The sequence below is a fragment of the Dipodomys spectabilis genome, unplaced genomic scaffold (genome assembly GCF_019054845.1).
Source record: "Dipodomys spectabilis isolate Male_0828 unplaced genomic scaffold, ASM1905484v1 ptg000095l, whole genome shotgun sequence".
Classification (NCBI taxonomy): Eukaryota; Metazoa; Chordata; class Mammalia; order Rodentia; family Heteromyidae; genus Dipodomys; species Dipodomys spectabilis.
This window is the reverse complement of record NW_024870772.1, coordinates 5,365,124-5,509,302: the sequence shown is the minus strand read 5'-3', so window position 1 is coordinate 5,509,302 and position 144,179 is coordinate 5,365,124. Positions and strand designations below refer to the sequence as shown.

The 144,179-nt window shown below is 33.3% G+C and overlaps 1 non-coding gene across 1 annotated transcript; it reads left to right on the top strand.

Moving 5' to 3' along the window:
• The first annotated feature begins 94,665 nt into the window (after nt 1-94,665).
• Nucleotides 94,666-94,772, top strand: LOC122112926. The gene has a single exon (XR_006148304.1). It is a non-coding gene; the product is annotated as a U6 spliceosomal RNA (small nuclear RNA).
• The last annotated feature ends 49,407 nt before the right edge of the window (nt 94,773-144,179 follow it).

Below are 144,179 nucleotides of genomic sequence, written 5' to 3'. Positions count from 1 at the left end.
ATTTTACTTCATATGAAAGCTAACTATGCAAAAATAAAATTTACAGGAAAGAGAAGAAAAAGTAATTTAAAAATGAAAGCAAAATTTGGTTGTGACCTACATAAAAGTAATAGCCTTAAGAGAATGACATAGATTATGAGTAGGAAAGAGTTGAATGACTACAATTCTGAGTAAAACTATGATTGTTAAAAAAAACAGTATACATATAAATGTCTTCAAATATCTGTGTTTGTAGGGGAAAGTGACTTCTTTATGAGTTAGATCATTTTAACTACCGTTCCTTGTAAGTCTCTAGCCAGAGTCTTATTCACATACAGCTGTTTCAAATGTCCATGCTAGCCTCCTCTCCAGCAATGCCAGTGTGGCTCCTCCCTTATCCTCCATGCTATTTTGTCCTCGCCCACTCTGCAATTTCTCCACTCAGATAAAAAGTAAACAATTTCATTCTAAAGGGAAGAAGTGGCAGCATCTTCCATTCTAACTTTCTTTACAACCTCGATAATTTGGTCTTTTATAGGTACAAAGACTGAGAACAGCAATTAGATACTGTTTTTTAAATGAAAATAAATATGCAGGGACTTACTGAAACAGGAGAAATAAGTGTATAGCAACACCAAAAAGGAAAAGAAAAATTGAATCTGTGTAGAATAACCATTTGTATGGCGATGCTGAAAGATAATTTAGATGGCTGAAGTGAATGATAACCATTTGACAAATATTTATTAAGGGACCATTGTGCATATATTGTTTGGGGCTTTCAAATGTGAAACAAATTAGATCTGATCTCTTCTCCCTCCATTGGAACAATCTTTCCCCATAATTGATAAATTTTGCCCTTGTGTCAAGTATTCTGGAAATCAGAATGAAATGAGATGGTATAAAAGAGAAAAGTGGTCTACATTTGGGAAGTCAGAGCCAGTATGTGAATGTGGTCTGTGTCTGTAAATGAGAAGAGGAATTCAAAATGAGGGATTAAAAAGGAAATATGAGGAAGAAAAGAGATTATTGTCAGAAAATTATGAAAAAATTCTGTTGTTCCTCTAGAGCATCTATTATATATCATTGAGTATTATTTAGACAAATGATTGATTACATAATACTAGTTACCATGTGAAAACACAGATTTTAGGTCCTGTCTCATGTCTTAGTCTACTGGCATTTGAAGTCAATAACAGATTGCTTTTAAGTTAGTGTCCTTGGTGATGCCTGAGCTACTACAATAATGAATCCCATTTTTAAAGTACATTTTAAGCGCTCAAAAGAAATCAACATTACTAGCCTTCAAGAAAGAATAACTTATGGTTCTTTTAGAAAGTAATGCTTTATGTTGAATATGTCCATTATTGACAGGTCAAAAGAAAGCTAATCAATTTAAGGGAGAAAGAACTTAGTCGGCCCCATTCAACAGTTTTTCCTTTTCTACATTGTAAAGGATTTAGGTAACAATTCACTAGCTTGAAGTCTGTGCTTGCCTGTGGTATGTTCTCTTGCTTCTCTGAAGGCATTGATCTATAAAGTTTGATGATGATGCAATCTTTTGATTTTGTACAGAAAGACCACTATAAGCCAAAAAAGACAAAAAAAAAAATGCCCAGAAATGAGGTCTGATCATTCCCTCTCCAAAAAAGACTTGCCTTTAAATCTCTTCATAAAATATAAGGTGTACAATCTGAATATATTAGGGATTTATCAATTGTATTAATCTGCAGGGGTGGAATGCAAATATTTGTGTTTTTCTTAATGGACCCTATAGGATATAAAATAAACATAGTCCTTTCATATGCTTTCTAGTATGATGTTTTTCAAAAGGATGCATGAGGCAAACAAGTACTGGATCCAAGCCTTGAACATCTATGATTTTTGGATGATGATCATGTACTTACCTTGGCTCTTACTTTTTTTACTGTTCTCTCTATATTTATTGACATAAAAAGTTGGCTAAGTTTAAATCAAGTCTAGACCTTATTGATTGCAACTACCATTTAATTGTATATTCTATTATATAGTAATAACAGGAAAGCATTCTGAGATGTTTGCATGAAGGGTGTCATGCATAGCAAATATAAGTGATGGATGAATTATATACAAGGTTCTTAAAAGTATTAGCTAACCTACTTACTATACCACTTAAAAATATTTTTGAAAATCCTTGGGATCTCTGAAGACAAAGAAGAGTGGAGGGGAAACAAGTGCTCTATTGATTATTTCTAAACGTTAAAAAGAGTGATCTGAAACAACTTGAAAGAATGACATCAATACTTAATAAAATAATGGAATAGATATTCAGAGAGGAAATGTTAAGTCCAGAGGCAATAAAATCAAGAACAATATGAAAGATGATTTTTTTCAGGAAGAAATTATGACAGGTTATCAATAATCATTCCCAACAGAATTTAAAAATAAAACTAGCAAGTAGAAGAAAGAAAATTCCGTGTGTAGGTATATACATTTCTCAGTTAATAAATGAGGTCTAAAAAGACCTATGACTTTATTAAATATTCTCAAAGTCATCTTCAAGTACATTTACTACTCATAAAATCCAAGACTTTTGTTTGTTTTTTCAGCTCTAATTCTTATATAATCTTGGGTATATAAAATATTCTGAACAGGATAGACTTTGAGAGAAAATACTCAAAATGGCATGTGCAATACTGCAGTATTAAACTTCAGAGTGTTTTTACAAAAAATCTCTTACCTTTGCTATATAGGATATAATGGTTAGTATAAATTTTGAAGGTAGAGATATAAGCTAAGATTTAACCCTCTAATATCATATATATATATGTATATATATATATATATATACATATCCACACTCCAGTTTATATCTCATAACTTCAGTAATCTTGTGCACATGAGAAGATGATGAGACATTTTCTCAACCATATTGTATGAAAAATAGGCAAATCATAGTAACTATTGTCATTTTAAAACTTAAGAAATTTAGATTATTGTGACTATTCCCATCACCTTAAATGAAATTACATTAACAAATGTTAGTAAAGAACTCAGTTAAGAGATTGTTCCAAATACTGGGAATGCAATGGCTATGTAAAGAAATAGAATTCTGTTATAAGCTAATTATCATTTAGTTAGAGACTCAGACATCATATTGGCAAAAAAAAACTTAAAATAGAGAAAGTATATTCTCACTCTAACAAAGAGACTTAAATCAGGGCCTCTGTTCACTTGGTTTCATAACCTCATGCTGCTCATCCTATCTTATCACTTATCAAAACACTTTCCTACAAGTATTATTTGTCTTTTTACTGGGTGATCACTTTTGCACAATCCTTATCATAAACAATTTCTTTTCAACTAGCTTTGGAATAGCATGTCTTCAGGGATGAGATGAACACAATACTGCTTTCGAGTACCACTTGAAAAATGTCTTACTTAGTTATTTGTTCAATTAAACTGGAAAACCATTCTCCTTTTTTTTTTACTCTCATTGTCTAATGCCATTTAGACTTTAGTTGGATATGCTACATCTACTGAAATGTAATTTCTTTTGGGTCCGGTCGTGGGGCCTCAACTCTGGGCCTGGGCACTGTCCCTCAGCTCTTCAGCTTAAGGCTAATGCTCTACCACAGTGCCACTTCCGGCTTTTTTTTTTTCTTTTTTTGTTTACGTGGTGCTGAGGAATCGAACCCAGGGTCTCATGCATGCAAGGCAAGCGCTCTACCACTGAGCCACCTTCCCAGCCCCTGAAATGTAATTTCTAAGATCAATTTTGGTCCGTATCTCGGTCTCTCTCAAGTATTTTTTGTTGCTCTGTCCTCAGAACTAAAGACATTCAAGGTGTATCATATATAAAATGTTGACTGAATATGTCTTAAGGAAATAATGAAAACTAAAGATATGGTTGTAAACCAAACATGGGAACAGGTCCAAAAAATTTTAAAAATGTAATTATGCAAATGTCTTTCTTCTTCATATCAATTTTCTTCCCTCTTAATTTCATGGCTGACTTTTTGTTTATTTTTAATAATATTATACCTTCTCTCTGCTTAATATTCAGGAGGAATTAACCATTAATGATAAAAAGGAATTTAAAATGGGATGAATTCCAAGACATTTTAAGAAACTTCAATGACACTGGATTCCAATAGAATGGTAAATATGTTCCCTGAGTACTTAAGTCCACATAATATACATGAGAGAACCCAAATGTTAACTCTGAATTTTAAGTGATAATGCCTCTTTCTTTTCCTTCCTTCCTTCCTTCCTTCCTTCCTTGCTTCCTTCCTTCCTTCCTTCCTTCCTTCCTTTCTTTTTCTTTCTTTTCTGATCACAGAGCTTGAACTTAGGGCCTGAGCACTGTTCCTGAGTTATTTTTCTCAAGGACTAATGTTTTACCACTTGAGCCTGAGCTCCTCTTCTAGCCTTTTACTAGTCAATAGGAGATAAGTGTCTCATGGACTTTCTGCCTGGGCTGCCTTTGAACCATGATCCTCAGATCTCAGTCTCCTTAAAAACTAAGATTATAGATGTGAGCCGCCAGAGTCAGCTAATGAATTTTTACTAATTGTAACAAATATACAATTCTGGTAGACGTTGAGTTTTTAACTGCTTATTAGAATTCTTAAACCTAGTTGCTAATCTTAGAAATTCTAATGATCATGTATATTTGTATTAGAAGCCTAACAATTCAGTATCTTAAGAGCCTATCAAGAAATCTTATTTTTACTATGATGGAAAAACTCATTTAGTCTCTACTTTTTTATCTGTATATCACAAGCATTTACTATATTCATGTTGAAACAAATACTTATTAAACAGAATCCATGATAAAAAACTCAATGTTCCTAAACAGAAAAGATGTTATATATTAAGCCTTCATTATCACCAATTAATATTTACTGCAGGTAAAAATAAATCAAACAGAGATAAAGTGATCTTTAATAAATAGATGAATACAAAGAGATTTGAAAATCAATGAGGTAAAATTGCCTTACTCTTAAAATGAATTAAATTAAAATCAATTTATTGCCAAACCATGAGCTATAATTTATTTAAGTACTACTTCCAGGATACAATGAACTTGTCCATTAGCGCTAACAGAATACAAAGACTTGGCAGATGTCACAGAGGAATGTGAAGTACTTACGGATGGAGAAGAAATAAAATCCAGATCATCTGGGCATCCTCGTTGTGCAAAAGTACTTTACAATTATATCAGGAAGGGTTTTCAAGTCTAAGATAGCTTCTATTTTTTGCTTTTTTTAACCAGTATTACCGAGGGATAATTGTGTATAACAAACTGTATATAAAGGGTAAAATTTGTTGAGCACATACTCCTGGAAAAGCATTACAACAATGAAAATGATGAACATATTCTTTTTTTTGGGGGGTCCAGATGTGGGGCCTGAACTCTGGGCCTGGGCGCTGTCCCTCAGCTCTTCAGCTCAAGGCTAGCACTATACCACTTGAGCCACAGTACCACTCCGGCTTTTTTCTTTTTGCTTATGTGTTGCTAAGGAATCAAACCCAGGGCCTCAGGTATGCAAAGCAAGCGCTCTACCACTGAGTCACTTCCCAGCCCAGAACATATTCTTTATTGACAAAAGTTTCCTTGCTCCTTTGCAATTCTTCATTATTCCTCTTCCTAAGCCTCCCCCACATTCCCTCACACACCACTAATCTCATGGTGTCAAAAATGTGTTGATTTTCTTTTAGAATTTCATTTAAAATGGAGTTAGGTCATGTGTACTTGCTTCATTTTTATTTATATAATCAGAATAAAAATCTATCCATTGTAACATGTATATTTCTCACACCACTGCATAAATGACATATATGAGGATTCTGAAAATAGCCATATTTTAAAAAGGGGCTAAATGTTAGTATACTGTCATTTTTAACATTCTGAAGTATTTCTAAATTATGTACTTGATGAAGATCTACTTACCATCCAAAATACATAGTTCTTGTTTTCCCCCCATGTTTTCTGTTTGTTTATTTGTTTTTGCATTGTGTTTCAGTGCCTTCACTGTGGCTTGAACTTAGGGTCTAGGTTTTCCTGTCTGTTTTGCTTGAGGCTGACACTCTATCACTTCAGCCACACGTCCACTTCCAGTTTTTCATGATTAATTGTGAACAAGAGTCTCACAAACTTTCCTGCTCAGGTTGGCTTCCAACCTTGTTCCTTAAATATTAGCCTCTGAGTTGAAATATCTAAAAGTTTCTAACATTTTTTAAAGGCTCTGAATAACTCTATCTTAAAATGTAGGCAGCCAAACTAGGGTCTCTCTGAAATGCTTTATGTGAATAAGAAATTTGGAATCATTAGAAGTAAATCTCAGTTTGGACACTGAAATATAGCTTAATTCCTTTATTATTAAATTTAATAAAATTATAAGAAAAGGAATATTTGTGAGAAACATTTATGTCCATACAGTTATCAGATAGATTTTTCTTCATTTTCTGTGGAATTAAAATCACATATTCAAAGACACAAACCATTCCTTTTTTTTTTTTTTTTCCGTCGGCCATGGGGCTTGAACTCTGGGCCTGGGCGCTGTCCCTCAGCTCTTCAGCTCAAGGCGAGCGCTCTACCACTTGAGCTACAGCACCACTTGCGGTTTTCTGGTGGTTTATTGGAGATAGGAGTCTCATGGTCTCTCCTGCCCCGGCTGGCTTTGAACCGCGATCCTCAGATCTCAGCCTCCTGAGTAGCTAGGATTACAGGCGTGAGCCACCAGCGCCCGGCGACACCAACCATTTCAATACATTTTTATTTTACTAGTTCATTTTGGTTTTACCTGACTTTATTATCCTTGACTTTACTACACTATAGAGTTGAATATATGCTGTATTTAGTCATTTGCATAAATTTCAAATAACACTGCTATCCTTTTGACCAAACAAAATGTATATTCAACACAAAACTAACCATAATTGTTGAATTGTTTTAATAGAAAATATTTAGATAATATAGGAAACATGAAACATATTTATTGCTTTCAATCGCGTGAAATTTCAATCTCATTATTTCAAGAAATAATGATAAATTGCTTAAATATTGGATAGTAGTTTATAAAATAAAACTGAGTGGAAAATTAATCAAAGATTCTGGGAAGAATGTTTAATATTTGTATTGTTTCCCTTATAAATTTTTGATAGATTTGTATCATATATGTAGTTATATCTATATAAAAATAATAGTATAGCAATTTAAGTGGTTACAATTTAGACTTCAGAGAATCTGTGAACTCTTTAAAAGTGCAAGGAAATCATATGATAGTGTAGATAACATCTTTAAATTGAGTTAATTGTCTTCCAAGAAAATACATAGATTATTCCTAATGAGTACTACACTTAATCTGAAAAATATGGTTAAAAAAGCTGTTTCTTTTTAATTCTAAGAATTAATTATGCATTTTATTTTGACCTATAAATCTTGTTTGGATATCTTGTGGAAAAAATTCTGTGCAAGCAATTATGTAACATTTGGTAATGCAAGAAAAAAAAGGAGCCCTGAAAAATAGGAAGCTCTACAAGTGAAATACTGAGGAGATTCCACTGCATTGTCTTCCTTCTTGACGTTACTCTAGTAATTTTGTCCTTGTGTTTAAGATGGTTAACCTGGCACTTATTATGATAACAGCACAGTGAATAAAATAATAAATTACAAAGTGCATAATTCCTATTGATGTAAGCATTTGTTCTCTATCAGGATGGGCCTGGTAACAACAGTCAAACAATGCTCTTTACCTTCCAAATGGAACGCTGCACACTGCTTGGCTTTAGATATAATTACTTCACATAATTGTTTCTGTCAAGAATAAATGAAGCCTTAAAAGAACAATGCAATCATTGCAAGTGGAGCATCTTAAGATATATAGTATATTAGGTCTTTCTGTTATAGATAGAGTTTTCTAAACTGATATTAATAACTGCAAATCATTAGTCTGCAGCTTCAGGCACCAAAAAATAAAAAAGATATCTAAGCCCTCATAATATTCATAAAGGGTTAGAAATATACAGTAGTTGTACAGTGAAAACTAGTTAAAGTCATATTGGTGGGTAGTTAATTGGTTCTGTCCCGGAGAAATCATCCGGAAGATAAAGCAATACACAGTCAACCTCTTTGTATTTATTTGTTTGTTTTTGGCAATCTAACTCAGGGCCTGCTAACTATCCTTGAGCTCTTTTACTCAAGGCTAGCATTCTACAACATTGAGCCACAGTGCCACTTCCAGTTTTCTGGAGGTTGATGGAAGATAAGAGTCTCTGTACAGAATTTTGAAATTAAAAAACATACAAAAATAAAAGAGTTTCATGAATTTTCCTGCCCAAACTGGCTTTGAACCCTGAGCCTCAGTTCCCAGCCTCCATAGTAGCTAGGATTACAGGAATGAACCATGAGTGCCCTGCTTGAGCCTCCATATTTTTAACATTAAATTATGAATAAGAAATCAACTTCTTTATATCATTAAGATTTATTCTACTGCAGAGACATGTCCCTAGCCTGTACTCTCCATATGATGGAAAAATCATAAGATAACATGTAGCACTTATAACAGACAAAATTATTAACTTTTAATGATAAAGAGATCATCAAATTCCTTGTGCTTGGTACAATTTAACAAATTTTCTAAGCTACAACAGGACAGAGACCAGTGAAAAACTGATTTTTCCAAGGCATATATTTATTATGTAATGAATATATCATATAATATAATCTATGTATGTATTTATGTGCATGTATGGGGGGGGGGATATCCTTTTATATTTTTGAGATCAGTTCAGTACCAAAAATACAAATGCTCAATTTACTTATGTAAGGTGACAAAGTGTTTGTCACATAACCTATACACATCCCCTCATGTGCACTAATTTATCTCCTGATTAGTTATAATACCTGATAATATGTAAATAATATGAAATTGTTACATTGAATTATGTAGGGTATAATAACATGAGAACAGCCAGGACATGTTGGATATATAGACACAGTATTTTCTGGGGAGAATGTAGTACACGTTTTTCTGCATTTGTTCAAATGCAAGAAAGCAGAAACTGATTTTGAAGGCCAATTTTGTATATGTGTGTTTACATAGCTAATGTAAAATTAAATTATATATAATTATATTTTTCAGAAGAATCTGAATTATATGCTGTTCATTCATTAACCTATTACTGGCAATTTTGATATCATGATGTTTCCAATATGATATTGAATGTTTCCAATAGATATTGAAAAAATATTTAGGTGAAATTCCATGTAAATTGAATAAATGCCACATAAGAAAATGTAGGGACAATGCCATTCTTTACTTGGAAAAAATTATATTAAGTGAAGTAAGCCAGGCCCAAAGAAACATAGGTCCCGGGGTTTGCAATATACTAGTTATAACTAGTATATGTCTGAGACAATCAGAAACGGTCAGATAAGTTGATGTTAGGCCAAATGAACCCTAACTTAAGGACTCAAATTTTTTTTCTTTCTTGCTATTGTTTCTAACATATTTATAAGATGATTTCTTTGTTGCTTTGTATGTCCCTCCCCTACGGTATAACCCCTGTTTCACTGTATTTGATGTAGGTATAATTTGTGGAGGGGAAGGTGGACCCATTGCTACAGTGAGGTGTACTTTGGCGTGGAGGTGGTGGAGAGATGGCAAAGGATGGGAAGGGGAAACAAAGGAGGAGGCAACAGTGCTTGATAAGCAATGTACTCATTACCATGCCCATGTAATTGTAAACCCTCTATACAGTATTTTCACAATAAAAAACTTACTTAAAAAATTTTTAAAAAGTGGCTGGGAAGGTGGGTCAGTGGTAGAGTGCTTGCCTTGCAAGCATGAGGCCCTAGGTTCGATTCTTCAGCACCACATAAGCAGAAAAAGCTGGAAGTGGGGCTAAGGCACAAGTGGTAGAGTGCTAGTCTACAGCTGAAGAGCTGAAGGACAGCGCCCAGGCCCAGAGTTCAGGCCCCACGACTGACAAAAAAATAAAATAAAATACATAAATAAATAAATACTAAAATTACATAAAACACACACACACACGCACAGCACACACACACACACACACGAAGATGTAGTGAGCTCTGAGTTAAATAGTGGAGAAGAATTATTTTAGAGAATCAATTGCAAGAGTCTCACATATTTATTCCAGCTCTAAACATAAACTAAAAAAATGATCAAGAGTTGCCTAGGCTGAGTGGTGGATGGATTTTAGAAAAAAGGGAAATGAATATCTTGATCAGGCATCAAGAAAAATCAGGAGGATAGAGAAATGGCAGACAGAACTGGAATCCTTGTTCCACATAAATATACCCTACTTCCCAATTTTCTCCATTGTCCCCCAACATACAAACTGAGATACATTTAAAGTATTTTAATTGATCATTACCAAATATAATCTATCATCTGGTATTGGGGATACAATACCCATGTGTTTTTCAAACCAGTTTCATTCTTATCCTGCTTATTTTCCCTTCAAGATCCTCATCATCTAAGCTATTCTGACATCAGTCTCACATCCAGTTTGTTTCTTCCAGAGTCAAAGTACTATAATCTACCCAATCTATGCTGCCAATATCTTGTTTGTGAAGCACTGTATCTTTTATGCATCATCTTATAGAAAAACGATGCGCCTTTGTTCTTGTTTAATTTTGCATCTAAATTTAAACCTCAGCATTATCTCTATTCATCATGAATGTAGATGCAGGTTTCAAATTATATAATAGACTTTCGAACACTATTTGTTTTCTTGCTCAATGTTTTCATCTTTTACCTTCACCTAATGAAACCCTTTTGTGACTCAAGTTAAATGTCATCTGTTATGTCTCAGCTGCCTATATTTTATATCACTCTTCACTGTAAGTTTTTGGTTATGTTTCCCTACTTCCTATACTGCCTTTAATACTTTGATCTTCAGTTACTCTTACTTTCCTAGAAATATACTCAATGTCATACTTGCAATGAATTGTAAAACAATGCACCCGAGGGTTTTTAATTATTGATAAAATTTGGCCAATGAAACACTTGAACTTTTTGATAGACATATGGAACCAAAGGAGCCCATGTTTCAATCCTTAGGCAAGATCAAATTTCCAAAAGTGTTGAAAATGTAATTGACATATGACTTATCACAAATAGATTCTACTTAGAAATAAATTATTTTTGAATCCAACATTTGATAGTGAAACATTATATTTTGTTTCACCCTTGAAAGAAATCCACATGATTATGGTATGAATGGAAACTCATTGCCCTACTGAAGCCAATCTGATGACTTCTGTATATGATTTGTTTAAAAACCATTAACTATTTAGAAACGTCTATTTCCAAATTTGATTATAATTACTGAAATATATTTTAAGATTAGCAATCTCTCAATATTGTTTCATTCTTATCTCCTAGATAGTGTCTTTCATCAGGTTTGGAGTTGTCACTGCATAAACATAGTGAAGACATAATTTTATCTAAACATAAAATATAAATTACCCTCATTCAACAAATGACATTTTGTTATGAATGTTTGCAGGATTAACAAAACTACCTATTAGATAAAAAAATGATGTGGTCTTTTAATTGAATAAGCTGTTAAATGTGTGTTAATAAGATAATTCTAATGCTGATTTTAAAGTACTTCAAGATGATAGAGCTAGCCCTTTTCATTTTAAAAACAACACTAGTGTCACCTGGTCTTAATCATTTCAAGGTGATTTGCTTTTACTAAGAAAATCCTGTGCTGGCACTTTCCCCATGTTTCTTAAGCATAATCACATATTAGTTGCAATTTTCTCTACAGCATAAGACTTAATTATGTCTAAAGGGGAAAAAGCTTCTTTTTTAGATAAAAGGTATAGAATACCAAAGATATACAGTTTGAACTAATACTGAGATTGGAAAGTCATTACCACTAAAAATGTCACTTCTGATGAAGCATTAAAAAAAATCTCAAGAATCAAATTCTAAATGTCTTTACTAAGCTGTTTTATGGTAGCATGTACCATTGGAAATGTGATGAGTCTTCATGTAAAAATGCTGATTTGAATTAGATTTAGAATGTGTGTCATCCTCAATTAGCTTTTCCTTCATCAAAATGATCTCACAAACACAGAGAATGAATCTTTATTTCCTCCTTTGCACATGGGAGGTCATTTGTCAGATTTAATATACTTCTACCTACGTCTTCCTACATGCTTGGAGTTCAAGATGGATGACCAGGGACTTCCAGAAAAACTTTTTTAGCTTAAAACTTGATTTTATTATAATACTATACCAAACCATTTATACTGAAGCTAACAATTAAAGTAGTAAGACTAAAATCGCCATTTATTTCAATTTGAGGGGGAAAAATTACTGAAAAAGGTCTTGTTTGTTATTTCTCCATGCTCTAAGGACAAGTTTATATACTAGTAAGTACCTGAATAATTCCAATTGCAAAGAATTATGTAATCAAACTTCCTTTCTCTTGAATCATTCAGGTACTTTTATGAGTCAGACGAGTTAATGAAAGTGGATGTGGTATCATATGAATGCAATGACTTATTTTATGATTTTCATTTAAATGCAATTATCCTAGAAATTGTACGAATACATACCCAGTTAGACAATTACGTTGACCCTAAAATATACATATTCCTTTAGAGAATAAGAAGCTCATTAAAATAATGATCCGGTTAGACTGGTAATGCCAAATAGGGATAGAGTTTCCAAGTACACCACAATAAATAGTTATGACTACCTTCTAAACAACATTATATCCATATGCAAAGGAATTTATCTGTTCAGCCTAGAGTTCACAAATCTAATCTTAGGGTAGTTTGCTTTTTTTATAAGAACACTTATGTCCTTAAACTATGAAAAATTTGACTTTTGCTGTGGGCCACCTATGGCATCCCAGTTATTAAAAATGGAAGGGAAGATAAGTTGATATTAGGGAAATGAACCCTAAGATATGTATTCAAATGTTTTTTTCTTTCATGCGATTGTTTCTAACACATTTATAAGATTATTTTTGTCACTTTTTATGTCCCTCCCCCATGGTATAACCCCTGCTTTCACTGTATTTGATGTCGGTATAATTTGTGGAGGGGAAGGGAAAAAACAAATCGTTTAAATAAGGATACAGGGGGACCCATTGCAACAATGAGATGTACAAGCCGTTATGTTGAAAACGAACTTTACAACTTTGGGGTGGGGGGAAAAGGATTGGGAGGAGGATGGGAAGGGATGGGAAGGGGAAACATAGGAGGAGGCTACAATGCTTGATAAGAAAAGTACTCATTATCTTTCCCATGTAATTGTAACCCCTCTGTACAGTATTTTCACAATAAAAAAAATGGAAGAGAAAAATGCTTCCTTTTGGAAGATTCTGTCAAAGGCTCAAGATGTTCAGCGTAATACAAACTTCAAAGTGAGATAAATGAATTAAGACATAGGAAAAATTTATGTTTGGTTTTGGCAATAGAAATCATGGCTGTAAACTTTGGTTTGATATACAAGCTATCATTCACCATTTCTGTAGGTAGTAAGAAAACACTTCAAGTCTATGAAACATTCAATTCTATAACACTAATAAATATTTCCAACAAAATTTAGCAAGCAACCTCACAATTCAGTCTTTTGAGTATTTGTGGGGAAAAATGATGCATCACTATGGAGACAAGAATGGACAAAGAATAGTATATATTTTATGGTTCTTTTAAGGAAAAATCTTTATTACCATAACCATACGAATAATTGTTAATCCATAGGCATTTTGGTATGGATTAGGATTGTAGCATTCATAGTCATTGATTTTTCAAATTCCAAAAAATATAGAAACAATCCATTTAAAACACCTACTATTACAAAGAAAAAATACCATTAAAATAATTGCAAAATCTAACTGCATTTTATGTTCCTATTTCAAGTTAATGGAAATATGAATACTCTGACTAAGTTAATATATCAAGAAATAATGTTTAACTTTTAATTTACGTAGAGTCCATTATTTTAATTCTGTGATTTAAGTATTGAAGTAGTTTAATGCTCCTCAGTTTATCATTCATTCACTTAATAATGTTATTAACTTGGCCACAAACATTAATTTTATAGAAAAATGTGCTTTCAGGAGAAATTATTGTTATAAAAAGTCATGTCATATTTTGGAAATCTAAGGACATAAAGCCCTATGGAAAGATATTGTCAAAGACTCAAAAGTCAACTATGAATATAAAGGTTATTGTTTTTCATTTTTCCTTCTATTTGAAGAATAAGTATGTAACATATAATTTTAAAAATCAAGATTTTTACATTGGTATTTCTCTAATGGAACAATTTCTTCTAAATCAGATCATAAAAAATGAAAAGGAAGACTTCCATAATGATGCAAGAATAAAACAATATCCAATAGAGTTTTAATAAAAACTTCCAAGTTCTACATTTTAAATACATCTGAATACTTTCCTTTAGCTATAAATAGAAGATAATGTCATCAGATATCTTATATTACCAACTTTAACATCAGGGGAGTTTAATATGACCTCTGAATTTGGGGAATAGTTCTTATACACATTTAGAGATTCCAAAAAGCTACTTGGCAGAACTTTTTTTTCAAATAAAGAAATGAGACAAAACAACAAATCCAACTTGAAAAAATGACTTTTCGTTTGCTATACTCATTACGAAATCAAGATTATCTTACTAGATACTCTACCCATTTTGTAGTTTTTGCTTCTATCAGCTCTGTCATCAGACAGCAGTGACACTTTCAATAACAACAACAAAAAACAAGAATAGTATGAGTTAAAAAATCCAAAAATTTTAAACATAGGCCATAACCCAAAAACATAAGACAGTTAGAAAAAAATGTATAAATTTTCAATCTAAAATCTTATAATCCTCAATTTGTTTTGCTTTATGTTGATATTTCATCTTACTTGCTTAAAATGTGTTTGTAGCATCAATACAATATCTATTTTGTCTTAATAAAGTGAAAATATACACACAACAAAAACATATCTATTACTGTTATATCTTGGGTCCTAAGTGTCTAAACCTAGACAGAAATTTGTTACTGTTTCAATACCATAAAAATGGAAGGAAAAAGAAGAGGAATAATCAAGCATTACCCTGTGATGATATAGTTGTTAGCAAACTAAGCAGCAAATGAAACGTGTCTGGTGTGACTGATAAAGACTTTTTGAGCTTCTTATAAGTTTTCTTAAATTTGACTTGTGGTTTACTTGTAAACAACATGTAGAGGATCTACCATTGAAGATCTTGCTTTCAATGATTATTATTTAAAAATATGAATGTATACATTCATCAAATAACATTGAATGTTTTCTCTGTGGTCAATGCATAATCAGACTACATCAATCATTTGGAAATTGTAATTTCCTCCTGTTCACATTTCATGTTCTCATTGTTTCCATTTTATTACTGTCCTCTTTTCTTTCAATGCTTATGTTTATTTGTGTATAAATTAGGTAAATAAAACAATTGTAACCACCAAGTTTTAAATACCAATGACACTTAATAGCATTAATATAATTATATTAACATTAGTATCTATTTAAATAGCTGAGGGAAAATTGAATCTAATCATTGCTTCCAAATGAACTATTTGGAAAGTACATTGTAAAATTAAAACATATGTTGCTGACTTACGAGTTAATAAAGAAGTAGGATGTGTAGGAAAATTAATATTCATATGACTACATTGTTTCCAAGACACTTGAATATCATGAAGGAAGAGATTGTATTGATCTGGGAAATGGCAGCAGGTTATGCTTATCGTATATAATAAAGACTATTGATTTTGTGGAGAAGAAAAATGGCACACTTTAAAAAAGCCCATTGAAGATCAACTGCAACTGAATAGTACCTTCTACCACTCTAGAAGTTTTCAAAATCATTTTTAATGGGGGAAAATTCAGTATCATTGCTAAGGAACATTCTCTTTTATCAGCAGACAGGACTTCATTGACAATAAATTCAGGTTATCTTCTAATTTTTAAGCTGAAATTGCAGTGTAATCAACCAAGTTATAATTGTAGGCAAACTTGTTTCTGCTATGAAAAAGAAAATACCTAAAATAATTTCTTCAATTTACTCTTTATTATTTTTTTATATGTGTGCCAGTCCTGAAGATTGAACTCAGGGCCTGAGCACTGTCCCTGAACATCTTTGCTCAAGGCTAGTGTTCTACTACTGAGCCACAGCTCCACTTTTAGTTTTGGCTATTTTGGGGGGTAGGGGAGTAGTTAATTGGAGATAAGAAAGAGTCTCATAGACTTTCCTGTATGGGGCTTGCTTCAAACTTTGATCTTCATATCTCAGCCTCTTGAGTAGCTAAAACTACAAATGTAATTGGTAGTTTTGAGCTGGTGACAGCTCAATTTACTCTTAAGGAATTTGAAGTTGGAAGGTATTTCTACCTACAAAGCTATGTGTATGCTCAAAAATTGAAGATACTTGAACTTAAAGCCCTCATGCTGTTTAAGTAACTTGAAACTAGTTCCTTGAGTAACATATCTAAAGTCCCATAAACATAGAAGAAGCTGGTATTGCCTGTTCACTGGTGATTTACAGAATGCTGTTGGATATAATGGAACTTGCTATGATCCTTATACAATAACATAACTAAGATTACTGATTTTACACAATTACAATCTGTTAAATGGAAAAGTGCTTCATCTGAGCTGTTAGAAGCCAATTTTTTTCTTAGATTTACCAAGAATCATTATGAAATCAGTTTTGAGTAGACAGACTAAAATCCTCATTCTACTTGAATCGACCAGGTGGGCCCAAGGGAATCACAGAAAATGATCTCAAGTTCAGTCAGGATATAAAACATATTACATGCTTCCAGGCTTATTTCTGGTTAAACATGGCTGTAGACATGGAATTTGAGAAGTGAAATGGGTCTATTCTAGGATGCACTCACCACTAACATCATGTGTAATATTTTTTATTCTCTGGTAACACCATAGCTGGCTGCAGTGGAGATGACCAAGGTAGAAATGAAAACCAAATGCAGAAGATAGCAGAAAAATTGCCTTCCTGGAAAGGTGTTGCTATTCTATTACCATTGTTTATTCACTGGGAACTGAAACACATAATAAAAATTGGTCCTTGTGGTTGGCTTATCATTTATATTTTGCAAATTATTTGTTAACCCAGCTAGCAATATTTTAATCCCTAGAAAATTTCATGCTTCATGTTATTTGTTATTGTAAAAAAAAGTCCTTAATAATGATGTGTGAACATGTGTCTTGAAAGTCCAGTAGCAGAAAATAAAACAATGCTATTCTCTTTCATAACATTTGATACAAAATAACTGCTGCTAACAAGAATTGGAAAGGAAGACAATTATTCACTAGACTTGTGGTTTGTGACTGAAAGAAGCAGTTTTAAATGGCCCTGATGATAGAATTATATATTATTTTTAATCCTTGCATAGTAAAAGACAGAATAACTCAAAATGGCCTGCTTTTTAAACTTGAAAGAAAATCAACAACTTCCCCACAATAAAAACTCCCAGGATTAGAAGATAAAGCAGCTTTTGTATCTGAAATATTATGAAATAAACCTAAAAAATTATCAGAACAAAAAACCCTATTGATGAACAGTACATAATAAATATGTAGCCTTATACTTAGCAAATAATAAATCTAGCAAAATCTGGTACATAGAAGAAAGACATTACCTTCTCATTGACATTTGCTGCTACTTACTGTTCAATGGAATGCAATAAGATTAAAGAAGGAAAGATAATGAGTTTAATACTAGATCTAGTTAAAAAAAAAAAAAGCTAGGAGTGTAATTACTGGTCCTTGAACTGCCTAGAAGAAAATAGATCAGATGAAATAAAATCACTAGAGGGAATTTGGTTGTACTGACTCTGTCCTGAGAAAATTGTAAAAATAAAACATTCCAAAGTATCTTCAGAACAAAACAAAATAATCCAGGAATAAAGTAAATTGTGGGGAGAACATGACATCAGAGGCGTAGTAGTGAGCTCATCAAAGGCAGGAAATGAAACAAAGAAATAAAACTGGAACAAGCACCAACATATCTGGTTTATTGGTTGGCAGTGAGGGTTGGTCTTGAAAATATTTTGCTCAGGCATGTCTTAAAAGGGATCCATTTCTTGCCTCCTGAATACTCTGAGTGCTGCTTAATCAACAAACCCAGACTTCAAGATGAACAGTCTTAAGCATGAGACTTTTAAAAAGTGATTAGGGGAGCTCTATGTGGAGTCTTTTGAGGAATCTCCATGCTGCTTTCCAAAGTGGTTGAACAAGCAATCCCACTTTTGAGCATTTACCCAAACAATCACAAACAAAGCCATACTAAGGCTACCAGCACAACTATAGTCATCGCAGCAGTATTTACCATAACTAAGATATGGAGCCAACTCAGATGCCCCTTGGATCAAGAAAATGTATATATATATATATGTGTGTGTGTGTGTGTGTGTGTGTGTGTGTGTGTGTATGTATGTATCACACACACACACACACACACAAACACACAATGGGATTCTATGCCTCCATCAGAAAGAATGATATTGCCCCATTTGTTAGGAAAATGGAAAAGCTTGGAAAAAATTATATTAAGTGAAGTAAGCCAGGCTCAAAGAAACATAGGTCCCATGGTTTCCCTATTTGCAATAACTAGTACAAGTGTAGGACAAGCAGAAAAGGCCAAAGTCTATGTACATATGACCATTTAAGGAGATACTAAGTGAAATGAATCCCAAGGTGGGGACACAAATATCTTTTTTTTTTCTTGCTTGCTATTGTTTCTAACATAATTATAATGTATTATGTGATTTTTTTGTTTCTTAGTATGTTCCTCCCTCACAATATAACCCCTGTTTTCACTGTATTTGATTCTGGTGTCCTGAATCTTGTATATACAATTTTCTAATTTGGGGAGGGGAAGAGAAAAAACAAAATGCTTAAATAAGGATACAGGTTGACCCATTGTAACAATGAAATGTACAAAACACTATGTTAAGAACGAACTTTACAACTTTGGCGCCGAGGAGGGGGTGGGAGTGGGGGAAGGGCGGGGAAGGGTTGTGAAGGTGGGAGGGAAGGGATGGTGGGGGGGAATACAAAGGAGGAGGCAACAATGCTTGATAGGAAACGTACTCATTACCTTGCTCATGTAACTGTAACCCCTCTGTGCATCATTTTTACAATGAAAAACGTACAAAAATTGAAATTAAAAAGTGATTAGGTAAGGGGGACTCTGCCTTCAAGAATGGCATATCAGATCCTTATCACAGGATTAGTTACATTTTGGGAGGGGGCTGAGACAGCCAATAAAATGTTATCACGTATCAGGTCTTTGATGTGAACTTTCCAGCTATCATAAACTTTGGAAAAAATGCTACATTTTATATTTATGTATTATTTGCAAATATATGTTCATGAATATATAAATAAGCAACATAAAACAGACTAAGGTTGTGAACAACCTTGAATTTCAACTTCAATTCCTAAGAGAACAGGTAAATGCCCCCCTTTGTTTGTGGAATGGGGCGTGAATGGTCAATAGGGAACCATATGAATGGACTCTGGCAGAGAATATCTATTATCACCAAACTCTATTCTCTGTTCCAGCTGAGTAATATCTACACAATGCTATTCAAGCACACTTGTAGTCAGTTGTAGTTAGCTGAATGAATAACTTCTAGGGAGGAAGGGGATAGAATTTCTATTCACCCTCAAAACCAGACACTCAAATAAATTCTTTTCATAGACACTTCTATAGTCTATTTGGCCTGTAGCTTAGTATTTGATGGGTACTGTAAACGAAGTCATAATTAGAAGAAAGAAGAATTAGAAAGAATTAGAGAAAAGAAACATTTCCCATCACATGATTCTGCATAATGTCAAGGATGCGGACTCTTTCATCTAACTCCTACATCTACCTACTATGTCACATACAGGAAAGCATATTTAATATTTAATATTATGGACCAAAACTTGAAATTATTTTATATCAATCTACTACTCTTTTGCTTTAAGATTTTCCCCTTATTAAAGAGAATACAATTTAAGGAAAAAGAAAAGCAAATGAGTATTAACATACAGAGATAATCCTTTATTTTATTATTAACTTCTGTTTTAATTGAGAAAGAAATTATAGTTAAACATGGACAAATATACTAATATACCCTAGTAAGAGCAAAACATGCTTACAATTAGATGGTCTAGTGATTCAGAATTCATGTGATATATTGAACTACAAAGGCAACAGAACTCATGGAAAGATTTACATCCTGACTTCCTTTAGATTTGAATCTATAAAAACACATAGATTATAAATTCAGTGATTTCCTTTTTAAATTAAAAAAATTCCAGTTTGTTTATTATTCTTAATTTAGGTAATACTATATTTAGAACATCACATAAAAATCAATTTTATTACTCTCATACAAAGTTATATAACTTGTTTAAATGCATTTTTCCCTCTCTGCCTGGTTCAAGTAAGTGAGATACATAATCATGCCAACTAAGTGATTTATGTTCTTCTGAACTTCCATAACAATTTTAAATGTTTGATGTATATTACAGTTACTTCCAATACCTGTTTAGTAATATGATAGAAAGCTCTTGGAAGATTTTCATTCTCTGATAATCTCTTTCTCCTATATCATCTTCATCACAAATTTAGATTTGATTTTTTTGCATAATATATATAGAATTATCATGGGAACAAAATCTTCAGATATACTTTGGTACAAATCAGAATGCCTTCAATAGTTCTGATTTATTTAATAAAAGTTTCCGTTTCTGTGTGTTTATACTTCATGTCACTCAGTTTCATATTTCTTAGGTTTGTGGTATGTTCTCCCTGTGGAACTGTCTAGTCTGCAGTCCCACTTGGCCAAATGTAATATGCAAAATGAAAGTGCAGTTTAATTTACTAATGGTCATGACCATTTATAATTAACATAAAACTGCTTATGATAATAGTTTCTTGTGTTAATTATGAACATAATAATTTAGTACATTTACTGAACAGATTTGATACTAGTTTGATTTTAGACTAAATAAGCATATTTCTCAAGGAATTTCATTGCTTTTAAAAAATAACAAAATAAACAAACAAATAAATGAACCCAGAAAACAAGCTAAGCAAAAGGAGTTCCTGTAGTTTGTCTTCCTAGAGGATGCTCTTACATTCAGGCAAGAGGGAAAGTTATAAAGGAAATTAGCTTCCAAGGGAAAATGAATGCTAGCTATAGAGCATGACAAAAACAAATTATGCTTATAATGTTAATATATACATGTATGTACTTATATAAGTACATACTTATATAATTTATATTGTGCTTTATAGATATAATTTGAGTGAGTTGTTTTTTATTTATATTGACATGTCCATAGAAATTAGATTTCTATATTCATTACAATAATCTGAGAAAAAAATCATATTTCATATCTATATAATATTTGAATATCCTAATATTAGTTGTCATTTTTAAAAAGCAACCTAAAATAGGATGGAACTATTAAAGGGTCTTTTCAAAAACAAACTGTTGTGGGAATAAGATAAAAGAAGGGAGTCAGAGAAGAAACCGGGGGTTTTAAAAGGACATTTATCACTTTGGCATCACTATTAGTAGATGAAAGCAGTTGATCCCTTTCTAGGTTTCAAGAGAAAGAACATATTGTGCAATTATGTCCTGTGCTGAATATATCGTTGGCACTCAACCAATTAATAATAACAAGAATGAAAACAATTCTGTCTGCGATAAGAATAAGGCTTCCAATATTAGCCACAGTCTGCTTAGCTTTAGGTTGGCTTAGATAAATGTAGTAAAGACAAGGAAAACATCCCACTCCACACTTTTTGGCTAATTTAATATCTTTGCTAAGTGCTTAGGTAGTATGGTGACAGACACAAAGAAAAATGCATGGATTGATTGCACTGATAGATAAATAGAGTCCATTTGAGCACAAAGAAAATCCCTTATAATTAGATGTGAATACCTGGTTTCTTGCCATCCATCACATATGCAAGTTCAGGAAAGTATTTTTGTAATGAATTAGAAATGAGTAATATTTCATAATACGATGTATCATACGCATCCTGCTGTAAATGGCTCAGTCTGTATTGACAATCATGGGGTCTATAAATGCTTCAGTTCTTTACAGAGTTCTTCCCACATACTTCTGCGCCAAAACATTTTAGACAACATAGCATTTTTCTTCAACATAGCAATTTTAAAACATTAGAGTCATCCAAATTTCATAAATGTGTTGTAAACGTTTTCCTGGGCAACTATGGAAGTTCTATAAAAAGTACTCTGAAAATTGCAATTCAATAATTATTTAGTCTATAAACTGAGGAGAAAGGTACTGCATGCAAATATTTTATGACTGTTTAAATGAATAATACCATTTAAATGATCAAATAGGACGGCATATATAAATATACATATAACTAAAGAGTCTATTTCATCCCTAAAAATATTTTCTAACCACTCAATGAATCACAAACAGCCTAAAATAGTTATATCATATAAACTGTAATTTTAAAAGAAAGACAAAAAAGAGAAAGATAAGAAAGGTAGAGCCCACAAAAATGGTCTAAGAAGTTTGATCAATTCTACTCAGATACGATTAGCATGCAGCGGAAGTGACCAGTTTACCTCAGATCACAGCGGTAACTGGAATACATAGAGAAAATAACAATAAATTGCATGCAAGGTTCTGGAGTAGGGAAAACTGTGAAATTAAAACAATTTTCTCTGTGCTTATAAATAACTGAGAAAAGACTAGTTTGTTTTCTCTAAATAAGTCTAGAGATTCTCAACTTTTCCTTAAGATATAAACAAAGCAAACAATAAAATTACCCCAAAATTGTATTTATTTCTTAAGTGAATAATCCAGAGTTACCAAATAAATGAAGCTGAGTGCCAAAAGCCATGAGGTTGATGTCTAAGAAACAAATATTTTAAATTATTTCTAAGCAAATTTATGTGAAGAAAACAATTTGATTTCTACCTACTCTCCTAAGCTACTAGTAATTATCAAGTATGGGGAAGAATTTTTGAGTCCTTATTGCATTTTTTTCTTTATTTTTAAATTTAATGACAAATCAAACAGTATGCATTCATCATTGCACACATGAAATTGGGAAATGCATATACATTGTGAAACATGTATGTGCCCTCACCAAAATTTTGTGATGAGAAGAAAAAATATTCATTCTTTTTGAAAGCTTCAAAAATACCATATATGGTCATGGGCTATAATTACTATATTATATAACAGACCTTGGAATTCATTCATTTTCATGCTAATTGTATTTCATAGTCTATGGCAAACCATTTTCCTAACCTAAGAGTCCAGGTTTTCTAATGTAGATGTTTTATTTAGGGAAAAATATTGTTGTTTTCAAAAGTATTGTTATTTTCATTCCATTTCCAAAGATTTAGAGAAATGATCAAAATGATTTTTTTTAGATTTTATTAGTGGTCATTTTAACTTTAGATATTAAACCCACCCAGATATCTTTTAGAGTATTAAACTATGTTTTCTGTAAGAATCTTTTCCCTATCATTTCACTTAAAAAAATAGTATTGTTAGAACTGGCCATGTAGCTAGTAGTTCAGTAGTTGAGTACTTAAATTTCAAATATGAGGCCCAGAGTTATTTCTCAAGATCAAAAAAGCCAATAAAATTTTTATATATAAATTTCTATCTACATTTATACAATAATAACAGAAATGACAAGAATAATTAACTGTTTGCATATAATTATTATGAATCTTCATTACATCATGTCTTTAACTCCTTCCCTCAGGAAAAGCTGTCTTTAACAATAAAAATGAGTAAAATACATTTGGACAATTAGAAAAATAATTAAAAGCATTCAAGAATGACAAAGGAATTTAAGAGAATGTTGCATGAAAAAAATGAGCATTTATAGATCAGCTGCCCACTTGTTATATATCATAGATTATTAAGAAAATTGTTCAGTGTATTGCATCACTAGCAATTAGTTTGGGGGCAAAAGGAAAAGGGATCATTCTTAATTGATGATGACAATGAAAGATGTTAACTCAGTGGAAAAAGTTTTTAAATTATAAATGAGGAAAAACAAAAAAGATTAAAAAATCATTCTACATATATGATGTGTATATAAATGTAGCAGAAAAAGGAAATACAGAAAGACAACTCTTAAAAAACACCCATGATAATTGAACACAAAGAAAAAAAAGAATATATAAATATATATATATTTATATGAAACTGAGTTTTGGGGAAGTGGCGCTGTAACTCAAGTGGTAGAGCTCAAGTGGCCTTGAGCTGAGGAGCTGAGGAACAGTGCTCAGGCCCAGAGTTCAAGCCCCATGACCGACAAAAAAGAAAAAAAAAGGAATGAGAAACTGAGTCTTTGAAAGCAACATTTCATACTATACTCAGGTAGAGCGGATGTTAGATTCTCAAACTTAGCAGTTACTACCTACAGGACATTGAACAACTTCTTATAAATTTTTATTTTCAGTTGTTGAGAAGAACTACATAATTTATACTAAGGGTTGGTATTATAAATTGTTAAAAAAGACTACCTCAATAATGAGAACATTAAATCTCTGGATATCAAGCAAACACCTATGCAAAAATATCATTTTAAGCTAGATATCCACACAATGAGTCTTAAGCATGATAGTATTAGAAGAGAATCACAAAGTCATAGCTATGTGCATATGATCATATACAATTATATTTGCCAAAATAAATTCCAAGAAATGGAAAAAAGAGGTTTTTATGTTATTTTGCTTTTGTATTTCCTTTGTCACTATTGTTTATTCCTGGACCTTTTGTTCAGTATGTAAGTTTATAAAGGGTAAAGAAATGAAGTAATGACACTCACTAGATACTGTGTTGAAAATGAACTATACAACTTGTGGAAGATGGGAAGAAAACTGTGAGACAATACGAGACAAGGTGAAACTGTTGAAAAAGAAATGTATTCATTACCTGCCTTATGAAACGGTAACCCCTCTATCCGTCACTTTTACAATAGTAATATAAATTATGAAATAAAACCATTTATACAAATTCCTCATTTAGTCATATATTCTTGGAAAACAGTCCTTTCGGTATAATTTCTTTCTCTTAGCCCTCAAAATCACTATCAAGGAAACAGAAGTCAATATTCCATGTTAATTATTTCATTTTATTAAATGAAATTATGAATTTAAGTCTTGTAAAATTATAAAGATTAAATGAGAAAATAATAGAAAAGAAGCTGAATGTGAAGTGGAAAATATAAGATTTGTAAAGGGTATTTTTATTTATTTTTGTTAATTCCATAGCTTTTTTGGGGGGGAGATGGGAAGGATGGGAAGGGGAAACAAAGGAAGAGGCAACAATGCTTGGAAGAAATGTACTCATTATCTTGCCAATGTATTTGTAACCCCTCTGTAAGGTATTTTCACAATAAAAAAATTATATATCAAAAAAAAGATTACAAACCAGCATACAGTAAATATACCCCCACCCTACTCACCACAGCTAAGGTATGGAATCAGCCCAATTGCCCCTCAATGGATAAGGAAAGTTAGTACACACACACACACACACACACAATGAAATTTTACTCATGCAATATCTGATAAATATGTTAGACACAATAGCAAGAAAGAAAAAAAAAATTTGTTGCTTTGTATGTCCCTCACCCATGGTATAACCCCTGGTTTCACTGTATTTGATGTTGGTATAATTTGTGGAGGGGAAGGGAAAAAACAAATTGTTTAAATAGGGATACAGGTGGACCCATTGCAACAATGATCTAGATGTACAAGATGTTATACCGAAAATGAACTTTACAACTTTGGCGCGGGGCGGGGTGGGAGGGTGCCGGAGGGGGGGTGGGGGGGCGGAGATGGGAAGGGATGGGAAGGGGAAACAAAGGAGGAGGCAACAATGCTTGATAAGAAATGCACTCATTACTTTGCCCATGTAATTTTAACTCCTCTGTGCGGTATTATCACAATAAATTAAAAAAAAAAAGAAATTCTACTCATGCATTTGAACAAATGATATTGTACCATTGTAAAGCAATGAAAAGACCTGGAAAAAAAAAGGATGTGAAATGAAGTAAGTCAGGTTCAGAGACATCCTTATATTTGGAAACTAGATTTAGCTTATAAATTTGTAAGTAAATATATTGGGAGGTATGCAAGTTTGTGCAAGCATATTAGCCAAAGTATGGTAGATTCAAGGGATAACCCAAATAATGTAATTTCTTATAAATGCAAATTTCAATAAAATAAACACTAGGAAAAAAGGTATTTAGAAGGGGTGGGGTGGAGTTAAAGGGAAAGGGTAGATGAAAGAAGAGGAGAAAAGGGGAAGAATGCAGTCAAGACTGTAATGTATATCCTACAAAATTAAGGAGAGTGAGGAGGGGGTGGGAACAAAGGAATGAATGCGAATGAAGAAAGGAATGACATTGATTGACCAGGATGCACTGTTTTGTTACATGCCAAGTCCTTTATACAACTACCTAAAGATAATGAAAAGTAACATGAAAGATCATTTTTACAATAAAGTTAGATTTCATTTTAATTAAAAATAAGTAACCATTAAACAAAAGACTCTTCCAGTCCCATGGATATAGTGGCTAGTTTTCCCATGGTTACTGTGAATTCAGATTGACCTTCACCAAATGACTGCTTTGCATTCACTGAAATATATATCTTCTGATTTAAAAAAGAAATAAAACACAAACTTTGTGGCTTCAAGTTCTAAACCTGAGGAATAATATTGTTAAATGTCTGCTTTTCAGAAAATGTGTAGAGTGATGAGGAAATGCATGGAAACATCTATTTTGTTATGTTTATAATAACATGTTACATTAATCAAAGCTTCATTCAGATAAATTGACACTGGTTCAATTTCCACTTGTCAAGCAGAAGAATACAAATGTTGTGTAATTGTATAATTGATTTTGTGATGCAAACAAAGGGTTCTTTGGTACAGATAATGTATTATGGTTGATGAAAGTAGTAAATGAATATTTCCTTGAGATATTTTCATCAAATGTTGAATTTTAATGCTCACTATTACAGTGATCAAAGATTTTTCATGAAAAATGTTTCATGAATCCTTTTTTCATATTTATAGTGCTTAACTTATTTCTTCTATTTTAATAATTAATGGGCAGTTATTTCCAGTTTTTTTTAAAGTAAACCATAAATATGTAAGTCAATATTAAAACCGGGAGAATCTTTTTACAAAAATTGGCAACATTGCCTCCAATCTCCCCAAAGGGTTTCCCATATTGTCCACTTCCATTGAGATTGACACCTTCTACTATTTATAAAAAACTATTTGATGTAAAGATACTAAATGAACATTGTTGAATTTTACTTTCCAGTAGCACTTTGTTTCACTAATATACAGCATAAAACAAGAGCTTTCTTAACTGATGGATAAAATTTACTCTGGTTAATCATGCTCATTTTATTTATGGCTCCATATAGGCCATTGTGTCTATCTAACAATATTGGGAAATAATAACCTTCAAGGCATCAAATGAAGTCTCTGGTGATGTCACTTTCACTCTGACATTCATCCTGACTTCATTTATGACAGACGGAAGGTGATGAACAGGTCTAAGCAAGAGGGCACCTTGTGTCAAGACCTGTATACAATCTGTCAAATGCAGGTACTGTAAGGCTGCTAATGAGGAATTAACTAGACAGAATGCTGCTATTTGAATGTTTCCATGCTCCCAAACCTGTTAAACAATGCTAATCAGGTGTTTATTAAGTGAAACCATTATGCCAAACTTCCTGCATACCTCACCATATGTCAGAGAGGTTGTAACATATTATTCATCCATTTTAAAGCTAGATTAATAAGAGTCATTCACTGAGCTTTCCTTTTCTTAGCCTTCAGCTATGCTATAGAATCAAGGTTACAACTCCTTAAATTTGCTTCTATTTTTCTTTACACAGACTCAAAGACTGTCAAAAATCTTCTTATATTAGGGCTCCTTGGTGAATAACTTATTTTCATTTATTTTATAGTAAAAGACAATGTTTGAAAAAGAAAAGGATATGAATGTCAGTTTAAGCAAAACAGATCATAGTATGTATATCGTCATAACAAAATGAAAAACAGCATGAGTTATACATGCTAGGCCAAAGGTATATATATTATTTTAGATATACAAATGAAGGAAAAACAAGTTAGTATAAATAATCTGAATTTGAAGTTACCTAAAGACATTTTACAATAGGCTATGGTGTAAGGTGTTTTTCTTCAAAATAGAAACAAATTACACCCAAACATTTTTCACACAATTCTGCTATGTAAACATCCTTTTTCTAACTCAGTGACACTACTTCCAGACTAAGTGTAAATCTTTCTAGAGCTCAGTTGAATCTAGAAAGACATGTCTGGGCACTCCAAGACTTACTCCTGTATTGATAATACTACATTTTCCTTTTATAACAAAATAGTCTTTATATCAAAAGAATGAGTTTGAATGTAGAAATGTAAACTTATCAGGCAAATTAATTCATGAAAATTTATATAAATTAATGGTAAATTATAGAATGGAAAGAAGAAGTAATTTAGCTCTATGATTTTTTGATAGACCAAAATGAAATCACTAAACTATAAATTTCAATATAAGTGGCTTTAAATCAAAACCACAATCAAAGTGTCTATCAGTATTTAATATCAACATCTCAAATACATTAAGGCAATTCATAATGTCTTATGTGTCCACAGCATCATTTTATTACTGAAAACATTGTCCATCACACTCCTTGCTTTGTCACCTTCCTTGTCATCTTAAGGCATTTTACATGACTAGATATTTATAACCAAGTAGATCTAGGCAACTGAAAGCAGAAATACATTTTTACTAACATGTCTTTCATCCCCCCTCCCCGAAAAAAAAAGAAAGAAAATACCTTGATATAAAAATGCACTGTATTGCCCATGTAATTGTAACCCCTCTGTACAGTATTTTCACAATAAAAAATTTTTTTAAATGCACTGTATATAGGTGGTCTACATACTTAGAAGGATAAAGGAAATCTGGTCCAGTTTAGTAGGGTCAGCTTTACTTTTATTAAGTTGCTGACTTATCTGAGAAAATGCCTGTAATTTCTTAGAAACTTGAAAACTCTAAACAGACAATATGTGTTTCTTTCTGTACATCTCCAAACCACTACTTCTTCTCTACCCCAAAGATTACTTATTTTCTCAGAGCACCTTGAATATATGGCTAAACACATGAAAATTTTATGAGAGCAGGGAATATAATTATTGGTATATGATCCTCAAACTTCAGTTGGTATACATTATGTGAATATTTCTGTCTTTTATTTGCAGTCTTAAACAATAAATAAATGTCCCATTATGTAACTTCTGCAAAAAACATTAATCATTAGACTAAATAAGGCAAAACAAGATCATGGACTATTTCCTTTGTTTTAGCTATTATATATTAAACTGTAATCTAAATTAGAAATAACAAACTAATTGAAATTTTATAGAAACTTCACCTAAGAATCAATTTTATTGCTTTCATGGAAAGTTGCAAATACTATTACTTACTAAAAAGCATTTATTTCTTCCTGTCGGCCCAGTTCAAATAGATTAGTTTCATGATTATAGGAGTAGTGATTTATGTCCTCCTTAACTTCTATGACAATTCATAATTCTTATTGCAAGTATAATTCTACCACATATTATAGTTTCTTTATGGATCTCTCTATTAATTAAAATTATGTGTGGTGTCTCTTTGAACATCTTTGCTGTTTGTTTATCCTTTTCTCTTGTATCTTCATATCTTTATGATATACTAAAATGAGAAAGTTTTGTTCAATAAGATAATATTAAAAAACACATTTAATCTTTTGCCAGAGCAGTAACTTAAGCTTTTATGATAGCTGGATGCAGTCTTCCAAGATTTCTCTTATTTTCTTTCTCTTTAATAATTTAAACAGTTGAACAATTCATAGCCTATACATATAATTATACATAAAAGAACAATTAAAACATGTTTATATCTCAAAATAACTTTTTGGACAGACATGAAGTCTTAAAGGCAAATGAGATAATAAAATTCATCTAATCTAGTCTCCAAATTGTATTAGTTATTGGTTACATAAAAATCTTATAAGAGCCTGCTTTCTTTCAAATTTTTCTTGTACTCTTTCCCCCTTTTGATATCTTTTTAATTTTTCTAATATCTAAGGAAGTGCCTTTGTTTGAAAATCTGTGTAGTAATGTTTTTTTTAATTCACAAGCACATATTCTTTCATCTCAACAATTAAAATTACAACTTGTACAAAACTGATCCAACCACCCCATGAAGGATTTTCTCAAACCCTTTCAATCTAAACCCTTGCAAGATTAGACCTATTCACCGTCACTACATCACAATTGCTTTTTTTTTTTTTTTGCATTTCCCTTAGAATGAATTTACCCTGAACCTTAAAAACATACTATTTCCACTACTAGCCTGAGATTGTTTCTTTTTATTCTGTGGGATTCTTAGAAATTCTATTCTCCTCTTTCTCTTTGATAATCTAGATCTATTAAGTAGAAGAACATTCTAATATTTACTAAAGCTCTTTTTCTATCATTTCCTCTGCATTAAAAAATCTCATTGTGTCTTAGAATGGACCTTGTACTTACAATCACAAACTTGTGCATTATATGAAGTAATTGGTTAGTAGCCATGTTATACCCAAACAAATAAGTTAAGAAACAAAATTATCAAGAAAAGAAACAACTAATAATTTAATCCCAATAATACTAGCCCTCTATATGATTTCCTTCAGTAAAAAAGTCATACACAATATGAGGCTTCACAAGATTGAAAAAAAACACCACTTCCTTCATTTCCTTTGTTATTAACATTTTTCTTCAGGACAATTGCTTTGCTAGGGTGTTTCATTTTGATTTGAGCCTCTAATAGAGCAGATTTAGTGAATTACATGTGATAAATAGACCTAAAAAAGAATATACAGCCAGCCGGGTGCCAGTGACTCACACCTGTAATCCTAGCTACTTAGGAAGCTGAGATCTAAGGATATGGTTTAAAATCAGCCCAGGCAGGAAAGTCCAATAGACTCCTATCTCCAATAAACCACTAGAAAACCAGAAGTGGTGCTGTGGCTCAAGCAGTAGAGCACTCACCTTCAGCTGAAGAGCAAAAAGCCCAAGCCCAGAGTTCAAGCCCCACATCCGAATATATATATATATATATATATATATATATATTCTTTATATACATATATATATATTCTTTCTTATATATCACCATTTCCATTTTATTCATGTGTTGAAATGCAGAAAAGAAAATCCCTAAGTCACATGGCTAGATTTGCGTTAACTATTAACTAAAATAAACTGTATGGGTTTATTGGGTTTATTGACTATCAGGATTGTGTCTGACTCACATTTGTAAATGAATGATCAGGAACTTAGAAGAAAATGCATTGAATGAAGAAATAAATGAATCTGAAAAACAATATAAATTTTTGAAGTGAGAGCTTTAAAAATTAAGGGAACATCAGAGTTACATGAAAGATTGCATGTTGAATGGCCTTCAAATGGCCTTGCATGTTGAGTGTTTTCCTTTGCCCACTGTAAGTCACTAAGAAAATAAAACTAATCAAACTAAGAAAATAAAACTAATCAAGCTATATATCAATATCTTCTATCTAAAGGTACCTTCAACCTACTCTTCTAAAGGTAAACTTGGCTCTTTAATTTTACAAAGTCAAAAAATAGTTAATCTCAATTAATAACACTTTTCTCTGATTCAAAAAATCTAGCCATTTTTCTATCTTCCAATATATTTATTCTACTAAAATTAAGAGTGAACTTCACAATCTGCAATGCAAATTAAATGTTCTACAAGAAACTAACTAGAAATGTTACAGATTTTACAAATTGTATGATTTTAATACAAATTAATAACAATATGGATATTGTATATGACCTTGGTAATAGCAGTTACAGGATCCTTACAAACGTTTCTTATGAATTCGAATTCATGAGTATCTTCAAATCACATACGATGCTCTACATACCTAATAAATATTAATTATTTCTTGAACAAAATATTCTTCTAAGAGTATATTTCAGTGTTCCACATTATCCTATTTCCACCAATATTCATAAACTCATAGAAATAAAGTAATGAATTAAAGCATTGAATTCACTTTATGTAATATGTTATATTAGATTCTGTTAATGAGAATTCTGAGCAATTTCACACAGCTCCTTTTTATATCTTTTTGTAATAGTAATAATAATAATAATAATAATAGCTATTGCCTTTCGTATCTGGCTTCTTTTAACTAGACATTGTTTAATCTAACTTTTTAAATATTTTTATGTTCTTTATGTAATTGCACGAAGTACCATTCAACAGAGCAATTTAGAATACAGTGTCTCTTGATCAACATTCTCACGCACCCTTTCCACCCTATTCCTTCTCTCATTTTTTTTAAATTTTTAAGTTACATATCGAATTTTAACCATGCAACTTATATATACAATGCACCTTGATCTGTGTCATCCCTTCCACATCTTAATCCCCTTTCAGCATAACCCTTCACATATTTTTTCTCCTTTTCTACCATTAATTCTACCTGACTCAACCCTGTCCCCCTACAAATGCCCATTTCCTGATACTTATTTTGTTGGATTTGACTTACTCTTCCTAAAGAATTACACTTTTTTGTTCTCCATAGACACCATTATATTTCAATTATTTCATTTGTAACTGCTTGGGTACCACTCAGTGTGTTTATTTCAAGATTTATAGGTACATTCTACCTCCCACAAATGAGGGAAACCATGTAACCCATGTTTATTTGGGTCTGGCTTTATTTCACCTAATATCATTTTTCCCAAGTATTTCCATTTCCTTACAAATGTTAGAGTATCATTCCTTTTTGATGGATGAAGAGAATTCCATTGTGTATCTATACCACATTTTCTTCATCCATTTGTCCATTGAGTGTCACCTGGCTGATTTCATATCTTGACTATGGTAAATTATGCTGCAATAAATATGGTTGTGGTGGTAGCTTTAGTGTATCCTTGTTTGTGCTCTATTGGATAACTGCCCAGGAGTGGCATTGCTGAGTCATAGGAAGTTCTAAGTTTAGTTTTTTGAGAAGCCTCTATATTGCTTTCTAGAGGAGTTGAACGAGTTTATATTCCTACCAACAATGTAATTGAATTCCCTCTTGACCATATCATGCCAGAATTTGTTATTGTTAATTTTCTTGATAATTACCATTCTAACTGGGATGAGGTGAAATCTCAGTGTTTATGGATTTGTGTTTCTTCTGTGGCAAGAGATGTTGAGCATTGCTTCATGTGTCTCTTAGCCATATTTACTTCTTCTGTGAAGTCTCCCTTTGAGTCGTCAGCCCATTTATTAACTGGATTGTTGTTTCTTTGAGGATTTTTGGTTGCTTCTTTTGTTTTTTTTTGTCCTGTTTTGTTTTCATTTTTGTTTTGTTTTATTTTGGCCAGTCCTGGGGCCTGAACTGAGGCTGTTGCTGAGCCTCAGTGCTCAAGGCTAGCTACCGCTTGAACCACAGCACCTTTCCTACCTTTTTCTGAGTAATTTATTGAAGATACAAGTCTCACAGAATTTGCTGCCAGAGCTAGCTTCAAACAGTGATCCTCAGATCCCAGTCTCTTGAGTAGTTACTATTATAGGCATGAGCCACTGGCGTCCAGCTTGAGAGTTTATCTTTAAAGGTTCATTTTTTTCTCTGTAAGTATATTTTGTATACTAGAAAATAGACACTGAAATTAGAAAAGCAACCCCATTTTCAATTGACTCAAAAAATAAAATATCTAGGAATTAACCACTAAAAACATAAAGGAATTCTATAGTGAAAATGTTAAAAATTTGAAAAAGGGCATCAAAGAAGACTTCAGGAAATGCAAACATCTTGAATGGTGCTGAATTGGAAGGATTAACATCATGAAGGTGCAATACTTCCCACAGTAATTTACAAATTCAATGTAATATGCATCAAACTCCCAACACCATTTTGTAATGAGATAGAGAAAGCAACACAGACATTTGTATGGGATAACAAAAGAACCCGAATAGGGGGTACAACAATGTTGTAGGACTAATACCTCCCTTCAAACTCTTACAGAACCATAGTAATGAAAACAGCTTGGCACCACAAAAATAAGCCTGAAGATCAATGCAACAGAATAGAAGACTCAGAAATGAACCCACAGACCTATAGCCATCTAATATTTGATGAGGAAGCCAAAAATATAGGCTGGAAGAAAAACACCTTCTTCAACAAATGGTGCTGGCAAAACTGGATATCCATGTGCAGAGAATGGAAACTAGATCCCCATATATCAAATTGCACCAGCATCAATTCAAAGTGGATCAAAGACCTCAATTTAAGGCTGGAAACCATGACACTTTTACAAGAAAGGGTAGGGGAAACACTGGAACTCCTAGGCACAGGTCAAAACCTTCTAAATAAAAATCCCCAGGCATAACAAATCAAAGAAATAATTGAGAAATGAGATTACATCAAATTTAGAATGTTCTGCATTGCAAAGGACATAGCTAACAAGGGAAATACAAAGCCCACAGTACCATCTATCAGTCAGACAAAGACCTAATATCCAAAATATACTTGAATCTAATTTTATAACAACTCTCTCATGACCTTGTCAGTGAGCCTTAGGTAATCTTTCTTCTCTCCTGCTAATATGTGCATCTTCCCATGCTCACATATATATGTGTCTATGCACATTTACACATGTATACATCTATGGAGAATTATATCACAAAGTCAATTCTTCAATACTTCTTAGGCTGTTTTCTGGTATAGCATTTTCTTGAGAGTCAATATCTTTAATATTTTAGGGCAGTAAAATATAATATGTAATTTGCAAGTTTTCAATTACTACTAAGAATTTCTATTACTGGTGATATAAATCTGAAGTTACTTATTGATAAATTTTAAAAAACCAATAAAGATACTTTAAAATGATCCATTCACATTTTATAGAACTATTGTACATTATTGCCCTCAAAGTATACTGGTTAGAAGGCACTGCGTTTGAGGTGATCCATACAAAAATCATTGAAATGTCCACTGATTATATAAAACATTTTTCCCAATTTTCACAGTATAGTCTATGTGAACATAGAACCCGCAGCCTATTTGAGGCAACTGAAAGATACTGTTAATTAAATGTCATTAACTATATAACAAATATGGCATAAAATGTGATAAAATATATTTTATGAAGGAAGTAGAAAATATTATAAGATAGTGGAAAATATGTGGTGTCAGATCTACTTGAGAAAACATACTAAAATCAAATCATAGCTTTAAGTTGTGTGAACTCATAAATTCCTAATTCTGTGGACTTCTGCTGTAGAATGGGGACAACAATTCCTGTCTAGAAGGATATTTGAAAGTTAGTGATGAAAAAACTAAGCTGGGCGCTGGTAGCTAGAGTCCTAGCTACTCAGGAGGCTGAGATCTGAGAATAGCGGTCCAAAGCCATCCCAAGCAGGAAAGTCCATGAGATTCTTATCTCCAATAAACCATTCAAAAACCAGAAGTGGTGCTGTGGCTCAAGTGGTAGAGCACTCACCTTGAGTTGAAGAACTGAGGGACAGCACCCAAGCCCAGAATTCAAACCCTGTGACCAATCAAAAAAAAAAAAAGAAAGAAGGAAAGAAAAAGAAAAAGAAAAACCTAGTAATTCATAGTACCTGGCAAAGGTGTATTGTGTTCTTTCATCTTACAATTGCCTTTTATTCCAAATCCAAAAATTTATAATAAAATAAAAATATTTTACTTATAAGTAAAATAATTAAGAAAACTCACCTGTAGGTAAACTTACCTATAGATAAACTTTTCTATTTTTTTTTTAAATCTAAGATAGATTTCATTTTGTTTTGTGCCTAAGAAGCAGATTTAGTTGTGATATAGGAGTATTTTTCACAAGTAGTAGGAAAATCATCATAGATAAGTTGTATTAATAGATAAAACTTTTATTTGCAAGCTGGGCGCTGGTGGCTCACGCCTGTAATCCTAGCTACTCAGGAGGCTGAGATCTGAGGATCACGATTCAAAGCCAGCCCGGGCAAGAAAGACCCTGAGACTCCTATCTCCAATAAACCACTAGAAAACCGGAAGTGGCGCTGTAGCTCAAGTGGTAGAGCGCTCGCCTTGAGCTGAAGAACTGAGGGACAGCGCCCAGGCCCAGAGTTCAAGCCCCATGACCGACAAAAAAAAAAAAAAAAAAAAACTTTTATTTGCAATTTTTGATATGGATAAACAATGCTACCTATCAGACTTTTTATCTATAGATAACTCTGAAGCTTCTCTATAGTTTCCATATTATATAGAACTGTAAGTCAGTGCTGGAGTCACTTTAATATATCCTGTCCCACTCTGTTCCTAATCCATGTGAAGTTAAGTTCCTCATCACTAAAAGTCATATATATTTTTTTTTTTTTTTGTCGGTCGTGGGGCTTGAACTCTGGGCCTGGGCGCTGTCCCTCAGCTCTTCAGCTCAAGGCGAGCGCTCTACCACTTGAGCTACAGCGCCACTTCCAGTTTTCTGGTGGTTTATTGGATATAGGAGTCTCACGGTCTCTCCTGCCCCGGCTGGCTTTGAACCGCGATCCTCAGATCTCAGCCTCCTGAGTAGCTAGAATTACAGGCGTGAGCCACCAGCGCCCTGCAAAAGTCATATTCTTTTATGCTTTGGGACTCCTTCCTTTCCAGCTTACATTCGATGCTTACATGATAAGCCTGTTTGTAACTTACTTTTCTTCTATTTCAAGGTGCATATAAACAAGGCACTTCCTTTGAAGCTGGTAGAAACTATAGTTGCACAGGTCCTTGAGTGTAGAATCAGGAGAGAAAGGAGTTTTTCATTGTTGATAGAATTTTAAACAACCAAAACTGAGTGGATGAGCTTTATCATTCAAATCTCAAGAAAGGAAAAGCATTTCACTTTAAGCATATTACATATTCCAGAGATAAGACAAGAGAGATAAAGTACCAATATATAAGCTCAATCTAATTTGCAGCTTTTATTTTATTATTTAATTGCTATTTAAGTCAGAAATTAGATTTGCCATTTGTTTTCAAATATATAAACACTATATGAAGTTTTTGTGTAAATTAAATAAAAGTTTAACTACTTGTTTCTTATTCACTTACAACTTTTTAGAAGGATTAAAATTGATATTAATACATTATGATCATAATGTTTATAAAATAAAGTTTTTTAACATACTAGGAAATAAAATGTTGTTTAACTTTTCACATAAGAGAAACAGATTTCACATTTAGTATCACTTTCTGAACCTACATCTGAAAATTTAACCGTGTTATTTAGCACCTATCTTAACTTTTCAATAAACTAGGAAATAAATAGAAATTTAGTTAGCTATCAGCATCAACAATTTTTATTGAAATTATCTGTAATCATCATGTATAATACTGATCTAGACACAAAGAATGAAGGAAAATTGGGTATAAAATAAACTATACAATCAATAATAAATTTACAGCCTTTTACTGAAGATTCACGCTTGTATCAATACAATTAGGGCATTGGTAAAGTATATAATATTGAACTAAAAAGAACTTGTACTTAAAGTATTGTATTTTTAAGCACATATTTGAGTAGTTTTCATACACAATTTTCTGAAAAAGCTTCTTGTATTGCAGTTATCAATGCAAATAATAAATGTTAAAAAAATTGGATGAAAGCCAAGTCCATCAAATCCTCCCTCCAAAAGATAACTTCCCATAGTCCACCCCAGATGACAGTGCCTCAAACATCCTTAACTTTTCCATCAGAACCATTTAGCATTACTATGCTTCTGCACCGCTTGAACATCACTACCATTGTCAGAACCAGGCAAACAAATTTATGATGATGTTCCTGGGAATATGGAACTAATGCAAAAGGGATTTCTCTGTAGTTCTTCATTAACATTTTATTCATTACAACAAGGGAGTTTTAAGAGTTTCCTTTTAAGCAAATTAGGTCACTGGATAAAACACACACACACACACACAGCATAGAAACACAGTGTATTACTACATAGAACAAAAGATCTGATTAATAAATTATGATAATGGGATTACTCATTTGTTAATGTTTTAAGGCATATTTAAATCTTTTGGAATTTATCTATAGAGACTATTTTTCATGCATTTATATGTCCTTCTAGATTTTTTTTGGCGATTTTTCTTTAGCTAGCTCTCCTCTGAGTGCATGCAGAGCTCTTTAGATGTTCTGAATCATTTAAGATGAGAAAAAAATCATTTAAGAGGGAGAAGTCACCAGCTAAATCCTTAATTACGAATAATGAAAGGTTGAAAGAAACAATAAAAACAGAGAAACTGAATCTGGAATTCTCCTTCATGAGATTGTTTTCCCATAGTAATATTTTTTTAAATCCATTAAAGATGATTTTCCCTCCAAGCCAAATGTGCCAGGTCGATGTATATCTCCCTCAATCAAGATATAACTTTACTTCTTAATCAGTTTTGAAATTCCTCTGAATTTTTGACAATCCTAGATGATGGTATTGTCATTTCCTCCCCCAAATAGCCTCTTATGTTTTCCAAAATGGTCTGCTCTGCCTAAAGTTGTTTCAACACTTATTTAACAAGTAGGTTAAGAGGCTTAGGGAAAAAGAAAAAAAAATACAGGAGATGTCCTGTCTAAAGGCTGAGCTCCTAGAATAGACCCTAATCACTAGACTCTGGAGAATGTGATTTATTTCGAGTCGACTCAGGAGAAGGGAGGTAGAGAGGTTGAGGAAGCAGGAGCCTCCATCTTGATCACTAAGAACGCTGGAACCTGAGCCAGATTGCATAGTCAGCCTCCCCTTGCAGCAAGCAGACCCTGAATCTTCATCCCTTACCCATTATTTATTGCACATAAGCTTCAAGGAGAGAGGACAGTGGTGCCAGGGTCCCATGTTCGGCTCAAAGTAAAACTTGCAATAACAAGTCCATATGAAGACTGTCACTAATAGCTGAGAGAGGAACTGTACAAAATGGATATGTCCACTTGTATGCAGGGCATCTGGACAGGAAATCAGCAGGACCAATATCTACTAAAATATTAGCCCAGATCACCTGTTAACATTTTTCTGTAATACCATATGATTTATATAACTAATAATTTCCATTGTTTCATTATCTATTGGTAAGAATACTAATATCCAGCACATATCACTATAATTCCATTGAAATGTTCTGACAGATGAAACCACTTGCCCCAGTTTATATGAGATCCAATCAGAGATCAGACTTACTCATAAGTCAGCATTATTAATATCTACTGAGTTTTGTCCAGTGATAGCTTCCGTTGATCTTAGTGATAGACAAATTGAAAAACTGAATTCAAGGAAGGCGTGCAATGTTGCAGAGCTAGTAAATAAAGTGAGGGTTTATATCCAATTCTTACTGAAATAATTTGCTGTACAATAATATGTATAACGTGTATGTCATCATACACTTTATACTTGTACAGGCAACTTCAAAGCAAATATAGAAATTTTAAATGTAAGTCTCTATTTTAATATATTCCAGAAGAAAAGCATTCACTATTATGCAACAAATAACAAATATATATATATATATATATATATATATATATATATATATGCATAGGGTAGAAAGTGAATGTAACAATGTTCACATTATCCAGTCTGGCAAGGGACATCATGAAGTTGCTGAGGTTGAAGAGCTACTGGATTAAAGAGTATTTGCAGAATGTTGAGGGGTACGAAAAAGTTGTTCCTACTGCTTCACATCATACACAACAATATAAAATAGTCAATATATTTTTGGAATAAATGACTAAATAAATAAATCCCTCTTAGAGAGTGGGCCATGCCACCAAAATTGAGATGTCAAGTAGCATGGAACAAGCCAGGAGAAGGTATCATAATGAGCAAGGAGTATGAACTGAAAACAAAGAAGTTGGAAGGGTGTAAATACTGATGGGTTTATTGAGTGCTCAGAGACAGTAACATTTTAAGGTTTATCTATGTATAAGTAATTCTGATAGCTTACAATCTCACAGAAGGGCAATAGGACCAGAGTTAAGAATAATAGCAAGGAAATTACTAGCAACTTACATATGGTTTGAATAAGTGAAAATATTGATTTAGGTTTGCCTCCCCCCTGTTATTTGATCAGGGATATCATTCTTTAGGAAGTGGCATCTATTTATTTTAATTGAAAGTTTACACCTGTATATTTGTGGCCTTAATTGAAAGTTTACATCTATATATCTGTGGCCTTAATGTGAAAATGTGAATCTGGTGTAGCTAACAAGATGAGAGAGGAGATGGGAAGGGTCAAGAATTGTTTCTTAAACTTAGGCAACTAGATTAAATATGTTCATTGGGGTGCAGACCCATGACCAATAGCTTTGAAAGAAGAGGTAGAGAGACAGAAGTGACATACATTCATACTTCCTGTTTCTTGTCAGGAAATGCCCTGCACTACCTTAGAAGAAATAAAATCCTACATATGGGACCTACAAGTCCACAACTGTAAACTAAGTATATGTTCTTAATGAAGTTATTCAGCTTAAATGTATTTCCTTATAGTAGCACAAAAGTAGGAGAAAATGAGGAAAGGAAAGGGGTAACAAGTTTGACAAGAAATATACTCATTAGCTTATTTATGTAACTGTAAGCCTTCTATACATCACCTTAACAATAAAAAAAAACGTGCAAGGGTAACTTGGGCAAGACACCCTACCTCAAATAAATGAACAGATAAATAAATAAATAAATAAAGTGGATTAATATATGTTGACTATGATGAGTTCTTGAATAAACAGTCATTGATATTTCTGTACTACTATAGTTCAGTTTTAGCAAACCTCTGTCCATACTGAACCTCAATTACAATTTCTGTATACCTACATCCCCATACATACATACCAAAAACAACAGGCCTCGTAGAATCTTACTCCAAGCCTTTGGGAGACCTTTAATAATTATGTTCAGTAGAAATATGTCTGAAACTGATACGACTTTCTTTTATAAATAAAGTTGTATGGAAACAGGAAAAAAACCATTTATCTAATACTATTTAAGGGGAAATGCAATAATGCATGTAGGGCTAAGGAAATTAGAGAGAGATTTTGTGTTCATCTACAAAAATATGCATATTTTGTGTCAAAAATATTTGTTAAATCCTACTATACTGAGAATACTCAAGTGAAGAATCACTTCATAATGAAAGCATGGACCTAGTTTAGCAAATCAGACTGATGGAAATGAGTTTGGCAACAATCCAGAAGTATTAATTCCATTGAGATTGTGTGTTTCTTCAATAATTTTCAACTTCTCTTCTAACTCCCATGCTGTTTTACCTGACCCTAACCATTTCAAACAGCCACTCATATAGCACAAACCCTACAGAAGCATGCAAGCATACAAAATAGATAGCAGAGCCACAGGCCCTGTCAATTATGCATGTCCTGTCCCTTAAATAAACCGACCTCAGTTTCAGGTGAATTGACTTTTGTGAAAAACGTCCCTAGAACTCAGTCTGTTCTTGACAACTAGAGCAAATAAAATTTAGAATATTACTAAGATAACAAAAGCTAACACTGCTTTCTTTAATCACCATTTTCTCTGTGCATGTTAATGCGCTTTTCATCTTAATTGTCTAGATTGACACAGCCAAAGACAAAGAACCAACCTCACAGGCCAGGTTGCTATCAGCTTATTAGAAAATGGGCTTTATTGTCCAGTGCTATAAAAAGATTTGTTCCAAGGACAGAGTAGAACAAAAGTCTCAACATAGTATATGAAAAAGTACCATCTGAATAAAATGGCACAGTCTTATCATAAATAGATTGTGCCTCATAGGGAACAGGATTACAGGAAAAACATTATTTAGAGATTTAATTTAAATTTTAACCTGTTTCCTTCTACAACCTAGAAATTTGTTTAAAAAGAAATAAACTGTGCTAATTTAAATATCAGCATTCAAAAAGTATATTATAGTCCCATAAATTACATTGGATGTATCATTATTAAGTAAATGCTTTCTATGTTAACAAATAAAACCTCAAATATATAATAAAATGAGACATCATAAAAGTAGTTAATTTATGCAAATCAGCATAGATAATATTAGGAAGAAAAAGAAACATCTTCAAGGTCTTGCTGTTATAGGAATTTTAACGTCTTAATGATGCCTAAAATGTCTTTTAATTCAAAACTTGAAAGCTTGCAGAAAACATTAATGGATAGTTTAATACTCATTAATAGGGGGATTTTCCACTGTAGGTCATTTTTCTTCTAAGTTTTAACCTTCACAAATTTTAACAAATTCACATCTTCAGTGAAGAGAGGGACTTGTTTTGCTTAATAAATGGCAGTGTTGGAAATACAGGTTAAAGGACTTACCATATCACCAACTTTCATAGACTCTGCTCTCTCCCTTTCCTCCTCGACTGCTGCTTCTACGTCATCTCTTTCCCCCACTCATGACAGAGTGGCTCTGTTCTTCTCCCCCATGATTCACCAGTAAAAGACGTATCCCAGGAATTGTCTATTTTCTAGAAGAAAATACATAGCTTTGCTTCTCTTTCATAAAATACACAAGTTTGGCTCAGATTGCAACAAAATTTGAAGGCAGTCTGAGCAGAAATATCAGTGTGACTCTTTTCTTCAAATAAGCTATAAGGGGAAGTGTGGCTCAAGTAAGGACATGGGCCTGCTTGCAATTGCTTGAATATAAGAAATGTAAACATGATCACTCGAAAAGAAAATAAAGTCCAGAAAAAAAGAAAAAAATCCCAATATTTGTTAGAAACTTCTCCCTAAATTTTATTATGACATATTTATTTTTATTATAATCTTGAGAGGAAAAATTTGGAAATCATGTGAATGAGACATAAATGCTCTCCTAACTTCTTTCTACGTATATTATGAGATACCATGCTTACTCTACATTTTCTGGACAAGGAACTATAAAAGGAAACTATTCAGAAATGAGTCTCTAGTTCTCCTTCTAATTAATAAATAGCATGCTGTGAGAATCTACTGACAATATACTAATAAGAAAAATCAATAAATTTATACTGACAAAGTAATTGGTGTTGCAAAGTAGAAAATGCTATATTTTACATTGATCCTTTAGGAATGTTCTAACTAAAAAGAAGACAGGGAGCTAATTACTTTAGTGGGTAACTGAAAATGATAAGATTAAAACAACCTAATTATATGTTCCTGAATAATGACTTACTTGGATGAAAGTTAGTTGAGGAAAGAAATACTGTGATTCAGGCCAAGGAATATTTGATTTAAAAAATTACAACATAATTGTCATCCTTACATTATTACTACCTTAATTTTAGAAGATAAACAGAAACTTGAAGCATTATTGAATAGAAATATAAGCATATATCCCTGAAAAAGAGAAATGGCAAGCACTTTTTCATTCATGAGGATAAAATTAAAAATTTTGTGGGTAAAAAATAGTATTTGTTTAAATGTCTTGAATTTTCTAGTTTGCTTACTTCAGATAACATTAGGGAAATAAAACTGAACCAGCTGATCAATTCTTATAGATCCACTTTTGTAACTACTTCAAATTAAGTTTTATAAACATGTAAGAATCCTCACTAGTTTTCTATTTAGTTGTTTTCACAGAAAACTGTTTGCATTAAGCTTTTTAGGACTGTTTTATAACAGGTCCAGAAAGCTGCCTAACTATTGAATTTAACCTTTGATTGTTTCATATCCTTTGTTCTTTCCATTACTTGACCCTCTTTCATCAAAATCAAAATTTTGGTGTTGTAAATGTCATAAATGTCATAAATGTAAATTTATCTCCATTATAATACTTTAGTAAAAGTAATAAAATCGTGTTGATGATAGTGACGATCTTATCTGACTGTCAAAATCAGTAAGTGATTAACTTTGAATATCATTTCACATAAGATATAAAATCATTTAAATATCAAATTTACATATTTACAGAAGGTGCTTAAAATAATATTGACTACAACACTTAATAGAATTATTCATCTTTTCCTTACATACCTCTTCTGACTCCTTAAATCTTAAAGAATATGTTGATCAAAGGAATGGAGAATGAGGTATATCCAATATTAGTAATTTCCTCCATGGTTGAACAAAACAATTACTATCAAGTCAATAAAATGAGAAGAAAACATGGAAGCCTCTATGAAACCCCATAAAGAATGGGCGGGTGCTGGTGGCTCATGCCTATAATACTAGGTGGCTGAGATCTGAGAATTGTGGTTCAAAGCCAGCCAAGTCAGAAAAGTCCATGAGATGCTTATCTCCAATTAACCACCAGAAAATGCACAGTGAAGCTGTTGTTCAATGTGGTGGAGTGCTAGCCTTGAAAAAAGAGCTCAGGAATGGCATCTAGGCTCTGAGTCCAAGCCTCATGACCAGCAAGAAAGAACAGGGAAAAAAAGGAGGGAAAGAAGGAAGGAAAATGAAAGAAGGAAGAAAAAAGGAGGGAAGGAAGAAATTAGGAAATGAGAGAAAGAAAGAAAAAAGAAAGAAAGAAAGGAAGGAAGGAAGAAGGAAGGAAGGAAGGAAGGAGAGAGAGAAAGAATGAAAGAAAGAAGGAAAGAAAGAAGGAAAGAAAGAAAGAAAGAAAGAAAGAAAGAAAGAAAGAAAGAAAGAAAGAAAGAAAGAAAGAAAGAAAGAAAGAAAGAAAGAAAGAAAGAAAGGAAGGAAGGAAGGATGGAAGGAAGGAAGAAAGAGAAAGAAAGAAAGAAAGAAAGAAAAAAGAAAGAAAGAAAGAAAGAAAGGAAGGACGGAAGGAAGGAAGAAAGAGAAAGAAAGAAAAGGAGAATGGTGTGGAAAAAAATATCAAAATAAATATTCTTTACAGATCATTAACAGAACTAAATGATATAAAATAAAAGGCTCAATTACATCATATATTTATGATACAAGATTGGAATAAAAAGAAAAAGAACAAGCTAATCTGTAAAGGAAGACTGCATGGCTGAGCTGAAAGGAATTTCAACTACTCTGAAAAACCTCCTCCCAATGACTGACAAAATCAATGAAAGTGTAAAACAATGCATATGTAGAAATCAAAAACCATGAAGCTAAAGGGAAAAAAAAGAAGAAAAATACCAAAATACCAAAATAATAAATAATCCAATCCAATAAAACAAAATTTGTAAAAACTGTTTGAGGAAAGGGGTTGGGGATTAGGGAAAATGATAGAGCACAGTTGATGTTGCGCTTTTTAAACATCTATGGAAATGTCACAATAAAATACCTGTTATCCAACCGATCTAGGCTAACAAAAAATTGTTTTAAAAATACCTTCTCTCCAATTCTTATGCTCTTCTCCTCTGACTCTCATTCAGCAGGAGGTTTTAGATGCGCAATAACAGTCTGATATATGCACCTTATTGAGTTTAAGGCATTTAGACTACAGTGAGCTCCTAGATTTCTCAGTTGTACTATAAACCTGTGAAGAAAGTGTCCGTAGCCCTATACTATGCTGAAAACCAACTGTACAACTTTTTGGGGTGGAGGGAGGAATTGGGGGGAGTGGGAAGGAAAGGGGTAGTAGGGGAAAAACAAGGGAGAGGGTAACAATGCTCAATAGAAATATACTCATTACCTTACTCATGTTAACAGTAACCTCTCTGTATAGCATCTTGACAATAAAAATACAGATTTTCTTTTAAAAAAAGTTTATCTAATTCGCATTTTAGGGGTCAGACAAAAATGCTCTTTAAAGAGGTAAGGATTTAAACCGTCTGAACATTGTAGTCCTGAATTCAAAATGTAATAACTACAATATGCACCAGCAAAATGTTACACAGAATAACTTGCATTGAATGTTTGGTTCTTCAATATTTATACAAATTCCTCTGGCCTCAAATACATATGTATATCTTCCAAAATAAGTTTGCACTTTTCTGTACAATAATATCAAATGTTGCAGTCTTGGTGTCAACTTGCTTTCCGAGATTTGTTTTATTTTTTTACTTTATGATTGATGGAATCTTGCTTTTGGTAGGCATGATCAGCAAACCTGCACACAGTAAAAATGTATATTTGATCATCACTGCACTATTGATAACACTGAATTGTGTGTTTTCAAAATTTATTGCTACATTACAACATCAGTGACTTTTGTCATCTGATTTCATTCCATGGTTTTGTAATAACAATCAGGTTTTCTGCAGGTGGAAATGCATTTTAGTTTGCATAATTCTGTACTGCAATATCTTACCATATTGAAATATGATGAAACTTTTGTTTAAGATGTATAGGTGATAAAACGTTCTATAAAGTTTCTTTTTCCAATGTTGCCATAATGCTTTGTTACAAAAACAAATAATGAGAAACATCATCATTAACATTCAAAGAAGCACTATATGGTTCACATGCTTGCATTTCAGTGTGATATACTGTGTATGATTTGACATTCTAACAGCTAACAGCAAATGAAAACTAAAGTAGCAAAGTTTCTCTTCATTGTCATTCAGAACACATAATAAAGCAAAAGACAGAACTAGTAGAAGCTTTGCTGAATTGCTCCATATGCAAATTAATTTTCCAGAGTTGCTTTGAAAATGACGAAAAAATAAGATTAAGCATATAGACATTCATAATGTTCCTTATAAATATCCCTCTAATGCACTTCTTGGTTAAAACATAGATACTTGGAAGTATATATTCACATTTTCAGATCTAAATTGTGGAGTTCAAATTTTTGCGTAGTTATAACTATCAATTTTCTGAATTCAAAGCTTCTTCCCTGAAGGTGAATTGGACTGAATGTCAAATAAGAGGCAGACAATAAATATTACTGGTATAATAGAGATAATCAAAGTAAACAAACTTTTGAAAATAAATGAATGATCTGGGGCTGGGAAGGTGGCTCAGTGGTAGAGCGCTTGCCTTGCATGCATGAGGCCCTGGGTTCGATTCCCCAGCACCACATAAGCAAAAAGAAAAAAGCTGGAAGTGGTGCTGTGGCTCAAGTGGTAGAGCACTAGCCTTGAGCTGAAGAGCTGAGGGACAGCACCCAGGCCCAGAGTTCAGACCCCATGACCGGACCCAAAAATAAAATGAAAATAAATGAATGAATGCCTTCACAAGAAAGTCTGGGAATACATATCTGGGCAGGGATGTTTGTCTCTAGCAGTACACTAATGCTGATGTCTGATTTGCCTCCAGAGTTCCCAGGCAATGCCGTTCCAGACATCCTCAGAATTAGCTTTCCCAACAGCACATTCTTCATTTGTTTTGTCTTTCTGTCTTCTCTCTCCCACTTTTCTCCTCACCTACCAGTGTCTCCAAAAAGCTTATCTCAGAATTGGCATCAAAAAATGGAAGAGCAACATTTCAACACAAGATGAATGAATAAAAACCATGTCTTTTTATAGATCTGAGTTGAAATTCCTTTATAACTATGAAATAAGGTATAGATTTTGCACTAGTCAGGGAGTTACCCATCTATTTTTCCAGGGGGAGATGATTATAGACTCCTCTCTCACAGGCATAGAATCTTTTGAAGTTCTGTTGCTTTTTTAACGAATGTAAGAAAGGACTACAAACAAACATAGTCCATGAAACTTTTTGTCCTTCAAAAGTAGAACAATAGTTTTCTTCTTCTTTCTGAGTTTCTATGTAAATCAAATGGGGGTTTCATTTTCATTTCATCTCTGCTGTTTTGTTTGTTTGTTTGTTGTTTTCCTGAGAATCTTGTAAGTCACAGCCACCACCAGGATTCCTAGCACAACTAATAGCGAGATTTTTTTTTAACTTACAACAGTTGCCCCCATGCCAATGGTATCTAAACTAGCATGTTTTTCCATTGAGCTTAGAGAAACTATTTTGCTCCATTTGTCAGAGGTATTTATTTCCTCTGGCAAGTGGGCAAAGGGAGAAATCATTTTAGTAGTTATACTTCCAATCTATTTGTAATGGAACATATTCCTGCATCTAATAAATTCATCATAAAGAAATAAGAAGATTACAAGCCTGGTCTGGAAGTGTCTCTGAGCAATAAGACTGTAAATTCTGGCAGCTACTAATGCACCTCTAGACTTTAGAGCCTATCCTATATCCTATAATAGCTGAGTGGAACAGGAAATCTAAATGAAGAAAAGTACAGGTAGCAGGTGTGAGTTTTAAATTAATATAAACATGAGAAGGTTGAAGATAAATACAGTTTCTTGGACAGTGAAAACTTTTTCGTGACTACTGATGATTAGGCAAGGGACTATATTTTAATCTTGCACACTTCCCATTAACCACCATGTCTGAGAGTCTTCATTTCTCCTTTAAATTTCCACACAAAGATATGACATAACCTTTCAATAGGAAAATGGACGTGAAAAATCTCTTTAGGATAATTATTTGCATTTCTGCCAGCAAACTACATCCTTGGAATATAATGATGATACTTTGAGGCCAGTACAAGCAGAAAGTTTTGTGATGCCCCATTTCAAAAAAGAATCCTGAGAAACCCAAGACACTGAGCTACAGGCACTTCTTTTAGTATGAATTCTCAGCTAGCTTCTCATATGTGTTGGATCTTAGATCTCTTTAACTATCTACAGATTCCTTTGTCTTATGTTGCAACATGGATTGATTCAAAAGTGAATTCATCAGACTTCTCTGAACATAAAGGTTTGGCTTCAAATAGTATATATTTATAGTATATCTTTATAGTACATTAAAAACAACATCAAGAAAGATAAAACCTCTTGTGTCCCTATCGAGGGGTTCCTTTTACTTAGCATAATCTTATATGATCATGTGTATATAGCATTTGACCTGTTTTGCTTGTCCTTATTACAAATAAGTGAAACCATGGGACCTATGTTTATTTGGGCCTGGCTTACTTCACTTAATATAATTTTTTTCCTTTCCATTTCCTAATAAATGTCATTCTTTCTGATGGAGGAATAGAATCACATTTTCTTGATCCATTCATCTACTGAGGGATTTTTTTTTTTTACTTCTTGTATGTTCTTCCCCTATGGTATAACCCCTGTTTTCACTGTGTTTGATTCCGGTGCCCTGCATCATGTATATACACTTTTTTGTCTAATTTGGGAAGGGGAAGGGAAATAAGAAAATGCTCAAATAAGGATACAGGTTGGCCCAGTGTAACAACAAGATGTACAAAACACTATATTGAAAATGAACTTTATAACTTCAGGTAGGGGAGGGAGTGGTTGGGAATGTGGGTTGGGAAAGGATGATAGGGGAAAAATAAAGGAGGGGTAACAATGTTCAACAAGAAATGTATTCATTACCTTACTCATGTTACTGTAATCCTTCAGTACAGTATCTTTTCTGTGTATTATATATATATATATATGTATATATATATATATATATATATATATATATATATATATTTGGCTTCAAATCCATGTACTACTCTTTCATCTCCAACTTAGCAAGGTAAACATACAAGTTGGTGTTGGTGTTGGTCATGGGGCTGAGGAGATCTCCTATATAAACCTGTAAAAGACAAAAGAAAATGTGGTACATATATACCATGGAATACTGACGAGCCATAAAGAATAATGAAATTATTTCTTTTGCTGGAAAATGAATATAATTTTAGATGATCATTTAATTTGAGATAAGCCAAGCTCAAAGAGCTAAATGCACATATTCTAGTTCATTTTAGAACCTAGTCCTAACATGATGAGGATAATTATGATGATAGGATATAAAAGTCAATGAAGAACATATGAAAAGATTAGCATAATGAAGCAGAGATAAAGGATACTGAGCTGAGAAAAGGATTAAGGTCTACTATATATTTCTATCTGTCCATCTGTCTAGAATGACCAAATAATTAAACCTAACGTGGCTGGAAAGGAGAAAGAAAAAAATGAAATATAAAGAATATTCGAATGTGCAGTGTTCTCATGTATGGAAATATCCATACATGAAAGATTTGTAGTAAAGGAGCAATAGATAAAGCGGTTCTGGAATCAAATGCAGTGGCTTACGTCTTGCTGCATGTGATGCTGAACCAACCATGGCAAGACTTAGAAAGGAATGGTGATTTATTACCTGCCACTGATAAGGAACGCACTGATCGATTTCCTAAGCAATACCTGAGTCCCACAAAGGAAGATGGGGAATTCAGTTAAGGAATTCATACATATTCATATAGGAGACAATTTTAGGGTTGGGCACATTCCTGAGCACACAATGTGGTCAGAATTTAAGAAGATAGCAGTCACATTTTGGAGTATGCCTACCTCAAGGTCACAAAGCATATGTTCAGTAGGTTAAAACAGTTGAGAAGAATGATTTTAAGAATGATAATTTCTTATCAAGACTTTTTGCTAAGCTAAAAGGACACTTTAGACATGCACGAATATAGGAGTTTGCCCCTACAGGAGACTTCCTCTTTCAACAGTATAAGAAGACACTAAAGGGCCACACAATGTTATCATTGCAAAAGTCAGCTTCTCTAGGGTGCAAAAAGTAACTGTAAAATAAAATGGGAAAGTTTGTGTGTAAGGTTTTATGGTAAAGATACAGACAAGTGGTGCAAGTTCTGAGAGCTCTTCACTTAACATCAAGGCAATGAATGTGGTAAGGGACTGATGATTAATATGGAGAGATGTAGGAGGTAAGCAGGTCCTAACCATGATAAAATTTTAGAACTTGTTTAAAGAGTAGACATTGTGATAACCATCTTTTTGAATAATCAGATGCACATAGCTATTGAACGTTTACGATCCTCTTATAAGAATATCCTCCTGTAGTCTCACTGTGTGAATGTTTAGAGTCCTGTATTGGTTTATCATACCCAATTGCAATTTTTGGTCTTTTCCATCCATTGTGTTTACTTGCAGATTTATAGGCACATTATAATTACTACAAATGAGGGAAACTGTGAAACCTATATTTCTTTATTTATTTTTGGTTGTTATTATTTTTGCCTTTTGCTTTGGTTTTTGGTTTTTCTTTTTTGTTGTTGTTGTTGTTGCTGCTGTTTTTCCCTTTGTCGCTGTTCCTGATTTCTGTGCCCTTTCTCCTGCATGTGGGTTATCTGTTTGGGGGAGAGAAAGGGAGAGCACAGAAATGGTGAGGTAAAGGGTGAACAAATGCAGCTATAACACTCACTAGACACTATGCTTAAAATGAGCTATATAGCTTTTGTGGAAAGGGGTCATGAGGAAAAAAACTGAGAAAATATGGGAGAGGGGTGACACTGTTCAAAAAGAAATGTATTCTTTACCTGACTTATGTAAATGTAGCTCCCCATACATCACATTTACAATAAAGAAATGCATTTAATTCAAAAGCTTACATGTTTCTTTGCAATTCATTTGTACAATTACTTAGATAATAAAAGTCTAATTAAAAATAAAAACAGATCAAACAAAAAAGTAAGTATATGTTGCAATCAGAGAAGAATTATGATAAGAGTGAATTGCGACTTGGTATTTTGTAGAATAACTCACTGCTTTGGAGATCAAGACCAAATCTTGTGTTGGAATCAACATGGTTTCTTCTGGGACTTTTTATTTCTTGAGGTGTCTCAAAATTCCAAATAGACGCATCTGTTATCAGGATATGATATATTTGCATAATAATTCAGGAGAGATATTGTGAGATGGTGTATGGCTTGGAAATCATGCATGTATCTATGGTAATTGAAGCTATGAGCACATAAGAATTTGCCTTAAAAAAAAATCTTTCACATATCTCTACCATTTCCTGGCCAGGAAAGAGACAAAGAATTTTCAAAGTAATCTGTGATATGATGGCCAATGAGAATGAGAAAATATTGGAGAATATAGTATTCATTAGAGAAGTGGGGTGTACAAAGAAAAACTTGAAGACTGTGGACTAATAGAGTAAAAACAAGTGATTAGTGCTTTAATGAAAATGGATGCAGAACTGTAACATTACACTGGTGGCCCACACCTGTAATACCAGCTACTGAAGGGGCTGAGATCTGAGGACTGCAGCTCAAAGGCAAGTTGGGCAGAAAAGTCCTTGAGACTTTTCTCCAACCAACTACCAAAAAGCCATGAATGGAGCTGTGGCTCAAAGTAGCCTAGAGCAGTGTGCCTTGAGCTCAGGGAGAGCACCAAGGCACTTTTTTCAAGCCTCAGGATGAATGCACAGAGAGAGACAGAGACAGAGACACAGAGAGAATGAATAACAAAACAAAAGTCAGATATAGGAGATTATAATATGAAAACTGAAAATACATTATTAGCCAATGAATATAAGAGGAAAAGAAACACAATTTAAAAATAAAAGTAATTGATAATGTGAAGTTTTTAACAGTAAGAGCTAAAAATGGCCAGAAGTAATTGAATTAAACCAACAAGATATAAAAGAAACACAAGACTGAATTTTTACTTGATGAGCTATAAGTCTGTATGGGTTTGGAGACATATTTTCTTTTCCTTTTTGGTTTCTTAGAAGACTGCTGGCTCAGATGAACAAAGACAGTCTATAGATATAAGGCTTCATTCCTGATAAGCAAGCTAAAGACTCTGAGTATTCATATATTTTAGTATTGTTTGTAAGTATGGAGAGTTTATGAGTGTCGTTTATTGCTACCTCTCAAATATTCCTGGTCCATGCAAGTCAGTGGAGTGGGAGTAGCCAAGAACCTAGTTCTGTCTTGAAGACATCTCCTCCCATAGTAAATCCCATGTCCAGACTGCTGATTAAGGCAAGCCTCTGCTGCTGGAACTTTGGCTAAGTAGAACACCTGTGCCCCACCTGGCCTGTAGAAATATGGAAGTGCACGGGCTATGCTGCTTCTCCACATGCTACATTTTGTTGATCTCATTTATATTATGTTATATTTGTGACACAGCTGTTCTGTTCTGACACTATTACAAAATTAAATTATAATAGAAAAATGGTGCAACACCAGTTTTACTTATCAGTTACAGTTCTCTATCATTGATTATATTCCAATAGAGTAAATAAAAAAATTTAAGAAGATACTGAGAAGGGGGATGAATTATGAAAGGAATGACACTGATCAAATGCATTGTACTCATAAACTGATATGTTGAGTCGAAATGTTTCTGTACAACTACTTACTGAAAATAGAGATTAAAATAATATATAGCAAAAAAAGACATATCTGCATCTTATTATGACCACTCACAATTAAAGCTCATAGATTGTTCATCTTTCTAGGGAATGAGAAAATAAAGAATTCTTATGTTTATAAGCAAGAGACAAAAATATCTGTCTCTTCTATCCTCTACTTGCTGCATGTAATTATCATTAGAAAAAAATTCCTAATTAGCCCTAGTTACTTCACAATGTCCACACCTAGTCTCTGTAGTATGTATGTATCTTGAATTTTTCTCACTTCCAATTTTCTTTAAGGTTAGCAAAACTGTCTGTCTCAATATATGTAACAACTTCCAAATGGAAGCTAAAACTAGTTAATTCATAACCAGTAGGAAGGTACTGCTCACAGTTCAAATAGTCTGAGAAGGCCAGGAACAAGTAACTGTTGATACTTAAATAAGCGTGTTATATTCAGTTTGGTCATTGTAGTTTACAAGAACAAAGTAAATATGACATGATTTGTTAATAAAATACAAGAACACACAATTGATATGAAATAAGATTGAAAAAAATATACTAATTTCAACCTTCAGACTATTTATTTGTTGACCTAAGACCATAATGCAACTTTTCTCTGACAACAAAAATCCCCTTATGCATGCTTTAATTCTTCCAGTGAATTATAGAATGTGTTTCTCCACTCCTCAAATCAAGCAAAACTGATCATAAATCAACAAATATATCATGATAAGACAGCTAATGGTATCAAAAATAAAGGGTTTTTTTCCCAGATACCTGATAAAGGAATACATATGTTTTTCAATGAATTTTTGTTTGATTTAATTACATAAATGATACACTATTGGGAGGTCAGATTCTCACAGAATGTTATGGAATCATTTCAAACCTCTAGAGTAAAATGTGTTAGGTTCACTCTATTCATTTATACCTGGTACATCATTCTTTTTCTTTCTGACATCAATGAAAAACTAACCCCACATGGTACAAAGAAGACTGCATCACGCTCGCAGCAGATGTTTGATGCAATATGTAAAACCTGTCACACGAAGAAGAGAAAAGTTATTTTTAAAGGAATATTTGAGTATGTAACTACCATTTATCTACTTTTTGTGGCCTATACACAGACTTTCCTATAAATTATAGAAGCTGGTTCCTTAGATGAAAGCTGTTTGTAATTTGTCTAGACCATTTTCTCTTCAAGTTGGTGTCTTTCTCATAGCTGCTTCGTTATTAGGCAAACCAATTAAGTGTGCTCACAGTAAGCTACATATGCTAAGTACACAATTTGTATAAAATTCTATTCTGTTCATTACCTTTATACTAGTGATTTTTTTCTCCTGACTTGGAGTAGAGGGTTCATTTTTTTAATAAGAATTTTTGTGTTAAAAATGGCATGTGGAAATGCCTGACATGAGAATTCTCAAACTGTCTTAACTAGATTTTGGCATTTAATAAGCTGTAAACTGCTGAAGCTATTTGCGGATGAAGTCTCATTTTTGTCCATCAGCAGGGGGCTGGAAGCATAATTAATTGAGTGAAAGTTAAAAGACGGACAGCACGGTTACATTTATGCAAATATTACAGCAGAGCATCTAACAGAAGAGAAAAAATAGCTTGCAACCGATTGGCTTGGTTTTGGAACCAATTCCACAGGGTCCATTTAAACACTGAGAATTGTGCATCTGACAATTAAGACTTCTAGTGTTTTTTTAATCCTGGTTGTGATGGTTGGAATAGTAGGCAAAAAGTTGAAGTCCAGGGAGACAATTCTCTTTCAGCTCTCATCTTTGTACCTCTCATGAATGTTAAAATATACTTGCAAAAAAATAATAAAAAAAATCAAATGATGCATAGTGTGCACAACCATATGCCAGGTTCTGCTCTTTGTTTCTTTTATTCATATCCCAGGCATATGTACCCTTGCACACCAAAGGTTCTATTTAATTAAAGTTAGTTAAAAGCTTAGACCATAGAGATCAGGACAGATGCTTGAGATATTAACCTGGGCGCTGTTTGGGGACAATCAGAAGCCTATGCTGTGATTCTGTCTTCTATTACATATTTTGGTAGAGTTCTGTTGTTTTTTCCCCCCCCAGTAGCTGTTTATCTCCAAGGACTCCTGACTTTTCCTTAGATGTTAGGGGAAAAAAATTAACTTCCCCAATGATCACAGGATATTTCAATTTGAAATTGTGCACGTTTCTCATTTGTATGTTTTTCCTCATGTCTGTGAGGATCTGCTTGACTACCTTAGTGATTGATTTTTCACTACTTCCTTTGTGTATGTTTTTTCCTATGTTGGCTATTCAGCAAGTCACTGCTTCCCATGGAGGAAATGGCTTAAAACTCCTGTTTTTGTTGTTGTTGTTGTTGTTACCTTATGCTTATGTTCTTAGGGCAGGTTTAGCTGAGGTTTTAATTCTGACCTTAGAAATAGGTCTACAGTCAATGTTAAACTGATTAGCAAACCAACACTCACTTTTTTGTGTTCATCTTTTGAGTATTGAAAAAAATAGAACATATTTTAGACCTGTTGAAGATATTTGTAATTTCAATTCCAGATATCACTCAACCCATTGTAAGTTTATGAAAAAGAAACTTAACCTTAAAATAAATGAAATACATTTTTTATGCTACCCAGGAAATTGTAAAGATTTTAAATATAGAGCAATGCCAACAGAAAAAAATATGCAGTTATCAGTACAGAATTGTTAAAGGTTTTCATGAATAACTGAAACACAAAGGTCTATAAATATTAAAATATGTCTTCAACAAATTATATAAAGGAATTAAAATGAAGGGCTTTCAAATTAAAGTAAATTTTATTTAATATGCATATTTTATATAATTCTATGAAGCACTCCTATTTTATAACAAATTAGTGTATAATTCAGTGATTCCTTCATATTAAGACATTAAGTCGTGGCATAGAAGTTGTATATTATCTTATACATTTCCTTTTATGAATGCAGAATATTAATTGCTTCTTCTTTAGAAATTTCCAATTTGACATATGGCTATAAGATTTATTTTCCAAAATTATACTTCACTTATAAGTATGGCTATGGTATAGTGTTTTCAGTTCAAATGCTAAAATTTTTTAAAGATTTATATACCAGAGAATAATACTGATTGGTTCCAATGATTTCTGGCAGAAATTAATTTCAATGTCTATTGGTTTAAAACTATGAAATGCATAGTATTATATAATAACATGACATATCATACAATGTCTAGTGTATATCTATTATATGGATATATCATATGTGTGACACAATCCTGAAGAGTTTCTGTGTGTTTTATTTCATTATGCAAGAATAACATCTAAAGTTCCTAGTAAACCTACTGTAAGGCAAACAGTTCTCTGAACAGAAAGAATCCATTAGGTCAGTTATTAACATTCTCTTATAAATGTATCATAAGTAAAAATTCATGTGAAGTACAGATATTTTTGTGTGTTACTTATGTTTATTACTTGTTAAAGTAAAAAAACTATTTCATTTTTATTATGAGAGTTTTTAAGAGCATCAGATGAATAGAAACACAACTAACAATATTTCTATCAATGTTAAATCTCTCAGTTTATCTTTTTTTATTAAGTAGAGTTTTTAAGGTACCTTCTTCCTTCTAGGAAGGAAAAGAATAGGTTCCCTATGTTGATTTCAAAATATTCTTTGCTTCAGGGGCTGGGAAGGTGGCTCAGTGGTAGAGTGTTTCCCTCGCATGCATGGGGTTCGATTCCTCAGCACCGCAGACACAGAAAAAGCCAAAAGTGGCATTGTGCCTCAAGTGATAGAGAGCTAGCCTTGAGCTGAAGAGCTGAGGGACAGCGCTCAGGAGGAGCAGAGTTCAAGCCCCACCACTGACCAAAAAAAAAACAAAAAGAAAAGAAAAAAGTATCAAATGGAAAATATGAGCAAAGCAAATAGGAAGATAATTATTTGAAAAATACAAACATACTTTAAAGGACAAAAAGTGAGTCACATGTTACTTGTTTTCAACAGCATGCATTATTTTATGCTAAACTCAATTATGAATCATAACTCTATTCTTGTTTGCAAATATGACATAATTCCAGGTCAGTAAATATAAAGAAGTATAAATTTTAGAGTCTCTGAATAGTAATTACTCTGCATATGTGTTAGTATCCATTAACAAATAAAAGAGATTAGCCTAAGGAGCAAGAAATGAAACAAAAAGAATAAATTAACATCTGTCTTTTAGTATACATCCCTCTGGGATAACTATCAGTTAAAACTGCAAAAAAAAGGGGGGGGAGGAAGGAATGACAATAAAATTTCTGCTGGTTGTAAGCTAGTCAAGCTTGTAACCCTTCTAGTCTAAAACTCACTCAAAAAGAAATGTGAGCCAGGTTACAATGGCTCAAGCCTGTAATCCTAGCTACTCAAGAGGCTGAGATCTGAGGATCTCGGTTCAAAGCCAACCCTGGGCAAAAAAGTCCTTGAGACTCCTATCTCCAACAAACGGCTAGAAAACCGGAAGTGGTGCTATGGCTCAAGAGGTAGAGTGCTCGCCTTCAGCTGAAGAGCACAGGGACAGGGCCCAGGCCCAGAGTTCAAACCCCATGACCGACAAAAAAATAAAGAGAAAGAAAACAAGAAACATGATAAATACAGTACTGCTTCTTGCAAAGATGTTTCCCAAATTTACTGCCAAGGTACAATGTGAAATGTCGTAAGTATAACATTAAGTAACATTACTTAATAAGCAGTAAGTTATAAAAGAACATTGTTGACAGTTACCATTATATTCTAAAATTTACTAGAAATGTGAAGTCATAAAACTAAGAAGAGATACTGCAGTATAAATAGTTGCCCCAGATTAAATCTCTACTTTAAGCAAATGACTTGAAGATAGAAGATACAAATAAGAGGACAGAAAATGATGTAAGGAGATTGGGATATAGAAGGAACGTGAGCCCATCTCTGACATCTTGCCTTGGGAATATCGCTGGGAAAATTTGAGTTAAGGAAATGGCCTCATTTCAGGTTATTCATGATGATTCATAAGGCTATCATACATAAGAGAAAGTGAATTTGAACTAGCGAAGGAAATATAAGTGCAAGGCTATCAGAAGAAAACTTTAATATATGAGAAACCCAACAAATTAAGTTTTTGTTTAGAGAGTTAATAATATAGAAGAATTTTTATGATTCAGGAACCTGACTTCAATGTCTTAAAATTTCTTTTATATAAATTAACCATTTCTTGATGGCTTCTCCTTCTCCTTTTCTGTCTCTGTCTCTGTCTCCATCTCTGTCTCTGTCTCTCTGTCTCTCTCTCTCTCTCTCTCCCTTTCTCTTGTCTCTCTTGTCTGCCTTTTTCTGTCCTTTCCTTCCCCGCCCTGTTCTACTCTTATAGCAGAGATACATTTAGTTTATTGTCCCAAAGCATAAACATGTTTTACTCTTCTAGATGACTGACTACATTGGTATGAGATAAGCAGACATAACTTGCATGCTCATTGGAGTAGACAGTGTTAATCAAAAAAGAGACAGGAAAGTTTAAGCCTCATAATAGAGAGGGGGTAAAGAGAGAGAGAGAGAGAGAGCAAATGTATTTTTACTCTTAGAAAACTTAGATCCATGCATGACCTATTTTTCACATGTGAAACTCACACCAGGTAAAGTCTCTACTGTGATATTCTTTTTTGTGTATTTTTTTATTGTAAAAATGTTGTACAGAGAGGTTACAGTTACATGAGCAAGGTAATGAGTACATTTCCTATTGAGCATTGTTGTGATCTTCTGAGTGAAAGGAAAAAGTAAGTAGAGAATAATTTTTACTGAGTGAAAAATGACACTGGTGGGTGCCAGTGGCTCATGCGTTTAATCTTACCAACTCAAGATGTTCTTGGATTGTGGTTCAAAACCAGCCTGGGTAAGAAAATCTTATCTCCAAAAAGGCAGAAAAGGAACTTTGGTTCAAGTGGAAGAACAGTAGCCTTGAACAAAATAGCTCATTTACAGCATCCAGATTCTGAGTTCCGTCCCTAGGACCTGCTCCCAATCCAAAAAAAACCCCCCAAAAACCCAACCAACAGACAAAAATCCTCTGAAAAAATATCCCCCAGTGGAAAGGGAAACACAATGAATAGACAGTAGGCCTTTATTTCCAAGTATAACAAGATATCTCAATTTAGAGTTACATAACTAAGGTCTCACCATATGCTACTTTTAAATGACATATATATATATATATATATATAAATAATACATAAGTTCATGCACATATAATGTAAAATTTCATATCTCATAGAAAATTAAGCATGTTTTCTGGAAAATGTTTTTATTTATTTTAACAATATATTGCTAAATTGAATTATTTTCAGGAAATTTACTATACCTTTATTTATTTACTTTTTGGGGGTCTGGTTGTGGGGCCTGAACTCTGTCCCTCAGCTCTTCAACTCAAGGCTAGCGCTCTACCACTTGAGCCACAGCACCACTTCTGGCTTTTTTCTTTTGCTTATGTGGTGCTGAGGAATCGAACCCAGGGCCTCATGCATGCAAGCAAGCGCTCTACCACAGAGCCACCTTCCCAGCCCCTACTGTACCTTTATGACTATTGTAAAGCAGCTCTTCATATAAAGCACATTGCAATTCAGATCTCCCTCCTCTAGGCAATAAGCAGAATGTGGTAGAATGACTCTAACTACAGTGTTTAATACTTAATCTAAGTGGAAAAGATTAGCTTGCTAGATATATCCTTTCTAGAGACAGATGAAACATGCCCTAAATTGCTAAATAATTCAGTAGAAGTTAACAGCTTGAAAACAATGAAAGCAAATGTTTCATTCTTGTTTCTGTATTAGAGTGCTTTCCTTTTGAACAAAGTATAAAAGTTATCATTAGTCCATTTATACACAACCAAGCTGCAGTTGCCTTAGCAAACACAGTGCAAGATTATGATGAAAATATAAAACAAACAGCCAATCTGGTGTAGAACTCTAACTGGCTACATTCCTTGAAGCAGAGTATCTCAAGGTCAGTGATATCAAGGGTTGAGCAGATACAGACTCAGAAAAATTCACGTTTAATCCAAGTTTGTTTAGAACAATCTGCCTCGTTCCCACGTCTGTTATATCATCCAGATATCAGCTAATAGTTCTATCATACTGTTAGTATTTTCCATAACCTTGTATATAAATGAAAATTTTCAGATTGCAAGAATGGGGATGGAAAGATTCATCCTAGAACTTGCAGGTGTGTTCCTTAGAAGAACAACAATAATATACAAGAAAGAACAATGAGATATTCTAATGAATCCATACAACCATTTGAGATTCCATCATCTGATAAGACTACAATTTATTGATGAATTTTGAAATATTTTGCATGAATGATACACATTGTCTAACTTTATGTTATACACATTCAGTATTACATTGTATAATCTTAATAATCAAAGAAAGACTAATTATTTTTACCAGTCTTATTTTATAAAACCAGGGAATATAACAGTCTTTTTTGAAAGCTAAATATATACATATATATATTATTCCAAGTACGATCCACATTTTATGAACTCTTCTGTAGTAATCAATGTAAAATCATAATGATACTTTATACAATTATTTTTTATTTGCTTTGATCCCAGACAAAACATGAAATGTTGGGCTTAGAAATGGTCCTCAAGTATGTATGCTAAATGGATTATTTCAAATATTATTCTAGAGGAGTGCTACCGATAGAATTTTATGCAAATTATGGAAATGGTGACAACGGCCTAGTTTGGGTTCCACCACAGGGCTTTTGAGAACTTGAAGTATCTTGAGTAAGATTGAAAACTTTATTATTAATTTTTGTCAAATATTAATTAATTCAAACATAATTAATGTGATAAATGTAGAGCATTACATTCAAAAGTTTATGACATCAATTCATTGGAGTAGTAACAAAATTATCTTGCTAGAACTTTGCTTTCTGTTTTGAAGAAGAGGAAGAATAGTGGGGTTTAAACTGAGGGCCTCACATTTTCTACCACTTGAGCCATATTTCTCATCCTGGTTTTCTACAAGTTAATTAGAATAGTATATCCAAATTTTCTACCTTGGCTGTTTTAAACTGTTGCTGCTCTGTATCAGCCACAGAGTAATTAGGATTTCAGGCATTAGCCTTTAATGTCCTGCTTGCCTACAAGATAAAGACAGAAAACTGAGAAAAGGAAAAAAAAAAAAAACACAGAAAATCTCTGGGTGATTTTTGTGGAATATTTCATTGGCATATAAAAGACATAGGGTATTGTTGAGTAAAGAAATATTAATTTTCTATTAACCAATTACACATTTTCATTTTGGAAATTTGTCTCCAGAAATGACACAAAATTAACAACACCCACCACAGCACTATTTGAAAACATTTCATATTGTATGCTAGTCTAAACGTTCCATTTGAGAATCTTGTGACATTAGAAAAGAACCAGATTCTTACTGAACTAGTCAATGAGGTTAATTGGTTAAGCAAGGACGCATACATCATAACTTCTATGCGATAGCATAAGCAAAGTGAACTGGGAAATACGACTTAATAAAACTCACTCCCATCACTTGCATCTCTCATGAATATATAACAGATGTTCTAATGTGTCCTATGGTATGTGCATAATGGACAAAGAATACTTTCTCCTCAATAGCATTTTATTTCTTTCACCTGCTCATTCTTTTTGCACCTGTGTCTTGCTGGCAGTTTGCTCAGCTTGAGCTTGGATATGTAAGTATCAATACGGCTTACCTAATATTTTCCCATGTGTATTTTAAATTGGTTATAAGATGTTTATGCAGATTTTGTATGCCCTTTCCATTTTACTGAGATTCATGACTTTTAAAAATACCCAAGTTGGAATGGTAGCATGTGTATGTGCATGCTCTTTTTGGTAGTTTTACTTGTTCATTGTTTCCCATTTAAAAAAAGTCTTGAAGTCTTCCACAGTAGCTATGAATTTAGAAAACTCCTTCTGTTTCTAGGTGATATTTTTAACAGATAGATAGATAGAGTGAGTGAGTGAGTTTTTGGAAGGGTAAGGGCCAGTATTGAGCTTTAAACTCAGGGTCTCTTTGCATTTGCAAAGAGGTTGATTTCCTTATTCAGTAAGTCTCTAACACCTTTTCTGGTTATTTTAGAGATGGATGGAATCTTTCAGACTTTTTGTGTTGGCTGACTTCAAATTAGGATCCTCAGGATCTCAGCTTCTTGAGTAGCTAGGATTATAGTCAAGAGCTTCCTGAACCATGCTGCCTATTTTAGGACTACAGTATTATAATAAATGCAAGATGTAGGCCAATACTTCAAATTCTGGACAAGGAAAATGATGTGTCCTAAGAGAATGATGGATAAGAATTCTTTTCAATGATTTGGTATCTTGGAGGCAGATCATATAATAAATAACTCATGAAAATTAACCATTTATTAAACTGCATATGCACATGCCTTCCTGAAGCTCTATATCTGCATAAGCAGAACTTGGATTGATTATGCAAACTCCAAAGATGTTGAGAAGATTCATCTCTGTGGCCTTACCATTTGTAGCCCACATGGTCTCTCTTGGATTGGCTCTATCTATTGCTGGTGGCTTTCCTTTGCAAACTTCAAGAATCTCAGCAACTCCAATATTTTAGTGTGCCCACTACCATGTACACTTTACCCTCACAACCTTAGAAATTTCTTATGCAGTAATTCATTGTTTCTGTGGCTTTTCATGTGTTCCTTCACAATCCATCTGAGGCTCCTGAATCTGGTCATTCTTTTACTTTATTTTCCTGGAAAATAAATCACACTGTACAATGTCACTATCTGTAGCCAGCTCAATTGTTATCCAGGCTTGCTTGAACCTTAGCTGTATTGTAGATGTGTGTAAAAACCTGGTGACTTCAGCCCTGGGAAGCAACTTCCTAAGTGGTCTTCAGAGCTCCATGGAAGCACTCTCTTTTGATGGGAAATTTAATAGTTAAGAGTGTTTTTATACTCTTACATGCAATGTGTGGGGTGGGTCCTGGAACTAATAGACAATTTTCTTCTTCATAGATGCCATTTATACTCACACACTCTTCTTGATATCACCCCACATAGACAGCAAAGTTCATGGTGTAGGCATGGATAGAATCTTATTGGAGTTAAATAAGTGTCAGCTTGTTTGCAGCCAGAGCCTGGGAAAATGTCTTCAGCAAGTAGCAAGCCTTAAAAAAAACTATGTCACTTTGAACCATTTCTTGGATCAAAAAAAGCATTTTAATATTGAATAAAACTCAAGATAAGATTTTGCAAGTGCATTACTCTCTGAACAAGGCTTCTCAATGTTCCTGGCATGGTAACTTAGGGGGTCTACTGGGTGATTGCAGGGACATCTATAATGTCCTGTTGTACCTACAGTGCCTTGGCTAGGTGTGCTTATTCATTCTTGAAGGCATTTGTTTCCATGTGGCTTGCAATATAGCCCAAAGTAAGGCTTTTATATGTTGTCCTTAAAGCTGTCACATCTGGCAATGATTCAGGCTTTTGGTGGATGAAAATCTTTTCAGATACCCTTTTGCAGAATAGAGAGGTATCTTTCAAATTGAAGATTTCATTGGCTATAGTTGTCCTCCACAATTAACTCATCTAGAATTTCCAAGAAATCTATAGCTGCCTTCACATCAACATTCTTAGGATCTCCTGTCACCTCTCCTCTCTCATTGATACAATGAATACTGATTCTTAAGTGATATAAAGCATGCAGAGGTAGCAGTGAAATAAACACCACAGTCATGTATCTTCTTTAAATGCCTCAAACTTTTCTTTGACCACCATCATCAGAGCAGTAAAAGAATTTCTCTAAGGTGGTTAGAAGTTTCTTCATATTTGAATTCGAATCTTCTCACTATTTATTTTTGTTCTCCAAAATGATAGAATTACATCAGTATCTTCTTAGTGGCCATAGTATGGCCACACCACTATTTCTATAGCTCTTTTGGAACCAAAACCAGTTTGATATAGTGCATAGGGAAATGAAATTTTTTGTATCTAGGTATACCTGTCAACACCAATATAGTTTTACACAATAGTTTTGTCACTTGTAATGTCTAAGAACTTTGAAAAAGTTACAGATTACAATATCATAGGAGTTATATAAGTACATGTCATAAATTTTGTTGCTTTTGTATAAATGTGTATGTGGAATTACATAGATGACATGAACAGTGTAAGGTCCACTCCTGGATGGCTAGCAGACTCCACCCTCCTCGCAGCAAAGTCTCCACCCAGTACCTGCGTTACCTAGGCAACTGGGACACCTGGAAGAGGTCACCTCTGCATCTGCTGAGGTCACATCTGAATTTGATGTGGCCACACTTTTCTCCACCCATACCCTAGATAAGGCCCAGCCTAGGCCCAGATGCTCTCTTTTCTAGCTCTTTTCTAGCTCTCTCTCTCTGCTCTTTTCTAGCTCTTTCTCAGCTCTCTTTTTCCCAGCTCTCTCTTCTCTTTCCCAGCAGGTCTACTGAATAAACCTACCCCTTACCTAAATACCACGTGCGTGGTGCTGTTCTTACTCGGCTACCTCTTTTTAAAAGCCTAACAAACAGGAACAAACTATGAACCTTACAAGGGCTGGAGAGAAACCCGGGGAGGAAAGCCTTATGGGGAAAATATTTATTTTATTTTATTTCATATAATTATAATTACTTTTACACAAGTCATTGCTTTCTTGTTAGTTGTTTTACTTAAATTTTCAAATTGATCACTTAAAAACACTGTTGTCAGATTAAAATTCATTTAGAATAACTCCTGTCATTTAATTTTCCTATATCAGGTTGAAAATTCTTATCAAAACTTAGGTGAACATAGAACACATCCACTTGAAGCAGATCAAATGACACTCGAAATCTTTAATTGTCTCAATTTACAATCTTGTGCTCAATAGGCCAAGATTATTCTCTGAAAAATTTGAACTTCTTTCCATGTGAGAACCTTAGTTTTTATTCAACAGAATAGTTGAGTAAAAATGGTGTAAATATTTTGTAGTATTCTCAAATGATGTATCCTTCAGTCAATGGGAAGACCTCTACCAGGTAAGGGTATCCAGTTCATTTTAGAAGTTTTCTAATGTAGAATTTGGCAATTGAAATTCTATCTCGGAGGTCAGAAAAAGTAAAACAGATGATAGAGTACCAAAATTAGTATACACATTAATCCAATGGGTTTAAAGATTACTACAAATTAATAGATTAATCTTATAAAACCATTATATGGCTAAATTTTATGAACCTATTAATTTATATTATCACACTTAGTTTGGGAAGTCTGGAAAGTTGTAAATATATATACACCCAATAGATGTAGTGATCTATATCTAGCTCATGACCCTTTCTGTTTACCCATAGTACACATGCGTTCCCAGTCTGCAGTGCTTCCACGCAGTGTCCATGTCACCAACATTTGTATATCTACAATTTCCTTTTCATCTGCATTCCTTCACAGAGGTGGACAAAAGGCACTTGTGTGCCATAGGCTCCTTCCCTAAAAATGGTACATCCCACTCCACCTCCCACGCCTTTAACAAGTAATGGCCACTTGCCTATAAAAGTGTAGAAGGGGAGCTGGGAAGGTGGCTCGGTGGTAGAGCGCTTGCCTTGCATGCCTGAGGCCCTGGGTTCGATTCCACAACACCACATAAGCAAAAAAGAAAAAAGCCGGAAGTGGTGCTGTGGCTCAAGTGGTAGAGCACTAGTCTTCAGCTGAATAGCTGAGGGACAGCACCCAGGTCCAGAGTTCAGGCCCTATGACCGGACCCCCCCCCCCAAAAAAAAAGTGTAGAAGGGTTATGCACATAACCCAGAACCAAAAGAGGGGAAAATATTGAGATTTTATGTCTATAAATAAATAGATTGAAGTCTCTGTCATGTAAAACAAAACATAAAAAGTGGTTTTTTTCTGAGTTAAAGACAGTTTCAAGAGATGAGCTATTCAAATAAGGATAGAGCTCTGTAAACTTGCTCAATGGAAAGTTGTTTTAGATATGACAACTGCTAAGGAAGAATCACAAAGATTCAAACATGTTACTGACTTCACACAGTCCTTCTGGTTTCAATTTGTTAGGGATTGGTGATTCTTTTCTGCTCTTATTTGTTCAATAAAAGTAAATATTCTATTATTAATCCCCAGCCATTTAATATTAATTTGTTATCAACTGTGATAAATAAAACATGTTTAAGTTGTTTTGTTGTTAAAGAGACTGGAATATATTGACTTCTTGCAGTTTAACTAAATGGTAAAACATTACTTTCAATACAGAGAAAAATCAAGTATGCAGCTATCATCAAAAAGTTGTTCATCCACAGAAATAGTCAAAAGTGAACACTTCGAGTTGTAACTTTTAATAATATTTGAAATTTCTCCTCCCTTTTTTATTAATGTCATGTATCAACATACACATGTCTGTTAAGTTTATGAACAGAAGTGTCCAATTAACTCCATTTCATGGATACTCCTGAGAGAAAAACACTTCACAATAAAATTAAATTAAAAATAAAAAGTATGTGATTGACAAAATGATAACTGCAGAATATTTCTAATGCAATGTTTTAAAAATCTCATAATAGATATGGATATTTACAGTTTGAAGATTCACATTACATTCATTTGGTTCAGAGCATAGTTTCTGTGATTTATTGACAGCTACTGTAGATGATTCTTTATTTTGAACTCATCCCAACTCTGGTCAAACAATACAACCCTCTTGCTTTTTTCAATATTTTCTTAATATCTCAGGTCATTTAATTCTATTGATCCACTGAAGAGTATAATGGCACTGGAACTGGAATTAATAGCACCTCCCTTTCTCAGTGCTAAGAGCTTTCCTATTGAGTCTGTGGACCATCACACGAAATCATAAAAGTAGACAAAAAAGTAGAATGACCTTTACCGGCTACTGTTGTACTGAAAAATCCAGCAAAGCTCAGAACATCATTTTCAATTTTATGGCACTGTTTTCTTAAATAATAAGAGAAGGGGGAAAAAGGAACAACTGACCCCTGTTCAGCATTTACTTAAGCAGAATTGGCATTAATAGAGTATTCTGTCAAAAATTCAAGCTCAAGAAAATGTATGGCTTTGTCCACAGCAGCAGCTATCTTAGCAGATTGCACTGCCACAGCTTCACACAAAGCGCATTGCAACACCATTAGTGGACATAAATAATGCACAAGCTCTTATGCAGTACTCAGCTAAGTGCATGGAAACCTTGGGCTCCTGTTGTCAGAAATTCAATGGATTAGTACCTAGATTTATTTTAAGTCTGTAAAGCACTTTGTTCTTGACAGCGCTCAAAGTAGAAAGAGTGCTATCCTGAATGTGCATCTTAATACTGTCATTCCTGTCTTGTAAGAGTAGATGATATATGGGCTGTAATATTTCGTTTTAATATTTAAAGTTTTCACTGTGCAGATTCAAAGAAATATATTAATAGTTATCTGCTGTTACTTTATTGATCCAGAAGAGAACAAAGATAACCTGTAAAGTTTCACAGGGAAGCTAGTAAAAAATGGAGGCATTATATAATTACCTGTTAGTAAAAATAAGTGAATAAAAAGTACAACCCTTAAACATCAGTTTTAGAAAATCAGAGACATTGAATTTCTTTTTTCCCATTTAACATATATTTGAAATCCTTTGGGGAGAATTTAACGCTTTAATTTGTAGCATTTAGAGTTATGTAATTTCTTCAAATATGCAGCACTATGGTTTCTGTTTTTTGAAGGCTAAGTGATTTTACACAGTTCACATTTTGCTGAGCAAAAACTATTCTAAAATGTTACTCAAAATTGCATCTCTACTACTTTTAGAGACTGGGGGCAGTTTGTGCCTGTATATGTGTTTAACTTTAAGTAAGATGATCTTCCATGCATTGAAAGGATAAAAGATATTCTTGTATAGATTAAACACAGTTTTCTTTTGATGTTGAGGACATAATAGAAGAAGGAAGATGTCATATGTGAAGGTCAATCTTATTCAGTTCTACAAAGACATAAAATCTTATTTAAAAAATAATAACATTCCCTTTCTCCCAGCCTACATGGTCCATGAAATTCAGTGAAATTTGTTGAAATGCTTCTCAATGGATTAAATATCTATTACCCAGCTCTGAGATTGTAAAGTGAAATATATAACTAATGACTATTTGTAATTACTGATGTTAAGCATATTTACTAACCCACATTTATGATACTATGTCAATTCACATTTTACTATAGCTGACTGCAATTAGACACATTTTCTAGGCTTATAATGATTTGTTTTCTTCTGTGTACAAAGATTGGTGAATAAGAGGAGATGCATTTATCTTCTATTATTTCAATGCATGATTTAATATACTGCAGAAAGGATTGTGATTTTCTGCTCAGAAAGAACATGGTGAAAATAACAATTAGTACTGTGTTTCAACATGTACTGAAATTATCCTTAAATGGAAAGAGTATTCTTGAGAATGAGAGTGACCGAAAGAATTTCATAAAAAGTTGTTAAAATCTTTAATTTAGTCAATCTTTTACTCCTAGGTAGCTTATATTGCTAGCTCACGAGCAACAAATATTCCTATCAATAGGTGGCGCTTTTTCCCTTTCTGACAGTCCTCACCACAATCCCGGAAGAGTCAAACATCCATTAAGTTTTCAATATTACTTATATATAAAAAGTTGAAATTATTTTAAGATGGTTGTGGTATTTGAACGTGTGTAAGGGTTTAGAACATTTATCAGTTTTAGAATTATCTTTAGATATATTGTCAACTCTAACTACTAATAAACATGCTTAAAGAAAGCAATGAATTTATTTTTCCGATCTAAATATTCATAAAATGTTACTTAGATCTTTAAAAGTTTCAACTACGTTTCCTTACAATGTTAAACATCTAACAAGTATCACTATGAAATATCTATATGAAAAACTTCATATACCATTATTTGGATGAATGTACTTCAAGGTCTGTAGGAAATATGTATTTAGTGTTTACTAAAGCCCATTTAAATTATATGTTCAAAATAGTTACATAAGTAGAAAATGTTCAACAAAGACTGCTTCATCTGATTTATTTACACTGAGAATTTCTAATTCAAAGAATCCTGAGGATTTACAGGTCATGTAAAAATTTTTGGCAATGTTAATTGATAGCTTTTTATAAATTAAAATGCAGAAAGACTTAAAACTTTTTCCAAGAAGATTTTTCATCCGAATTTAAACTGAAAATACATATCTGCAAAAAGTTTCCCATGAAAAATAAACACATACTCGTGTATTGATATATCTGATAACTAAAAATAGAAGTACTATGAAAACATAGTCTCTAGCTTTCATTTACTCAAAAGAAATCAGCTTACCAAAAGTGACTTGCTGCATCTGTAAAGCTGGACGCATTGGTATATGTCTGCATTCCCTGAACCTATGGGAAGCCTAATGCAGACCAATTGAACTTCAGGCACATACCTGGACAGGAAATGAAACCATCTGAAAAAGAACTAGCAAAAGTCAAGTGTGGAGTTCTGGTTCAGAAGTGTATAGTATCATTCTAGCACACGTAGTGTACAAACTTTCTATTCCAACTATCCAGAATAAAATGATAACACCCAAAGAAGTTTTTTCAGATTTGATTTTTGTTTTCTATTCAAAAGTCTGCAACCAGATACTGTTTTGCTTTTTCTTACCTTCACAGTGAATATGTGATTTTTCCCTGGAAATCTGTGAACATTTATGGGCGAAGGTTCAACCACACCCCTACCCTTAATAACAATAGTATTTAGCTATTCTAGGAATCTTTTACATATCTTTACATCACTGCTTTGCTCCCAAGTTAGCGTAAGCTAATAATATACCCAAAAGGAACTTTATTTTTGCTTTAAAAAAATCACACTATGGAATTTCATGTTATAATTTGGTGAGATGGAAGAAATTACATCGATCGGCATCTTAATATAGTTTCTTACACTTGAAAGACTTGGCAGAAGAATGAGTGTATCACACTGGAGTACATCCTTTGTGAGCCTTCTGCACTGGCTATACTTTCAAGAACATCACTCTTCACAAATCTGGACTGTACGTATATAGAGCATGACATTATTAGATAACATTATAAGATAGATCTAGTATGAATTCCATACGCTCCAAAATTTAAAAGGATGACTGTAACTCTGATAAATGTCAAGTATCAATAGGACCATGCTTAAACAGTCCTGGAGAGACAAAAACGGATATGATAGGCGTAGACCTCCATTATCAAGACAGCAATGATAAAGTACAACACTTAAGAGATTTTACTAACAGTTTAAAAGTCCTGGCACACTATAGTCTGTGTATAATGAGGCTTCTAGACGCTCAGCTCATACAACTTGCACTTGAAGAGATAAAATACTCTACCAACTCTATTTCATTAATCTTTGCAATAGCCCTGTGAAGAATTATGAACACCAATCAACAGATTACAGACTGACAGCATCGAAATGCTGAGTGAATTGCCAGTCATATCAAAGAGAGCCTTGGAAAGTTCCCTTACAATAAAGTTATTTGTTGTGTTTGTTGTTGTTGTTGTTGTTTTCAATAGCGATCTCCTAAAAACAACTAATACATTAAATCCCCAAACAGAATCAGTATGTTGCATTTCTGGGGGACAGATGCAATGCGGAGTGTGTTTTTAGCAAAGGTTGAAAATCTCAACTTTTTGAACGTCATAATAGGTTAAATGTCCATGGTGTTGCCAAACTGTATAAATAGACAAAAGCATATCTTCTGAAAAAATTCACAGGGTGTAATTGTGACTCTTTTTCAAAGCCTATACTAGTGTCCACATTAGCCCCACATGAGAATTTCAGTCTTGCAGTAAATTAGTCTAATCACATTATTAAATACCCATTCAGTGATATTTAACAGCATATGGTTTGCACTGTATTATTAACAGCTCCTCTGAAGGCAGACAACAACCTCAGTGTCAATAAAATACTATTGACCACTCACTGTATATAGTTTGTGTTTCTGAAAGACCGTATTGTTTCCAATTTGTTAAGCTAATCGTCTATAGATTTTTTTCATCTTCAAAAAGCAAATCTCACAGCATATCCATATGGCAAAAAAAAATAAGTTTATGGTTCCCAAGTAATTTTAAAACTAGTCTAGCAAATAAAATAATCAAAGTAATGAATTGATCAAATGAATTAATCAAATTGTTTATAAAGACAGTCCAAAGGAAATTGTAGAAATGATTGAGGATTAACTAAAAGCACTAGGATTTTTTCAGCTCTTAAAAGAAATGTGAATTCTCCCATGACTATTCAACATTAGCCACACGATTAAGAAACAATGTATTCTACTCTACATTCTGCACTGATTCTGCTGGTTAGAACCACCTACCACTACCCCTATTCAAGGCAAGGTCTTTGTGTAGAGTTGACAGCTTTCCATTGTACAGTTCCATAGGCTCTGGTAATAGCCTCTGCTAGAAGGACTGACTACACCAACTGTGTGATGCAAACAGCAGCTGTGTGTCCACGTCACCATCATCTTGGCTGGACCACTGCAACATCACCCTGCCCCATCACATTCCACTGCTTCCTCTAACCTCTTCCACTTACTCTCTACACTGCAGCCAAAGTGATCTTTTAAAGATGCAAAATGCACCATGATTTTTTTTTTACTATTGGAAACTCTTCAACAGCTTTCCATTATACTTCACCTACAATTGAAATACTTCCCCTACCTTTTTAGTTGCCACCTTTTCTGCCTTTCTGGCCCAAGTTAACCCTTTGACCCAAGGGAAAATTAAATGGACCCTCATCACAGTAGCAATTTTTAATCATCTAGCTTAAATGGGTCTTTCTAGTCCCTTCTTTGTAGTCTATGTCCCAACCAGTGACTAGATTTTCTGTGTCACTTCTTATAATTACTTATTATTGTGCTAATTAATTTATTATTTGTCTGTTAATGGGTAAATCAATGAAGGCAATATTTTAAATTATAATTGTTCACCTTATGATTTGCCAAATAATACCGTAGTTTTGTTTTATTACCAAAATAGTTTAAATGAACAGAAAATTAAGTGATTTCTACTATCAAGACAGATTGGATAAGAACAAAAAAGGAACCTTCGGAAACATGTGGTCTTATCATTGTCCTGACCAGTAAGTACACTGTGAAATGCTCACTACCTCTTGGCTTCTTTTTTCTTTCATGTAAAGTGTGAAAGTAAATGACATTAATTTTTATTCAGTTTCAAATCTCTATGATTTTATAATGCCAAATTTTCACTTTGTATCTCATTTTCCTTATAGACCTAATACCTAATTCACTTAATTCTGTCTGTATTTCACATGCCATTGGTCCAAAGAAAAACAAGTAAAGGTAATCTGAATATACAAATTAGCCATAGAAATAATACAGGTTACTATTGAAGCTGTACAGATATGTACAAACGGAATCAAACATGTACTATAATTACTAGTGTAAGTATCATCTGATTATTCCACAGAGTGAGGAGAAGTCTTTTGTACTTCTGTTTTCTATGCAGAATCCACTACCCTGTACACATCACAGTATGACATCCCCTCTTGACAGATCGTGAAACTGAGGTCTAGAGATCCCAATTTCCTGCTTGAAGTCCCTCAGCATATAGGACTTAGAGTTGGAATTTCTGCACAGAACTCTTTTGACACTATATTTTAAATGTCTCTTACTTAATAAAAATTTAAAAACACCATAAGTTACTTCTTTTGAATGTCCTCACTAAGATAAAAATGTGCATATTCTCAGCCTTCAAGACAAATATTGTAAAAGAGGCAATGTATTAGGATTTTATTAAATGTAAGTTAGGGTTTTACTAAATATAACTCACACTTAACAAACCTTGAATATAAGGCTGCTTTTGGATCATCACCAGGTAAGCCAGTCCTTAGGGTCGCTTATTTTTTTCTTTAAATTTACTTTGCTAAAGTAGTCTTCATGTCAATAAAACTAAACTGTATAATCCGTAATATAAAAAGTGCATATCGTATAGCATGCTCTGCCAATTATTTAATCTCATTTTAAAAAATAGTTCTGTGTATTTGACACCTGTCAAAAATTTAGTTGACAGACTTTCAATCTATCCTACCTTCTAAGAATCTAATCAATGTGTCCAATTTACTATTCCTAATTTGCATAGCATGCTTATGTCTTTATCCCATATTTATCTTCTATTTTTCTCACAGCAACATTAAATACTCACCAGAAATATAAATGGAAATCATGTTATTTCAACCATATATTTGTGTGCATAATAACGTTTCCATTAATTCAGGGGAAACCGAACATGAATCATTGAGAAAGCTTGATTAATTGTTCAATAATAATCAAATGAGAAATATTTTATATGTAGTTTTACTGTAAATATATAATAATGGTTGTGCAAATTTGCCACACAATGAATTTTAAATCACAATATTTTCACAGCAATAAGAGCTAACATTTATGGTTTCTTATTAAAGCTAGCTATATAAATTTTAGGCTCATGCCAAATGAATACTCCTAGCCCCATTAAAAAAGAAAGAAAGAAAGAAAGAAAAGTATTGTTAAAGTTATTTAAAAACTTATATTATCCCCCTTCCCCTTAAATCTTCTCCAGGGTTGTCATTGTGCTACATTTATTTGCCCTTCTTACTATCCTAAGCAAAGAACGATTTAAATGTAAATTACTTATATAGATTTTTATCTTCCACCTTTATGTCTTAATGACAATTTTAAATGAAAATTCTCCATGCTGGATCTCTATTTGATGGTTCATCACTAGAGGGCGCATCAAACTGAGCAAAAGAGACAAAGGCAGCCAGATCCAAGAGGACTGGAAGGAGAAGAGGCCCACTTCACACCAGGAGACACTCCTTGGTCAGTGAGATGCTTATGAGGAACACTGGCCACCACACTCACTAATTTATCATCAGGTACCACAGAAATTCATCGGTGCACAGGTTCGGTAATGAGTCTGAAGAGCTAAAGACAAGTGTCTTCTATTTCCCCAAGTCTGCTGCTGACAGACAATTCTCAAGATGCCTTCAAATTCTGTATATGGAAGAGCTCAATTACATTAGTTTGGGCTGGGAGCAAAATCCTGCTTGTGCCAGGGGATGACCTTCAGATTGACCGCCAAATGCACAGTCCCGGCACTTCCCAGCCCAAGAGAGCAGAACTCAGAAGCCTAACGTGGCCTTCACAAGCCCACGCCGCATCCTTTGAAAGGCCCAAGAGATGGCAGCAGCTGTGGAAGGGAGGAAGTGGAAGCGCTCAGGTTCAGGGTTTAAGACTGTGCACTCAAGAGACAGAAGGCCCATCAATGAGTTGAGAAGAGGTGATTTGTACTCGAAGGAAAGCTTCAAAACTTTCCCATGCCTCATTGTTCTTTCTTCACTTGAAATGTGCCAATTCACAAGCAAAATAATATACTTCGTTCTTTTGAGTGACTACACCATTTACATAGCTTTGGTTCTTATTTGGCGTAGTTAATAACCTAGGCAAGCAGATATCACAGAGACCGTACCACTAAAGTTTTATGACAAAGAACTTTAGTCATTGGCCCAAGGTCTTACAACTAATTTTCAGGGTTCTCAGATTATTTTAAATGTCAGACATGAAGAATAGCAATGTCCTTGAATTATTAAACTATGCTTGCTTTACAAGCTGTACAACTGTTTATTTATGCATATATATGCAGCTCATATGTGTGTGTGTGTGTTTCTCCTTGAGCATAAATAAACTTACATGCAAACTTGGAAGTATAGACCAAAACACACAAATACACAAATGTGTGACTATATATTTACTCATATATGCATTTCTACCTCTATCTCTAATAATGTGGGTGAAATGGTTCTCTCATGAATCTCTTGATTGTTCTAAGATCAAATTGTATTTTTTTTTTATTTTTGTATATTTTGCCTTTATTTTTGCCGGTCATGGGGCTTGAACTCTGGGCCTGGGCGCCGTCCCTCAACTCTTCAGCTCAAGGCTAACACTCTACCCCTTGAGCCACAGCACCACTTCCTAGTTTCTGGTGGTTCATTGGAGATGAGTCTCAGGGACTTTCCTCCCCAGACTGGCTTTGAACTGTGATTCTCAGATCTCAGCTTCCTGAGTAGCTAAGATTAAAGGTGTGATCCACCTACCCACAGCTACATTGCAATTTTTGCACAGGGCCTCACACAGGTGTGGCAAGCCTTCTATTTCTGAGCTAAATTCCCAGCCAATTTCGTGTTTGATTGTTATGAATGCATTAGTAATATTTTTCAAACGTTTTAAGTTCATCTGAAAGGCAAGTTTACATTCAAAGAAGTCATTTTAATTTGTTTCTACACTAAATAAGAAAATGAACAAATGTAAAAGTTTAATATTTATAATTTTTAAGTTTTTCTTAACATTCTCCCTGATTATTTAATATGACTTCAAGGATTGGTAAAATTTAGATAGGGATGCATTGTTCTATCAAGTCTTATCAAAACTATTAACATATGTACTTATTTTATGAAGTTAAATTCTTAATATAATACATGGTAAATAAAATTACATATTTTTAATTTCAAACAAGTTAAATAATACATATGTATATATACATATATATGAACATATACACATATATAATGCTATTTTCTGTTGTGATAAAAATTGTCTTTAAGAATTACACACTGATCAAAGAAGGCAATTTGTATCATAATAACTAACAAATACATGTGAAATCCTGTGAAAATATAGAAAATTCACATATGTAAGATTTAACGTGACTTGAATTAAAATAGCATCTCTAGTCTGCTGACTGCTTTGTATAATAGCTAGAGACATGAAACAACCATAGTTTTGAGAAAAAAATCAGCATTATAACACGTATTCTTTGCTTTTCTGTAACATCACCATCATCCACTGTCCAGATATAGACTGCTTGTTTTACTTCCTAGTTATGGCTACATTTTATTCTTCTAAGTGAATTGTTTAGGGGAGTTCCTAATGGAATTCAGTCTTGTGCTGCAGAACACATCTGAGGATCTGTGTTATTCGTACATTACAATACACACTGTCATGTCTAATTGCTTAATTATAATCTGACAGAAGAGAATGTGGAGAGGGACAGGACCTGTTCAGTACAACCCTGCTAGTGTCAGGATTCTTGCTTAGAAGTCAATGCATCCTTCAATTCTGCAGAAGCAAAAATGTATGTTCTGCTGATAAAGACTAAAAAGAAAAATGTAATTTGTATGTGGTGCAAATTTCGGACATGTTGGCAATAACAAAATATGAATAAAAATAGCATTTTTATTTAAAAGGAAAAAGAGAAAAAATAGGAATTTTGTCTTGATAAAATATTTTTTACATTTAACTATATATAAATGTTTTATGTTAAAGTACAAATTCAATCATATATAAATAATGATGTCAAGTTGTTAAGTAATATTCTACATGCAGAATTAAATGTTACTAGAAAATATAATAACAAAAGTGAACCAAATGTACAATTAGTAAAGAGCAAGGTAAAAAGCCACTACTAGTAAATTAAAAAGCCAATATTTTCTGCATAGTTTATTAACTTTGACCTGTCTATATATGCATACAATGTACCCTTGTTACACATTTTACAAAATACTTTTTGTTCTTTTTCTGTTTGAACATTAATACTCTCCATTAGTCTCTTTACTTTTATTGTCAAGATGATGTACACAGTGGCTACGGTTACATACATAAGGTAGTGAGTACATTTTTTGTCGAACATTGTTACTCCCTCCTTTGTTTTTCTCCCTTTTTCCTCCCTCCCAAATGATATCATCCAACATATTTTTTCCATTACCCCTTACCAAATGCCCTCTGTTTTTCTGTATCTGTATCATTTGTATATTCTTATGAGTAATTATTATTATTAATTGGCAATGTTAGCAATTGAACTAAGGTCCTTGTAAATGACTATTATGCTTATTATTATTATTATTAATTGACAATGTTAGTAAATGAACTAATGCATTTTAATTTGTTAGAAAGGTGCTCTACCACTTGATAAACACCTCAAAGCCATTTTTGCTTCTGTTATTTTCAAGGAACCATATAATTTGCCTTATGCACTGACTAATGAATTTTTATTTAGTAGTCTGCTACATATTAAGGTTTAGCATTATTTGCATTTATAAAAACTGTTTTACCATTGTAGATTATATTTTTTCAGGTAAATTATAATTAAATACTGTAAATTTAAATGTTTCTTACAGAATGATATTTCATCTTGTTCTCTTTACTGTCATGTAATGTCACATGTAAAACACATGTATGAAAGAAATATCTTACCTGTATATGTGCACCTACGTGAATAGATAAAAAAAATACTAATAATGTAACTGCATTTGTTCCATTTGTTTACATTTATTTATTTTGCTGGATGTATTTAAACGGATATAGGAATGTATATTTATACAATCACACACAGGAGGAAGTCCTTAAGTTGAAAATAATTTGTAAATGCTCGTTTTTAATTTTGAATTCCTAGCATAATCAGAGAATATTGCTCCTTTACTCTATGTTAAACTGTGTGTTCACTGTTTCAGAATTAGAAATACTTTACTATTCTTGCTAAATCTGCAAATAATTATATAAATTCTTAGTGGTTTCTGTGTAAAGGAAATCTGCCTAAATTCAATTATTTTTTTAATTACAAGATTCACAAAAATTCTAATGAAACAATTTTGAATTCCAGTGTACATTATTGTCTATATTTAAAACCTAATAGGCATCATTTACTCAATGACATATGTTCCCTTTCATGAAAAGGTAAGTAATGATATCTTCCTCCAAGAAAAGTCTAATTAAAGGTATCTTGCATATGATAAAACAGTGGATATTGATTGAACTGTAAATATACCTGTAAATGCTATTTGCATATTTCTCCACAATTGGAAATATTTAAAAACTTTTGAAACTGATTATAAGGTGTATCTATTAAGTTCTTTTTTCTTCATTGCTAAAATAAATTCACAAATAAAATGACAATGACTTTTTCCAATGTGAGACTAAACACATTTTGAGATAGTAACTTAACATCTTAGAAAATATGCATGATGCCATCTTGATTTACCAAACAAGGGCCATTAATGCTTACAGTTTAATAAAAGATTATTCAGATATATGCAAATTATACCTTTTCTAGATGATTAGTAGTAAACAAGAAAAGGAAAACATTTCTTTCTCCCTAAGTTTTAGGGCCACAAGAGGTTTTATCTTTGTGGCTGTTGTTTTTAATGTACTATGATTTTTTTGTTTATTTTGTATGTTCTTCCCTCATAGAATAATCCCTGTTTTCACTGTATTTGATTCCAGTGCCCTGCATCTTGTATATGTATTTTTTATATACTTTTGGGAGGGGAAGGGAATTAAATGCTGATTAAGGATATAGGTTGACTCATTGTAACAATGAGACAAGACACTGTTGAAAACAAACTTTACAACTTGAGGGTGGGTGGAGGGAGGAATTTGCTAGTTTAGTATGGGAAGGGATGGTAGGAGAAAAACAAAGGAGGGGGTAACAATTCTCAAAAGAAAATGTACTCTTTACCTTACTTATGTAACTGTAACCACTCTGTATACCATCTTTACAATAAAAATATTAAAAAAAAGAAAAAAAGATTTACAATATGAATAGATTTACAGGTCCTGTTTGTTAAACACTAAGTTTAAAGCTACTGGAAGCATCATTGTCATGTTTACATACAAATTGCTTTAGATTAAATATTTTAAAACAATAAGAAATTTTCTTTACATGGAGTATAAGCCTTTCATAATTAATTTTAAAACATTTTTACACTTATTTATAACTACAGTCCTAAGTATTATTTGTTATAAACTAAAGAAGCAATACCTTATTTAGTACTGTTAAATGACAAGAATCTCAAAGGTTATTCACACATATTCATTTCAAATCAGGAGTTCAAAGACTGACTAGGCAAAAGCAACAGGAGATCCAATCTCAAAAAGAATATTTTTAAGTATGTATGTAAGTTAGGAGTACATCTGAAGTTAAAGAACACAATATGCAAGGCTGCTCTGAGATGGATGGGGTGGAGGGAGAGAGGGGGAAAGAAGGAGAGAGTGAGAGAGAAAGAGGAGGGTGGGGAAGAAGAGAGGGAGGGAATGAGAGAGAGAGAGAGAGAGAGAGAGAGAGAGAGAGAGAGAATTTCTGCACAGCCAGGAGCAAACAATACTGATACAAAGGCTAAAATGTTGACTGAATGGCAGATACATCTTCAGAGTTGGAGACTGGGATTGCTCTGAAGGATGTTCAAGTGTCCTCTTTCTTAAAGCCATTTGCTTACATCCCAGGTGGTGTAGGGAAGTTGGAAATATGATCTTTCCTTCTCCAGAGAAGATGAATTTGTATTCCAGAGCGAAGGTTTTTCTTTCACTCTCCTAAGGACAGATGTGTCCGCCATTCCAAGGAAGCTCCGAGCATCATAATTTTGGAATTCCTCTCTCATAGTTCTGATCCTGCAACTACAGGTGATGTGCAGACTTAACATATTGCTTCAAGCTGAATTAGAGTAAATGCTGAAGGTTTGGCTTTGTAAATTCTCTTCTTTAATCCAAACCACTAGCTAGCCTGTAAGCTACTCTGTGAATTTGCAAGGAGAATAATATCAGACCCTTCACATTTGTAGATGTGAAAGAGCTATCCTACATGGATTACTCAAGTAAATGTTTTAGTAAGTATGCACCATGTGTTAGTCATAAGAGAAAATGTTGGGAAAATTATGATAAATATGACATGGCTATATCCTAAAGTTATCCATAATGTAGCTAGCAAAATAGGAAAGAATGTAACCATATAATGCATCTCTATTTGATAGACAGTCAAAGTGCTGTGAGAAAATAGAATAATCAATAAAAATGCATTTCTGAAAAGTAGTTGAGGGATATAGAACTGAATTTTGTCTACATATAAATAACATTATAAAGAAGAGGTGTGTTTTGGTTAAGAAATGGAATGAATCTCCCTTAAGCATTTTCTGAGTGTTCTGAGAATCAATGAATTAATGACAATGTGAAAGCAAAGAAGTTGGTTATACTTGCTAATGGGCTCAACCAGAACTAAGATAGCTATCAAATACTTGCTGAGTGCAGTTGTGCTTATAGTATAAACGTATGGTTAAACATGATGCTTTTATTTAACTAAATCTCATTGGCTCCTGAACTGACAAGGTAGCTTGGGTTATATAGACTTATTGTAAAATGTATTGCACTGTAATATAAATGGTGTACTGTCTTGTTGCCACATTGAACATGTAAATGACTATTATTATTAATTGGCAATGTTAGCAATTGAACTAAGGTCCTTGTAATTTGTTAGAAAGGTACTCTACCACTTGATGCACACCTCCAAGCCATTTTTTTCTTATGTTATTTTCAAGGAACCATATAATTTGCCTTTTGCACTGGCTGATGAATAGAAAAATATGCAGCCGGGTGATTGTGGCTCATGCCTGTAATCTTTGCTACGAGGAGGCTGAAATCTGAGGATCGTGGTTCAATGCCAGCACTGGCAGGAAAGTCCATGAGGCTCTTATCTCCAATAAACTACTCAGAAAACCAGAAGTTTGATGTGGCTCAAGTGGTAGAGCACAAGCAATGAGCTGGAGAGCTGAGGGACAGCACTCAGACCTAGAGTTCAAACCCCACATTCCCACTTGTGTGTGTGTGTGTGTGTGTGTGTGTGTAAATTTTATTTAGTAGTCTGTTTCACACATTAAGGTTTAGCATTATTTGCATTTAGGAAAACTGTTTTACAGTTTTGGATTATATTTCTTTCAGGTAAATTATGATTAAATACTATAAATCTAAAAATTTTGAAAGTCTTGTGTAAATTATTTTTATGTCTTAAAATATATATGGAAAGAGTGAGTTCCATTTTACACCTAACCAATGCAATTGACATGGACAATCTTAAGTGATTACCTCACTAAAGATGATGATTATATTTGCAAATCTAGTAATAACACTTACAAATAGCTAAGTATTCATTAAAATGTTAGATAAGAAAGATATAAGTGAAATATTCCTTGAGACTTATAATGATATTATTAGAGATAACTATTGAAAAATGAATAAATTCAACACTAGTATTTTGTAAAAGATTGAGAGTTAAAGAATAATTCATGAATAAACATAGAAAATATGTAACACTGGTATATTTCCTACAAAATCCACTAAAATTGCCATGATTTGTATTAAAAATAGTCTTTATAAAGTCATTTATTTCTGCAAAGAATGACTTTATATCTTATTAAGTAATTGCTGTAGGTTTAGCCTTACATAACTTAAGTAAGTGCAATGGTATGTTTGTGTAGATATTATTTTTGTGAGAAATGTTTTTGTTGTCTTCAATTACAATAAAACTAAACTCATTTTAATAACTCCATTGCTTCCCTTCCACTCTGTCTCTCAGAGCTACCAAATACACACAGAGAATAGTGACTGGAAATGACACAGAAAAGTAATAATTCTGGACTTCTAAAATAATGTTATAAATTTTACTAATTCTAGATACACTTATAATTTCATGAACTCAGGAAATCCTTCTGGTTTTATGGGAACTATATGTGAACTGATTGTCTAAATCTAATTCAAAACCTATTTCTAACATCAAATATCCTAACTGAAACCAAAATTTATTCACACACCATGAAGAAAAAAATTAAATCTAAGGTGACTTCAATGTGAGCCAAATGGCATAATGAACCTATAAAATGCTTAGTGAAATGCACTCAGGCTTAGAAATGTGTTTACCAAAAAGGAGTGCTCTGCTTTCAGATTTACTATGATATTTCACTGATTTAAAACATATATTTACTGAAACTCAGTAAACATCTTTGATTTACATAAACCACAGCATTCAAAATGAGAATGGATTTATAAAGACTTTATTGTAATTAGAGAAGAGAAAGCTGTTAGGAAACCTAAAGAATCTTTAATAAAGAATACTATCAATATATATTACCTTAAAAGTTAATAATACTGCAGTAGAATCCATAAATCTCATCTATCTTTATTTCATTGCTTGAAACCAGTGAGCTAAGTCTTCTGGGAAAAATTTGGAGGTATATATCTATACCTATATCTATATCTATATATATGGTATTTTTTACTTTTTACCTCTAGTAAGTTGAAAAGGAAAAGAAAGGTCCTGTTTACTTGTGAGAAGTTTGTCCTAAATGATGTTCAACTCTTCAGACTGTTGAAACAAAGATTAACATCACATACCGTACATCTTCGTCTAGAAGCTATGGTGTCTATTAAATGTAATTACCTTTCCCCATGGCTTTAAATTGACGGCAGATTCCAAATGAAGGTGGCTTCTATTAAATTTAATTACTTCCCCCTGAAGCTTACTTGGCAAAACTTAGACAAGTAATGAAAATGGATTCCATAAAAAAGCTGCATGGTCAAGGTGTGGCTATTAAATTAGTAATGTTATTAATGAAAAAAATATGGTAAAATATAAAGCACAACTTTTATCATTCATGTATTTTGGTGATATGACTGCTAAATTAATTCTCAGTGTATAATCATTCATGTATACTCATTTAACATTTAATCTATAGATTATACTTGTTGTGGTATAAATATAAATAAGGTATGATGCACATTTCATAAAGATTTATCTAAAGCTTTCTTATAACAAAACAATAATCTCTCTACTTAAGTCAGTGTTTTACATCAGTATGATATAATAAAAGAAAAAAAATAAAAGAATTAGATAAAGAAATACTATCTTACTAGCTATATGATTATAATTTTCTTTTTGAGTAATTACCAAATGAAGAAGATAAAACATTATTTCTCAATCTACTTAAAATAAACATTATATACATTGTTAGAAAATATAAAGGAAGGGTAGGGAAGGTGGCTCAGTGGTAGAGCGCTTGCCTTGCACGCATGAGGCCCTGGGTTCGATTCCTCAGTACCACATAAAGGAAAAAGCCAGAAGTGGTGCTGTGGCTCAAGTGGTAGAGCACTAACCTTGAGCTGAAGAGCTAAGGGACAGCACCCAGGCCCAGAGTTCAGGCCCTACGACAGGACCCACCCCCCCCCCAAAAAAAAAGTAAAAAAGAAAACATAAAAGAAAATAATTGAATATGTTTTATGCATTTCTTTACCTTTAAAATATTCAGATGGGTAATTTCTGATTCTAAATCTACAATTTATATATAGTGCCAGTCCTGTGGCTTGAACTCAGGGTCTGGGCACTGTACCTGTGTTCTTTGCTCAGGGCTAGCACTCTACCACTTGAGACACAGTTCCACATTCAGCTTTTTGGTGGTTAGTTGGAGATCAGAATCTCATGGACTTTCCTGCTAGAATTGGCTTCAAACCAGGATGCTCAGATCCTCAGACCTCAAACTCCTGATGATGTAGGATTACAGGCATTATTGGTGCTCTGCTAACTTTTCATTAATTAGTAATTTAATGAACAATTTTTTTCTGTGGTCACTAAGAGTCAGTCATGTATTTCAGATACAGAACAATATATCTAAAGTATATTTTTCTGAAGGAAGACTCAGAGAGGTAAGTTTTTTCTTTTATTCTTTTTTGTCATTCTAGGGAAGACCATGTAAAGTGTCCACAGTAGATCTTCTTGACCTCAGAAATATCCGTATTCTGGAAGTGGCGCTGTGGATCAAGAGGTAGGGCTCTTGCCTTGAGCTGAAGAGCTCAGGGACAGCGCCCAGGCCCAGAGTTCAAGCCCCACAATCGACAAAAAAAAAAAAAAATCCGTGTTCCTTGCTTTCTTACTTGTTGCTTACCCAATCACAAACATAGGATATGAAGGTGATGTCTTCAGTCCTATTAATCCTTGCAGGGTTCTCCAGTGACCAAGGATACATGCCAAGTCTCCTAAGTGATTTCCTGAAATCAAACGTTATACTAAGGTATAAGGTATAATAAGTCTTGATACTTTACAAAAAATGTTAGGCTTTCTATGGCTGACTTTGTCAACTATTTCTAATCCTATGTCCAAAACACTCATTTGTTTCTTCCCCTTACTTTTGCTCTGGATTTCTATTAAACATCACATAAAAATCAACATAATATTGTGATAAAATGTGATAGCAATGAGTATTGAAAGTTTGAACACAAACATAGTTAAATTATAGGAATTCAGAAACTTATTGGAATTTCTTAGTTAGTACCTCATTCACTTTACTATGGGGAAAATAAATGCATAAATAAATATCTAAACAAATAAAAATATGGAAGCTCTTTTTTTATACCTAAAATGAAAATTGCTCAATGTGCATTAAAAAAAATTGAAGAATCTTCACCCATTTAAGTGAATGAGGAATACAATTCTAACCGTAAGCCTAAAGAGCAAAGAGCTTAAAGCAATCTGACTTTTTTACTAATGGTTATTAGAACTCTTTTAATCCAGACTCAGATAAAGATATTACCAGTGTATGTTTGTCAATTGCATGTAACTATAATATTAAAACTTTACTTTTAAAAAAGTTAAATGCTCCCACAACTGAAAAAAAAGAAAACAAAAAAAAGTAAAAGTGAATAAAAAACAATTTAGCTAGGAGTCTGTGGTTCATGCCTATAATACTAGCTACTCAGGAGGCTGAGATCTGAGGATCGTGGTACAAAGCCAGCCCAGGCAGGAAAGTCTGTAAGACTCTTATTTCCAATTAACCACCAGAACAAAACAAAAAAATAAAAAATTAAATTAAAACAAAAAAAAAAGTGATGCTGTGGTTCAAGTGGTAGAGTGCTCACCTTGAGCTGAAGAATGCAGGGACAGTGCCCAGGTCCAGAGTTCAAGCCCCATGACCGACCAAAATAAAAATAAATAAATAATAAATAAATAAATAAATGACTTATTCATTTCTACTGATGAATGAAAATAATTATTTTTATTAAGTAGCAATATACCTTGGTTTACCACAACTTTTAGAGAAATGGATGTAAAATTTAAATATTAGCGAAAGAACACTCAAATAGATGCTTCTCTAATGCTTCAGTTCCAAAATAGAGAAAAGCATTTCAGAAGATATTTGATGCAATTAATACATGTTAGACGTCATTATGGCTTTCATAGGAATTTAACCAGCTTTTCCCATTATCTGAATGGAATATCTGTTTTGGTTACACTGCATGTAACGAAGAGGAGTAAACTGATCAATTTAATTAGATAAATTGAGTCTCTATTTAGTCTCAACTTTATAACAAGTTTGCATTTGTGGGCAAAGTTGAAAATCATACTTAAAAGGACATTAGGTGGTAATGTAAATACTTCAACAATTTAAAAGGACAAGTTTTTTTTTTCTCTGTGCTGATGAAGTTGACTATAATATTTGAATTGGATTCCTATCTTGGATTAAGGATTTGACACCAAGCTTTAGCATGTGTACCTCATTTTATTCCTTTTGGTGAAGGAATTAAAATCTTAAACAAAAAAAATGGAGAAAAATTGATTGATAACTTGACTATAAAAAGTAAGGTCTCTGCTGGCACCCCGGAAGTAAAATGAGAATCTAATTGACTTTGTTTCATGAGGCAGCACCCTGAGGTTGTCTGTGGAATGCTGAGAGACCCTGAGTTTCTTTTTGAAGATGATTTTCAGGGCTGCAGGGAACAGGAAATAAATTCGTAGGCTACATTAGATGCAATCTCTAATGGGAGACATCTGTGTACAACTAGGACATCAAAGGGCTCTAGCCTCTGAAAAATGATTGATGAAAGATAAAAATTATTTTACTGGACAAAATAGCTAGAAACCTGGCCATTTTCAAATTGGGAATGAGGTAGAAAGAGAGTTGGGGAATCTATAAGCACAGCTCACTTTCATGCAGATTTGCTTTATTCAATTATTAGAGTAAAAAACTTTGAGAACATTTCAAATGAAGAAATTGGCCGAAGTAAACACATAGGCTTTTTGGAGGATAACTTTAAATCTAACTTGAACTCAAGAGTTACCAGAGATGTGTTGGAATCTAGACAGACAAAAATTAAATCACAGAATTTGCAAAGCAGCATGTAATCCATTTGTTTGAAAAAATAAAAGCAGGGCTGGGAAGGTGGCTCAGTGGTAGAGCGCTTGCCTTGCATGCCTGAGGCCCTGAGTTTGATTCCTCAGCACCACATAAGCAAAAAGAAAAAAGCTGGAAGTGGTGCTGTGGCTCAAGTGGTAGAGCGCTAGCCTTGAGCTGAAGAGCTGAGGAACAGTGCCCAGACCCAGAGTTCAGGCCCCACGACCGGACCCCCTCCCCCCAAAAAAAGAAAAAGAAAAGCAAGATCATGAAGGATAAGGATTTATAAAGTATAATAGTTTCCATTTCAATTGTGTTTAATTTATAAGCTTGTAATTTCATCATGTTACTATAGGTATACATATGCATATATATTTTTATGTATATGTATGTGTTGGTCATGAGGCTTGAACTCTGGGCCTATGTAGTATCCCTCAGCTCTTCAGCTCAAAGTGAGCCCTCTACTACTTGAGCCACAGTGTCACTTCTGATTTGTTTGTTTGTTTGTTTTTCTGGTGGCTATTTGAATATAAAAATCTCATGGACTTTCCTGTCAATCTGGCTTTGAACTGTGAACCTCAAATCTTAGCCATCAGTCACTGGCACCTGGCCACAATATACTTTTGACACAACAAATTTTCTCAGGTCCTATGTTACGTTAGTTGGTGCATTTATAAAGGACATTTTGTAAGAAGCACAGAATTTCCACAGCGGAATACGGATGACAGAAAAGTTACTTTGAGTTTTATCACTTCAATAATTTAAATATAAGCCAACAGCAGAGTACATGCAGAGCAAAACATTTTCCAGGAAACATTCTCTCTAACTGCCTTCTCTAAGAAAGACATTGTGATACTGTCATAGCTAACTGAAATTTGTTAACAAATTACTTGGATTTTTGACTGTGGCTGACACTCACTCGACCATTTGAGCCACACTTTCAAATATGGATTTTTGTTGGTTTTCTGAAAATATGAGTCTCATGGATTTGTCTGCCTGGGCAAGCTCTGAACCAGAGTCCTCAGATCTTAGCCTCCTAAGTAGCTAGAATTGTAAGTGTGAGCCACCAGCACCTGGAAGCAATAAAGGTTTATATCATAAGACATTAATAGGCTAAAGACTATATGTTTTCTTCAGATATAAATTATTGAGAAAATTAAGTCACTATTGATTAGAAAAATACTTAGTTGTGTCTAGGTATGTCAATGCTTTATTAGATATATATTAATACAGACTTGCAGATATAAACTTAAACATCAGTAAATGTATACACAATGTATTGAAAATGCTAAACCTAAAACATGGAGTTCAATTTAGTAGAACATTTACATTTTTATACAAACATTTTAGATTCTAAATGGATATTAAAACTGCTTATTTCATAAATAGTATATAGAGAGAGTAGAAGTTACTTGCCAATGTAATACAGTTGGGCACCCAGTAGCTCCGCCTGTAATCCTAGCTACTCAGGAGGCTGAGATGAGATCTGAGGATCACAGTTCAAAGCCAGCCCAGGCAGGAAAGTCTGTGAGACTCTTATCTCCAATAAACCAATAGGAAACCAGAAGTGGTGCTGTGGCTCAAGTGATAGAGCACTTGCCTTGAGCTGAAGAGCTGAAGGACAGCGCCCAAGCCCAGAGTTCCAGCCCCACGACTGACCAAAATAAAAAAAAATAATAATAATGTTAGAACAGTCATTACAGTTAGTGAATCTGAATTTTTTCCTCCAGACAAAACAAGCCTGAATTTGCTCATAATCACTAGTATCAAAACAAAAAGCAAAAAAAGAATGGCACAATCAAATTCGAGGTCACTTAGATACATAAACCCAACTCCCCTTTGGAATATATAATCAATGAAATTCAAAAATACTAAAACTTCTAGGCTAGCGATACACATTGGGTATGAGGATGGATGACATAACCTGAAATATTTCCTTTGACTTGGAAGAGACTATCTTCAAAATGCTTTGCATATTCTCTTCTTCCAATATCTAATACTAGGCATACTACTTCACTACCATCACTAAAAAAGGAATGTAATATTGCCATGTGTCCAAAAATATGTATACAACAGAGATACATATGGATCAGATCATAGTAGACACTAACTCATGATTTTCATGAACTCCAGTCATGATTAGTCTTTTCAGCCAGAATCTAATGTCCTCAAAAATCCTTCAATCACTGCCATGAAGGGGGCGGGGCAGTTCCTAATAAATTCTCTATAGTTAACTGGTTCTACTCTATGGTCATATATATTGGTATAATTCTCTTTGATACTCCATTGTAAATTTCACCTTGCAAATATAAAAGCTAGTTCTGTTTCCAATAGTGTGATAATCCAGTTCTTTGTGGGTCCTACTTCTATCACTTCTGATCCAACAGAAATTTAATTAAATGGAAAGAAAAGGGTTAGGAACAATTTACTTGATATTCAAAAACATTTATTGTTTAAATTATAAAAAGCCTTACCAAATGCATCTTATTAAGTAAACATAGCCTGTACTATTTTGTACATTGCCTATAAAATAGTCCAGTTGCCATTCATAAAGCAAATACACAGCCAGGAGATGGTGGCTCATACCTGTAATCCTAAGTACTCAGGAGGCTGGATATAAGGATCACAGTTCAGAGCCAGTCCTGTCTGGAAAGCCCCTGAGAAGTGGCACTGTGGCTCAAAGTAGTTGAGTGCTAACTTTGAAGCAAAAAAGCTCAGAGACAGTGCCTAGTCCCTGAGTTCAAGCCCCACAATCAACAATAAAAACAATAAGAAATTAAAAATGTTTTCTCTCCTATGCCTAAGGACAGAAGCATTTGGGTTAAATTCAGATGGACACAAAATCTTGATAATAAGGTATATGTTTGAAAATGTTCTCTTAGTTTAAATCTCAATTTAGAAACACATAAAACTTATTTTCCTTCAAATATTTTCAGGCTGCAAATGAATATTAAAGCTGTTTATTTAAGAAATAATAACTAAAGTAAAAAGGTACTGGCAGTTTTCAATAGCAAGAAATGAATGTAAATCCTTGTTATGTGTAGTTACTTTGCCATTAAAACAAACAAAACAGGTAAGTGTGCTATCCTGGAATTCAGCTCATTTGCAATTTTATCAAGTGTTTTATATAAATCCTTACATTCTCCTTAAAACTAATATCAAAGCAACTACGTGTTTTCACTATAATATCTTCTAAAATGGGAGGCACAGAAAATCAGTAAATGAGGTTATATTACTAATTAGCATACTGTCTCCACTACCTACAATACACTACAAAAAATGTGGCTTCTATTTTATCACATAGATGAAACAGTTATCTTTCAGGGTTTGAAATTTCTGTGATCTTTATGCTTAATAAGCTCAGTAAAAGGCATTCAAATTACATCACTTTTGTCTTGGAAGTTAAATTGGGAAATATTGCTTTCTCTGAGATGATAAACTCTCCTGAAGATAAATTATCATGAGAAATAGTTTTAATTGATTTACCATAATAAAAGTTATGTGACTTTGAAGTGCAAATGACACATTAAAATGAATCTACAGTGTGTTGATAATAAAGTGGCTTCATTGTTAATGGAATTACTGACACTGCAGATGCTTTCAGGAGCCATATCTTCTACTGTTAATCAGGAGACATCAATGCAAAATGAATATGCTGTTTATTTAAATCCCAACACAACTTTCTCTCTTCTTACTTCAGAGCAAGTCAGTATTAAGGTCAGAATACTGAAGATTCTATCCACGATGGTCTACATTTTGCTACTACTCTTTATGCCTACAGATCATTACTGCCCACCATTTTCCCTGTATATGGATATCAGAAACAGTGAGTGGGAGCAAAGGTCAATAAGAAAGGCACATATAAGAATCCAGTGTACATGCTTATGCACATGTAGATTGGTTTCCCTTTTTGTAATATGTACTCAAAAAATCTCTGAGTGAAAGAAAGAATTTATAATTTGCATTTAATGTGTTTGTTTGTCAGTGTTGGAGCTGGAACTCAGGGCATTGTCCCTTAGCTTTTTCTCTCAAGGCTGGTGCTGTACCACTTGAATCATGGATCCATTTCCAGCTTTCTGTTGGAGGATTGGAGATGAGAGTCTTGACATTTTCTGTCTGTCTGACTTGGAGCCTTGATCTTCAGATCTCAGCCTTCTCAGTAGCCAGGATTTCAAGCATGAGCCACTGGCTCTCAGCTTATAGATTTTGTCTTTTATTTTAAGCAAGAAATAAAGTATTTCTAATTGACATAAGAGTTCAGCATATGATGTTAAGCTAAACATATTTCATAATCTGTGACTCATCTTCAACTGCCTACTAACAAAACTCCATTTTAAACAATGTAAGAATAATTAGAAGATATTTATTGTTGTTTAGTTTATTTCTAAAAAGATTAACTGTAGAATATAAGCTTACTTATTATATAACAGTATGCACAAGTAAAGTTAAGGATAAAGTGGTCTCTGTTTTGTAGCTAAAAGTAGATTTAAATCTTCTGCCTATCTCCTCTGTAAAGGAACAAGGGAGGAATTGTTTTGTAGAGGTGCAAATGATGATGTGAGAGAGTTCTTAAACTGCACTGTGGTTGTTTCGATACAAAACTCTGAGAGTGTTAATGCAGTAGCACAGAACATGCAGCATTAAACACAGTTTAATTTGCTCAAGAATATGCTGAAGTTTTAATTCTCATCATGCAATAAGACAAAGAAGGTTAAAATCAGTGATAATTATAAAGATGAATTATGTAATATAATATTGTTATATTTAATAATACTTGCCACTGGCATTACCATAATAGAAAGTTATTTGTTGAGTGGATTTTTATAATAAATTTAATAGGAATATATATACTCCCTCTGTTACACATATTGATGACAAATTATGGGATTATAGTTTATAGTTTGTATTACTAGCAAGATAAAGAGCACAGGAATTATTAGTAATACTGTCATTGGGGATGATAATTTGACTTACTGTAGAGAGATTTGAATGAAACCAGCTTGGTTGGAAGCAGGAGTGCCAATATAATAATATTAATATAGTTATGAAGGAAAAGTTGATCTTCCAGTCAAATATGTTGCCTCACACCTTTCATTCTATCCCTCTAGAGGCTGGCATGGGACGATTATGACTTTGAGACTGTTTAAGAATACAGAGGAAGACATCGTCTTTAAAAAAGGATAATGTATATTATCTCAAAAGTTTCATACAAAAAATGAATAACAACAAATCTATTAAAACAATCATATGAGATACCTTTCATAAATATTACACTTAATTAAATTCCAACAGCAGGAATAAGAAAATGCTTGTTACTCTAATTTAAAAGCAAGTATTTCAGGGAGAATAATATGACTATTTATATTGCTATTCTATTTTGTTGATAATTACTTCACCTTGGTAGTATTTTCTTTCTGCAGACTTACTGTGTGATCCCAGAAAACTGAGACATGGTTGAAACTAGCCAGACAAGCAACAGAAGTTTTGCTGCCTGCATTCATTTACTGATTTGCACCACTGCTGCATTCTTTATCCTTTCAACATGGAAAGCTTCTATCTGATTTTTTTAGTGGCTGTTTAAACAAAAATAGATGTTTATCTCTTTAAAATTTTGCCAAGAAGCTGTCACTTTCCCATTTACTCAAGCTATGTTGTGACAGAATGTGTCAGCAAATGAAAAGAGATATAGACCCGTATTTACTTTAGCTGAAAAATAAGTAGTCATCAATTCAGAGAAAAGTGTTTCCCATCTGAAAAGATGAAGTAAATAGGAGTAGTTGAGAGAAGCAACTATTTCCTAATACTTAGGAGGCAGATGTAAAACACTCAGACAGCATTGATTCATTTTTGCTTATCATCATGAAAGAGGATAATCTCATGGTGTGTGTGGAGAAGTTGGTACTTCACTCTCTGCCTTTTTCTGTATATAAATTTACTTAAGAATGACAAATGTTTGTGCAGCTAAACTTCCCAGATTTCTTCCTATGCAGTCAAAATCCTTCAGAAATTTAAATAGACAAAAGAAAATAATCTCAAGAAATAATTCTGAAGTATCTAGGATTAAAACAATATATATAATTGCTACAAATTAGTCCAGAGCTTTCGTGCCATGTGCATATCAGAATGTGTGTATGAATCTATATCCATACATAATATTTTACATATTAATAGTATCTATAAATTCAGTGTCTATAGAAATAGTGTCTATACATGTCACTAAAATATTATTTTCCTAGGGCAAATTTTCATTAAGATATTAATCTGAGATATGTTAAAGAAAAGATAGAATTGCAACTCAAGGGCAATCTGGAAAACAAACAAACAAAAGCAAAACAAACTCAGAGCCTTTCTCAAAGAACAAGCTAGGAATAGTGGCACAATACTGAAATCTTAGACGTGAAGGAGGAAAGGGTAGGAAGATCTTGTTTGGTTTGAAGCTGGTCCTGAAAAAAAGTATTGAATAATTTCTAAAAATAAAAAAATCAAACAAACAAACAAATGAAAAACAAAGCCTGCCTAATGTAAAGAGTAGGCAGAGTGGCTCAAGTGCTAGAAGGCTTACCTAGTTATGCTAGGTTCTGATATTGCAAGGCCCATTAATATATGATAAAGAATAGATAAATAGAGATATATAGATATAGATATAGATTTTAGATATATAATGAATGCCTAAAATTAACATTTTTGACACTGAACAAAAGAGAATATGCAGTGAGAGACTTTCATTCAAAATAGGATTAGAGTTCAGAAATTAGATTGAAAATAGTCTTTCTTACTGTCACAGGTAGCAACTGTGCCTATGAGGAAAAAAAGATTTTAAAGTTATTCATTTCTGCTTGCAACCATCTGCTTTTGACTCAATATTTGACTTTTACAGATTACTTAACTGTAGATGCTTATATCCGTTGTCCCTGTTCCTTAACATTTTAAAATAATAAAATACAAGCAATATAATTTTTAAAGAATTTGAAGTTCTAAAAGAGTATTTTCTTATTCTAAAATACAGAGTTCCTGACGTTACAGAATTCATAAAATAAACATATTTTCAATCCAGTTTGACAATGCAATATAAATAAGGAAGAACAAATTGAATATTTGATTTTCTCTTTCTCATGTAGGATAAGAAAAATAAAGAAGGAAGGAAGGAAAAGGAGAAAGGAAGGAAAAGAAGGGAAGGGAGGAAGGAGGAAGAGACAGAGGGAGGGAGGAAGAACAGAGAAAAGAGGAGGGGCTGATTCCATACCATAGCTATGGTAGAGTGCTGCAATGAACATAGTTGTGATAGTGGCTTTACTGTATCCTGGTTTATTATCTTTTGTATAGATACCCTGGAATGGAATTCCCAGATCACAGAAAATGTGGTATATAAACAGAATGGAATTTTGCTCATGTGTTGTAATGAATAATATTGTATCATTAGCAAAAAAATGGGTGGATCCAGAAAATTCAAGTCAGACCTAGAGAGACAAAGGTTGAATGTTTTCTCTCACATGTGGAAACTACAATTGGTTTACAAATATATGATTAATATTTTGAGTGGTATGCAAATGTATATAAATGTATTAACTAAAATACTGTATACTTAGGGTGGAACTCAAACAGTGAAATTCCTTTGAAAGTCAACACCATAGTCGAACAAAATATACACCAAGAAACTGGTACTAGAAAAGGATAGAGTGCAGTCAAAAAGGGAAGTAGATGAATGAAGAGTAGGAGAATGTAGTGTACTCTCTACCTTACGTATGTAACTGTAACCCCTCTGTACATCACCTTGACAAAAAAAATGTATATCTTACAAAATTTGAGAAAAGTGAAGGAAGAGGAAGGTTGGAAGGGATGGATGGAAATGTTGCAAAAGGTGACATTGTATTCATAAACTGCTTTGTTTACTGTCAACCCTTTGTTCAACTATTTGCAGATAATGAAACATTTCGAAAAGAGGGAAAGGGACAATAGCAAGAAAGAAAAAAAATATTTGTGCCCTTATCTTGGGGTTCATTATGCTTAACATCATCTTATATGGTCATATGTACATAGCTTTTGAGCTTTACTACTTGTCCTACACATGTACTAATTATTGAAAATAAAGGAAACCATGAGACCTATGTTTTTTGGGCCTGGCTTAATGTACCATGTGATTTTTTTTTTTTGTTTCTTTGTATGTTCCTCCCCATGGTATAACTCCTGTTTTCACTGTATTTGATGTCAGTATAATTTGTGCAGGCTGCCCTGCATTTTGTATATATGAGGGGAAGGAAAAAACAAAATGCTTAAATAGGGGTAGAGGTTGACCTTTGACCTATTGTAACATTGTAACAATAAGATATACAAGACACTGTGAACTTTGGGGTGGGGGGAGTCAAGGCACAGGGGATGTAGTAGTGGAGGTGGGAGGGAAATGATGATGGAGGAGGAAAGATTCAATTCAGCAGTGAATTTACACAATGGCATTTAGTAATTTTAATTGTCATAGGAAGTTATGTTAGAAATATTTGAGTGCTCGCTTCGGCAGCACATATACTAAAATTGGAACGATACAGAGAAGATTAGCATGGCCCCTGCGCAAGGATGACACGCAAATTCGTGAAGCGTTCCATATTTTTTTGAAAACCCAGAAATGAACCCACAGACCTATAGCCATCTAATCTTCGATAAGGGAGCTAAAACAATAGAATGGAAGAAAGACAACCTCTTCAGTAAATGGTGCTGGCAAAATTGGTTAACTACATGTAGAAAACTTAAGCTAGATCCTTATATATCACCCTGCACCAGAATCAACTCCAAATGGATCAAAGACCTTGAACTCAAAGCAGACACTCTGAAAACATTACAGGATGGAATAGGAGAAACCCTGGGTCTCCTTGGCTCAGGCCGAAATTTTCTGCACAGAGACCCGGAAACACAACAAATCAAAGAAAGGTTGGACAAATGGGATTGCATAAAGTTGCAGAGCTTCTGCAGGGCAAATGACATAGCTAGCAAGATCAATAGAAAGCCCACGGATTGGGAGAAGATCTTTACTAGCCATACAACGGACAAGGGTCTCATATCTAAAATATACTTGGAACTCAAAAAATTAACCCCCCCAACAACAAATCCTCAAAGAAACAACTTCCCAATAAATAAGTGGGCGAAAGACTTAAAGAGAAACTTCTCTGAAGAAGAAAGAAGGATGGCCAATAGACACATGAAGAAATGTTCAACATCCCTAGCCATAAAAGAAATGCAAATCAAAACAACATTGAGATATCACCTCACTCCAGTTAGAACGGCAAAAATCAAGAACTCTAACAACAACAGATGCTGGAGGGGATGTGGACAGAAAGGAACCTTACTTCATTGTTGGTGGGAATGTAAACTTGTTCAACCACTTTGGAAAGCAGTATGGAGGTTCCTCAAAAGACTCCACATAGAGCTCCCCTATGACCCAGCAATCCCACTTTTGGGCATTTACCCTAATGTTTACAAACAAGACCACACTAAAGCTACCAGCACAACTATGTTTATTGCAGCATTATTTACCATAGCTAAGATATGGAACCAACCCAGATGCCCCTCAGTAGATGAATGGATCAAGAAAATGTGGTATATATACACAATGGAATTCTATGCCTCCATCAGAAAGAATGACATTGCCCCATTTGTTAGGAAATGGAAAGGCTTGGAAAAAATTATATTAAGTGAAGTAAGCCAGGCCCAAAGAAACGTAGGTCCCATGGTTTCCCTTATTTGTAATATCTAGTATATGTATGAGTCAAGCGGAAAAGGTCAGATAATGTGATGTCAGGAAAATGAACCCTTAGATGTGTATTTTAATGTTTTTTTCTTTCATGCATGTGTTTCTAACACATTTATAAGATTATCTCTTTGTTGCTTTGTATGTCCCTCCCCCACAGTATAACCCTTGCTTTCACTATATTTGATGTCAGTATAACTTGTGGAGGAGATGGGGAAAAACCAGTTGTTTAAGGATACAGGTGGACCTGTTGCAACAATGAGAAGTACAAGTTGTCATGTCCAAAACGAACTTTACAACGTTGGTGGGGGGGGGGGGGGAAGGGGGGGAAGGGGGGGAAGGGGGCAAGGAGAAGGATTGGGATTAGGGGGGGAGGGGGGAGGCTGGGAAGGGATGTGAAGGGTAAACAAAGGAGGAGGCTGCAATGCTTGGTAAGAAATGTACACATTATCCTGCCCATGTAACTGTAACTCCTCTGTACAGTATGTTCACAAATAAAATTAAATTAAAATAAAAAAAATAAAAAAAAAGAAATATTTGAATGTTCTAGGAGACTATTATGTAGACTATATGTTATGTTCATGTTCTCATCACATCCGTATCCCTTAGTTTTCAAATGGTTTGGTGGTGAAAGTTACAGGGTTATTTAATAGATGAAAGAGTCTTATTAGTAAAATAAAAGCCAAATTATATCTTTATCTCTCATAGTAAAATTCCAAAAAACCTTTGTAATAAATTATTTTAAAATGTCCACAAATATTTTCTCGATCATAGTAAGTATTGTATCAGAGATAATATAAATCATATGGTATATTTTCCCTTATGAGAAAAAAATACTAACTTAGAAAATCCTAAATATTTGTGAATTATTATGACATTAAAAATTATGAACCAACCGGGCACTGGTTGCTCATGTCTGTAATCCCTAGCTACTCAGGAGGCTGAGATCTGAGGATCTCGGTTCAAAGCCAGCCCCGGCAGGAAAGTCCAGGCAACTCTTATCTCCAATAAACCACTCAGAAAACCGGAAGTGGCACTGTGGCTCAAGTGGTAGAGTGCTAGCCTTGAGCTGAAGAACCAAGGGACAGGGCTCAAGCCCAGAGTTCAAGCCCCACAACCAATATATAATATACTAAACTCTAAAAATCACAGAGAAGATATATAAAATCTTGAATAATAAGTCCTCAGAACTTAAGAGTTTTTTTTATGAGAAGATGAAGTAACATTGAAGGTATAATTAGTAGTTACATTTTTTTAAAAGCAAACTTAAACTAAAAAATCTATACTTCCACCATAGGATCTAAAAGATAATGAGCAAAGAGGAAAATATAAGGAAAGAAAATATACAATGGAACTCAGCTAATTAGTCGTAAATATCAATAAAATCTGTACAATATTTTCAGAATTAAAAAAAAATCTAAAGACATTTGTTTTAAAATGTTGCTGCAACTGGCACACATTTGGCTTTACCAATCAAAGAATGATAGAGACATAAAGCCACAGAATCAAGAGCAGATAAAAGAACAATTGCATCAACCTCCCAACAGCCATTAAAGAATATGATATGGGAGGATAATCCACTGGGTGAAGGCAGATTTTTCTCTTGAGCACAGAAACAAGGATGAATCCCAACACAGTATTCCAAGTAAAACAAATCAGTACCTGATGGAAGCGCAGGTTGGATTCTGGAGATGTAGAATAATGTATTATGAGGTAAGATTTTAAGATGATGGAATATTTTGTATTTTGACACAGTTGAATATTTTAGGGATATATTCGTTGTTCAAACATTGTTAAACTAACCATTCATAATTAAGGTAGTTTATACTACATAAGTTATCCTCCGTAAAAGTAAGCATGCAGAGTGATTTGTAATTCACTGTCTGTTGCTGGCTGTATTGTTTCACACTGAAAACTCATATGTTGAAGCCTTTACTTACTCAGTGCCTCAGACAGTGAAGGACCTGTTTTATTTTTTAATATTTTTTATGTTTTTTAAATTTATTTTTGACTGGAGGAGAGTTTCAACTCTGTGCTTCACATCCCTGGACAAACACTGTATGGCCTCAACAATGTTACCACTTCTTTTTCATTCCAATTGTTCTGCAGATTAAGTCTTGCTTTTGCCCAGAGCCAATCTGGACATGAATCCTCCAGTTTTGATTCCTTCTATGATTGCAAAGACGTGTGTGTGGTGGAGATATAGTTTCTTGAACTATAATTTTTGGATCTCAGTCTTCCAAGTAGAAGAGACAAGTGTTTCATTACAGCAAGTTATTTGATGAGATGGGATCTTTCAAACCTTTTCCCTTTTTAGCCTCAAATCTCAATCCTCCCATTTTCTAGTCTAGAGCAGCTAAGATTACAGGTATGAACCACTAGCCATCTGGCTTTTATTGGGGTCTTCACAGAGCTAATTTAGCTAAAATGAAGTACTAAGGTGGGCCATTCATTATCTGTTAAGAAAGGGGAATTTGCACTGAGTTACATACAAAAGAAACACAGTGGGTGAAGAAAGATAAGCTGGGGGGAGGGGAGGAATTGTCCACAAACTTAGGTTAGAGGTATAGAACAGTTCCTTCCTGATACCTTTAAATACCACCCTCCAGAAGCTAGGGAAAATAATTTTCTGTTGAAACATTTGAGCTGTGCCATTTTGTTATGGTCATACTAGCAAACAAATATGCTATCCGATAAATAAAAATATAATAGAAATAATTTTAATGAAAATTGGTCCCTATAATCCTAGTAATTTGGGAGACTGAGATCTGAGTATCATATTTAGAAGCCAATCTAGACAGAAAAGTCCTAAAGACTCTATCTCTAATTAACCGAAAAAATGCTGGACTGTAAGTATGACTCACAACTAGAGTGTTGACTGTGAGTAGAAAAAGCCAAGCAAGAGTAGAAGGTCCTGAATTCATGCAATAGTAGTGGAACACACACACACACACACACACACACATACACACACATACACACACACAGAGGCATAAACACATCCACTGTTCAATTTAAATAATTTTTGTCCATTATTAAATAGCAAAAACATGTAATAGTGCTTCCTAACCAGTATTGAAATGGACCCTAAAGGGTTGAACCAATTTTTTTATTGCAGTCACAAAAATTCTTTCAGCTTACTTCCGGCCAGCTGCTTAATGAGAGCAGCTATAAACTTCAGACTACATAAACGTGGTGCATTAGTCTTCTTCAGTATATTCATGTATTTATGTCCTCTATAAATCTCTCATTCCAAGCTGTTCAAATTACCTTCAAAAGGGAAAATATGAGTTGTCCAACTTAAAACAGTACATGGATAATGATGACTCTTGCAAAAGAAGTGTTTGAAAGAGTCTTGAAAGAGAATTGGGAAATTTTGAGAGGATATAGAACAAGTCAGTGGAGAATAAAAAGTTTCTAATGCCATTATATTGTCACATGAAAATAAAATGGATTTGGGATATTATGTTAACAGAATATTTAATTGCTTTCTCCATTCACCATATGTCTTTAAGTTTTTCTTTTTTTTTAATTTTTTATTGTAAAGATACTATACAGAGGGTTACAGTTACATGAGTAAGGTAATGAGTACACTTCCTATTGAGCATTGTTACACCCTCCATTGTTTTCCCCCTACTATCCCTTCCCTCCCTACTTTCCCTGAGGTTCTTTTTTTTTTTTAATTTCTTTAAGTATTTTCAAATGACATTCAGAAAAACATTCCAAAGATTCATGGAGAGGAAAAGTAACTAAGATAGAGGGAGACCAAGCACGAAATTTTGGTACAACTGATAATCTTGTACTCATGGCAATCTATTTTCATTTATTTATGTGCTATATCTGATTTATTTTAAAATAACATCTAAATAAAGATCTGGATTTTAAAAAAACTGCCTTAACCTTATCCTCAAACAACTACTTGTATGCATTTCTATTCTTTAATACATGAACATTGAGAATAATATCTTTTGAGATGTCAATTTTGCTTATCCTAATTTACAAAGACTCAAATAGATTACTAGACATTCCTAGCTCTGCTTTTCTTGTGTTTGCATTATTGCAGTTTGAGATGCTAGAAAACATGACTTCAGAAGATTTTTATTTAACTACTTTTTCTGCAGGGTTTTATCACTCAATTTAATGTCCTGTTGGCTAGTCTTTTTAAGTATGTCCCTATAATTCATAAATCTCTACTGATATGAATTTAATGAATATATTTAGAGCACTTTATGTGTTGAAAAAAGACAAGTATCAGTTAATTTCAAGCCAGACAGCCCAAGGAGAAAAATAATGATAAGCAAATATTAAAATAAGTATATGCAAATGAAAATTGCAATCTAGTTTTGCGTGCTGTGGGTATAAGAGATTTATTTTGAAGTGGTAGAATGTTCACAGCCATTATCTAACAATTCCTAAATTGTTCTCCTTTTCTCTCCTTCAGTCTCATTTTTGGGAGCCACCATGAGACAAGTGTCTGAAGTTCCTATAAAAGTCAGCAAAATTAAATTGCCAAGATTATCAAACCATGCAGATGCTTTTTTTAAAAAATAAATCCTAACCTCACCTCTGAGATTGTTTTAATGCCTTAGACATTTCCTCAAATGCATATTTATGCATTTGCAAAAGCATAATAGCTTATTCAAATAATTAATATCTGTTACCACCATGCTGTTTTCTATCAGAGAAAAAGAAGTTTCATAAATCAACTTAATAATCAGTGTGGTTACTACATTTTCAGATTAGTAGAAAAAAAGAACAAACCAGTCAAAAATTTTAAATTATACATACACACACATAGATATATATAGTATCGATACATTTATACTAATAGAGACAATAATTCCTTAATGTTTGGCTTATAAGACCAAGCTAGTTCAAGTTCTAAATGGCTGTCGTATAAATGATTTTTATCGTTTCATGCTCATAAGATTTAAGAAAACAAGTCGTTTAAGGATACAGGTGGATCTGTTGCAACAATGAGAAGTACAAGTTGTCATGTCGAAAACGAGCTTTACAACGTTGGTGCGGTGGGGGGTGAGGATTGGATGGGGGGGTGGGGACGGAGGCTGGGAAGGGATGTGAAGGGTAAACAAAGGAGGAGGCTGCAAGGCTTGATAAGAAATGTACGCATTATCTTGCCCATGTAATTGTAACCCCTCTGTACAGTATGTTCACAAAAATAAAATAAAATAAAAGATTTAAGACAGTTAATTCTTTTTACCACACATACTTATGTTCTTCGTCTATCAACTGATCTATTATACTCTTTCACAGTTTCAGCAATAACATTCCAGCTGTATCCTTAATACTAACGATCTAGGCTAGACAGCACCCATGCCCTGGCCTCACAATTCACAAAGTTCAAGAATAATTTGAAATCGAAACTCCTGAAACTTAATGCATTTTAGGATTTCTTAGGCAATATTAGAGGTTTACAGATTATCTATTTGGAAAAACAAAAACAAAAACAAGGGCTTGTATGGCAACCTCACTGAGGTTCCAATTTACTCTCTAGGTCACCCCAAAGAAATTCTCTCTATGGGATTTTCCCTTTTGAGAGACAAAGTGAATTGATTCTGCTGAAATATTCATTAAATTAAAAGGCTTCATTTGCTATTCTAAAAGCAATTAATCAGTTTTCCCACTCTGCTACTATACAGTACTAGCCACCACTTTACAAAAGGGCAAGTCTGCTCAGGGGAGAATGCCATGTGTTTTGACAAAAACTGATAATCTGCAAAGAAAGTTAAAGACACTAAGAAAGTTCATGTTCTCTTTTTTTTTGGAAGAAAACTTTACAACCACCAATTAAATAAAACTGTTTCCAGATAGTGATTGAGATGAAAGAATCATAAAAAGAAAAAAATTCTCATCAATACATTTGAAAGGCTTAAATTTATTTAGTATTAGTTAAATCAAAGGGTAAGTAAAGGCAATTTTGAAAAACAAATAATTACAGAATTTTATTAAGTACCACTCTCTATGGTGAGGGCATTAGCAAGTATTTTGATCATGAAAAAAGTGCCAACATCTGCACAATCTCGGTATGCTCATATATTCATGATTAATTGTTCTACTGACAATAAGTGCAGCCCATCAATGATAGTTGGCCAACTGACCACAGGTCAGGTCAATAGTTACAGAATCTTAGAAAGTGAGATATATTCCTCTTACATACTTCTGTATAATATGGAAATTATCATACAGTTTTTAAAATGTACAAAGAAAAAATACATTTTTAGTAGTTTAAACAGAAACACTAACCATGGTTACATTGTGCTTCACATTTTTGAATGAAAAATATATCTATAGAAACATGTAAATATATTCATGCCAATAAACATTGGCTGAAGGAAAAGGATAAGGCAAAACAATAAAAATAAAAATAATTGTTCTAAACTGTGAAACACCCAAAATAATTCTCAATGCTGTGAAAGCTTGACAGACTACAGATTTTATAAGTTATTGTATTCATGCAGTTCCTGGTAGAAGGAAAGAGAGATGTTGTCTGGATATCCTCATCCAGTTGATTCAGTGTAGTCTTGTCATGATAGCTAGCTTGCCTAGTGTGACCGCCCTAGGAAGAGAGGCTATGCAAGAAAGAGGGAACGAGGCCTTTGCTATCTACTTTCCAAGAATCTTTATCATCACTTCTTCTTACTCTATGCTTAATAATTAGCGCCAAATGTAGCCTAAACTCAGCAGGAATATAAGTAGACGCTAACTTTTGAAAAAAATAAAACTTTTCAAAGTATTTTAAGTAACACAAACATTTGCGTACATTTCTCTATTTCTTCTGTAAATCTATAAAGTCTTTAAGTGTATAAAGAGACACTATCATTAACTGATTTTGAATAAGATTACTAATATAATTGCTAAAATATGTTTCACATTATGTCATAAAACGTTTCCACAATTAGATATGCATATTATTTATGAAACAATATCCTTAAAAGTGGAAGATTTTTTTAACAAAATTCATCCAAGCAAAACAGACCCACAGATTTCAGTCATATACCACAATTAAATAATGTTTAATAAATCAACATATACAGTTATTTGTCAGTGAAAAGTCAATTATATAGTCTTTAATCTCCAAATTTGTTTCACTGTGAGAACTGTAAAAATAAATCCAAATAAGTTGAATACAGAGGATATATAAATCCTACCATTTTCTAGTAAGTCAAACGTTGAAAGAATTTGTCAAAGAGTATTACCTTCATTACCAATACCTTTGGAAAATACCATTTTCTGTTAAAATCATTATGTAGATTAATATCTTTTTACATTTTATTTTAAATAATAAATCATATTTTGATGCTTTAATTTCTTAAGTTAAATATCAATGGTATAAATCACATAAACAAGTTTTTCAAGGCCTTTAACTAATATGAATGACATAAAGATTTCTAGCCACAAAAGTTATTGAACTTTTATTATGTAATTGTTTTTAAACAAGTACCAACTTTGTTGTAGGAAAACAACATAACTGAAGGAAAAAACATTCAGCAAAATGCTTTGGATAATTAACTTTTTAATGATGCTATTATTTCAAGAGAACTAGTTTGAGTCATAAAACTAGCAAACTTAATGTTATATGATATCAATATCAATGTGCATGAAGTATAAACACAAGTTTTGATGTTATTTATTTACTGACCTCAAAATGTAAGAATTAAAGTAGATACTAAATGTGGCATGCCCTTGTCTAGTGTCCCAGACCACACTGCCAAATGACAATGCATAGGGCATACTGTAAATAAACACCCAAGTATGCAAATACTATTTTGCTAAGCTAAATCAATTAATTTCATTTTGAGAAAATGATACTTTAAAAATCTATGTTGGCATCAATCATATGGAACTTCCTGTTGAATTTTATTATCACACAGTTTTGAACTTGATTCTGTAAAACCTCAAAATTGCTTCCTTTATGCCCTAGAGCACTAACCTAATAAAAATGCAATCACCCTATTGGTGGAAATTTATTACTTTACCAGTAACTCTTTATGTGAACACACCACAGAAAAAGTTAATTTGTATATTCGGGAGGCAAATTAATTAATAGAGAACAAAGACTAAATAAAATTTACTAGTAGCCTCAAAATATATTAACATTTCAGTAGACAATCTGTTTAGATTATGTCTCCAACGCTATGTCGACTTATAAATAATTTGTAATATAATGTGTGTTGTTCAGAATTCTGGGTGATTTCTCAGAAGTTGTTTCCAATATTTCTGTGAAATCCTTTATAAAAATATTAGTATATATTACTTGTACACAGGAGACCATTTAGGTTTCCTTATATGTGTACAATGTTCCCCAATCAAACCCACCTTTTAGCCAATCCTTTTTTGAACAACATGAACAAGTGTCATTGTCACATTTCAATGCACATATATAAAATACTTCTAACATATTCACACCGTCCCCCACAAATATCCTTCTTTTGCCACCTTCTTTACTGATGCCAACCCACAAGTAGAACTTGTTTTCTAATCCTGACTATTTATGTATGTGTGCCTGTCCTGAGGCTTGAACTCAGAGCCTGGGCTGGATGCTGTTCCTGGGCTTTCTTTGCTCAACATTAGCCACAGCTCTACTTCTGCATGGTTAATTGAATCTGAGTCTAACAGACTTTCTAGCTAAGGATAGCTTTAAACCGTGATCTTCAAGTTTCAGATTCTTGAGTAGCTAGGATTACAGTGTGAGATACCAGTGCCTGGCATTTTTGCTCTACATTTTTAAGTGCTAAGTACTACATACAATAGAGAACATTTGACACTTGTTTTCCTTAGTCTGGACTATTTTGCTTAACATCATAATCTTTAGTTTCATCAACTTAACTGAAAATTACATAATTTCATTCTTAATCATGGTTGAATAATAACCCCTTATATACATATATAATACACACATATACACATATATATAAATGGATAATATAAATGATACATATATATAAATATATATCTAATATGTCTAATACATCTATACAGCTATACATTATGTGTATATATACATATATAAATGGATATATATACATTTTATATCTATCATATGCCTTTATGTATATTTATACATATATAATTCTTAATCATCCCTTGACAGACAACAAGATAGATTTTCTGTTTTGGCTTTGTATGTAGTGGTGCATAAATATTGCTGCTCAGTAATTTCAACTTTATATTGACTTACAGTAATTTGAATATATGTCCAGTGGTATAGCACGTTAACATGTAAAGTAATAAATAGAATAATAAGGCAGGAATGATGTGTCCAAAGACTCATCTGTGCTTTCCTTTCAGTCTAAATCTAGATTTGAAGTTACAATATATATGATTTATATTTGATTTATTTTGTAATGTTTTTAATGTAAAAAGTGCTGTATGGAGTAGTTCCAGTTATGTGAGCAAGGTAATGAGTATATTTCCTATTGAGCATTGTTGCCTCCTCCTTTGTTTTCCCCTTACCATCCCTTCTCTCTCACCTCCACAACTAGCCACCTCCTGACCCCCTCCGACGATGTAAAGTTCATTTTTTACATAGTGTTTTTGTACATCTCATTGTTACAATGGGTCAACCCGTATCCTTATTTAAGCATTTTGTTTTTTCTCTTCCCCTCCCTGAATTAGAGAAATGTATATACAAGATGCAGGGCACTGACATCAAATGCAGTGAAAATAGGGGTTATACTGTGGGGGAGGAACATACAAAGGAATAAAAAAAATCACATGGTACATTATAAATACATTAGAAATAATAGCAAGAAATAAAAAGATATTTGTGTTTATAAAGAACTCTACATCCTCTACTCAGTGTAATTTTAAATATATCCAATTACAGATAAGTGATGATGAAGAATAAATCTCACAGGGAAATTACAAACAAATGTCTAGATTTCTCTGGAGAATTTTGAGCGTATGTGCACAGCCAGGTCCCAAGCCTCCTTAGTAATTATCTCACTTCACACCTGCGGTAACATTTACCATTGCTACCAGCACATGGAGACATTTCTAGCCATGTTTCAAAAGGTCCATGTTCAGTCATTGAAATATATTCTCTCCCATATAGGCACGAATGAAAATGGATCCACACCAAATGTTAGTAGAATTCAAAAAAAATCTCTTTTTATCATAGCATGACAATTTGGTTCATTTTTACTTAAGTATTCAAATATATATATATGTAATGAACTTGCTCAGTCCTTTTTGGTAAAAATTTACTTAAAGAGACAAAGAAGCAGAGAAAGATGGAAAAATAAAGAAAGAAGAGAAGGACAAACAGAAAGTCAAGAGAAAGAGAGAACATGAACATTTCTCTATAGATAATCTATTCCAGCCAAGTTTTCAGCACAGAGAATCACAATGTGCTAACATCTGGGCAGGTGTTACTATGACCTTTCCACTGCCCTGAATATTTCCTATTTGGACAATTATATACTGCCAGCAGTTAGATAGACAGAGAGAGACAGAGACAGAGACAGATATTCAGGGATGCAACACAGCACAGTTCAGAGGTCATTGTGAATTTTACATACACATCCATGCATGAAAATGGTGTCATGCATTGACAAGAAATGCACTTATTACCTTAGACATGTAAGTGTAATCCCTCTGTACATCACCTTTGTAATAAAGTTATATTTTACAAAAGAAATTGACATTTTTATTCAGAGCTACAATTTCTGTGTCTTAAAGAATGTACAGCCGAGTGTCTGTGGCTCATGCCAGTAATCCTAGCTACTCAGGAAGCTGAGATTTGAGGATCATGGTTCAAAACCAGCTTGAGCAGGAAAGTCCATGAGACTCTTATCTCTAGTAAACCACTAGAAAACCGGAAGTGGTGTTGTAGATCAAGTGGTAGAGCACTTGAGCTGAAGAGCTGAGGGACAGCGCCCAAGCCCAGAGTTCAAGCTCCATGACCCTCCTCTCCCCCCCCCACAAAGAATGTACAGAAAGTACTATCTCATTGGCCTTGTTTTGGTCATTTGTTTACTTTTATAACAACTATATTGTTTTTGATCTTCAGTTATTTCTAGCAAACATTTCATTTTTGCTAAGACTGAGTGATTAAAAGGAAATTTCATCTGAAATACCATTTTAAAGAGTTAGTTCCATTGATGATTTAGATAAAGATAACCTGTCATTATATAGATGTTTTGGAGAAGCACACATTTAAGCCTGACAAACAAATCAACGGATATAATGTAAGGATTCGAAATAAATTTGATTTTCAGTTAAGAACAGATTTAAGTTTATACTCCAAAAATTACCCAAGCACTACACCCAGCACAGTGATACTAAAACCACTATGATCTGAAATTCGAATGTATGTAGGTGTTCTGTAACTTTATATAGTCATTTGACAACAATATACAGTACAGGCAAAAATAAACAATACTCATTCCATAGTCATGCTCAGACCCTGCCAGTGTCAGTCTCTTTAAACATCTGAAGTTACCCCTCCTACTTTTTCCCAGCTTCATAATATAAAATATTTAGAACAAATAAAAGAAGATGCTTCACTCAGCAGGCAGTCACCTTGTGAAATTCACTGTCACCAGAGGTCACTGGGCTGGATAATTTTATGTCCAATAATAACATTTGTCTAAATGCATGCTGAGAAAAGGTAATCAAATCTCACACTTTAGGGAATAAGTTGCGCAGTGCAGAAATTGGGATGAGATAAGTTCCTGCACAATTGGCTGGGGGTGTTATAAAGGTTATGGTCATTGTCAGAGAAGCTGGCTGCCTCTGTGAATCAGACCAAAGGCTGACACATCAATGCAAGCGCAACTGGAACTGCATGCAGAATTCACTAATAATGAAGATGTTTGTGACAATAAAAAATAATGATACAGAATCCTTTAAAAAGGTAACTTACATACATATGGGATAGTTATGTTTGTATGAAATTGCTTGGAACAATATAGTTTAAATAGCTTTATTAATTCATCAAGCATTTTAATCCATTTGGGGCATGGTTTAGATGTTCAAGTAGAAATTGGGAAGTGTTCTCTGGCCCAATTCTTTTGAACAGGATGCTTTCTGACCTTAGGGCCACATTTTCAAAAGAAGTTATGTTGGCTTTACAGTAACAAGATGAAAAAAATGGAATCATATCAGAAAGCATATGAGGGAATTAGCTTTCCAAAATTTTGGAAAATGATGGATTGGCTTTTATTTCTTGCTACTAGTTTTTCTTTTTTCTTATACAGTAAGACATTCTATGTACTCATGGATTGTTGTTTTTATTTGTTTGTTTTAAACCCAAATAAATACCATTACAAATAAATTCCTTCTAAGTAGAAATCAACTAAATTCGAGTCTTATATGTTATATTCTGGAGGTATGAAGGGCAGTGGGCAGTGATTTACCAAAACAATAAATACCTACTGGCAGAATTTCTAGAGCTACTGAGGAAATTGCTTACTATTCTAGTTCACTGAAATAATAGACTCTTGACTTCACCTATTTATGTCTTACAATTGCTGCTTTAGGTGGTCTTCAACTGTTCCAACATATTTAATAATGATGCCAGTAGGAGATGAAATGATATACTATCTCTGCTTCTGAGAGGTTAAAAATAAGGTGAATTCAACAAAAACAATTGTTAGCTTTTGATTTTGAGTTTTGTCACTAATTAACATTTATCACTGAATAGTAATTCACTATCAATATATCATTCAAATTACAAGATGTTCCTCATAGTCAATTACTGAGTTAAAGAGAAAAAAATCTTTAGGGAAAAATACCAATTAATAGTTTTAATATACATTTTTTCAAATTCCCAGAGATGAATATAATCCACAAAATACAAGTTGAAACATAACAATAAAGTATGCACTTGAGTATGCAGAATGGTCACTTACAATTACTCACTCAATGTAATATAATTTCTATATATTTTTGCTATGAATATACCTGATTTTTTAAAATACTGATGTACCTTCTGTTATTGAAACCAAGACAGAACAAAAAGATGCAATGTGTAACCAAAATTTGAGTTGAAGTAGATAATCAAGGAAAGGTTAGTTAAGGAATGTAAATAATCTCTTATTTCTAAGATACAAATCACCTTTTAAACTAAACACATAATTGACATAATCAAAGAAATTAAAATCACAATAAAATATTTCAACAAATATATAAACATATATAAACAGATCAGCTTTGAAATCAGTTTTATAAAGCCAAAGATAAAAATTTTATATTATACCAAACAAGAAGATTTACAAATGTAAGCTAATGCAGTAATATTTATGGCAAACATAATAAATTTAGCTCTTTTTCTTTGTTTCAGTGTTATACTTACACTGACAATTCAATGTGTTAAAATTCCCTGTTATGATTATCTCCATATATCTCATTTACTAATACTTAAATTTTGAGGACAGATTTTTATACTGATATATTTTCCTGGAAATAATCGTTCCTTGTATATAGTAGAACTATTTTTTTCTCTTTTATGTAAATAATTTTGCAACAAATCAGAAATTTGAAATGTGTTTACTTTTGGAATTAAAAATACCTGCTTGATTGGAATTTTTTTACTTGTTTGGTGTAACAATATTAAATTTGAAATGAACAAGTCATTAGTGTTCTTTCAATGTTTATTTAATCAGGTAAAAGAAAAACAATGAACTTATCTAAAAGTAGCTACTTCCATTTTATGTAAAATATGAATATATCCATATAAGATATGAATATTATATTACATAAATACATGTGAACATAATAATATTATATGATACATGAGTATGTAATATTATATACAATATATTCAATATTATATAGTATAATAAATAATATATTCATATATTATGCAATACATGATACATCATAGGTTATATAAATATATGATTTTAATATAATTTCACACAACTAATTGTGTCTGTTTCATTTTTAAAATATGTTTTCTTTTTTTCATTCCATTTAGGTTAGAGTTAACTTTTTTTTTCTTTCATCTTGTTGAAAAACTGGAGGCAACTTGAATTTGGTCTTCAAAGGCTGGATAATTTTTCACTGAAGTAAACAAGCCTAATTTTAGAAGCATATATTGTGGTAATTAAAGTGCTCCATATGTAGCTATATTATAAAATATCGAGAGAGTGGATTTTGTTTAGTGTCTACAAGTACTTCATTTTATAGTTATTTCCCAACCACACATGCAAACAGACTTCAACCTTATGGCTGCTAACACTATATTACCATCTGTGTGTTTGTATTTTAAGTGGAACATACTATGAAAATGTAGTGAAAATATACAACAGAAAAGAAAACTAAAGCCAGTTTTAAGCAGACTACTACTTGGCTTGAAATATTTAACATACTAAATATTTAAATTCTGTTCTCAAGTGATACATACACATTTTAAAAATATAAATGAATACATGCTTTATAGGAAAAGTGAATTAAAGAAATTGGATCAAATCACTAAAAGAGAAAGTGATCATATTTTGTGGGAAGATTATTTTCAAAATTCCCACAATTCTTCTTTGTTTTAAGTATTTTTAACTACTACTATCATCTGTGTTTAATACAAATTCCCTTGTGTAATTTGTGCTATTAGTGACAATGTTTGCTACTTACAGATCCCAATCACATTTTTTCCATTCTAAAGCCTAACTTTTTTTTCTCATATCCTACAATGAATGAGAATATTTGATAGGAGAAACTAAATTAGTAACTGACTCCTATGTTTGCTTGAGTATTATTTTGGAAGCAGTCAATTGTGAATTTGTAGATAGAAGTAAAAATACATGATAAATTATTTGTATGAACTATATCATTTGTTATATGTGTGTCATTAGAACAATCACAAATTTTGACTGAGGTTTCTATTTTTTTCCAGATTTTTAAGAGGACTGCCAGTATTAGGCTTTATGATACATTGGGAAAAAATAGTTACTTAAAAATCTCAGCTATATTTATGCTGTCTTGAGATTTAATGCTTGCTAACATTGTAACTGAGGAGAATTCCCTGGAGGAAGTGACTAAATTCTGGGCTGGGCTCAAGTTTAACTAGTGATTCTACTAAAGGAAGCAGTCATCTAAAAAATTAGAGATTCCAGCTGTTACAAAATCTCCCCTCAGTAGTTCACTAAATCAAGAAAATGTGATATGTGTGTATGTGATATATATACATATATATATATATATATATATATATATTATATAATGGAATTCTATGCTTCCATTGGAAAAAATAATGACACCACCTCATTTGTAAGGAAATGGAAGGCTTTGGGGGAAAAAAATCATATTACGTGAAGTAAGCCAGACCCAAAGAAATACAGGTCCCATACTTTCCCTTATTGCAATAATTAGTATACGTCTAGGATAATCTTATCAGATGAGCAGAAAAGCTCAAAAGCTATGTACATATGACCATATAAGATGATGCCAAACAAAATGAACTCCAAGACATGGACACAAGAAGTTTTTCTTTGTTGTTATTGTTGTTCTTAACGTATTATGTAATTTTCTGTTTCCATTGTATATTCCTCCATCTGTGGTATATTCCCTGTTGTCACTGTATTTGATTTTTGTTCCTTGATATTGTATAGATGCTTATCTGAATTAGACAAGGGAAGGGAACAACAAATGTTGAAACAAAGAACAAAGGGGGAAACGAATGAAAGGCACTATGTTGGAAATTATCTGTACAAATTGGGAGAAATGGGGGGAGGAAAAGTGGGAGAAAAATGAAGGAGGGGGTAAAAAATTCGACAAGAAATATACTCACTATCTTACTTATGTAACTGTAACCCCTCTATACATTACCTTGACAATAGAATTAAAATATTATTAAAAAATGAAAAAGACATAATTGGAAAAAAATAAACAAATGTGCAATAGTAAAACTTGATTCACAGTGTATCAAGAACAAAACTCCAAACCATATTCCTTAGGAGTAGGGAATTAATAATAGCCTTTGATTAAACATTGGCATAATCTTCTTTAACAAAGTTTAAAAATCACTCTGCTCCTAAGGAACCTCACTAAAACCTACAATACTAAGGGATATATGCAAAAATACAAACAAACAAAAATATTGACTACCTAAAAAAATAGAAGTAATTTGCAGTAGATGATTTCCAGTTAACTATTGCCAAGTAAAGAACTAGAAAAAACATAAATCCTTATCATTATTTATAAAGTTATTGCCTATGTTATAACCTTAGAGTATGCAGTTTACCTTAACATTGCATTACAGCATTTTTGTAAGGGGGGATGCTCATCTTGGTGCTTGAACTCAGGGTCTGTCTCTAAACATTTTTGCTCAAGTGAGCCTTATAACAGTTGATCCAGAGCTCCTCTCCCTAAGCGTTTTTGCTGAAGCTAGCCCTTTACCCCTTGAGACACAACTTGACTTCGTGATATTTTAATGAATATTTAGATATGAGTCTCTCGGACTTTCCTGAATGAGCTGGGTTTGAACCACAATATATCCCCGCATCTTAATCTCCCGAGTAGCTAGGATTAAAGGTGTGAGCCATGGGCTGCCCATTTAAATATTCTTTTTAATTTTTTTGTACGCACATATGCATGCACATACTTTTTTAAATTAAGGCTAGACTTGAGCCTATAGCTCCACTTTTGGCTTTTTGGTGGCCTTCCAAGGCTGGCTTCTAACTGTGATCCTCCAACTTTCAGCCTCCAAGTATCTAGGATTACAGATGATGAGCCACTAGTTTGTGGATTATTGTATTATATCTCCTATTGTGTCAATTTTTGATTGTTTCCAGTGAGAGAATTCATTTTCTGTGACTATTACTTATTAAAGTTCATTTTGAATCTTATTTTTTCATTTCCTTTCTATTGTTTTATTGAATTTAAGAGAGATCTATCAATCATAAGCATCTTATAATGACACATGGTAGAATTACACATAACAATGATATTAAAATAGTCATTATGAACTCCCTTTGCTCAAAATGTAAACAATCATTGATTAAAAATATAATAGTTAAAATTTAAAGATTAAAACCTACAGCCCGGCGCTGGTGGCTCACGCCTGTAATCCTAGCTACTCAGGAGGCTGAGATCTGAGGATCGCGGTTCAAAGCCAGCCCGGGCAAGAAAGACCATGAGACTCCTATCTCCAATAAACCACCAGAAAACGGGAAGTGGTGCTGTAGCTCAAGTGGTAGAGCGCTCGCCTTGAGCTGAAGAGCTGAGGGACAGCGCCCAGGCCCAGAGTTCAAGCCCCACGACCGACAAAAAGAAAAAAAAAAAAAACCTACAGTGATCAATCCACACCTTTTTAATGATAATTTAAATAAATATTTTTATACAAAAGTAAGTTCCTTATGACCTAACCATTCCACTATATTTCTCTTCGTTGAATTAAAATGGAAGCCAATGTTTACACAAATATCTATACATCAAAATTCATGGCAAATTTATTTTACATGACTAAACTTTAGGAAGCATACAAAGTATCATGAATAGATGGTTGGAAAAAATAAACAGTTTTATATTATAGAATATTATTTGTTAATAAAATGGTAGCTGATATAATCAAAGATGGCTGTCATGAAATAATTATAAGACAGAATAACACATGCTATGATTCTGTTTACATAAGACTTAAAGAAGTTCAAATTAATCTGTTCTGAAAAAGAATGTGAAATTGGAGTTAGGATAGGAGTAGAATTGTACAGGGGGAAAGGGCCACAAAGAGACAATGGATAATTGGGGAAAATTAGGAATATGGTTATCCATTTTGATTATAGTGATGAAGTTAAAATTGTATATCAAAGAAATTGTTTTACTTTGGGATAAGCACCTTTTCACTTGTTTACACATATCTTAAAATATATACCTGTTAAAGATAAAAAAAAATTTGGAAATGGCTCATGAGCATCATGATGATCTCATTCTTAAATGAAATTCTTAAGTTCATAGCAAAGAACACTAATGACATTATTCCTCATGCTGACATCATCAGTTTTTAAGTTTTTTTCTGGTTCAAGAGAGTAGAAGCTCCTAGGTTTTTTTTTGTGCACAAAAGAAACTATCAGCAAATAAAGACTTATAAAAACATGTAAGTGCATTAGTACTATGTTCTTGCAATGCATATACCCTGGATTCTATGAACCGACTGAGCTAAATTTTTATACACTTTGCCTCATTTAATGTTCACAACAAGCTTATGAATTAGCATAGTTTTACTGAAATAAGTCACATTTTGAAGATCATGTAGCTGTAAGTAGCAGAGAGAAGACTAAAGTAATTCTGAATCCGCTGTGTCCTCCTAGACTCTTAACAATTTTCAGAATAAATTGCAGTGTTACTGTCTTATCTTCAACTTCAATAAATACAAAACAACTGTTCACAGAATCAATTACTTTTCTTTTAAGAAACATAAAAATAATGACTCACCCCCATAGCTAAAACATCAGTATTTCTGAAAATAAAATGAGATCATTATTATCCTATAGAGACGGAATAAAGTCAGGTGGAGAACCACAGTTCAGCCGCAGCCATTTCATTAGAACAAATCTTTGAGAGATGACGGGAGCAGATTGCTAACACGTTGCTCCCGAAATGCAAAGTCTGTTGGAGTTTTGAAAGTGATAACACAGAAATGAAACTTGAAATGCTTCAGAAGAATGAAAAAAATACAAACATTATTTGCTATCTGTCCTTGACAGCACATAGGAGGAAGAAATGCATATTTTGTATATTCAGCCAAGTCCTAGATGGTATTTGAGATTTGAGTTTAATGAGGGGAGTCAGAGGAATACATAGAATTCTTCTTCAACCTCACTGCTGCGTTCTGATTACTGTGTGTAGAACTTAACTACGTGTCACAAAAGTTTTATTTACATGGACGCATTTCTTGGTGTAATAAAATATAAAACTTACAGAAATTATGGAAATAAGGAAGAGAAGCTAATCCAGCTGCTTCTACAGGTTATTACAAACAAATAACATCACACCCAAGCACCAAAACCACACCACCAAAAAGAATAAAAAATACCTCTCCCAAATATTATCTGACCTATGTTTCAGTCTGAAATACATGATGGAATGAAGATTGTTTTTAATTTTTTTCATAACAATAAGTTTTCTGCAAGTCAGATGTCAATCCTCAAATGCTCAGTCTCTTATAAAGCTGAGGTTGGAGGTTTAGCTCAGTGGAAGAGCACTTGCCAGACAAGTACATAGTCTCTGAGTCCATCCTTACCTCCACAAGAAAAACAAAGAAAGAAACAAAAATGTGAAGTATGACTCACTGAATTCAAATCATTTAATACAGAAAACATAACAGCAATATACAAACCTTTGGAATGACTTTTCAATCATATCTAAAGAGAATTTTAATGAAATACTTTCTAATAATGAAATATTTTCCTTCACAAGTATAATTAGCTCCTTCAACAAATTTAACTGGAGTCCCAGCTCATTACTAAGCATATAATAAACAATCATTTAAAAAATACTGGGTTTATAAACTATGAGTCATCTGAAAAGTATGGAAAAGTCAAAATAAAAAATTAAATTGATGGAGTCACATAATTTTTACCATTTAACCTAAGCATTATTACAGTGCTGTCTATTTTCAAATTTTCATATGATAAACATGGTTTACTCTTTCATATGATAACATTTTTGTAATATCACAAATAGTTTATATTATTCCCTATTAGCATTGTAGAATTTGAAGCATTTCCATTATTCTGAAAAGTTCTTTGAAAACAAATTAGTAGTCCTTTTTCCATACAATACATTAAATACCAGCACATGTGCCTGTCTGATTCCCAATATAATTCTATATCTGTTTCTTAATATGAATAGGGTTAAAAATTTGAAGTACTACATTATTTATTATACTCATTTCCTAATTCCTCCAGATAAAAATTAAGCTGTTTATTAGCTCTCTCAAAATTATGTTTAATGAATGTAGTTTTCTTTGGAAAAAGAAAGCAAACATTAAAAAAATTTAAAACCCCAATTATTTGTTTGTTAACATTGCTTAAGTAATGTTTCGTGAAAACTAAAACAGCAATATGAGAAACACAAAAGGAAAGTCGTCTTCTTCTTCTTCTTCTTCTTCTTCTTCTTCTTCTTCTTCTTCTTCTTCTTCTTCTTCTTCTTCTTCTTCTTCTTCTTCTTCTTCTTCTTCTTCTCCTTCTCCTTCTCCTTCTCCTTCTCCTTCTCCTTCTCCTTCTCCTTCTCCTTCTCCTTCTTCTCCTTCTCCTTCTCCTTCTCCTTCTCCTTCTTTCTTCTCCTCCTCCTCCTCCTCCTTCTCCTCCTCCTCTTGCCCATATGTGTTTATGCTGAAACACAGTAAACATAAAGTTACCCTGTTAATCATTTTAAATGTTCATTCATAGTAAATTCATAATCTGCAAATATAACCACTAATATCATCCTGTAAATTCTCCTTATCCTGTATAACTGAAATTCTTTACATGTTATATAATAACAAATCATTTAAAATATATTGTCCTTAAGTAGTAATACAAAGGAGTTATAAAGGTATAAATAAAGCAGATCAGGAATACAATACATCTTGATTCATGTCATCCTTTTGAACATTTTTGGCCTTCCCTCTCCTCCCCCTGCCTTTGCTCACTCCTCATGGAAGTGTGTGTTTTATATATTTATATATCTCTCATAAAGTGGAATAATCATGGAATATTTTGCTTAGCATGTTATCTCAGAGTTCATCTCTACACCATGTCGTAATTCACTAACATTTTAGTCTACATATTCTATTTTAGTATGTAGCACATCTGACATATCTATAGATACCTGGGAGGGTATCATGCCCTTGGATGTAATGGTACTTGTGACTAATTAAGGTATTCAGTTCCCTATTTTTGTGCATGATAATACTAGGGCTTGCACTTAGGACTTCTTCAGTCTTTGTGTACTTACGGCTTGTGCTATACTAGCTGAGACATGCCTTCAGACAAGCTGTTTTGTGGGTTAGTTTGATATAGTCTTTTGGACTTTTTTTACTTATAGGGTTTTGAATCAATATTATCAGAACTTAGCCTCAATTATAGCTAAGATTTTCAGCATGAGCCACTGAAATGGCTTCTTTCAATACTACACACAAACACACACACACGCACACATACACACACATATGAACATACCACTCATCTCCTACAGCAGCATACTTACAGAATTCTGTCATTAACAATGTTATAATCAGAGGCGACCTGTAAATCAAAATTAATCTAAATCTGTTTTATAAAGCAAACTATTTTTTGTTTGTTTATTTTGTCTTCCATCCCAGAAGCAAAATCAGCTAATACTAGGTATTAATCAGTTCTGGACTTGAACCATCCCTGAATTAGCTGTGTTTGATTCTTTTAATGTGTTGCTAAATTCAAATTTTTGTTGTTGGAAGAATGTTCTATACATATTAGCTTAATCTAGTGGTTTATTGTGTTTTTAATTATTCTTTTGCTGGTGTTTATGGCAATTAATGCATTATTGATAGTAGGATATTGGAATTTCTAATGTAAGAGTCACTGGTATATTTCCTGTTTCTGCACTCAAATTTTTACTTCATATATTTTGCTAGATTTTATTATATGACTAAATGTCTATATAGCTATATCATTATCCTTACTGAAGGGTTTCTTAGTGTATAATGTAATACATTGTCTCTCATGAATTCTATTTTGTCTGATATTAGTATTGCCACTTGTTACTATTTTCACGATATATGTAATTATTTTATCTTTTTCCCTTAATGTATTTTGTTTTCCCATCTTCAGTGAGTCTCTGTTAGATAGTATACACTGGTTTATGTGTTACATTCTATTTTACTAAACTATCTTATTATTTAAGTGTAATAATTTTGCATTTAAAGTAATTATTGAAAAGTAGGGCATATATTTAGATGTTTTCTGGTTTTTCTGACAACATAAATATCACTCAAAATGAAAGCACAAAGCAACCCCATTCACAATAACCTCCCAAAAAATAAAATATTTAGGAATTAACCTAACCAAAGATGTAAAAGAACTATTTAATGAGAACTATAAAAAGTTAAAGAAAGAAATTGCAGAAGACACTAGGAAATGGAAAGACCTCCCATGCTCCTGGATAGGCCGACTTAATATAGTAAAGATGGTAATACTTCCAAAACTAATATACAAATTCAATGCAATTCCTATTAAAATCCCAATGACGTACATCACTGAAATACAGAAAACAGTCCAAAAATTTATATGGAACAACAAAAGACCTAGAATAGCCAAAACAATTCTAGGGGATAAAGACAATATGGGAGGGCTATCCATGCCGAACTTCAAACTCTACTACAGAGCTATAATCACAAAGACAGCATGGTACTGGCACAAAAACAGACCCGAAGACCAATGGAACAGAATAGAAGATCCAGAAATAAATCCACAGGCCTACAGCCAGCTGATATTCGACAAAGGAGCCAAAGACGTACAATGGAAGAAACACAGCCTCTTCAACCGCTGGTGCTGGGAAAACTGGGCAGCCACATGCAGAAAACTAAAAGTGGACCCCAGCCTATCACCATGCACCAACATCAACTCAAAATGGATTAAAGACCTTAACATTAAACCTGAATCTCTGAAACTACTGCAGGACAGAGTAGGAGAGACACTTGAACTAATAGGCACAGGAAGGAACTTCCTGAACAGAGTCCCAGGGTCACAACAAGTTGGAGAGAGACTCGACAAATGGGACTACCTTAAAATAAAAAGCTTCTGCACAGCTAAATCTATCGCAACTAAGCTAGAAAGACAACCAATGAATTGGGAAAAAATATTTACCAGCAATATATCAGACAAGGGGTTAACATCCTGTATATACAGGGAACTCAAGAAACTAATCCCTCCCAAACCTAACAAACCAATTACTAAATGGGCAAGGGAACTAAAGAGGGACTTCTCAAATGAAGAAATAAAAATGGCAAAGAAACACATGAGGAAATGTTCATCATCCCTGGTGGTGAAGGAAATGTAAATAAAGACAACCCTGAGATACCACCTTACCCCAGTCAGAATGTCCCACATCCACAAATCAGCCAACGACAAATGCTGGAGGGGGTGTGGAGAAAGAGGAACCCTATTACACTGCTGGTGGGAATGTACACTTATACAACCACTTTGGAAAGCAGTCTGGAGGGTCCTTAGAAAGCTAAAGATTGACCTCCCTTACGACCCAGTCATACCACTTCTAGGCATCTACCTTGAACAACAGGAACCAATATACAAGGACACGTGCACCTCCATGTTTATTGCAGCACTGTTCGCAATAGCTAGGATATGGAAACAACCTAGATGCCCCACCACAGATGAATGGATCCAAAAATTGTGGTATCTATACACAATGGAATATTATGCAGCCATTAGAAATGACAAAATAATGGCATTTGCAGGGAAATGGATGGAGCTAGAAGGAATCATGTTGAGCGAGGTAAGCCAAGAACGAAGAGACAAACGGTACATAGTCTCCCTGATAAGTGGATGCTAAATCCAAAATGTTAGGTGATACGACAAAACTAACAGGACTTAAGAAACAAAGAACTCCCGCTCATCTGGTTGAACCACTGCTAAATATCCCCATGCTGCTGATCACAAATATGGTATATAACATGTGAGCACTGTTATATATTATAGACTGTGGTAGACAATTTGCTCCAGGGAAGTTAGAATGAACTTGTGACTTTGAAATTATGTAATCACTTAATCACAATCAAAAAAAAAAAAAAGAACCTCGGGGAAGGGAGGGAGGGAGGGGATGTTAGGGGGAAAACAATGGAGGGGGTAACAATGTTCAAGAGGAAGTGTACTCATTACCTCACTCATGTAACTGTAACCCTCTGTATAGTATCTTTACAATAAAAAAAAAAAAGAAAAAAAAATGAAAGCACAAAAGTGCCTTTTCAGATCACTAAAAAAGGCACAAAAATCATAAAATTTAAAGAAAATAGCATCTTTTTCTATGTAGTAGACAATAAAAATAAGAAACAAATTAACTAATCATATAATCAAATCATATAAAGAAAATTAGTCTCAGGTATTGATTATTTATGTAGTTTTTGATTTATTTGTGGTATTTAATCTCTCAGTACCTGCCTTATTTATATACATAGCAGTAAATAAGCCATGCCACTGTCAAAAAGGAGTTGAAACAATCGCATGAAAGAAAAAAAAATTGAATATTTATCTTGGGGTTCATTTCCCTAACATCTGACCTTTTCTGCTTGACTCAGACATATACTAGTTATTGCAAATAAGGGAAACCATGGGACCTATGTTTTTTTGGGCCTGGCTTACTTCACTTAATAAAATTTTTTCCAAGTCTTTCCATTTCCTAACAAATGGGGCAATGCCATTCTTTCTGATGGAGGCATAGAATTCCATTGTGTATATATACCACATTTTCTTGATCCATTCATCTACTGAGGGGCATCTGGGTTGGTTCCATATCTTAGCTATGGTAAATACTGCTGCAATAAATATAGTTGTGCTGGTAGCTTTAGTGCGGTCTGGTTTGTGATCATTTGGGTAAATGCCCAAAAGTGGGATTGCTGGGTCATAGGGGAGTTCTATGTGAAGTCTTTTGAGGAACCTCCATACTGCTTTCCAAAGTGGCTGAACAAGTTTACACTCCCACTAACAATGCAATAAGGTTCTTTTCTGTTCACATCCCCTCCATCATCTGTTATTAGAGTTCTTGATTATAGCCATTCTAACTGGGGTGAGGTGGTATCTCAATGTTGCTTTGATTTGCATATTTATAAGATTATTTCTTTGTTGCTTTGTCTGTCCCTCCCCCACGGTATAACCTCTGCTTTCACTGTATTTGATGTTGGTCTAATTTGTGGAGGGGAAGGGAAAAAACAAATCATTTAAATAGGAATACAGGTGGACCCATTGCAGCAATGAGATGTACAAGTCATTATGGCCAAAAACGAACTGTACAACTTTGGTGGGGATGGGGAGGATTGGGTAGAGGGGGCGGAGGAGGGGTGGGAAGGAATGGGAAGGAGAAACAAAGAAGGAGGCAACAATGCTTGATAAGAAATGTACTCATTGTCTTGCCCATGTAATTGTAACCCCGCTGTACTGTGTTTTCACAATAAAAAAAGAGATAATAAATAAATAGGAGTTGAGAATTCATTTAGAATTTCTAATCTAATTTCTGGCACTGAGTGTGAGAGTAGCGTGTCACATTCCAGCTCACTTGGAGCATTAGATGTCGTTCTCAAAAAGTTCAAACACTTGAATCTGCATACATATCCCAAAATGTGAGGTTACTGAAGTTCAGTAAGCTAGCATTTAAAAAAATGACCAACACATATAAAAAGCAAAGAAACAAAGTAAAATAGAAATAAACCAACAGAAAATACACAAAAGAATCCATTATCTTCAACCGAAAAAACAGAATTAACACAGAAGAAAACAATATTCTCCTGAAATACCAGAAGAGAACACATTACAGGCAGTGCATAAACTACTTAAATGGAGTTTTTATTGTCATAAATATTCATGAGTTTGTGTTCCACATGCAAGCATACTTCAGTGAGGGTTACTTGAGGCTTTCTGGCATTGCAATCAACATCCCAAGGTGGGGCCTAAGAACAAAACTTTAACCAGATACTAAATTCTGGCACTGAAGAAAAGACTGAAGAAAACAGAGAGACTTTTCCCTAGTGGCGCATACCTGTTTGTAATGTCCTCTCTATTGAGACTTGAGACCAGGTAATTCATGAAGGTCTTACCTATTCTGCATTCTATATACTTGAAATTGTGTTTATTATGACACAACACATAAAATGAACTTAGAAGTATGAAGATTTGATCCATTTTTAGAAGGCATCTATGTTATTAATGCTGCACTTATTCTTTTGATCTAAAAAAACTGAATTCTTCTTAGCAAAACATGCTCAATTATTCTTGAATTACCTAGAAACAATGTCATATTTTTACATTACTTTTCCTTAATTAGCACAAAGGAATGATAGCATGTGTTTTTTTTAAAAAAATTAACAGTGGACTTTGAATGTTATTGCTTCTCTTAAAAGTAATCTGAATAAATTAGTAACATGTTAGGGAGATTTTATGCTTACCTTTTAAATAGATTTGCATCTAATTGCATTAAATCCTTTTATATATTTTTTCTTATCTATACTGTTTTAAAAGCAAATCAAAACTGTAACATTGCTATGTCATTAACAAGGTCAAATACATAATTAACATTTGTATACTATGTATCACTATGTAATGAAGTTGTTTTAACACCACTTAAAAATGATATAGACTAGAAGGACTTGAAGTTGACAGATGGAACACAGAAATCAAAAGCTTAGAATCTGCAAATGAAAGGTTTTGCAAAATGCCAATCTAATATTCAGCTCAATAATATGGTAGCAAATATTGCAATTAAGTGTATATACAGAAAATCAATTATTTTAATCCTCAACGTTCAACCACTGATGTAAAAATGGCAAGTTATAGATAAGAAAGTATAGTTGTTATTTTGATGTTAATTTGCAATTCTGAACTTCCTGAACCCTCTACTCCCACATGGGTATTTTCTATAAATTAATACAAATATTAATTAGTTAAGTTAAAAATTGATTTTGTAAGGACAACAGTATAAAAATATCTAATTTTTTTCATCTTAAATTGTGAATCCATGGATCATTGAGCAGAATCAGTCTATGTTATGAGCAAAATAAACCTACACTAAATTATGGGGAAATTAATATTTCATCTAAAAACCACATGACATTGATATTTAACCCTTAAATATATTTGAAATGGGTGAAAGGTATTTATTGTTCATTCATTTCTCCATCATAGCAGAAGATATAATCCTTTACTGATATCTACATTTAGTCTACATTTAGATTATATTTTTCCTGCTTTATTAGTACATAATGAGCATGCTCTCCAACCAACCCATCTAGTCCTCTTGGGCCTTCTGAATTCATTACCCCAATTCTTTTGCAACCATTAGATCATTTTCCAGTATTTTAAATTTGCATTCATGACAAAGCCTAAAATCAACAAATTCCCTCCAGTCTTATCTGTTACTGTCCTAGAATATATCCAGACCTGTTTGCAAAATGTTTAATATTTCCCCACAGTTCTTCCAGCTGCCTTTGGAAGAATCCTTGTGTCCTGCTGTCAAGTTTCTTGATTTCCTCAGGTCTTCTATATTTATCCAGTATTATCTCTGCAGAGACCATTTATATCGCTACCTTCAGAACTGTATTTACAATGATGATACCTCTTTTCCAGAGCTCAGTGATTAGGAATAATTAACTAGATAATGAGATCTAGGAAGAATTCAACCTTCAATGGCAGAAGCCATTTAAAAATACAAATGCTGGACAACCGTAGTGTGTGAATGTCAAACAATGTATGCATTCTGTTTTGTTGTCTGACTTGTTCTCACTGATAGACAAAAGCTTGTAAAATGAATAAATGAGAATGCAAGTATCTATGTTCCCTTCATAGAGCCCCAGGTTTCAAAATTTTATGATCAATATCATAGGACTAACCTAGGGGTTACAAATACAATTCAATACAAATATGTATTGAATCTTTACTATGTTATAGATACTAGAGAGCTAAGAGTGCAGTATTAAAGATAGAATGGATATGTAGATGTTAGGTGATAGACAGATAAATGGTTGGGTAGATAGTAAACCTATGGCCTTCATGAAGTCTAAAGTCTTGTTAAAATCAATAAAGGAATTATATTATGTGAAATCTTAAGAAGTGCTGTTTCTAACATTGATGGAACAGCAGGATAAGTGAAGTAAAATCTACAAAAACAATGCAATAGAAATCTAAACTGCACCCTTTAAAATGCTCATATTCAACAGTTAAAATATTTATTTTTCCCATTTAATTTTTTAGAAACTTATAAATGTAAATTTATTTTCTAGGTAAAATATATTGTGTAATTTTAAGACTGTAAGATTTTCCAATTATAATACATAAATAAATCAATACTATCTCTATAGAGACATATATAATACATATATATCCTCACATATATCTAGAAAATCTTTCTTTGTCAACTTATTTTTGTCTTAAATATGGACAATTATTTAATTAGTAAATGTCATTTTTTTTTTTTGGGTCCGGTCATGGGGCCTGAACTCTGGGCCTGGGCACTGTTCCTCAGCTCTTCAGCTCAAGGCTAGTGCTCTACCACTTGAACCACAGCACCACTTCCGGCTTTTTTCTTTTTGCTTATGTGGTGCTGAGGAATTGAACCCAGGGCCTCAGGCATGCAAGGCAAGCGCTCTACCACTGAGCCACCTTCCCAGCCCAGTAAATGTCATTTTATATTGAGGGTATATTCATTTTGATTCAGTGTGACTTTACATGTAACTTAGATTTAGCTCAAATTTCCTTCCTGAGAAATAGTATATTTGCAGGACAGAGTTAGAATTTGGATCTCCACTTGTTTTGAAGAGAATGGAAAGAAAACAGAAAATACAACTCCATTTTCAGATATTTACTTTCTCTTATCCAGTTTGGCAGCTCGCTTATTTAGAGGTTGGGAGGGAGAAAATGTGACCTTAAAGCACATGGAACATTTGTAACTTGTGATTTCAGGGGATGAATAAGTCCAAAATTCTATCTCCTTGAAATTTGTTTCCAGAATGTTAACTGCAAAGCATGTTATATATAGCAGTAAATGCATGCTTAATTTGTGCAGAAATCATGGTGTGATGAATACAATTAAGAGCCTCGGAGGGAATAATTATATTACTGCATAAAGCTGGTAGTTCTCAAATTGCTTGGTGCCTGGACTTTAAATTGGCCTGATTTCCTGTTGTGAAAGTCATTCACTGCAGCAATACAACTGCAGAAGGAGAGGTGCAGTGTCAAAGTCATGCCGAAGAAAAATCTTTCTGATCCTACGCCATATACTCTTGTTAAAGGCAAAAGAACTGGCAGCATGCATACAAAAGTTGATTCAATTGATGAATTAAAATCTACTCCATCAAGTTTATCATAGCGTCTGTAATTCAAAAGACAGGATTTTATTTTAACAAGGTTGACTATACTGCATAAGTAGCTTTTTAAGTACCTATAAAACAAAATAATAACACTCTGAATTGAATTACTCAAAGTTAATAAAATTGTCATTTCATGATATCTGGATGATCTTTTGTTAAATAAATAGATATCTGTTTAGGATCTCCTTTCTAGATATTATTAATCTCTCTCCTATGAAAATTCAGCACTGAAATTAGCCATTGTGAAGTGTTATCAGTTAACTGCAGTGTGTGACTTAACAACAACAATTATTGTTGTTGTATTGCCAAATAATTTTCTGTTTCTTAAAGAATAGACAGTAAATCATTCTATTGGGTTAAATATTTGTAATCACTTTTAAATACTAGGCTGTTGATATCTAGGGTTTCACAACTATCATCGGTGACAAATAGTAAGAAAAAGTAACTAATAAAGAGCACAATCCTTTAATGATGTGTGCAAAAGTCTACTGACTGGTCTTGGATAACTTTAGCTAAAAAATAATACCAATAGAGTTTGCCAAGAGGATAAAGAGATACAGATTAAGACTTAAGAAAAACAAGTAACAAAAACACTTACAAAACCTTTTACAAGAGTGTGTCATCATTCATACTGGCCTATGACCAACCATCTCCAATCATTCCCAATGATCATTACATACAAAAAAATGAAAGAATCATACACAGCTCTGAAAGCAATTACTCTATATAACAGCATGTAGTCATTATGCTTCCAGTTGCATTTTATGACCTAAGACACTGAAGACTAGAGAAACTGTATGACTTACCAAATGCTCATCTGCACAAAATTGGCAGATATGTAGTAGAAATCCATCTTTAAGTGCTAGCAGTTATCTTGCCAGTTCTGTGATGCGTGTGCCAATTAGTAAGGTTGTTCATTCTCTGTATATTGTTCTGCCATTTTTATCATTAGCTCCATAATCTCTATGGATCATTCAATGTAATTTAAATTGCTCTTGTCCTTATTATTTCTTTTTTTATTTATCATCTTGATTTTCTATCCAATGAACAATCTTTCTTTAGGCCAATAACAATGTTAGATACATGTGCAACTTTAGGAGTAATCTGTAGTCAGTATTTTGAAGGAAACTAGGAAAGACACTGTGGCCATAGGCCTTGCTTTTATTGTTTTTAAGTCCTATAGATTTGGATCATATTTGAAATTAAGAAACTGTAGAGTAATTCCTGTGGTACACCAAGCAGAAATCTCAATGTGTTGTTGGTAGCCTTATGACTGTTAATTCACATAAGGTCTCTCTCTTCAGCCACTTTGAAAATTCTTAGAGAGTTTGTGAGTGAAATTGTTTAACAGAAAACAAACTATTCAATGAATAATCCACATGTGATATATGTGTTTTCTTTGTGTTTTTTGCAATTGTATTTAAGTTCTACTTAATTGCGGTTTACCATGTAGATTACCACAGACATACACACTTAATCTGCAGCCCCTGAATTAAAGGAACATTTACCTATTTGGGGAGAGAGAGTGTTGGAAGGGAAGAAGTATTCCTTTTCAATTATAATTAATTTGTACTCACATTGTATTGCCAAGTAGAGCTATTTTACCAAAGCACCATGTTTCTGAATTTGCCTTTTGTATCTTAAAGCTAATATACCAATCAAGAAGTACACTGTGTAGATTAAGTGGAGACATAGACCTCATGTGTATGGACTCATTCGTATGACTTTCCAATCAGATGAGTCTACATTTTTGCTAGCTTTGTTCTACTCATTTTCAGTTCTTTAGGCCAAAATCTATAGGTATTAAGAGTAGATAATTAGCCTCAATGAAAAATAACCATAACATTCAGCATATTCTTTATAATTATTGCTATTCTGAAAGTGTTATTTTAATTAACAGAACATGATTTTAAAAAGGCACCTGATTCAGTAAACCTAAGTAAATAAAAAATTAAATAAATTATTATTATTCATCAGAGTAATCCTAAAATAAAGGAATTTTATTAATCTCTCAGAATAAATAATCACCTGTCTTGAATATAATAGGACATAATTAGGATCTGTTAGATTTAACTATAGCATTTAATACACAACAATATCCCTAAAATTGTCTAATATTAGGTACTTATAGCAGGAAATGAAATCTTAGCTTTCAAAATCAAACATTATGACTTAAATTCTGCATAATACAATAATTGCTTGATAATAATGAAGATGATTTTAAAGTATATATACAGATATATGTACTTTCTCATGTAGTTTTATCTTATAAAACAAAATTACTCTTCTAAACATAAATATTATAAAATAATTTTGGATTGCAATAGTACTTCATTTTTTGATTTGAGTATTAACTCATATCTACTTAACCTCTGATTTACTTTATTTTATTTACTTTATTTTCCAGTGGATCTTTCTATCTGCTCATTTATATTAAGATTACTTATATTAGGGGCAAAAAGTAAGATTTTAATTTTGTTTTTGCACTGCAAAAAGTGAATTCTTCCTTTTTGAGTCCTAAAAAATTCACTAAGTACATGATTTAATAAACACCTTGCATTGCATTCTTTGAAGACAAAAATACAAAACATGCCATTTACAACCTGCTTAAAATACAAATGCCTTCATGGTTGTAATCAGTAATAAGGAACAATATTGAGCTCAAGGCCAATTAAGTTTGATTTGGGGAATTAATAAATACTCGGTTATAAATGTTCGATTTTGTGGCACATAAAATGGTTAGGAAAGGGCATTGTGCTCCCCTCTACAAATATTGCTTGTCCTTGTTCTTTCTGGATTGCATTTCAAACATCCAGATGCTGAGCCGAGAAAATTTGCTTTCCAGCAATAGCATCTGGCTCTTTGGCAGCCTCTACTTGGCCTGGTGTTGGCTCCATCACAGTTGTCTGCAGGCTGTGAAGTGGTTATGATGCTGAGGTGATATCTTATTCACTTGGATGCAAGGCCTTTTAGCTTTCTTATGTTGTCTCCATATAAAACATTTTTACACATTTTTAAAGCAAAACACTAAACAGTTAATGTGTAATTTAATATGCCATATCAAATTATTATTTTGTCTATAGAAAGTGTGCTAGCCAGATTTTTAAAAATCTAATTAATAATTTTAAGCCATTAAAAATATTCCTTTCTTTCCTCTTATTTCTATTGAGAGAAATAAATTGCCATCAAATGATCATTGTAATGACACTACAGAGAAAAATAATATAATAATACCATTCATACTTCTTAAAATACTTCTATAAGATACTATACTATTAGTACTACTCTATTATTCAGTATAGTAAGATTATACTAAAACTTTACAGTGTTAATCACTATGTTGCTTAAAATTTTAAAAAAATTAGTTTGTAGTGTTCAATCTAGGGAAACTTGAGGAAGAAAGATAGTTGCTATCAAAAGGAACATGGTAGCCGGGTGCCAGTGGTTCACGCCTATAATCCTAGCTAAGCAGGAGGCTGAGATGTGAGGATTGCAGTTCAAAGCCAGCCTGGGAAAGAAAGCCTGTGAGACTCTTATCTCCAATTAACCACCAAAAACCAGTGTGGCTCAAGTGGTAGAGCGCTAGCCTTGAGCTGAAGAGCTAAGAGACAGCTCAACGGAACATGGTAGAAATTTTTCTAGAGCTGGTTTTTAATTTTTTAATATGCCAATTTCACTGGACCCAGTTTACTATCCGCTTACCTTTCCCACATTATTCCGAAGTGCCCCATGTGTTCCAGGCTTTGGTGTCTGAAAGCAGTGAAATCAAGCTTTTCCAGGGAGATTCCACTAATTGGAACATCTCTCCTCACTTCCACATGTCAACTGCATCCCTCTAAATGCTAATTCACTCGTGAAAAGGAAAGGAATCACTAGATTCCTTACTGGACTCAAGGAGAAAAATCCCTTACTTGTAGATGGATGTAAAATGGAATTCTAACAGTAATAATACAATTTATTCACTGTGTACTTTCTGCATTCCAAGCAATCTTCCAAAAACTTAATCCACATCAACTATTATGAGTATACTGATCATAGGAATTATTGACTGATCATCACAAAGGCATTTTTGTTTTGTTTGGTTTTTTTGTCAGTTGTGGATCTTGAACTCTGAGCCTGAGCTCTTCAGCTCTAGGCTAGCACTCTACCACTTGAGCCACAGCGCCACTTCTGGTTTTCTGGTGGTTAATTGGAAATAAGAGTCTCACAGACTTTCTTGCCCAGGCTGGCTTTGAACCGTGAACCTCAGATCTTAGCCTCCTGAGTAGCTAGGATTACAGGCATGAGCCACCGGAGCAGGCTAGTCACATTTATTATATCTTTATTATATATCTTATAGTATGGTTTGAACATCATCCTAAAAACTTACATCAAAATTTATTCCTTGTGAGGACCCCAAAATGTGGAGGAGCCTGGAGGGGCATTCATGAAGTGATCAGTCCTTGGTCTTCAGCTTTCACGAATAGATTATCCCATGAATACAGGGATGTTCTCATACCCTAATTCTAATGGAGTATTTAAAAACCTTGGCTGTAGACAATAGAAAATTCATAGAAAAATTTACTTTTTTAACTTTTCTGTTGAGGGAAATAGGAGAACCATGCTTCTATATGATATCCTTTCACAATAATAATTCTCAGGTTAATTTTTTTGCTTTAATGTAGATTCATTATTGTCAACTTGTGGTATAGAAAAAAATATTATATAGCCAGAAGCTGGCAGCTCACACATGAAATTCTAGCTACTCAGCCATCTGAGACCTGAGGATCAAAGTTCAAAGGTATCTCTGGAAGGAAGTCTATGAAACTAATATCCCCAATTATCCTCCAAAATACCAGAAGCACTTCTGTGGCTCATGTGGTAGAGTCATAGGTGTGAGCAAAATTTCAGGGATAGCACCCAGTCCCTGAGTTCAAACCCTAGGACCAGCACAAAAAGTAAAGAAAGAAAAGAAAAGAAAAGACAGTATACATTTAATAATACCATAAAGGACTATGTACATGAAGAACTGAGAAGGGAGAAACTTCTCTGTGACACCAACCAAATGTTTAAATTATAGATGAGCCACAGTGATGATTTCCTTAAGTATTAGTTATATCATTGCACTCCAGATACAAGATTATTTTACCAGACTAGTCATTTTATCTTAAAAAATAAGCTAAATTGACACTTCCATTCGAAATACTTAAGTAATAGAGCATTTCTACCTGGATAGATGTTGGTGAATAACTGTCTCCCATAGCCACTTAATTCTGAGTAGCTTTCAAAGCCTTACTTTTGAGAGTTGTCTTAAATCTCAAAGAAGTTAATTCCAGTGACAACTGGTAATGCATATTTACAATACTTGACACAAAGCTACTATCTTCAATTGACAAAGAGCCCATACCATTTTTAAAAGGAAAGAGTGATTGAATAAATATTAAAAATCTCCTAAGGATAGGAATACAGAGTTTATATATGAAGAATAAGCAATCCACAGGATTATAAAAAATATTTGTATTTAGTATGTGTATAAAATTTATAAATATGTACATTCTTTCCTCTTCAATTTTATTAGGAATAATAAAGAAACACCAGGACAGTAGAAAGAAACAAATGTTTAGCTAAGTAAGCTATGAGTGACAAGATAGGATATCCTGTAATCCATAGAAAAATAAAGACTGGTATAAAAGTATCTCCAAACTGTTAAGTAGAAAAAAATTCAAGATCTAAGAAGTGAATCTATTGTTTCACTTTTGGGTCAAGAAAAATCTTAGATGTGAAGACGTAATCAAGCACACATAGACTTTGCATAGTGTATGTAAGTATTCTTTTCGGGAAAGAATTTCAATAATTGAATTTGTGATATAAAGATCTCATTCAATATTTTTATCTGAACGTTATAAAAATGATCATATATATTAAAAAGTTTCAAAAACTCTGAAAGTTGTCTGGACCTATAAATTCTTATATCTTCTAACACAAAGAGTATGATTCAAGTAACTTATCCTCATTTAGGATTAAAATGAAAACAGTTAACAGTAAGAGCTCATAATAAAGAAATACATCACATTCAGGCCCAGTTGGAAATATCTAAGTTGATACATAGCAATATTTTTCATCAACTAGGTAAAAGCTTTGAGTGAGGAGCAATATCTTTAGTACTCAATTTATTTGTTTACTATATGTTAGGGTTTATAAGCTAATTGGCAAAATCACCATTGTAAACATTATGTATTTTTCTAGGAAAACCTTGGTTCACAGACTAAAGGTATCTTGCACAGCTTTCAAAGTAAGTGGGACACAGACAAGAAATATGATCTAGGAGAAGCATTTCAGTAAATTTTCAGTCTGTGATTTCAATGGCATATTTTTAAGAACAGTCATCACTGATAAAAGAAACCTTAGAAATAGAAAGAAATAAGAACATTGAAATGTAGGCAGATTGAAGAGCTCTTACTTTTCTTGAGTTTGCCTAAGAATCATATTACACATGTTTTGAAATGAAAGAAACTTTGGAGGTTACTTGATTCAATGTTTCCTTAACATGTAACTGATAAAGAATGTTAAATGATATACAAATATATAACATGAAACACGGCATGTCAAAGAAAATACTCCAAACAGAGTCTCCAGGTTTAATGTTTGTGAAAAGAACTAGTTAAAAGGCTGATAATTTACGTCCTTATTGAAAATGCTACTTATTGTCTGAAGCACATGTGTCCAGCATTACTCTAGAATGGGGACATTATACTATAAGTAAAGTCAATGAAGTCAGTGGCTTGTGAAATTCATTGTTCAAAATGGTAGACAACATAATAAGTGAATGAATATAAATTCACCAGGTTGCTTTAGGATGACCTGAGGAAAAGTACTAGCACAAAGGAATTCAGGGAAAGTCTCAATGGCAAGATACTAAAGAAATAAAATAATCAAGCTGACTGTGGCAATTTCTGGAATAATATTACCCAGAAAGAGGAAATGACAAAGCTGAGTCAAGTATGTCTGCCCCAGCACGTGTACCAACATGAAAGCTCCAGTGACTGGATCTAAGTGAGAAACACAATGGCAAATGAGGGTGTATTACTGCAAGCTTAGCCCGTGAGAGAGCAGGGAAGGACATGGTAAAGACTGGGTTTAAATTAAATTATCCAAGGCCATAGAAGTAACTCATGCAGGAACTCAAAATCACTTCTCTTAACTTTTAGAGTCATCATTATATAGAAACCGCTTCATCATTCTTCATAAAAGATAAAGATTTTGTGACAATATTGTCAATTCCCATCTCATTTCTATACCCTGTCTACTAGAAATCTTAGAATAAATTTAATGTATAATCATAATGTGTTTTTCCTTTATGTTTAATGTATTTGTTGGGTTTTCTTGTTCTTGTTGTTGCTGTTGTTGTTGAACAGTGGGTCTGGGGAGAAGGATGAACTCAGAGCCTCTTGCTTGCTAGGGAAGTGCTCTAGTACTTGAACCATGATCTGGTATCTTTTTTCTTTAGATACATTTTTTTTCAGTAGGGTCTTAAACTTATGCTCTAGAGAGTCTGGATCATGATCTTATTTCCAATCTCCACATCACAAAAATACTAGGTATGTACCATGGTTATATCCTCCTGATAGCAGCTTCTTAGTAGCTAGTATTGCAGCTGTGAGCACCGTGTATGACCTATTACTCTTTTTAAATGAGTTTAACTTTCTATGTTTTTCTAAACTTTCTTGGTTTTTTATTATCTAAATCACCTGATCCATTTTGAAAAAAAATTAAAAGGTAGTGCAAACAAGGAAATCTGACAAGAGAACTGATACTACATGAGAAAAATCAGAAATTGAATTTAAAGTAACATTTTACTCTGTGATGTGTCTCTGCAAGTGTATGTCATGTGTCAATTGAATGTCTACGTTTTGTAAGTCATAGTGATTTACAGAATATCTACTCACTATGAAGCAAGTCAAGCAGAGTCAAGCTGCAGATCAGTTCATGGCAGGCTCTTGACCAATATTGGGAGCACCGCCTTACCTGGCCTAGACCAAAGAATATGAGTGGTTACACATACCAAGTCACAGACAGAGTTTTACAATAATCTTTTCTTCCTATCAATGGAAAAACTTATGCATAACTATAAAGTTAATGTCAAAATCAACAGATTTTTCTTGGTAGTAATCACTGTGATTATTTCCTATTTGCTAAGTTTTTAAAAAACCAAATATTATAAATTTAGATCTTCAAAGAAGAAAGGCAAAGAACAATGCAAAAATTGCATCTACATTTTCAAGTCAACAGACTATACGTGTTTTGCTAAGAGCTCTATAGAATTCATGGCCAGTTTGGTAATCATGAAAAGTACTTAGCTAAAAGAAATGATTATTATATAACCATAAGAATGTTAATAATACAAACAGCAAATTACAGCAATCTCTATAATTATATGTACATTCCTCATAAAAAATTTACAGGCCTTGGTCTGATGAGGCTCAGAATGAAAACTCTTTTCATAGTACCAAAGGCAAATACATTCCAAGCTAAAATTAGTCTTAGAAAATTAAAGAGAAATAGTTAGAATAGCCATGCTTACAAGTTCTGTCTCATATTTAACACGTCTCATCATTTAGTTGCACAATAAGAAAAACAATTCAGCTGCTACTAGAGAAACAGATGGTGGAAGTTACCTGCTGACCAAACAGTAGCAGCAGGGTAGATTCAGGGCAGGTCAGCTCATCTGGAAAGGATGCCCGAACTGTCATTACACACATCAATTGTTTCCGATTCTACTGTACGTTATGCAGTGCCCAGGGGCCATACGGTATTCCTTGAAACATTTAGCATGAAACTGCTGAAATATAATTTTGGCCTCCAAAGCAAGTTGTTAAATCCCCACACTAAGAAATTAATGTTGCCAGCATTATATTATTTTAATTAAGCATCCTTCCCTTCTGTAAAGAAACAGGAACATTGTTTGATATATTTCCATTTTGTCTGCTAATTTATAAAAGTAAAGTGATGCCAGATTATTGTTATAAAGTTAATCAAGACTTTAATGGGACAGTTATGTTACTATCAACAATTTTTTTTATTATTTTCCTTACATAATGTATGTGTTCAATGAGCTGATTATGCAGTGTGACAATGATTTCACTAATTACAAAATTATTGCCTTAGCCCTAATGGGAAGAAATTCAAGCTTCCTAAGTTACAGATTTAAAGAAGGAGTTGAATTCCCAGGGAAAATTGCTAAACAAAATATATCAGGAAAAGCCATAAAATATTAATTTATACCAATATACCATTTTGTTGCCAGCCTTCTTATCACAGGATGAGATTTCTTTGAAAAAAAAAAAACAATTTCGAGTGATATATACTTTTATAACTGCAAAGAAGCAGTTTCCTATAAAATGTGTAATAATTGGCATTAGGATGCTGTACTAAAAATGTAAGAAACTTATAAGAAATCACATGAATAATGTTTGTATTTCAGCAAGAAATATACTTATGAAGTTTCCATTGCAATGAATTAAGTTAACAAGCTTTACGTTTTACCTCTGGAATTTTACTATTCACATATTTCAGATTTCAGAAATTAACTAAAGCCTATTAATGAAGATTCAACAGATAAAATAAAATACAATTAAAATTGTAAAGAGAACAGGAACTAATTCATTTTAATTAAAAATACTAAATCAGTTTTGTTTCATAATTAATATAAGCTATTTTTAATGTTACATTCATCATTAAAATAGAATGTGATTATGAAATGTACATGAATCTTCTGGGTTTTTTTGTTTTTTTAAATTTAATTTTTTTAATTGTGAGAATACTGTACAGAGGAGTTACAATTACATGGACAAGATAATGAGTACATTTCTTACCAAGCATTGTTGCCTCCTCTTTGTTTCCCCTTCCCGTCCCTTCCCATATTCCCCACACCTCCCCCACCCAATCCTCTCCCCCCCACCAAAGTTGTGAAGTTTGTTTTTCGATATAACGACTTATACATCTCATTGTTGCAATGGGTCTACCTGTATCCCTAGTTAAAGGATTTGTTTTTGTTTGCCCTTCCGTTTTGTTTAAAGCTTGATATTTGAAATACATGCAATGATTTCTAAAATGAAAGTTCTCATTTCAACTACTAAAATTAAATGTTAATGTCATCATTTGTATAGTTTCTTAACAATGTCTGATGGAAATTTGTTTTGTCACCCTACTATGTTCAAATAACCAATTATTTTATTAGAAAATGAAAATTATGCTTAAAAATAAAAACCACATAATTTCTCAAATCTTTCCATAATGAACATTTTCCTAAACTTTCTATGAGTAGCTTATTAGATGAGGAAATATATGTGAAGAAAATATGTCTTATTTGTTTGTAATATTAATCTGGACCTGTCAATATGGAAATGTCAAAGTCCATCATATTAAAAAAATAAGCTTAGTCTATGTTGAACAATGTATAATTAAATCTAGGTTAACTGTCTTAAGCTACCATTTTCTGGTAAACTCCCTAATTCCCTGAGAAACCTCTGCATTTGACTTTCAACAGAGCATTTTCAAAAGACATTTTATATTACAGAAAGTAAGGAAACATTTAGATGAAGTGTTTGAAATTCTTCAGTAGTGCCCAAATTCTGAACACTAGTCAAATGTGAGGCACATTTTCATGAAGAGTGGCGATGGATAGACCGTCAAGGGAATATATGGGAGCTCTAGGGCTGGACACATTATATTAATTTAGGAAAGGTTTAGAAATCAGAGAGGATGATGTCCTGAGGAAGTGGAGGAGAAATGCAAGACCAACTTCTCACCATTGACATCATGAGCTCTACCTTGTATTCAGAGGAAAAAGTTGGTTGAAGAAGTTGTATAGTGACTTATGTAAGCAATTGTGGAATGTCAGAATATGTTGAATTGAGACAGTATCAGATCTGAATTAAGAATTTTCATCTCACATTACTGTTTGGTCATATGTTTATTTTAAAAAGAAAGAAAGTGGTAACTGAATCTTAGATCCATAAGGCAGTGATCCATGTCATTCATTTCCTATAAATTGTACATGACCTCTGTGATGAAACTCATTTTGGTTTGCAATATATTCTTCCTTCAACTCACTTATTATGATGGATTTTTAAAGTGTTGACTCCCCACAGTTTTTCAGAGGTGGTCAGAAGTACCATTTTCATCTTTCTATTTTTCTCACTCTCATGGACAAAACTGACACTGTGCTATTTTCTCGAAGATGTTACTTTAATGGACATTACACTGGTGAATTTGGCAACAACAACACAAACAGCAGAGTTGGGAGAAATGTAGCTGTTTCTATTGCATCTTTTGGCAGAGATACAGACCTTAGATTTACTATCCCCAAATGCCTCATCTGACTTCAATTTTATTATTTTTACAACATAGGAAGATGCTTTTGGTGTCCATAGGCCAAACTTTAACTTGCCATAACCCCTATCCCAAAGGCCTCTCTGCTTAAGATTATCTTGGTACTTAATGCCACGGCAAACACTTTAATAAAATCATAATAAAAAAGGCCTTAAAGTAAAAGTCAGTCACTGCAAATGTTTGTCTTTCTTTGCTCCTACTCCAATCTGCGCTTTAGGGATGTTTTCTGTGCCAAATCTGGTGCTTTGGAGTGGGTCCCCAAAGGTTTCTGAGCTTTCTAGTCTATCTCTTTGAATAAATGAGACAGTTAGAATTGGCAGGATATACTCCTCAGCTTGGAAGCCTGGGGGAATGAGAGTACCAATCTCTTCCTGGTGTTAGCTTTTGAAGTCCTTCTTTTTTGTCTTTTGTTTTTGTTTGTTTAAATATTGAAGCCCTAAGATCGGAAGATGTGATTTTGAATTCTTAGACAACCAGTTACTATTTCTATATTACAATTTTTTAACCTTGTTAAAACGTTTTTACATTATTTTCTCACTCATAAGGAGAAAATATTTCCTGCCTGGCTGTTCTGATCACTGAACAATATACCATAGTTTGAAATAGTGCAATCTACAAGGAACATAAAATGTTAAATAACATCAATATTGTTATCTCTATGATTTATATATACTTAAACTTAACAAAATTATACTTAGTTGTCCCACAGAGTACTTACTAAACCATAGATTCTTGGATAATTTAAACAATAGTCATCTAATTTCTTTTAACAGAATGGAAATCATGTTTTAAAACAAATCCAATGGAAATGTGGTTTATCTGCTCTATTAAAGATTTCACTAAGAATATTGTTTGATCCATAGTCATTGATTGGCAATTCTGTCTCTAATACAAAAAAATCATTCTCAATAAACTTAATTGTATCTATAAAATATTCACCAAAGAAGGAAGAAAACATTCATTTGAGTGATATATATATATATATATGTCATGTTTGTGAACTACTAGCAAAGAAAATAATTCAAATTATAGAACACTTGTTGATGACTGAACAATTTCTTTTTCAAGTGAAAAACCAGCATTATATGTTCAAAATGTTTACCCTTCCTTTGAAGCTATTACTTGCCAATTCCACAGTGGAATTGAAGTGACTTGTCAGTTTCCAATAACTCCATGACCAGATGAACATGATGGAACTTAAAGGTCACAATGAGAAAAAAAACAGAAAAGAGAAGACTGTATGGTAAGAGAAATGATTGAAAACGCAAATGTATTTCAGCCTCTCTACAGTGCCTGATTTGTAATTTGCTTAAGAGGTAGAAGTATTAAAAGCAAGGAAAATTTTACATGGCATATTAAGGAGCTTAGATTTTACAATCAAAGTAATAAGGGATTCATAATAAGACTTCAATAAGGAAAATAATACCATTAGATTTTCACTTCAGAAAGAACATTGGCACAGACTGCTTAATTGTTTGGCAAATATGATGAAGCTGTCAGTATCTTTGCCAGACTAGGTTCCCTTGGCTAAAAGAAGTTTTCCACATTATATTCTCTAGATTATCTATGAGTAGAAATTAAACTACTATTGTATGGGGCTTCTGATTTTTTTCCTTCACAGTAGGTAGCACTACTTTCCAAGTAATATATATTGGTAGCTTGATTGGGCACCACTGTGCACAAAATAAAACATAACTAGTTTGATTTGTTAATAGTTATGAGTGGAAAAAGCAGTATAGTTTGTGAACAAAATATGAGGGAAAGGACCAGATATATGAGGTTATGCAACATTAGAAATAGGATTACTTCCACAACACAAATGGTAAAAGGAAGGAAGGAAGGAAGAGAGGAAAGGAGGGAGGCAGGGAGGGAGGGAGGGAGGGAGGCAGGGAGGGAGGGAGGCAGGGAGGGAAGGAAAAAATAGAATGAAGAAAGTGAATTTTTCAAGACAAAAAGATATCCAGGTAGCAAACTTCTGATGAAAGATTTATCCCTTCCCATCAATTCTAGTATCTCAGAAAGTCCCAAGGCCAAAATTAATAGGTAAGAAATCATGTAACACACAATAACCAAGTTTGATTACTATATCTAGTAAATAAACAACTTTGGATGTGTTTTCTGGCACATGAACTAGCTGAAAGCAGATGGATCAGAACCTAAATATATTTGAGAACAGTTTATTATCAGTGAAATATATCTTCCCTCCAAAATGTTTGTTTGATGTCCAAGTTGCACTGGCATGAAGATCTCAACAAAGTCAGAGTAAAACATAATTCACCTCTTAGAAAGTTGACTCTAAACATGCACTTAAAACAAAGTCATGGTGGATAATGGACATGTGAAAATATAGTTAATTGAAAGATGAACAGAGTAAAACAATAGATAAAAAAAATTATTTCAGGGGCTGAGAAGGTGGCTCAGTGGTAGAGCACTTGCCTTGCATGCATGAGGCCCTGAGTTCAATTCCTCAGCACCACATAAGCAGAAAAAAAAGCCAGAAGTGGTGCTGTGGCTCAAGTGGTAGAGCCCTAGCTTGAGCTGAAGAGCTGAGGGACAGTGCTCAGGTCCAGAGTTCAGGCCCCATGACCGGACCCCCACCCAAAAAAAGAATTATTTCAATAAATGAAATTTAGAATATAATCATGTATTTCTTTTATTTTGGTTTAAGGGACATAATGAAATCCACAAAAAGAATTGCAAAATTATTTTTCACCTTAATTTTAGAATCTCAATTTTTTCTTAATCTAGATAGAGTTTATATTTTGTGGAAGTTTGGAAGTGGTGGAAAAGTGTGTGTCTGTCTGTGTGGGTGTCTGTGTGTGTGTGTGCATGTGTGATGGCAAGGACAGATATAGTTTATTTTCAGTTCATAGAATTGTAACAGGTGCCAAAATTAACACTCCATACTCTATTATCTAGGTATGGTAGACTTTGACCTAGATTCAACTAGTAGAATGGATATTGAGACATTTATTTCTCTTGGAGAAGAAATGAATTTGTTTTAGTTGTAAAAATAAGGTAAAATGGATATTTTTTGCCTGAAAAATGAGATATAACAAAAATTGACAAGTTGTTCATGAAAGCATTTTTATCCTGTATACAGGTAGACAATATTTACTCCTCATATGATATGGAAACAAATCTTACACTTCTGAATTATAAAATAAGGAAAAACATAATGCTTCTAAACTTGGACATTAAAATATGCACAGTCTTACTTCACTTAATATAAGTCTTTCCATTTCCTAACAAATAGGGCAATGTCATTCTTTCTGATGGAGGCATAGAATTCCATCGTGTATATATACCACATTTTCTTGATCCATTCATCTACTGAGGGGCATCTGCAACTTCATGCAATCCCATTTGTCCAACCTTTATTTGATTTGTTGTATTTCTGGGTCTCTATTAAGAAAATTTCGGCCTGTGCCAAGGAGACCTAGGGTTTCTCTTAATCCAACCTGTAACGTTTTCGGGGTGTCTGCTTTGACTCCGAGGTCTTTGGTCCCATGGTTTCCCTTATTTGCAATATCTAGTATATGTCTGAGTCAAGAAGAAAAGGTCAGAGAAGGTGATGTTAAGGAAATGAATCCTAAGATATGTATTCAAATTTTTTTCTTTCATGCTATTGTTTCTAACATATTTATAAGATTATTTCTTTGTTGCTTTGTATGTCCCTCCCCCACGGTATAACCCCTGCTTTCACTGTATTAGATGTCAGTATAATTTGCGGAGGGGAAGGGGAAAAACAAATCATTTAAATAGGGATACAGGTGGACCCATTGCAACAATGAGATGCACAAGTCATTATGTCGAAAAATGAACTTTACAACTTTGGTGGGGGGGGAGGGGAGCTGGGGTAGTGGGGAGGATTGGATGGGGGGAGGATGGGAAGGGATGGGAAGGGGAAACAAAGGAGGAGACTACAATGCTTGATAAGAAATGTACTTATTATCTTACCCATGTAATTGTAAACCCTCTGTACAGTATTTTCACAATAAAAAATAAAAATAAAAAATAAAGTATGCACAGTCTTCAATTCCATTGTTCTGTAGCTGACTGCATGCAAAAGGTCCATCAGATAATCTTGATACTCAAAAGAATTGCAAAGTTGGAAGTGAGACTGTGGCTCAAGTGGTAGAACGCTAGCCTTGAGCTGAAGAACTGTAGGAAAGCACCCAGGTCCCGAGTTCAAGCCCTACAACAGACAAAAAAAAAAAAAAAAACAATTTCAGAGTCACAGACTGAAAATGGCCATGAGTCTATCAAACTGTCTCCCTCAATAACTGCATGGGGCAGAGTGCCATAATCCACCAACACAGAATAAAACTACAATATTTATTCCATAAAGTCATTAAGAGTGTTGTTGTAGCAGCAGGGATTGCACGCTAATTTGCTTTATTTTTATTTTATAATCTAAATAATAGATTCTTACAATCATATAATTAACACAATTTGGAAAAAACAAAACAAAACTGAAAGAAAAAACACCTGCCAGTTGAATGTCATTATTCAGGATGAATTAACAACGACTACTTAGTGGAATGAGGCAAGGGGAAACAGTAGACAAATCAAGAGGAGAAAAGGGGGAACACACAGAACACACAGTCCAATGTATATCCCACAAAATTAAGAATGAGAGAAAGAGTGGGTAGGGAAGGGAGAGGTGAGAATGTTGAAAGGAGTAACATTGATCAAGATACCTTATATTCATAAACTGCTTTGTAAAATGTCAAGATAATACATGACCAGTTAGTAAAGAAAGTGTTTCATTTAATATATTTTTTACTCGATTTACTATGCCTAACCATAATAATTAGCTGTATCTTTTTTACATTTGCCTTTTCAATGTGTAAAGAAATGTTCTCAAGCCGGACTCTGGTGGTTCACACCTGTAATCCTAGCTATTCATGAAGTTGAGATCTGAGGATAGCAGTTCAAATACAGCCCAGGCAGGAAAGTCCATGAGGCTCTTATCGCCAATAAACCACTCAGAAAACCACAAGTGGCACTGTGTTCAAGTGACAGAGTGCTATCCTTGAGTTGAAGAGCTGAGGGACAGCGCCCAGGCCCAGAGTTCAGGCCCCATGACCAACCAAAAAAAAAAAAAAAAGAAGAAGAAGGAGAAGGAGGAGGAGGAGGAGGAAAGAAAAGAGAAAAAAGAAAAAAATCTAAATATTCATTTCAATTTAATAATTCTTGAAAAATTTATAGGCTGTCAATAATGATTTCCTATTAACCATAACAAATTCTGTGCTGATCTGAAAGGTCTTGCATCCAACACTTGCTGCAAGATTATTGATACAAAAGCAAAAGTACTACTATTCTTTTACATTATTATTATTATATTATTGCTGAATATCTTGGTATATTTATGTAAAGACTAAATCAAAGTTCTACAATAATGTGTTAAGGTGAGCTAAAAGTGACTAAGATGTCTTCATTATGTTTTCTAAATTGATTTAAAAAAATAAAATAGAACAGTGTTAGAATTCTGAGCAACAAAATGTAGAGTGGCCAGAGTCCATAAACAATCAGGAAATTAGTAGATGGGGCCAATGTTGACTCTTCAGTTCTTAATTATCCTAATTATAGACCATCAGAACAGCAAAATAATGTTTATTGAGCCTGGCAAAGTGAAACATTTTCATTGTGCTTATTGCTTATTTTGGCAGCCATGTTACATTGTTGACTCACATGCTGTGTAGTTAACGAAATCTCATAAGCCATTTTATATGAGCTGTGGTTAAGCTAGACACTTCTTCCTACCAGTGCGAAATTGCTGTTTTGAACCAACACATAAAAGTTTACGTTTTTAAATTTTATCTTAACCTACTCATTTTTGCTTATCTTTAAGATTACATGATCAAGTCTGTATTTGAGGAAATCATAAATTTATAAATTTATCATATTATTGTCATAAATTTAAGATATTTTTTATTAAATAATAGAATGGATTGATTTTTTGGGGGTCAGTTATAGGGCTTGAACTTGGGGTCTGGATGCTGTCCTAGAGCTCTTTACTATTCAAAGTTATTGCTCTATCAATTTGAGCTACAGCTCCAACTTCTAGTTTTCTCAGGTCAATTGGAGATAAAAGTCTTTAGGACTTTCCTGCTCTGGCTAACTTTGACATGATCCTCAGATCTCAGCTTCCTCTCTAGGTAGGCTTACAGGTGTGAGCCACCAATTCTCTGCTCAAATGGATTGATTTCCTGTCTTTACGGTCTATAGCATTGAGACTGTAACATTCCTAAAATTAGATTTTTTTTATGTTAGGATGAAATCAGTATAGTATTTTAGGGAGAAGTTGCTATTTTACTTTTTTCTGAATTTATTATATTTTACTTAATAAAATACATATTCTGGCTTATACTATTATACTTATAAGCAAATAGTTTATTTATAGTGAGATAGATATATATATAGATCTCTATATATACTGTGACATTGTTAAATAATTAAAGTGTGATCACTTCACAGGTTATTTCACCTTATTTGTATGAGGAAAGCATTTAAAACTTACTGTTCTAGATACCTTCAAATACATGATATATTGTTTTATCAAGCAATAAATATTTTTAACTTACATTTCCTAGCAAGCTTTTCTGTCCTTATAACATTATATTGGCTTTACCACCACAATTTTACTCTTTCCTTCTGAGTTCAACTTTTTAAATTTCAAATTTAAGTGAGATTGTGTGAATCTGTGTTTCTATGCCTGGCTGATTTGCAACATAATGTGAAGTTGATAGCTATCTATTTATCTATCTGTGAGTGAGGGTGTTACATATTATACATTGTATATAATACAGTATATTATACAGTATATCATGTAATATATATACTGTATATATATTACATATGTTATATAACATATTACATATTGTATAGTGTTATATATTATATGAGAATATATACTATAATGCATAGTATATATTACATATGCACAAATATATAATATATTATATATCATTTTTATTCTCTGAAACCCACTTTATATATTCTTATTCTGTAAAACTCAATTTATATATTTACATATATATGTACATAAAATGTATATATTCTCTGTTATATATATATATATAAAGCAGGAAAAAAGTAAAATCATTTAATTCATATATATACAAATGCATACATATATATTTGTGCATATGAACAGACGAAAAGCAAAATCATTTCAAGTTAGAGACTGATGAAGCTGTCTATAAAATGCATACATACAAAAATAATTATCTGAAAATTGTTCATTGTTTTGCTTATTTTCCATTTTCTTTACAGTGTATTGTGTGATAAATTGTTTGGTAGTCATTCTGTGCTGTAGTTATGAATTATTTTGTTTCTTCTACAACCAATATTTTTATTCAACACACTGAGATGCATTAAATGGGTACATTATTCTAAGTTATATATTGGAAGTATGTAATTTTTTTTAATATTGCTGTCTTTTGATCTGTCCACAAAAGTTAGGAAAAGTGTTCTCAATTGGAGGATAGGTTATTCTTTGTTGTTTGGATGTGAAGTGTCTCAACTGTAAGGTATTTCTTATCCTTGAGGTGGATTAAGAGTATTCATAGATTTAAATAGAACTTGCTATTGAGCTCTTTAGAAAGTAAGAAATGGACAAGGGAAAGAAAGTAAGAAATGAACAAGGGAAAGAGTGTGGAAACTAATACACACCCAAGTGTCTTAAGCGTCAGACCCAATATAAATCATGTCCGTTCCTATCTGCTAATTAACTGGTAGGCAGTAAGGGTAATTAAGTAGATGCTCAGTCATGAGTTCCAACACAAATCTGAAGCAAGTGGGTAACTGGTACCATTGCTTTATTTTTCTTCTTGCAGATAGGGGACAATTCTGATAACTCTTCCTTTATGAAAAGTTGCAGATAATTAC